This window comes from Carettochelys insculpta, chromosome 11 (genome assembly GCF_033958435.1).
Source record: "Carettochelys insculpta isolate YL-2023 chromosome 11, ASM3395843v1, whole genome shotgun sequence".
Taxonomy (NCBI): domain Eukaryota; kingdom Metazoa; phylum Chordata; order Testudines; family Carettochelyidae; genus Carettochelys; species Carettochelys insculpta.
The window spans coordinates 29,651,015-29,772,910 of NC_134147.1; the positions used below are offsets into that span (position 1 = coordinate 29,651,015).

A 121,896-nucleotide genomic window follows, 5' to 3' on the forward strand; every position below is an offset into this window, starting at 1 on the left:
GCTATCACCTGATATGCTGAAATACCACTGAGCCAACCAACCTGCACTCTGGGGCATCCCACCACTCTGTCCTGCTGAGTCAGACCCCTTCTGTTCTCTTCCAGCATTGGCACAGAGTAAGGGTCACAGCCCACAGCAGAGCAGCATAGACATTGAGATCAGCTTGACTCTGGGAAGGCTCAGTCAAAGGAACTAGACGCAGCACCCATGTGCACATCCCCAGTGGGATCAGAACCCCAGATAAATCCGTCTTACTCTGTACAAAAGTTTTATATGGAATGAGCTCATAAATCATTTGCCCACTTTATCAATGACATCGATAGAGATGTGTAGCCAGAGTCCTCCCAGCCATAGAAAGCATGACAGTTCAGAGGCATGCAGAAGGAGCTAACTGGGGACCTGCTGTTTGCAGCAAGGATTGGTGCCCCAGATTTTGTCATACCCTACATGGCTACATATTTTGTGTGTTGGTACAGATGTCCCTGGTCCTTATAGTCCTCTTGATTACATGTGTTATCATGAACAACAAGAAGTCTTGTGGTACCTTCTAGACTAACAGGTATTTTGGAGCATAAGCTTTCGTGGGCAAAGACCCGCTGCATCAGATGCAACTGTGTTATGTGTTATCGTGGATCCTTTCTGGGTGGAGACGCAGTCTGCAAAGTCAGCTGAAGACAATCATGGTTTACTTCCCTTTTCTTATGTGGAATTTGTCTAGGGCAGGATTCTTTGGCTGAATTCCCTAACACCTCTGTTGAAAAGTATAAATTTTTTTGTTTTGATAAAAAATTCAAGATCCATTCTGGCCTCAGGTGACAGAGACACATGTCTTTGTAGCACATGCCCAGGACGATAGTTTCCCCTTTCAATTGTCTCTTGCTAATGGGCTATTAGCTATGTGTCTGGCTTCTTCATTGTTGTTCCTGATGGGCTGGAAATAGGCTTTTCCAAACATATGCTTACTTGCTTAAATCTTTGTTCTCCAAACAAAACACTAATGCAGTCTGGTGGGGGGCCAGGGACCACTTCTTCTTGGAGGTCACTCAGTAACAAGTATGATATCTTCATGTCACCCTCCTATTTCACAGTCCATTGATGGCTAATCAGCCCAATTCTGGATCCGCACATCTTATCACATAAGAGGCAGGTGTTAGTAGCTGTTGGAGGGGCACAGGGCAGTTTTTGATGCTCTTTTCTTCTTCTCCACCTGGCCTTGTCTACACAGCGGTGGGACCTCTCAAATTGTGCTACCGTCTCCCAGATTATTGTTCATCACTGGGGACGGTCTTGGGCAAGGTTCTCCCAAGTGTCAACACCAATGCTGCTCTTTTTCCATGTGTGCCTTCAGCGTGTCCTTATATCGCTTTTGCTGGCCCCCAACGATCCTCTGTCCTTCCTCCAATTCAGAAAAGAGAATCCGTTTTGGGAGGTGCTGATCAGACATCTGAACCCCGTGACCAGTCCAACGAAGTTGTTTATGAATTACAATGGCTTCAATGCTGGTCATGTTTGACTCTTCCAGGACACTAGTGTTCGTGAGCGTATCTTCCCAAGAGATATTTAGGATTCTTCTGAGGCAGCATTGATGATATTGTTCAAATGCCTCTCTGTTACTATTCACTTTGTACTCCAGGTGGAGCATAGGTCATGCTATAATAGGTTGTGGTGAGGTGGTTTGTATGTCTCAATGACCCAGAGCTATGCCAATGAGAGCTACAGCTCTTGGAAGGGTTACCCAAGCTGGACATGTCAAAGGGTAGAGACCAGGCAAATTTGGACTGCCTCTCCGCAAGGTAAAAGGGCTTGGTTTAGGATTAACAACCCTATCCATGAAAACCATTAGTTACCCAAACATCTACCAACATGTACACATAGATAATAAATCTACAGTCAATATTCCTAATACCAGATACCAAAATGATACATACGTACTAATAGAATATACACAGTCAGAGAATTATAAGCTTTTTATGGATATGTTACATGAAATATTTGAGTTAGGCATATTCATATTCCTCAGCATATTCCATAAAGAATATGAAATACACTGCTGCAGTGAAAGCCCGCAATCTATAAGAGTGAATCAAATACCCAAAGATTATGGACTATTTATAACATATGATATGGAAATCTGTATTTGAGACCGAAAGTCATGTAAACTAGACTGGAAAAAAAATTTTAAAATACCTTAGGAAACAATCTTGACCAAGAGAAAAATGGACTGGAAGAAGGACAGACCTTAGGATTTGCATTCGAGAGACCTGGATACTAATCCTAGCTCTCAGAGACTGGGAGTGGCTGGTCCCTTACAAAAACAGCTTCTCTGCCCTGGATGTTAACAGCTCCACATTAGACTCTAACAATGGACAATTCCCCCCCGTCTGATCTGACTTAGTTTTTCTTCTTTTGATACACACTACTGATAATGGGCCATTTCCAGCTTGATTGAATGGACCTTGTCAGCTTGGCCCTCCCTTTTACTGGGACCCCACTCTTTAAATACCCCTCTGAACTCCTCCCCCGACTCATGCATCTGATGAAGTGGATCTTTGCCCATGAAAGCTTATGCTCCAAAATATGTGTTAGTCTATAAGGTGCCACAGTACTTCTTCTTGTTCTCAAAGATACAGACGAACATGGCTACCTCTCTAATCCTAGCTCCGACATGAATAGCCTATTTGACCTTGGTAAACCACTTAGGCTGCTATTAGCCTTTACACACAAGGCACCCAAAGTCAGCAAACATTTTTGAAGATATTGACCACTCTGTATATACAGCAATCATTTCATCCACTTCTGAATGCAACCACTTCTGGGAAGAAATATTGCTGCTGTTCAATAATGAATGATAAAGCAGTATGACAGTTTGTGATAGCAAGTGAAAAATGCAGAAAAATACACGATTGAAACAGACAAGGTTTTTTGTATAAGCAGAATGCAATAAATATATAATAGTTATTGGAACTGTAATGTAACCAGAATGCAAGGGCTACATCCTGAGTCTTCCAAGGAGCACAGAGTGATTGTTAATGACCACATGCTGCTCTTGTGGAAGATAGTGTAGAACTCCAAATGCAAAGTCTCAGTTCTCTCATATACCAACATTTCTACGGCAGCCATCGTTACGATTGCAAAGCTCCCTTTCCCGTTGTTATTCCTAGGGGAGGAAAAGAACAAAATTCCTAACATCAATTTCCCATGAGCCTCTCCCAGGCAACACAGCTATGTCTCTAGGTGAAAACTGAACCTTCTTGTGTCCGTAGGTTTAAAATTAGCCCCAGGGCTGTTGTTATTATTCAGTTACATTGCAGTAGCACCTAATGGCTCCTTGCTTCTTTCTGGGAATGGTACAAACATAGAAAATAACAGCCCACGCCTCAAGATCTGACAGATTTTTGATTACCCATCTTTTGCAAAATACGATGGATATCGTTAAAAGCAACTGCTGAGCACACAGTGCAGCTGATAAATAGCCCTCTTAAGAAGAAGGATCATCTTATGTTTAAGGTACTGGTCTAAAAGCCATGACACTATGCTTTGATTCCTGATGGTCCAGGCAAGTCAGTTTACATCCCAGGTTTTCCATCAGCAGAACAGGCATAAGAATACATCCTTACCAGAGCAGGTTGTTGCAAAGCTTAATTATGCAGTATGGTTAGACGAACACTTGGCAGGGATAGTCTGTATATTACTTTGTCCTGTTTTGGTGCAGGGGACTGGACTAGCTGACTAATGTTGAGGGTTTGAGAGATGAGGCTGCCGCATGTTCACAGAGCGAGCATGTAGACTGATGGACAACACGCTCAAGATAAACTGTAGTAACTGGGAAGGCTACTTATACCTGTGCAGTTTGAGAGGGCGCGTTCATCATGAAAACATATTGGTGCTGGACTATCCTCACCCAAGCAGCACTCTTCATGGTTCAGGAGCAAAGCATCTCTACGGTTTTCATAGGAACTTACTTAGCCTCTGGTTGGTAGAGCATTCAGTCAAAACAATTTCATGGATGTTTTTTAATGTAACAAAACCAACAAGTTAAACTAAAGCAAAGCACACATTGAATTCATGTAATTGCTGTAAAACCTCCATAAAGACTGCAAAATTCTGCAATAACTCTTCGCGTGCACACACACGCGTTCATACACATACTGCCTTCCAATTATAGACTTCACTTAAAGGGCCTTTATAAATATTAAAGGGAACAGGAAAGAAGCATTAAGTTGTATACAAGAGGGCAGACTAGATCAGTGGGTGGACACCCCCCCAGAGGAGCATGGAGGAACATTTTGGGGAGCTTGGCAGGCACAGGAGAGCCCCCTCCTGGGAGAGGCAGAGAAGGAATGCCACTCAGCCCCAGGTCTGCTCTTTCCCTTCCTCTGTTGTAACCCCAGCTCCCCTGCTTCTGACCATGGCCACGGCTCTATCCTTGGCCCTGCTTCGAGGCCAGGCCCACCCCCCTCAAGAGCAGTCCCAGCCTCGGTTACCTTACCTTGTCCCAACGCCAGCTCGCTCCGGGAGCCATGTCCCACATTCCACCCTCACTTCAGAAAAGTGGGGCTGGAGGTGATATGAACAGGGATAAGGGGTGCTGTGACCTTTGGAAACCACTGGACCAGATGATCTGGTGGTTCCCACTAACCTTAAACTCTAAGACATACCCTTAGAATCAACACTGCAATAAAAGCCACATAGCCACATGCTCAGCTGTCCCAGTTGAGCTGCGAAGTAGTTGGTCTACACTGCAGTATTTAGCTCTCCAGCCTGAACCCTGTGAGCCTGGGTCAAATGTCCTGGACTCTAAAGCCGTGTCTACACATGCCGGCTACTTCGAAGTAGCCACGCCAACTTCGAAATAGTGCCTGCCACGTCTACACGTGGCGAGCGCTATTTCAAAGTTGAAATCAACATAAGGCAGCGAGACGCCGAAGTCGCTGTCCTCATGAGGAGATGGGAATAGCGCCCTACTTCGACATTGAACGTCGAAGTAGGGCACGTGTAGCTGATCCGCATCCCGCAACACTGAAATAGTGGGGTCCGCCACGGCGGCCATCAGCTGAGGGGTTGAGAGCAAGCCACTCTCTCCAGCCCCTGCGGGGCTCTATGGTCACCGTGTGCAGCAGCCCTTAGCCCAGGGCTTCTGGCTGCTGCTGCTGCAGCTGGGGATCCATGCTGCATGCACAGGGTCTGCAACCAGTTGTCGGCTCTGTGGATCTTGTGCTGTTTAGTGCAAATGTGTCTGGGAGGGGCCCTTTAAGGGAGCGGCTTGCTGTTGAGTCCGCCCTGTGACCCTGTCTGCAGCTGTTCCTGGCACCCTTATTTCGATGTGGGCCGCTTTGGCATGTAGATGCTCCCCTGCAGCACCTACTTCGATGTAGTGCTGCCTAACGTCGACGTTGAACGTCAACGGCACCAGCCCTGGAGGACGTGTAGACGTTATTCATCGAAATAGCTTATTTCAATGTCGCTACATCGAAATAAGCTATTTTGATGTAGCATTCACGTGTAGACGTAGCTTAAGACTAACTGCCATGAGTTTTGTTTTGTTTTGTTTGCAATGTAGACATACCAGGAGTGACCACATTTACATAGTGTGCAACTGGCTTCAAGGAAATTTGTTCCATTGCCCTCATTTTGTATCTGGGGAAACTGAGGCTCAGAGAAGTTATTTGACTTAGTTTGAACAGGGATTCTGTGCAACCACAAGAAACAGAGCCCGGATCTTTCCGCAGCCTAGTCCTCTGAGATGGCCACCAGCCTATCTGTCTCTTGATGTGTACCTGTATGGACTTCGCAACTTTGAACTTTATGCACTTTTTAAAATTAACTTTTTGGTGCACTTTAAAACAGAACAGCTAGTAGCTGGGCCACTTTGACTCTGTGCTTCACTGCAGTTGGGGCCTTGGATGCCTTGTCGCTCACTTGAAGCATTTGGTTAAGGGTGGGGTATAATACTGCTGCCTGCCAACATATGCCCAGTTTCTTTTATGGCTTGTTAGTAAGACTCCTATAATTCTTAACTGATTTCTCTATGGCTTCCACAGAAGACTGGTTGTCTCCGAAGCAGCATAAGGAGCCAGGGAGCCTTCTGTTCTAGAATTCATTTCCAATTAAAATGCACTCATAGAGGGGGAAATGTATTCCTCCTACAGACATCCTGATGGATCAGACTGTGCATGGAAGAAATGTGGGTGGCCTGGGAGAGCCAAATCTACACCTATTCTGGAGGACAAGATATCAGCTTGTATCATAGAATCATAGAACACTAGAACTGGAAGGGACATTGAGAGATCATCAAGTCCGGTCCCTTGCACTCATGGCAGGACCAAGCACCAACTAGATCATCCCTGACAAATTTTGTCTAACTGCTTTTAAAAAACCTCCAGTGATGGAGATTCCATAACTCCTCTAAGCAATTTATTCCAGTGCTTATCCACCCTGAAATTTAGGAAGTTTTTCCTAATGTCCAATCTAAACCTCCCTTGCTGAAATTTAAGCCTATTGGTGCTTCTCCTATTATCAGAGGTTAGGAAGAATAATTTTTCTATCACCTCCTTGTAACAATGTTTTAGGCATCTGAAAGCTGTTTTCATGTCCCCTTGCAGACTTCTCTTTTACTGATTAAACAAACCCAGTTCTTTCACTCTTCCCTCAAAGGTCATGTTTTCTAGTCCTTCAGTCATTTTTGCTGCTCTTTTCTGGACCTTGTCTAGTTTGTCCACACCCTTCCTGAAGCATGGTGCTCAGAACTGGATACAATTCTCCAGTTGAGGCCTATCAGCACAAAGTGAAGCAGAATTTTTTGTGTCTTACAGCACTACTCTCAACACATCCCAGAATGATGTTTGCTTTCATTTAGCTTGTGGTCCACTATGACTCCTAGATCCCTTTCTGTAGTACAAGTTGACCCTCCAAAATTTGGGACTCTCTGGTCTGGTAACATCTGTGGTCTGGCACAACTACAGATGTTGCGAGAACAGAGAGCCCTGGTGGCTGGGTGTGGGGACAAGCTGGGAGACTGACAGCCAGGAGCCCTGGCCATGGCAGCCACAGATGGGCCATCAGTGGCCAGGGTGCTATAGCCAGGGAGCAGTGACTGGACCAGGAAGCTGGTGGCCCATGATAGTATTTCCCTAATTTTTTAATGAGAAGCCAATGTGAGACTGTATCAAATGCTTCACTAAAGTCTAGATATGCTATGTGTACTGCTTACCCCTTGTTATCCTCTCAAAGAAAGCTGTCAGGTTGGATTGACATGATTTGTTCTTGACAAATCTATGCTGACTCTTACTTATTACTTTATTATCTTCCAGATGTTTGCAAATGGAGTCCTTAACTACTTTCTCCATTATCCTTCCTAGCATAGAAGTTAGGTTGACTAGTCTATAGGGTCCTAGATTGTCCTTATTTCCCTTTTTATAGATGGGCACAATATGTGCTGTTGTTCCAGTATGTGCTGGTACTGAGTACCGGCACCTTGGCAGCCCCAGCCATGGGATTGGCTGGGGCCGAGGGGCTGGGAGCTGGCTGAGTACCAGTTCCTCTTTTTTTTTTTAATAAAAAAAATCACTGGATGGGCACTATATTTCCCTTTTCTAGTCTTCTGGAATCTCTCTCCACTCTTCCTGGACTTTTTAAAGATAATAGCTAATGTCTCAAATACCTCCTCTATCAGCTCTTTGAGAATTTTAGGATGCATTTCATCAGGCCCTGATGACTTGAAGACATCTATCTTTTCTAAGAACAGCAAGCAGTTCTGTGGCACCTTAATAAATTTATTAGCTCATGAGGTTTTATGGGTAAAACCCACTTAGCCATGAAAGCTCATGACCTAATAAACTGTTACCTTTTAAGGTGCCATAGGAGTGCTTGCTGTTTTTAAAGTTACAGACTAAGATGGCAACCCCCTCCCTGGCCCCCTTAACTTTTTGAAAATAATGTTTAATTTGTTCTTTTCCTATTTTAACTTCTGAACCAACCTCATTTTTTACAGCACTCTGTACACTAGACATCCAGTGACCACCAGTCTTGGTGAAAACTGAAACAAAGAAGTAATTAAGTACCTCTGCCATTTCCATATTTTCTCTTCTTGTTTTTCCCTCTTTGTTGGATAATGGTCCTCCCCTGTCCTTGGTTGTCCTCTTCCTTCTAATACATTTGCAGCCCTCCTCCCTCTCTAAGTGGCACCCGGGGGAGAGTGTGAGGCTGGGGCTGTCATGGACTGATGGGGGGATGCATCAGCCCAACTCCTTTAACCTTCCTGGATACCTACTCCTTAGTGCCACACCCTGAAGGAAGCTCCAGAAGCCAGGTTGAGAGCATGTCTACCTCCTCCCACAGAAAGCTCCGCAGCTGACCAGCTCCTTTTTACCAGAGCGAGACACCTCTTTGCTTTCACCACTACCACATCCTCAGTTGTAACCCTCACCTCCTCCTGTCCCAACCCACAGCCCCCTCCTTCACCACCCCAGAGCACAGGGAGTTCCACAAAATCTAGTAATTATGGCCCTGCAGATATGTGTGTCAGAGACTCACTTCCTGGTGGGGTTATGCTGCTGCCACACCATCCTTGCTCAGGGGATGAGTTTTAATGCACGCCCTAGCTCTGAACTTGCATCACTCAGAATTGCCTCAAGTTTGCCTTGACCTCCTGTTCTGACTGCACCTCACACAGAGCATGTCAGTGGATTTTGTTTGGCTGAAATTAGAGGCTGGGTTGTATATGTATTTTAAACAGGGCTTATAATAGAAAGCTTACTTTGACCTTCACTATGTTGAGATTAGTACCATTCCATACCTAAATACTGCACATTGTCCAAAATATCCAGAGGCAACTTCTGTTCACAGCACTGCAGCATGTGCTGAGCTGAAAGATCCCAACAGCAATAAAGCCAGTGCTGTCCTGTCATGGGGCCATGGGAATTCCATACCAATTACTTCTTTAGGAGGTGGACTTCTGCCCTGCTCAGGAGAGATGCAAAACATCTGTGTGCTGCTGCTGCTGGAAGAGAAGCCTTGAGCTGTGGCAGTTTGTTATATAAAATTGCATTGTACGTGCCTGAAAAACTAGAGAATGAGGAGTCTGTTACCACTCTACCCTGAACCATGAGGCTCCTTTGGTTTCTCCTATCTTGTTCCAGTAAGAAATGGTTTCAACCTGCTTCCCTGTGGGGATTAGATGCTGTGTGGTCTCTGTGTGGTTGCATAGTGCAGGGTAGGGAGAAATAAGAAATTTTATTCCCATTTGCATTGCCTGTGCAAGGGGCAGGCAGAATTCCAGCCCCCATATTCCTTTCTCTCTGGGAATATGTGGTGCCACAGAGGAGACTGGCAGCCCTCAGCATGTGCAGGGTAAGGGTGTCAGGGAGGGACCCTTTAAGGAAGCTGTACTGTGGACATAACCCAGGTGTTTTACTGCAGTGATAACAATGGGGAATATTGTACAAATTATTTGAGTTACCCAAAGCAATACAACTGATAGATGAATAACCTGTAGAAATTCAGGAACAGCTAAAAAAAAATGGCTCCATAAATACAAATGAAAACAGTGTTGTCATAGCTATGTCCAGTTCAAGGACAACTGACATACACACAAAATAGATCACAGTAAAGCCACGAAAGGCAATGAAGGCGAGAGAAAGATGCATGCATGTTTTTCTAAAACATTAAAGCTAGCTGGAAAGTTGGAATGACAGATTCTGAAGCCTCAAGAGTTCCAAAGTTAAATAAGTAGGTGGTTTTCACTGCAGCCACTTCTAGAATCCAGGGAAAGTTAAAGAGTCCTTGGAGGCATTTGCGATCCACGTTTAAAAACCCCCATAAAAATAACCTCTGAACTTTCTTTATCTTTTGTAGTTGCTTGATTCTGCTGGGCAGCACATTGGACATAGCCTGGCAAGCCCTGTTTCTGAATTTTTGGAATTCAGCCATGATTCTGCTTGTAGGTACAGTGGTGCAACCCCACTGACTGAAACAGTAGAAATTAATCTAGAATTGGACCAGTAGTTCTGCTTCTAACATGCCCGTTTTCTTCAAGAAGGATCAAAGATCTATAGCCCCATGAACAAGCTTCCTGCCGGCAAAGCAATCTGTAAAAAAAAGATATCAAATAGCAGCTGCACAGGAGTTTGTTAATAGCATCAGGATTAAATTTTTGGACCTTTTTAGTCAAATTATGAAATATAAGGTATGGCTTTTGAGCAATATTCTCCTCCTGTCTATCACGAGTTCAGTGCAAGTCAATAGAGCATACTTTGAGAAGCAATTGGCCAAATATGAAAGCCTTTACTCGGATGAGTAACAGCAGGGAGTAAGAGGCACAAGCCTATACACTATCATGCAGTTCTGAGGGGAGAATGTGCTCCTAGCAAATAAATAGCTGTTCCTTAATGAATTTTGCCCCTTATTCATTAAGTTTCACAAGGCATTTACCAACTTTCTCAAACGCTTTCCTTACTGAGAATTATGTAAAGAAAGGGCTTTGCTCCAAGGGCTTGGTCTGCAGATCATTTGTGAGCACTTCACTGCTGGTATTGAATAGTCAAACCCACCATCTGTTTATATGGTCTGCCAACCCTTGGTGAACCTATCCTTGCAACTTTCCTGTGAGGTAGGGAAAGATTACTATCTACATTTGATAGCTAGTGATTAAGCAACTTGTGTAAGTTCACAGAGAAGATCCGGGGAGAGGGAGGAATTGTATACCCATCTCTTCAAGGTCTGTCCATTGCCTTACCCATCAAACAATTCTTCCTGGTAAAGCTTCCTCCTCCTTTCAACTGCTTTGGTTAGCTTTTCTTGGACCCCAGGATACATGGTTCTATTTCTGTCCACAGAGTGGATGAGCCTATTGTCTCCTTACTCTTGCTGGAAAGTGGGAGAAAAAAGTCTCACGATGCACAAAACTTTTTTATTTACATACAGTATTTAACTTCCCTTATGCAACTGACTTCTCATTTCCTCTCCCTTACTGCACAGGTATCTCTTTCCTGGACACCAAAACCCCAAGAAAGTTACTTCCTCTTTGTAACCTCAGCAATTTTTTGCCTTCTAGCTTGTTGCAAAACTATATTTTTAATGTCCAGTTCCAATGCACAAAAACCAATGGCAACTTTTAACTCCGAGTTAGAATCGTTTTCAGCTGCCCTTTAATTTTCCTGATGATCACGAAGCTGTGCATGTTGCACAGTGATTCAGATGCACATTTGATGATGCAGCTAAGTTTATCGAGGATGTAGCGAGAATGTATCATGGACATTTACAGAATTTCTTAGCAGCTCATGAACTTCCCCAATTGAAACTGCAAAATCCCAGAACTTCCCCCTAAGCCAGTTTTGCAGAACAAAACAATCCTGTGTCAGCATGAGAACCTTTGCACTAACTTTCACCATTTGCCTGGCTACTGCATAGACCTTTTTGTAAATGTTCACAGCAGTGCTGGTAATGGGCAAGAGCTCATGATTTTCTGTAAGGATGAAAGAATCAGGAATTCATTAGTTAAAAGAAATAGGCTTCGCTGGCAGATGACAGAGTGTGACCTTGCCAAGCTCTTGTCCTTTCACACCAATAGCCTTTGCAAGATACTTCTCATCTTTTGGCTGAAGACAATCTCTAAACAAGACCTGCTCCTGTGATGCCACTAGGAGGACATGACTACTATCATCATGAGAAGACACTGAAGATGAATAGGGCACATTATAAGAAGGGAGACAGATGCCATTGTAAAGGTAGCACTTCAATGGACGCCTGAAGGACAACACAAATGTGGAAGGCCCAAGACATGGCGGCATACTGTTGAGGCAGACATGAGGCGAATGAACTACAACTGGGACACGCTGGAGAAAATGGCCAAAGACAGACAGAAGTGAAAGACCTTCATTGCTGCCCTACTCGCCAACGGGTGTAACAGGCTTTAATTAAGTAACAAAGAAGATACAGGCACCTGGTGGATTGTTAAAAATGTGTTCTACAAATTAGCACACAATATAGGAGTTTTTGTGAAATATGTGCATATTAGGAATATGGGTAGGAACAAATAGGATTGGCATGTTTTCAAATACTGACCTACTAAGAGTTTTTCCCATATTATTTGTTTATTTATTTGTAAGAAAGTATAAGGTTCTGCAAATGATCTGAAATGAGGCATAATTTTGACTTGGGGATAACAGAGAAGTTCAGCTGACAAGTATCAAATTTATGTGTAAGAAGGCTCAGATCTCAAGAACTATAAAAATAATGATCAATGCAAATGCAGGACTCATTGCAAATTAAAATTTTGTAATAGTATGGAGTGAATAAAAATTGATAACACAGAAGACACATGAAGGCCAAATCCTAGGATCATTACTCTCAAGGAAAATCTCCCAGGTGTCTCTCTAAGGCTATGTATACACCAGACATAGACATCAACTGCCGATACGCCATTTTAGCTATGCCATTTGCATAGCTAAAATCGACTTATTAGCATTTGACTTTATGTCTGTCTACATGGAGGAAGGCCATAGGACCATTTCTCCCACTGACTTTCCTTATTCCTTGCTTCTTGCAGGGAGATCCAGGGTTCACTTTGGCCCCTGAGCTGGTTGATCTTCTGCAGTAGTGCAGCTGTAGGATAAATTAAGTTTTCAGCCCAGGGCAATCAAATGAAATGTCCAATCCTGTGCTCAGCAAAATCCATAGGAATGTTGCTATTGACTTCAGATGATACAGAATCATGCCCTTAGTTAGCTTAATGTCGGACCTTATAGTACACATATCAGAATGAATCATGCATGTTTGTAAAGCCAGGGGATGGGGAAGCAAATTTTGGTTATGTCAGAGGAATGTGCCTTAAGTCTATGCTACGCCACAAGGTAGAACACAGTGTGCAATTGAATTAAATTAACTTGTAAACAAATCATGCCTAGAAGCGCAAAATCAGCCAGGGCCAACTTATCTAGAGAGGAGAGTCCATCAGAGCTCCTGAGACCTGTCACGTTAGTCAAGACAGTCAACATGGCTTACTTACATAACTCATTCAAATTCTAGTTAAAGATCCTGAGCTTATAAGTAGCTTCTTGTACTGACATGAACTCATAGGACTCTGCAGAGCCATGAGGTGTGACGAAGGGTCCATCCATCTGAGTCTGTTTGCAAGACTGCGGGCTAAACGCTGATCATTTGAATGGATGAGAACAATAACCATTCATGTAAAACAATAAGCTCTGATCTTGATTGAGGTCTCTTGATTTGCTAGTAATGATTCAAATACTAATTAATAATCTAGGGCAAAAATAAAATAGATAATTCCAAGACACAGACACTCAAGACCTATTTTAAATGGACTCATATAATTCACTGTTTTGTACAAAGAATATAGAACTGACTGATAATTCTCCCAAGACCACATAGGAAAGGATTGAGAGACTTATCTGAAAGATAGAACAAAAATTTAAAAAGCTACCAAAGACCAGAGCACATACAGCTCAAAGAAAATCAGATACATTAAAGACTGGAAGACTGCACAGCTCTGTGCATCATGTAGAGTGAGTGCAGCTGATCATTCTGAATTGTTCATACTCAGAGCTTATATACCGAGTCCTTGACAAAGTAATCACTTTGCAAAGCTTCGTAACACAGCTGAGTCAGTTAAAAGCTAGTTATAAACAATGAAGTGTATTTAGCTGCCAAAGCAATTTCCTGTTCAACTAGTACAGAATATGATGGGCAAAATTCAGCAGTGACTTATGCCTGGGCTAGCCATTGGAAGCCAGTGGAGTTGCATGGGTATAAATCTCTGCAGAATGTGACCCAGCAATTTACAGGGTGTGTGGAACATATACATGGACAGTATAATCACCCCACCATCACCTTCTCAAATCATGTTAATTGCACTAGGGTTACATAAATTGGACTCCTTCTGCAGCTGTGGATGTCAAAGTTCTGTCTAGGCCACTGATGTCTTCATTTCCATGGTAACCACTGCCCTTCAGCGTGGGAAGGAAGAGGAGCATAAGTTGATTCAAAAGAGCATAAAAAGTGTAACAGGATAAGACAGGGGAGGAGGAAGAGGCAGATTTGCAGATATCACTAACAGGTAATAATAGTTTATAACAAATGCCCTTTGTGCAGTGGCCCTGTGTGGTCCCTACTGCGAAGGACCCTGTTTGCACTCCGGTGGTGACTCATGTGTCACTACAAGGTGTTTCCAAGCATCAGGCTCAACACAGGAAGTAGAGGAAGGACAGGGAAGTTACAGATTCAAACAAAAATTAATCAAACTATCTGCCATACTTTCCAAAGCATGATGTATGAGAGATGTATAGCTCTCATGGGAGAGGCATTCTGGAGAGGTTCTCAGATATTTTTCCTTGAAGCAGCAAAATCATTGGGAAATCACTTAATTCACTAATTAAAAATCCTGGATAAAACAAACTTGCTACAACATTTTGATACACCTCCCATTGACTTCAGTAGGGGCCAAGATTTCTCTTATACTGTTTTTTAAATACCATGACCCTTATTTTTCCCATTTATTTCCTTTATCTTTTCCTGTTCTACATGTTTCCTGCCAGACATCTCTCTCTAATTTGACCTTTCTATTGTCTTTAGCTTTCTTTTTGGAACTGTACATGTTTTTCTCTCACTTTCTTTCTCATTCTCCCCTCCACTTCTCTTCCCAAATCTGTCTCAAAAAGCATGTCTTCATCCTTTAGCCTGCCCACCCCAACCCCCCCAGTTTTTGATAGGAGGATCCAGGGCATATCATCATTTAACACCAAATATGAGTAACACAAGTGTACTGAAAAATGACTAGGTGACAGGGGAAATGTGCTGGTGTCACCCTCGGAATGCAGGTGAGATGTGAAACATCATTGTGGCAGACCCAAGGCAGTGGGCTGCAGGAGCCTAATGGAGGGCTGATACACAGGGAGCTGGATGAGTGGGTCCCCTCCATAGAACACACCTGAGATTCATTAAGAGATGGCTCGTAGCAGCAGGCTGGCTAGAAATCTGCAGCCAGTTAAAGCCAGGAGGCTCACCTTAAAAGGTCCACCCACATAGCAGAAGTGGTGAAGAAGAAGAGGAGTGGGCCAGGAGCAGAGGAAGTACAGAGAGTGGAGGTTTGCCCAAAGAGAAAAGACCAACCAGGTACCTGAGCAAGAGGAGATAGGGGAGCAGGTGGAGAAGTGGTATTATCCAGCCTCTGCCAGAGCAATCCAGTGTAGAATGGCGGAGTTAGAGATGATGTCAAATGCTGTAAGATGCTGACAAAGTTTGCACACCTGCTACGGGAGCTGTGATTCATATGTAGGCAGAAAATTTCTCTCTCCAGTCTGGCGCCTTTTTCAGTGTTAATCTGATGATTAAAACATTAACAGTGAAGTCACACACTGTGCAACTGTAGATCAATGTTACTGAAAGATATAACTACAAACTGCAAGGAAACAGAATTAAAGGTGTGGATTGTAGTAAAATACAGCCCTGTTTAATTAAGTAACTATTATAGGTAAACAATGCTTCATATTATTTGCACACAGAGATGAAAGCTTTGTGGATATATTGTACTTAGATTTTCAGAAAGCCTTTTACAAGGTACCTCACCAGAGGCTTCTGAGCAACATAAGCTGCCACTGGATAAGAGGGTAGGCACTTTCATGGATCAGCAACTGGTTAAGATAGAAAATGAAGGGTAGATATAAATGGTTCATTTTCCTCAGTGGTCAGTAATTGCAACAGGGAAAAAGCTGCTGCATTTGTGCAAAGAAGAAGCCCCATCTGCTGCTTCTATTCAGGGTTCCTGGAGTGGAGCCAGAGTAGTGGCCAAGCAGGGGCTCCCACCACCCCTCTCCATGCCCTAAAAGGGCTGTATAGGTAGGAGTAAGGGGGAGCAAGAACTGCTGGAAAGGTTTTGCCCCAGGCTAAACACTTGCCTGTGATGAGAATGGCTTGGTAAGTAGAGTCCCTTGCCTCTGAAAATACAAGAGGTAGTATAAGGGTCACTGTGAGCCTCTGAGGCATGCTACATGCCACCAGGAAGTGGGGGAGCCAGAGCAAACAGAACCATGGTGGAGAACAGAATTATCCCCTGGAGGCTTGTCAAAAATGATACTTAATGTGTCTATAAAATCAGTTTATTATAATCTTAGATCACAAACACTAATATGCATAGTGTAATACATCATAGTTGTACTGTAACTTCAGGGTGTCTCTATATGGGAGAATTATGGTTGTTGGGAGCAACATTATGAGTAGCTCTGTGATGATGGTGTTCTCAATGTGGATGGGATGTCAACAGAGGGAACAACTGTGAAGCACCTCTGTCGATTTTTATTTTGTCAACTTTTGGGTGCTCACAGCTATAAAATCCTTAATGGCATGTCAAAAATTGAATAAGGAAGTGTTATTTACTGCATCTCATAACAAGAACTAGGAGTCACTTTATGAAATTAATGAGCAGCAGATTTAAAACAAACAAAAGAAAGTATTTCTTCACAGTCGACCTGTGGAACTCTTTGCCAGAGGATATTGTGAAGGCCAAAATTATAACCGGGTTCAAAAAAGAACAAGATAAGTTCATAGAGAAAAGGTACCTCAGTCATTATATGCAGGGTAGGCAGAAGCTGGGAATGGGTGGTGGGATGAATCACTCAATAATTTGCCATTTGTCAGAAGCTGGGAATGGGTGATGGGATGAATCACTCAATAATTGCCTGTTGTGTTCGTTCCCTCTGAAACACCCGGCATTGGCTACAGCTGGAAGACAGGACTACATGGACCTTTGGTCTGACCCATTATGGCCATTCTGATGTTCTTTTCATTGAACCAAGATGTATCTGCCCCCCCCACCCTTGTAACCCACTAAACCCCACTCCCATCCCGAGCTCAGATAGAGCCCAGGAGTGCTGATGCACTCTCTCTCTCTCTCACTCTCTCTCTCTCTCTCTGCAGAGTTAGTAACAAAGTAAAAGTGTATATAAATTTGAAACTCAATCATGTCCATTAAGTGACTTGCCACAAGATATCAAAACACGTTATCATTAGAGCTGAGTGGGTCCAATATTTATGTCTTTCTTTCATACAGGTACAGTAAACCCTCGACATACATAGCTTCAAGTTGCACGTAACTTACTTTAACACAAGTTAAGCACAACTTGAGGCTGCTCTGCAGCCACATCCCCCAGTGGTGCAGCTCTCAGCCTAACAGCCATGCCGCTGGTGGAAGGCAGGGAGAAGCACCCAGGAAACTCACCAGCCTGGGTGGGCTGTTCAGTTTCCTGGGTCCGCAAGTGAAGGGGAGCTGGGAACCAATCAGCAGCCTGGTTCCCATCTCCTTCTCAACGGGCGCAAAAACTTGAGTTACACGGGAGTTGCAAGAACTCAACCTCCTCATATCTCGAGGGTTCACTGTATTAGACACTGGCCTCCTGTCAGTTAACTGCTAAGTCATCTGCCAACAAATAGAGTTTTCAAGTGCCTAAGTAGCCTGTAGAACCATGGTTAAAGCCCAAAGTCCTTGCAAGCATTGGAGAACCGATCCAGCAGTTTTTGAAGCTGGTCTTCTGTGTGAGACACTACAGCAGCATCGTCTGCGAACAGCATGTCTCTGATGAGGACTTCTCGCACCTTAGTCTTAGCTTTCAGCCTTGCAAGGTTAAACAGTTTCCCATCAGATCTTGTGTGCAGCAAGATGCCCTCTGTTGAAGATCCAAAGGCATGCTTCAGGAGGAGTGCAAAGAAGATCCCAAACAATGTCGGAGCAAGCACGCATCCTTGTTTGACGCCGCTCCTGATTCTGAAAGCATCCGATAATGCGCCGTCATATTGGATGGTTCCTCAAGATGATCCAGTCGTTCCACGAAGACATGAGAGGAACCATCCAATATGACGGCGCATTATCGGATTTAGGAAGGATTATTCATGAAAAAACAGGCTCATCTTGAGAAATTATATTTTGTGCAGAGGCTTAGGACAAAGCTTAGACATCATTGACATCCCATGAACATTTTCAGAATACATGCATAGAATTTGTTTTGAGTCTCTGCACGAGGATGATTTTCACCATTGATGGTCAGCTCTCCAAGGACAGGTCCACTGACTGGGCCTCCATAAGTAACAGAAGAAAAGAAGAAAAACACCAATGCAGGAAATATCATATGCAAGCTAACCTATATTAAAGGAAACATGGGGGTAGGGAGAAAAGAAATGCAAATAAGAAAAAGTGGAGAGTATCTCTTCAAAAATCCATAGCAACAAGGCAATGTAAGAGAAATACAATAAATCACCTAATAACATTATAGACTTAATATGAAGTTTGCCTGAAGGCTGGCACCTAGCTAACATTTTACTAACACAGCTGGTTATTTCCATTTTTCATGAAAAATTGGGGAAGCTGAGCAGCTGTCCCTGGATTGATTATTTGATTTTATTTAAAATCTTCAATAAGTAAAAACAAAGGCAAAGTCTGATATTGGCTTTAAGGATGATTTTACATTTTCCCAGAATAAACCAGTCAAAGTGAGTTTAGCCAAAATACCAGTAGAAGGACTCCATGCCTGTGTCTACACATGCCTCTTCTGAAGGGCTGAACAAAAAAAGGCCGGGAGCAGGGACCCATCCCATGCACCTTAGGGGGGCATTTCCTGGGGGGACCAGCCTCATCCCTTGCCCAGTTGCCCTCGGCTGGCACTGTCCTACCTGCAGCAGGTGGCTCTTGCCTCTCTCCAGTGCCAAGGCTCAGTGAGTAGGGACTGCTCTTGGATCTGCAGCCAGGGAGCAGCAGCGGCACTAGGGAACTTTCCTGCTGGCTGCGTGGGTGGGATTCCCACATCCACCTCTCGGGTCCGGACTTGCAGCAGCCCCAGAGGAAGGCGCATGCGAGCTGCTGGGTCTCACCTGTTGTGTTTCAATTCCAGCCCACGACACGCTACCACAAGCCACTCGTGAGTGCTAGTCTGCAGGATGCAGCTGGAGCGAGATCTGCAGATGCAGCGACTCCAGTACTTTCAGCCACCCTCACCTGCTTTTTCCCCTGAGCTGGCCAGCAGGGTGAGGGTAAGTGGACAGGTGGATACAGGAAAGCAGGGTCCCCCCGGACTTGACTTGAGTTAATATGAAAATGCTAAAGTCAAGTCTGCTCAAAGCGAGAGTCTACTGTATTTTGCTACCAGAGTTTGAATCCTTGCTGCTCAAGACCAAGAGGCACATGTGAGAGTGCGGTAATTGTACAGCCAACTGAGTGAGAGTTGGGCCTTCAGAACATGCAGGTTCAGCAGCAAACAAACCACAGGCTGATGTTGTAGTGGTGTGTGTAATCCTGGTATGAGTAAGCCTGCATGTGATTCAACTACGGACCTAGAAGGAAAATGTGTGTGCCAGCAGGAATGAATGCATACTCATAGCTGGAATTACCCAAGCTCATTTTTCACTAAGATATTAATATACAAGCTGCACTTCTGAAATGGAAGCCAAGCAGTAGCATAAAGAAGTAGCACACTGGAGACGTTTTTACCCTTCCCCTCCTGTCATCTTATTTTGCCCCATAGCCAGTGAGAATTCATCATCCTTCTGGCACTCTGCTTTTATTTCACCAAAATGGAATTTATGATGATTGTGGAATTTTCAAAAATGTGCCATTCCAAACTTGTAACTGAGTAGGACAATTTAATGAAACGTTACGAAAATATTAGCTCCTACAATCTCTCTTGGCATTTACATTTCAATCTGGTATCTTTTATTCCTTTAAAATGAGAATAGGTTAAGGATCTCTGATAAAGTTATAAAGGACCCTTTATACAGAACTCTCCGGTATGTAAGGGAAATCAAGCACCTGTTGTTGTACATAAATACTTGAATGTATTGTCTGTTTAAGGGAGGGTTGCAATGGCCTTGTGACTGGAGCAAACTCTGAGAGCAAGTAAATGTGTATTTTAGTTTTGGATTTACAACGGAGTTGGTGTTTTTCTTCCAAACATAGAGGAAAACAGCAAAGCAGAACATGACCTGTGCAGCAGAGATGGACTGAGGAGAGACAAGAAGTCTTGTGGCACCTTATAGACTAACAGATATTTTGGAGCATAAGCTTTTGTGGGCAAAGACCCACTTCATCAGATGGAGATGAAGGAGAGACAGTTTGGATCCAGATATCTATTAGGTTTTAGACAAAAGTATGGAACAGATTTGAGATTCATGGTGCTTAAATCTGAGACTCCTGAAATCTTGCTCAAAATGATGTAGCTCATCAAAGATTTCTAATATCTTAGGCTGGAATCTTATCAGAGTGGTTCATTTTTAGGAAGTTCCAGCCATATATAAAACAGGCATCTTCCAACTTCAAGCCCAGCCAAAAGGGCTAGTTCTGATCCATGTACTCAATGGCTAAGAAGTGCAAATTGAGTCATATCCTCCTTTGTGCCTGGTATTGTACCGAAATCTGCCCAGGCCCTCTAGCAGAGTCTCCCTCCCTTACTTATCATATTAACCTCTACTGGTGGAGTCCACATACCTCCCTTGCTAGGCTCAGATAGAGGTTCACTGTCCACTCACTCCACGCAATTCCTTGGGGCTGCCGGCTAAGGCCACCGGCACCCCAATCCAATCAGGGGAAGGCTTCTGAGGGTGAGATCTGGGCCAAAGCTCTCTACTCCCTCATGCATACGTGTTCTTCCCTGACAGTGCTACCCCCTTGTAGCAGCCCGTGCTCTATGTTCATAGCAAGTGCTGTGCACGGGTCTCACAGCTTCCATTCCCACTCCCTCCCTTTCCTGTGGCTAGCGGCCAAGAGAATGCTGGGAAATATAGTCCCTTCCCTGCTCCAGAGCCAGCTGTCAAGGCAGAGAGATGACAAAGGAATGATGGCTCCCAGGGTACCTTAGGCTCTCTGCTCCCATCATGCTCTGCAGGCTTCTACTGCACGGTACCGTGGGAAGGAAATGAGTGAACTGCACCCAGCCCAATGGAGTCACCGGCACTATGATAAATCTGTTACCGATTCAAAGAAAATTCAACTCACTTTGAAATTTAGGAATTCTGGTTTTGTGCACTCTGCATGTTGGCATAAGGCTGCGTCTGTGCCTGAAAAGGCTTGGCAGCACAGTTATACTGGGAGAGCTATTCCAGCAAGCTGCTCACGTGGAAACCCAGCTCAGTTCCTTGAATGCAAGAGGCCTTACTGCCCTGCCACAAGGACATTTGCCTCTGTAACTGTGTCTGCACTAGCCTTTTTGCAAGCAGGGCAATGTGCATCCATGAATTTATCTAGTTCATCTTTGAACACAGTTAAAGTCCTGGGCTTTACAACATCCTCCAGCAAGGAGTTCCACAGGCCTGCCATAAACTGCGTGAAGATAAACTTCCTTTCGTTAGTTTTAAACCTGCTGCCATTGATTTCATTTGGTGACCCCCCCTGGTCCTTTTGTTATTGGAACAAATAAATAACTTTTCCTTGTTCACTTTTTCCACGCCTGTCATAATTGTATCCTCAGTTCTGAGGCTGACTAACCATAGAATCTTGGGGAAGTTACTCTCACCACTCAGTGGCTCAGCTTCCATGTCTGTTAAATGCTAACACCTTTTTCACAGCTGTGTTGTGTCAACATAAGTATATGAAGTTATTTCTGATAATCCTGTGGGTAAAGCTAAGCTAGTACTAAGAACTACCTGTTAGTGATATCTGCAAATCTGCCTCTTCCTCCTCCCCTGCTTACTTCTACTATTTCTGTCTTAATGGCTACGTCTACACGTGAAGCCTACATCGAAGTAGCTTATTTCGATGTAGCAACATCGAAATAGGCTATTTCGATGAATAACGTCTACACGTCCTCCAGGGCTGGCAACGTCGATGTTCAACTTCGACGTTGCGCGGCACCACATCGAAATAGGCGCTGCGAGGGTACGTCTACACGCCAAAGTAGCACACATCGAAATAAGGGTGCCAGGCACAGCTGCAGACAGGGTCACAGGGCGGACTCAACAGCAAGCCGCTCCCTTAAAGGGCCCCTCCCAGACACACTTGCACTAAACAACACACGATCCACAGAGCCGACAACTGGTTGCAGACCCTGTGCCTGCAGCATGGATCCCCAGCTGCAGCAGCAGCAGCCAGAAGCCCTGGGCTAAGGGCTGCTGCCCACGGTGACCATAGAGCCCCACAGGGGCTGGAGAGACAGTGTCTCTCAACCCCTCAGCTGATGGCCGCCATGGCGGACCCCGCTATTTCGAAGTTGCGGGATGCGCAATGACTACATGGCGCCTACTTCGACGTCGAACATCGAAGTACGGCGCTATCCCCATCTCCTGATGAGGATAGCGACTTCGACGTCTCGCCGCCTAACGTCGAAGTTAACTTCGAAATAGCGCCCGACGCGTGTAGCCGTGACGGGCGCTATTTCGAAGTTAGTGCCGCTACTTCGAAGTAGCGTGCACGTGTAGACACGGCTAATAAGAGTTAATGAAAATGCTCACAAATTGCAAAAGTTTCATGAATTTTAGCACGAATGGTGGCACCCACCAAATGAAATTTGTCATTTGCTGTTCATCACTGTCCTCCTTAGAAGATTTCTTTCTTCCAATTAGAACAGAAACAAGTCCACCTGACTTACATGATTAGCCTCCGAATAACCAATACTTAAGAGTTGGAGCAGGGAGATGGAAAATTACTTACCCTGACTATTGGGTGAATATTTGTTAATTTGATGAACATTAATGTTTGGTTTGGAAATGATTTTCTAATAGGGACCTAAGTTTGTAATTAATATTCCTAAAAACAGATCTAACAGCTCTAACACATTTCCTCTAAGTGACTTGTTCCATTAAACAAGACACCCTATTCTTAGCCACAGATTTAAATATCATATTGAGAAAGAAACTGAATGGAAACAGATCAGCAGTCTGTCTGTTCCCTGGGTGGTCAGATCTGGCTACGTTTGTTTTTCGCAACAGCCATAACACTGTAATTGCCCAGATTTCTGTCATGGTTCACAGCAGAATGTAGCCAGCAGCAGTCTTCAGGACTGTGCTGGAGGTGAAGGGATGCGAACTGTCTTCAGATGCAGGGGCGGAGAATGAGGAGGAGGGGGGAAGAGAAGGTTGACTTGGCCCAGTCTTTGCAAAGATCATCTTTCTTCTCTCTATCTCCCCCAATGTGGCTGGAAGCAGCTTGCCCCTTCCTGCCCAAATAGTGTCAAAAGGCAGCTAATGCCTTCAAGCTGCTGCTGGTCACTGACATAACCCAGCCAACCCCAGTCCCCTGCTTGCAGGGCGGGCAAGAAGTGATTAAGACCTCAGGATGCAGTGTGCACCAGGGCCCAGGGAACCTGATTGCAGGGGCTTCAGTTAACCTGGCCAGAGGAGCAGTTCAGCAGCGGAGAGTGCTTTGTGGGTACCTATCCCACAGTGTCTTAGCCCTGGCTGCCTATAGGTGTTTCATGTTGGAATCCCAGAATGCAAAGCACTGTCCCAGAATTCAGAGCACCCAGTAACAGAATTCAGACCTCCCTCAAACTTGCCTGCGCATCCTCTGTGGACGTAGGCATAGTGGCGGGCAGCTGTGCTACCTGCCCCCTCCACCACCTCTGGGTTCTGTCAGCCACGCGTCCTGATTTGAATATTTACAGGCCTGCGTGCTGCAAAATTCACATTCTAATTCAATCAAATATTTGCAGGCTTCCTGTGACCTACTTCCTGCACACCTGGATGGAGAGCAGCAGAGAAGGAAGTCGCCATATGCGGAGGGTCGCTGCATAGCTTTGTGGGATACGTACAGGACACTTCTGGAGACTAATAAATTCAATTTAAAGATATGGCACTTCCACGCTAGCCTTTATTCAAAATTTTAAATTCAAAATTGATACTACACCCATCCGGTAATATCGACTTTTAGTTAGCGGCATTCGGGCTCTCTAATTTGAGCTAATGGTATTTACAGTGAAGATAGTGACATTTTAATATCAAGCTAACTCCTTTAAATTCGATTGTATCTCGTAGTGTAGAGGCAGGCTGATTCTCACTCACACTGACTAAGGCCACTTTATACCATTCTAGTCATTTGAACGGGCAGCACCTTAAGACCCCTTTACACTTCTCTGGCAGTGTAAAGCAGCGTTACTGCTAGTAAGACACAGACCCACAGAGCAGGAAGAGATAGAGCCAAGTGACAGCTGGTGTTCTAATGACTATTCCATTTCATTTTGGATTTTGAACTTTCCAGGCAACATACGTGGACAGATATTGTGAAAGCTGGGCTCTCTGTGGGGGAAGAGAGCTGATATGTCTGTCTAGGTTAAGGGCAGGGAATGTGCTGCTGCTATTTTCAGCTTCTTTGTTCTGCTGGTCTGCTCTTAATGAACACGAAACGACGAACCACGTGGAACCTGCCTGTTTTCTCCTGTTGAACCCTGGGAGTTACACCTGGCACTAAACCTTCAGTTTAATGAACCCAGCCTTTGCTGATCTTGATAATACACGTGATGCCTGCATTTTCTATATGACCTTGCTCATTTTTATGACTAATGTTGGAAGGTAAGGTACAATGACATGAACAGGAGTTACGCATGCCTATCAAATGAGATAAGAGCCAGATCCATAACTCATGTAAATCATTGACTTCAATGAGCATGCACCTGTGTCCCACATTCCCCCTCTATAGTTGGTGTTCATTGTTTCCCCGCTGTCATGTCTATCATTTGGACAGCAAGTTCCTCTGGGCAGGGACCTGAAGTTTAGGAATCTGCTTCTCTTCTCATTTCCACAGGGTTAAATCAAGACTAACTCCATCATTCTCATGTGAAATCACTGGATTTCTACCAGGGTAAAGTCAGTATGCGTGAAAAGAGACGCAGTCCCTGTTTTCATTCTCTTCAGCGTGTTGCACAAGTGTGGGTACTATAAAACAATAACAACTGCTGTTAACAAAAAAGCAGTCCAGTAGCCCTTTAAAGACTAACAACATAATTTATTAGGTGGTGAGCTTTCGTGGGACAGACCTATTTCTTCAGACCATAGCCATACCAGAACAGACTTAGAAGTGAGTCTGTCCCATGAAAGCTCACCACCTAATAAATTATTTTATTAGTCTTCAAAGTGCTACTGGACTGCTTTTTTGTTTTGATAGCCTATAGACTAACACTGATGTCTCTCTGTTACTGTTCAACTGCTGTTAACATGGTGCTTAATCAGCCAGCCTGACCTGGAGTGGTGTTTGTTTTTCAGCCAAATTATTTTAAAATTTAATAGAAGCATTTGCCCCCTCTGTTCCATAAAAGCACCTAAATCCTTTAAATATTTGTTACACCAATGCCTGCAACAAGCTATGAATGTCCTTTCCATAGCAGCCTGCAGGGCAATCATGGCTATTTAAACCAACCATCTCAGGCTGTTTAGAGCCTTGGAAAAGGGCAGTTGACTTGCACTGGCTTGCAGAAAAAATATGCCATCAAAACATTGACTTAGCCTTCAAGGGTATGTCCACACTGCAGTTAAAAGCCACAGCTGGCCTGTGCCAGCTGACTCGAGCTAAGGGGCTGTTTAACTGTGGTATAGATGTTGAGGCTCAGGCTGCACCCTGGGTTGTAGAATGTTGTAAGATGGGAGGGTCCCAGAGCTCAAGCTGTAACCAGGCTGATAAGTCTACATCAAAATTAAACAGCCCCTTAGGCTGAGCCCTCTAGCCCAAGTCAGCTGGCCTGGGCCAGCTGCAGGTTTCTAGTTGCAGTGTAGACATACCCACAGATACAGCTCTGGGCAAGTGCGGAGGTGAGCTGTGTCATGGGAAGGGAGATAACACAAACAAAAGTAACACAAAATGCAAAAGCCCATAAATAGGAGGAAATAAAGAACAATACTGTGACAAAATCCATAAAGAAATAAAGAAAAATGTGGCAGAACCCATTTCCCCTCCCAGTCCCCCACCCTTCTGAGATTTGCTTATTTCCTAGAGCTACAAAGATCATCTGATTGTTGCTTAGTAAAGTGCAGCCAGTTAAGCATCAAGTTAAGTACTTTGGGCCTTATGCAGAATATTTAGAAACTCTGTTAATTTTTCTCACTTGGGATATATGTCTTTACAAAACAATAGTGTGAATTTGGTGGCACAACAGGGGGTCTAGGCCACCACCTGAGCTTGAGCGCAGAGGAGTTGGGCAGGCTTGGACTCAGGTGGTTAGCCTGGGCTGCAGCTGGTGTGTAAAGTCCACACTGTTATTTATAGTGCAGTTACTGAAGCTGAGCTAATGTAAGTCTGTCTTCCCACACAGGGAATCACACTTCCCAGCTGCACTGGAGACATACTCTCATGGTCCCTGCAATGATATTTAGTTAAATGATTTATTCGGTGATGAGCTTTCGTGGGACAGACCCACTTCATCAGATCAATCTCGTCTCCAATACAGACTGATATTTATAACCACAGAGGACAAAAAAAAAAGCAATAAAAACTGACAAATCAAGTACATAGGACTGAAGTAGGTGGCAGAAGGATGGGGGATGTTAAGTGTCTTGCCTGAGACAATTACGAGCATCAAAGGAAGGGAAGCAGTCGTAGTAATGCGTGAGGTAATTGATGTCTCTGTTCATACCACATGTTAATGTGTTGAATTTGAATATGAATTCCCATTCACAACTTTCTCGATGTAATCTGTTTTTAAATTCTCTTTGTTCTAGGACAAAAATTCTCAGGTCTTTAACAGAATGGCCCACTCCATTGCAGTGTTCACTGACCATCTTAGGTGTATTGAGATTCCTGATGTCTGCTCTGTGTCCATTTATTCTTTGGTGAAGGTTTTGCCCAGTCTGTCCAAAGTACGTAGTGGCAGGACATTGTTGGCACACAATAGCACATATAATGTTGGTCAAAGTGCACGAGAATGTTCCCTTGATCTTGTAACTAACATGGTTAGGTCCAGTGATGGTATCCCCAGAATAAATACGTGGACAAAGTTGGCAGAATAATTTGTTGTAAGGAAAAGTTCCAGGATTAGTATTACTGTGATGGAACCTGTGATTGCTTGTGAGAATCCTTCTTAGGTTAGAAGGCTGTCTATAGCAGAGGACAGGCCTGTCACCGAGGGCCTCCCCTTCCTTTGATGCTTCTAATTATCTCGGGCAGGACACTTAACATCCCCCATCTGTCTGCTACTTACTTCAATCCTATGTACTTGATTTGTCAGTTTTTGTTGCATTTTTTTGGTCCTCTGTACTTATAAATGTCAGTCTGTATTGGAGACGAGATTGATAGGATGAAGTGGGTCTGTCCCACGAAAACTCATCACCAAATAAATCATTTTATTAGTCTTTAAAGTGCTACATTTCTGCTGTTTTGTTTTGTTGGAGTACAAACTGACATGGCTACTTCTCCTTTGATATTTAGTTAGTTATGTTAAACCATTCCCAGATCACCAGCTTATCAAGGTGAGAGTAAAGGGGGGCACAGTTCAGAGGAAAAGGAAAATAAATTGTTTTGGAGTTGCAGAGTTATGAACAGTCTTTTCCAGGTATCCTGGGGCCACAGCCCTGATGAGCTGGGGGTTATTTTATCATCAGCGCAACTAAATCAGGCTATTTACAAAAAAGAAAAAAAAAAGTTGCTGTTTCCAAGAGGAACATTAGAACATAGAAATTAGAACCTTGAGCCCAACCTCCTTTCAGTACTGGGTAATTCTCCAGTTGCTGGCTCTGAACTGGCCCTGTAAATTTGGTTCCATGCTGGATTCTGAACCAAGGGAATATGTGGTTTTTATGCAGCCATAATTTCTCCATGGAGTTCCCTGATACAGTGGACATTGCAAGATGTACACCATTCCCAAAGTCAGAAACTTTGTAGACCAATTCTCCCTGTGAGATAGCCACCATGTTCATGTTCAGACCCCAGCAGAAATCCTTATCTTGTGAAACAGCTGTCATATGGGGCTGAAAAGTCATGAGAACTGCTTATCACATGCCAGTGCTGTTGAATTGAAACCTCTGACCTTCTTTCAACCTTGAACCCAATTTCTAACCACGATTTCAACATAATTCAGATCCAGGCCATACTGTCCAGAGCTTTTGGGGGCTGAGATCATATCTTTCTGTGTGTTAGTGTAAGACATTCCATACCTGTACCCTGGGAGCGCTAGGGCCTACTGTCATAGACACAACTAATTATTAGGCACACAGTTTAAGTCACTTGCCCAGAGCAAAAGGAGCAAGGGAAAATCCTCACATAGGGTTGATGTAGTACCATTTATATCAGTGCGTCTTCACTGACCCACAGTAGCTGAGGACTGGTCCCTTAAAGTCTAAATGAGAGGATTACCCTTGCCTTAGTGTTAATGTCAGAGCTGGGACTGGAAGTCAGGAATTAATGGGGTCACTAGGCAGCTTCTCTCAGCTTTAAAGAGGGATGTTCATGCTGAGGGAAACTTCCAAGTAGATCCGATTTAAGCACAAAGCCTTTGACTTTTCGTGTCTTTTGCCTTGCAGCCTCTTTAGTAAGGAGCACAGCTATTTGTGTTCAAACAAACCCGGATGCCACCGCCCCCCCGACTCTAGCCCACCGGTCTTATACAGGATCCCACTATGGGGCAACAAGGCCAGTTCTGAGATGACGTCAATGTGGATGTAACTTACATATCTACTGGGGAGTTCTGAGTTGCTTTAATTTGTATGCTGAGGTTGGGGGCAAAGCAGGGTAGCAACGAGCTATAGCAACCAACAGGGGAAGATGAGAAGGTATACAGTAAAGCAGAAGATCTGAATGCTTTGCTTGACTGGCCAACACAACTGTCAGCTGATAGGTCTACTCACTCCTTGGTGGGGCAGGCCTATTGATTCCAGAAAGGTGGCCGCCCTATACACTGACTGCCAACACCAGCAGGTAGCTGCTGGGGCCGGAATGGGGTGGGGGAGGAGTTCTCTCATTTTGGCTGGAGGTGTAAGCGTGGTGCTGCATTCTATTAGCCACTGCTCCTGATTCTGCCCTGTGCAGGCAGCTTGCCTCAGAGCATCTCCATGTGGTAACTGCACCCTGCTCTGCCCCCTGTGAACCTCTGGCAGCTAAGGCCAGACTCTGGCCCTAGTTAATGTTCACAGTCCCCCAGTGTCCTAATAGATGAGCATTTTTATTCCTCCCCATCAGATGGGGAAATTTGGATACAGAGAGGATTTAGTTGCTAGGCTCTTCAGGGAGGACAAAAGCACCAGCCCACAGGGCCCTTTAGAAATCCTTACACTCAAGCTGTAGTGTTACTGCACTATTTGAAAACCAACCTCGTGGCTAAGTGCTTTGTTTCACCTGGTTTGTGAAAATGTAGGTTACACCGCTCTTCAGCTCCTCTCATGGAAGCCTTCCTGGAATGTTTCCCTCTGTTGGATTGACTCTTTAGCATACAAGACTTACATACTGTGATAGACAATGGAACGGACTTTCTAGTGCTCAGCTCAGACAACTGGGGCTAGATTTTGAGTCCCTCTTAGACATCTAAATCTTGACAAAAGAAAATACAGGTAATTATTTTGGTCCTTTGGAAATCTGATTTATCATGTGTATTCCTCTTCCTGCAGCCTATATTATGCCAAACTGCTCACTTTAATGCCTTTCTGAGTCCTCCTCCCACCTGTCTACTTATGCCTTCTTTCATGATACCCCATACCCCTGGAATAACCTGCTTCTCCTTGTTGTGAAGTACCACTCTAATTGTTCAGATGTTGTCACCACCCCCCCCCCCCCCCGCCCCGACACACTTCCTCCTTACAGTGCTAACCCACCAGGGACAGAATATATGTTAAACATAAAGTCATTGATCATGCCAAAGCCAGTTGAAGTTTGGTGATACAAACTACAGGCTGCACCATATGGTTGAGTTATATTGTCTGAGATAAGATTTTAAGCCCTCAGAGGCAGAGAGCACCTACTGTCCATGGTTGTACAGTATCAGTAAGATTGCCAGTGCATGACAAACCTTGAAATAACATTCAAATAACAAGCATATACCATTATCTAGATTGGCCACAGCCTTAAAATAATGGAGACTCTTCTGATTCAATATTACGAATAAGATTTGGGGTAAAAGTAGGCACATAGGGCCAGATTTTGGTGTTTAGGAACCTAAAGATAGGAAAAAGCACCTGGTGGGATTTTCAAAAGTATTAAATGCCTAACTGCTATTATACCAACACACCTCTAGAGCCCTGTCCGGGGCTATTCTACCTACTACCCAAGATCCACAAACCTGGAAATCCTGGACGCCCCATCATCTCAGGCATTGGCACTCTCACTGAAGGACTGTCTGGTTATGTGGACTCTCTCCTCAGACCCTATGCCACCAGCACTCCCAGCTATCTCCGAGACACCACTGACTTCCTGAGAAAACTGCAATACATTGATGACCTACCAGAAAACACTATCCTAGCCACCAGGGATGTAGAGGCTCTCTATACCAACATCCCACACAAAGATGGAATAAACGCTGTCCCGAACAGTATCCCTGATGATGCTACAGCACATCTGATGGCTGAGCTCTGTAACTTTATCCTCATACACAACTATTTCAGATTTGGCGACGATATATACCTTCAAATCAGTGGCACAGCTATGGGTACCCGCATGGCCCCGCAATATGCCAATATTTTCATGGCTGACCTGGAACAGCGCTTCCTTAGCTCTCGTCCACTAACACCCCGTCTCTACTTACACTACATTGATGACATCCTCATCATCTGGACCCATGGGAAGGAGACTCTCGAGGAATTCCACCGGGACTTCAACAACTTTCACCCCAACATCAACCTCAGCCTGGAACAGTCCACACAGGAGATCCACTTCCTGGACACCACGGTGCTAATACACGATGGCCACATCAATACCACCCTGTACCGTAAACCTACTGACTGCTACGCCTACCTTCATGCCTTCCGCTTCCATCCCAGACGCACCACACGACCCATTGTCTACAGCCAAGCACTAAGATATAACCGCATTTGCTCCAACCCCTCCGACAGAGACAAACACCTACAGGATCTCTACCAAGCATTCTTGAAACTGCAATACCCACCTGAGGAAGTGAAAAAACAGATCAACAGAGCCAGACGTGTGCCACGAAGCCTCTTACTACAAGACAAGCCCAAGAGAGAAACCAACAGAACACCACTAGCCATCAGCTACAGTCCTCAGCTAAAACCTCTACAGCGCATCATCAGGGATTTACAACCCATCCTGGACAATGATCCCCCACTTTCACAGGCCTTGGGAGGCAGACCAGTCCTTGCCCACAGACAACCTGCCAACCTGAAGCAAATCCTAACAGCAACTATACACCGCACTACAGTCACTCTAACTCAGGGACCCATCCATGCAACAAACCTCGTTGCCAGCTCTGCCCACATATCTACACCAGCAACACCATTACAGGACCTAACCAGATCAGCCACACCACCATGGGTTCATTCAGCTGCACATCTACCAATATAATTTATGCCATCATGTGCCAGCAATGCCCCTCTGCTATATACATCGAACAAACTGGACAGTCTCTACGTAAAAGAATAAACGCACACAAATCAGATATCAGAAATGGCAATATACAAAAACCCATAGGAGAGCGCTTCAATCTCCCGGGCCACACAGTAGCAGACTTAAAATTAGCTATCCTACAGCAAAGAAATTTCAGGACCAGACTCCAAAGAGAAATTTCTGAGCTACAATTCATCTGCAAATTCGACACCCTCAACTCAGGCTTAAACAAATACTGCGAATGGCTGGCTAAATACAAAAGCAGTTTCCCCTCCATTGGTGTTCACACCTCCCGATCAGCTGCTGGTAGTAAGCCTCACCCTTGCTGACTGAGCTGTGCTCACGAAAGCTCAAGCGCAAAACTTTTCTGTTAGTCTATGAGGTGCCACAGGACCCTTCGTTGCTGTTACAGATCCAGACTAACAAGGCTACCCCTCCAATACTTAACTGCTATTTGGCACTTTAAAAATCCTGATGGGCATCATGCTGCATCTTCAGAAGCCTGAATACCTTTAAAAAATAAGATCCCAAATGCCTAGATCTCATTTGAAATAGAACTTCAGACTCCTAAGTCACTTAGGCAATTAAAAAAAAATTGAACTATGTATCTAATCCCAAAAGTGGAGCTGATGCTCTTGGAGAGGAGAAAAAACATGGAATTCTTTTTGAAATAATCACAGCTGTTTTTAAATACAAAATTTTGAAATTTCAAAGTATTTTTGACTAGCTTTATAATTGCCAAAGAGATAGAAGAAAAATTTAATAGAAGTTTTTTTTCTGGTAATTTTTTTCAAATGTCATCTGAAGTCAGAGCAGTTGAACCAGAATGCTAGGGTATGGTTGTTGTTGTTGTTTTTCAAAAAATATTTTAGTGTGATCACAGACAGATATATCAAATCAAATATCATGGGGAGTGTATTTTTTCCCACGGAGGCACAATATTATAGTCACTTTGCTACGCTACATTTGCTGGTATTTTATTCCATTTAATTATAAATAATTAATACTAAACTAGTAGTAGTAGTAGCATCCTTCAGTCTACGTAGACTATGGATCGCGCCCTCGTAGCTCCATTTGGGATCATCATTTGCAGCGTCGACTGTGACTGTGAAGGCCCACACGAGAGTGACAGTCCTTGCTGCATCTGTTGCATGTGTAATGGGTGTCTGGCAGGTCCTTACTGTGCTTTCTGTGGGCTCACGTCTCCTCTGCTAGCTGTCTGATCCTCATCTCACCCTTCTGAAGGCCCTTGTGTAGTTCCTGCCTCCATCTGCTGCGATCGTCTGCCAGCTCCTCCCGGCTGTCCGGCTCGATGTCTACCTCCCTGAGGTCCCTCTAAACTACTCTACAATGGACAAAATATCTGGACAAAGCACCTTTTGGCTGAAAGTTTAAAGCAAACTCAGGCATCCAAACTCCATATATAACTTTGAAAAAATTAATTGGTATGTGCCATCATCTTGTTTTTCTTGTGCATATGTTTTCTTACCCACTAACTCACAACAAACAAACACAAGAGTTTGGGTGAATTAGCAAGATTTTACCATAATAAGGAACTAAAGAGTGTGCTGGAATTTGTAGATGTCTGAACAAGAAGCCAAAAATGCTGCTCCAGAAACCATGAGGTGAAAGTGCAGGGAAAGGGGTACAATACAGAGTTCTAATAAAATAACTCAGTGTCAGTTCTTATTATTTACCTCATTAGTTTGTAATCCCCATTCCAAGATTCCACGCACAAGCCCTCCAGTGGCATGATGCTAGAGCTATAGAGGCAAGTCCAAAATGCATCTAAATTGACAGGCTGTTTTTAAATGAAAGTTATGAAGTGTGTTAGTACCTCTGGGTACAAGACCAGTAGGTTTGCTACTTGTGCAACAGATGGCCCATGCATCATTGCTGGAATGCACATGCTGACCCTAGGGCAAAGCCTGAATGGACTTCAAAAGAGAGACTGAGCATGCTTTAAAGTGCTATTGTTTAAATGTTCCGCTACACAGGGACTTCAGAACAAAATATCCAGTTGAGGTCATTCTAAAAAATGTCAACAGATGTAATGAGAAAACAGCATGTCATGGGAGAAGAATATTTCATGAGAGCATTTCTAGCGCTTTTGATTATAAAAAAAACACTTTTTTTTTAATGTCAATAGGTTATCACAACGTCCATGTCATGGACTAACTGAGCTCCGTTCGCTTTTGTTGGAAAGAGCAAGGAGGATGTGTGTGGTATAAAAGGCTTGGAAAAGTGCAATTTGTCCACCAAACCAGTAGATTGCAGCAACCATTACCAAAGTTTCTTCCATGACAGATGCACTTTGGGCCAAGTCCTAAACTCATGGCTCAGTTTTCACTGACTCCTTCTTTATTAGCACAAAATTCACTATGACTTCAGTAGGGCTATGTCTATACTTGCCCCCTTCAAAGAAGGGAGCATGGTAATCAGGGCAATGGGAGATTCTAATGAAGTGCTGCAATGCATATGCAGCACTTCATTAGGCAAATTCTCCACCACGGCAACTTCAAAGTGGCAAACTTTGAAGTGCCGACGACATGCTGTGTAGCTGTGGACACTTTGAAGTGCCCATGCTACTTTGAAGTGCCTTTACTCCCAAAATCTCCCTGATTACCATACCCCATTCAAAGAAGGGGGCAAGTGTAAATATAGCCTAGGTGTTTTGCCTATGTCAGAACCAGAATTCAGTGAAAAGCTAAGAGTGTGATCCTGTGTTTGGTAATAGTGAATGCCTATTCTACCCTAGTGTATGTAGCTTCTATGAGTTTCAGTTATAAAGAGATCTTGCACCATTGAGTTCTGCCATTGATTTCAATAGGAAAGGATCAGGCACTTACTCCGATAAGTAGACCTGAAATTAGAGGGACTAATCACACACTTACAGACTTCTCATGTGAGGAAGCATTTGCAAGGCTGATTGTTAAATAAGGAACTTATTATTTGGCCCCTTCATTACTTATTTTTGTTGGCTCAGCAGTGGGACAGTGTAGCGGTCAACACCCTCAATAATCACAGTACCTTTTATCTGACAAAAATCTCCAGCATTGGCAACTGGTGATTCCACATAAATGATTGGGGAAGAATTTCTTCTGCTGAGGGAAGCTACTAGTAGCAATTCAAACTTTAATAGCACCTTTATCTTCAGGAGCATCTCTTGATCAAGAGCCTGGACAATGATATTTAAAGTTAACTTACTCTGCAGTTAGTAATTTGTCAAAAATAAAACACGTGAAAGTAATAAGCCTCATATTAAGTCATAAAGGGAAGGCTCACCCATTTCTCACGTCAACATGCAATGAGATCAATACTTCTGATGATCCATGGCTACATGAACCGTAAGTCAAGATAGCACACCAAACAAATGGAGAGGCATTGATATCTGTGGTAAGAATGTAACTTGGACCCTGTTTGTAAAGGGCTAAAGTCATCATAAGGAAGTTGTGATTGGCATAAATGTTGATTGATAACCAATGCAACTGTGGCATGACATTCAGAACCTAGCCAGGCTTTTGTACAACTTGTAGCCTGTTAACTGTTTCCCTGAAAGAATTTAAGCATGAGCCTAAGTCAAAGTGTTCTCAGAAAAGCACTTAGGTTCCTGCCTAATTTCAGCATACGCTTAACTTTAATAATGTACAAAACCATTCTGCGGAATAAAGATGTGAGAGCTGGGCAAATAAATCTTAGCAAATCATTCATTTAAAGAGGTTTTTCTCTTTTTCAGTTTGAGAAAAGCTCACAAAGAGCTGACACGGAGCCTGCAGAATATAGATAGTCAATTTGTTGCAGGTATCCAATATTCAAAATTCAAGCTGTGTTGGTTAGTTTTCGGTAACGTACTATCTTTCAGTATCCTAACTGGAGCACTGTTAGTGTTAAAACCAGTTATCCAGTCTGTATGGTTACACGAAAATTAAAAATTCACTTCCTACAAATATTTTAAAATTAAAAAAAAAATCTCTCCACAAATCTTCCTCAATCTAACTTTGCTGGGCTGTTTATGGAATATAAAAGGAGAATAGACACAGGCAAAGTGAATTGGTTTAAAAATCCTAATATACTTTTGCCAAACAGGGAAACAGGTTCAAATGAACTCAGAAAAGATATTACATTCATGACCCTGTTCACACTATTTCCTTGAGTATCAATAGAGCTATAAACATTTTCTGTCAACAGTTTACAAAGAAACCTGTTCTGAAAATGATGCGTTGTGAGAACTTCTACATCCAAATGGGACTCTAAAAACAATATGGTTCCACATATGGCTGTTAGTTAGAGCCGGTCACATAATACAAAGAGGGATTTGCAAATAAGCAGAGGGGGTTATCTCCTCTAACAATCACAGAGTCATTATGTTAATTATTAAAGGATGTGGGTAAACTGCCTGTTTATTTGTGAAAAGTTTACAAATTTCAAAAGTTTCATTAACTTTACCATAAATGATAATTGGCCCAAACAGTAGTAGGCATCCTTTAGTCTGCATAGACTATGGATCAAACATTCACATTGAAATATGTGGTATTGGTTGTTCTCTTAAGGTTAAGTATGTATTTGAGTCCTTTGCTGAACAGTGAAGGACTGTAAGCACATCCTGAATCAAAGCCTACAAAATTTCATCTCTCCAGTCAAGAAGAAATGTGGCCTTTTTAGAGGTTCATTAAACTCTCTTATTCATTTACCTGAAACAAACAGCCCCACTCTGAAGCCCACCAATTATGCATGTACTTCGTCCATGCAATCATATGTAAACATTCCCGCATGTGAGAATAACAGCAAATGTTCTTCCATCCCAATCTGATTATAGGGTTTTGAGGTTTCATTTGGGGAGAGAAGGTTGTGTGTGCATGAGCACGCATATACACAGAACTTTGAGAGAAAGCTAAATTTAAGAAATGAGCTCATGATTCAGCTTTGAACACAGTGTGGGATAGGTTGCTTTGGTGGCTAACAGGTTTGTGGCATCGTTTAGCTGTATTTCTGCACTGCACACTAGCTTGGCCAGGTTGTGAGCAATAAGATTGGGGATGGTGAAGAGCTAATTGACCACAGTGTTTGGTTTTGGCCACAAACAGCAAAATGCTAGGATCTTATGTTAAAAAACCCTGATAGGTGAACCCATTATTTGGAGTGCTATGTCCTTTCCACAATTGTCCTTAATGCCCATGGGTACAGCTATGCTTTCCATGAACACTTGCTATCTTCTTTGTAGCTTTGTAGCCAATGGAAGGAAACACAGTTTTTACCACTGATTAGAACTCCATGTGAAGAAGGTATCCATGTGCACTCTTGCAATACCTTAAAAAAACAAAAACAAAACAAAACAAAAAACTGGATCCTGGAAGAGGAAATGAAAAAAAAAAATAAAAAAATGAAATGAAGGAGGAAATGAACAAGAAAAAGGCTTGTTTGTGCCTCACGTTTGGGAACCAGATGAATAGCTTACTGCAAGGAATGAGATGCAGTCTCGAAAGTTTAATTGGTAACAAGACAGACAGATGATAGCATCTCATCCTAGAACTAGCTGCAGCTCATTAGGACATTTGGCTCTCATCAGACTAACTGGGCTCAGCGATGGTGTGAGACAGAAAAAAATATGTGACAAAACTAGCATCTCAAATCCTCCTCTTACCGATGATTGCTGAAAACCAAGGGATGTTGTGGTCAACATTATCATTACAATAGATTATTTTCTAATTTAAGAATAAGATAGACAGGTACCATATATGAATGGGAAGAGATTGTGTCCACATATGGTTGAGGGCCTATGGTGTATATAAAAGGTATGGCGTGAGTGCTGGATTAGTTGCTGGGAAGTGGTAATGAAATTATGTTATTGGCATAGCACCACTTGCATTCTCATGCTTTGGAAAGGTCATTGTCTTCTGGAGCTATGATAAGAGCTTGAGTGAAGTTCATCCAGAACACTTGGAAAAAACAAACAATGATGGAGAAGTTTTCCTTAACCTCATTTTGCTGACTTTAAGAGAGAGCTCATTCATTATTTTGGCTTCTTCTATGTAACCATAATAAAGTGATTTCAGCTAAATCCATTTCAGCATACACTGGACAATCCATAACTGGGGCTGAGAATGCAGTGCCATCATAACAACACTGAAACTGGGGAAGTGATGGTTTCTCCACATGCAATAGCAATGCAGCTGCACCAGGTATATTACGTTCAGTTATGAGCACTACCTTACCTGAAAGATTGACAAACTGAAGAACAGGAAAAAAAAAAAAAGACATCCATTTGTGGCACTGAAACACAGGTAAAGATTAAAATAGCTAGTAGATAATCTGTGGGCTATGAAAGGCTGGGAGAGGTTATGAAAATTGTTTACTACTATTTAATGGTTGTAGAGTTTTAGAGGACTTTTAAGGAGAGATATAATAAAGACTTCATCTGCACTATAGTTATAACTGATCCAGTTAGAATGTTTGCCTCTGATACAACTACAACATGGCTTAACCAAATAATGTAGACGGGACCCAGTCCTGCCTGTAAGCAGGTCAGAATCCTGGCCATTTGGATGATTTAATACAGTTATGGGCCCACTGTTAGATTACATCTATGCAACAAAGGTAACCAATTGCCATAACTATGCCAGCTGACTCAGTGCTAATTGTAGCAAGGACTAATATAAGAACATTTGGATATCATTAAGAAAAGAAAAAATTAGACTGAATACCGGGAGAAAAAATCCAACACTGAAATCTCTTAGGGTGTGAAAAAGTTTACAGGTTGAACCTCTCTAATCCGGAACTCTCTCATAATTCGTAACTCATCATGATTTTAGTTTGCTGAGCAATCACTTATGTGTTACCAAGTTTCCTCTGGTCCCGTAAAGTTTGTTTACAGCCACCACTCCTGACTCTCAGTGTTCTGTGCTGTTATTTAGTTGTAATTTACCCCTAAATGTCTTGTAAGAGTCTAGTGAGTAGTGGAACTGCTGGTAATGTGCTAGACAATGTTGATGTCCTGTGGTCTTGCAAATTTTCTCATCTGGCACTGCACAGGTCCCAAAGGTGCCAGACAAGAGAGGTTCAATCAGTACTAAATGCACAACAAGAACTCCATTATTTATAGATCAGGAAAGCATTTAAAAAGTTAAATATTAGAGGTTATGCTGAAAGCAACAATCCTACAGAGCCAGGGAGATCTATGCAAGAGAGAGGCTAGAGGAGACTCCAAGAGAGATTCATAAGTCTTTTTCTTCCTCTTACGCCTTTGACTTCTTCTCTCCCCAAGTATGACTACCTTGCCCTGACCTATCACGAGTCATTTGATAGGCCAGAGGGAATAGCTGCATTGCTTCCACAGCAACAATACTATTTTGTAGTGCTAATGCCATGACCTTTACTCACGGAAAATAAAGTACCAATGGCAAAAGCAAGATGAAACATTGTCAAAAATTTAATGCAAACAACTCCAAAGCTGTCACCGTTCTACTCAAAAAGCCATTTCACACCAGGTAAAAATCTGAGCTGGGGATGTTGTTAACATAGCAAAGATGCTAGCTTGCATTTTGTTAGGCCAGTTGCATACCTTTAAAAGCATGGTCCAATAAAAACTGGTCAGTTGAACTTCCATTAAAAAGAAAAGAAAAGAAAAAGAAAAAAAAGCCACAACTTGCAAAAAGGGCTTTGAAGAAACAGTCCCATTACAGATGCATTCTGATATTTAAAAAGAGAGAGAGAGAGAGAGACTAGATGTTTTTCTAGTTTACATGAAAATAAAAAGGAGTTGCTAGATGAGAAAGGCTTTCTCTGTGTTGTGGAAACAAGCTCTCTCACTGCACCTTGATGTCTCATCCTGGTGCAAGTTTGGAAAAATTCATGCTTTTGCTCTTTGCAAAAATTTGCAACATTAGGAACAAACAGCTCTGATGCTGGTGCACTGGCAGACATCTGAGTCGGACTCAGATCTATAAGAGGAATGTGGGTGTTTTGCATCACTTACATGTTGTAAAATTCATTAAATAAAGACTTAGAATGAATTCCTGAGCCTACTGAGATCAATGGGAGTGTTGCCATGGACTTCAGTGGGGCCTGGATCTTGCTCCAAATTTAAGTCAGAGGTGCTATGCAGAGGGAGAGTCCCGCAGGCCAGGCTTAGACCAAGCCCAAACATCTACCTGCAAGCCCATGGCAGCTGACCCACACCAACCACAGCTTTGCCATGTCTTTTATCACAGTGTAGACATACCTAATCAGCTAGTCAATGAAGACCCTCACAGGGATCACCACCCTGTTCTATTTAGGTCTACTTAGTCATTTATATTATGCTCATCACCATAGTACAAGGATGGAGAACCTATGGCCTATGGGTCAGATCTGGCCCCCAGTGTACTTTGAACTGGGCCGCAACTATGCATGGCACTTTCCCCTCAGTGAGGTGAGCTGGCGCTTGTGCTCAGGCCTGTATCAAGCCTCTGAGCCTTGGCACACTTCCCCTGCCTCCCCTCCTCAGGCTGTAGTGTGAGTGTAGCCCAGCGCTCTATATTGAGTGTGCTTCTCACTTGTCTGACCTGCTCTCTTCCAAAGATCCCCATCTGTGACCAAGTCTTGCCATTTGATGTGAAGGATGTACCTCAGACATCTGTTTATGAGTGTCTGTAGCTTGTTTAAAGACTTTTTAGCGCGCCATTTGATTTTCAAATCAAGAGAAGAAAGTGGGGATGACTAGGCCACACTCTCAGAAAATCATCATCTAGCATAGTCAGTCAAGCTCTCACGCAGAACCCACAAGGAAAACGCAAAAGAGGAAGCCCTCGTACAATGTGGAGAAGATCTACTGAGACTGAAGGACAACAACTGGGGGACTCCTGGGGTCAGCTACAAGTTTTGTCGCAAGACAGAGTGAAGGGGAGGAGACTTGTAGATGACCTATGCTCCACCCGGAATACCAGGGTTTAAATCAAGTAGGTCAAGTCGCTTGTATGTGGTCCCCCTGACTGATTTTTCTGTGACTCAGTGGTCTCCAACCAAAAAAATGGTTCCCCAGTCCTGCTATAGCAGCAGAGAGCCTGCTGTACCAGACATGCATGGCCACTGCTGAGACCCTTGTTCTGTGGAGTATAGAGAATCCTGCAAAGCACATCTGCAAGTTTCCCTGAACACAACCACTTCAGGACTCCAGGGGTGTAGAGAAAACTTTACATATTACCCTTAATCCTGCAACCCTTTCAGATGCAAAATTCCCAAGGGCTTTAACTGCCATTCTTTGTTTGACATAACGACACTAGAATTAGGCCAATCAAGTTTACATTATTTTCGATAACACATGTCTACAGAAATTCTTGGCCTTTGGGGTCTTGTGCCTTATTAATAACTTAGACCTAGCTTGGAAAATGTGATGATTCATGGTGAAGAGGAATTTAAGAATATATCAAATTCAAGGAAGGAACTGACATTTCAAGTATTGCTATGAATGCAAAAACAGTGCTAGAGTTATGTCCCATTTTATTTGATTTGATTTAGTTTTAAAAAATGAAAGCAAAAACAATACAAGTATTGCTTGATCTTGCAGCTCCACTGAAGTCGACGGGACTTTTATGTCAGCACCAGAGGATTCAACTTAGTGTTTTAGTGTGGTAGTTACCTACAACTGGTGGCAAATTGCTTAAAATAGATGTTTGCAAAAAGCCAGCATGAAGTGAGTTGATATAGTGAATACTTTAACAACTAGAGGTTTCTGGGAAACCCATGTAATTGTTTTTACCTATGCCACCTAAAATAAATGGTAGGAGTGACAATTTGATTGTTAGTGTATGGCAAGCGCTGAGCAATGTATTCAGGGGACAATTATCTTTTGGCAGGGGACTTGGCAGAGGGAACAAACAAATGTTTTCAGTCTTTAATTACTTTGATTCTGTAAAAAATGCACATTACCACAGTGTGGAACACATAGTACATCGTGACTGAGAAAGAAGACAGTGAGTTATTCGTCATTTCAGTGATTAACAACAACTGCACACATGGGCATTTTAAGAGAAGGAAAATAGACTTATGTTTATCTTTTATATAACAGTGGGTCTATTCTCCCTAGAATACACATGCATACCTACAATTAATCTTAAAGGAAAATAATCAACTTCAAAAATTACATTTATTTTCTGAAAGATCCGCTCTAGGATAGTAAATAAAAAGTAAGAAAAAGAGGAAAAATTGGAGAAAGTAAATAAGGAATTATTTATTTCGCATAACACAAGTGTGGGCAATAACTTTCTTAGGGGATCCAAGCCTAGAATTTGATATGTGGTTGAAGGAGGAGGTGTGGGGCCTGGGGTCGATTTTGGGTGCAGGAGGGAATTCCAGGTATGGAATGGGGTGGGCGCAGGGTCTGGGAGCAGTGGGGAGTGAGGGTCTGGAAGAGAGTTTGGGTGGAGGAGAGGAATGTGACCCAGGCAGGGAGCTGGAGTGTAGGAGGGGGTGCTGGGTGCAGGTGGGGGCACCACATGCAGGCTCTAGCTGGGAGGTGCTTACTGTAGGCAGCTACTGGCTGGTGGCACAGTGGGGCGGGCGCTCAGGCAGGCTGCCTGCCACAGTCCCACATGCAGGTGTAAATTGCCAGCTGCTGGGCCACAGCTGTCTCTGCAGGCCCCTTTCAGGGAGGAGGGTAGCAGGTTTTTGCACGCTGCCCACACATCAAGCAAATGAAACTGGCCAATGGGAGCTGTGGGAATGCTGCTGGAAGTGGGACAGCAGGCACAGCCATGCTTGCCCACTTGCTGCATGCAGAGGCACACTGGCTGCAGAAGCCAGCCCTTTTGAGTTGTGTGTGGAGCTGCTGCAGGCAAACTGCCTGCCTGGGTGCCCTGATGGTCTACGGGATAGTAGAAGCCCAGAGGGACACAGTGAGCCAGAGCCAAATGTTTGGCAGGCTGGATCTGGCCCACAGGTGATATTTTGTCTTGTCATAACACAGGAACTACGGGTCACCAAATGAAATTGATAGGTGGCAGATTTAAAGCAAACAAAAGGAAATATTTTTCCATTCCACACACAGTGAACCTGTGGAACTCCTTGCCAGAGGATGTTTTGAAGGCCAAGACTACAACACAATTCAGGCATGGCCAGGATTGGTGACCCCAGCCTCTGTTTGCTGGGAATGGGCTACAAGAGATGGGTCGCTTGATCCTGTTGTGTTCATTTCCTCTGGGTCACCTGGCATTGGACGCTGTTGAAAGACAGAAACCTGGCTAAATGTATCTCTGGTTGGCCCAGTACAGCCATTCTTACGCTCTCAGGATTTATTTTGAGGAAGCTGTATGGCTTGCCTGAGCCAGAGGCTCCAATGTGGTGACCACAGTGGTCCTTTCTGGCTTTGGAACTTACGAAACTCCACGGAGCAGTCTTGTGAAGAGAAGCCCCTAATGGCTGGGCGGTTCCAAACACAACTAACTTTGCAATAGTAGAAACTGTACTGTGTTTATTTTGTGCATTGCATGCACTTGAGAGCTAGCTGTTAATTACCTCTCAGAGGGCTAAGCCCCAAAGTCCAGTTGGTCTCCTGAGTTCAGGTCTTGTGTCCCAGCTGCTTCTACACACTTCCACTTCCTTTCTGGCTGTTAGGCTTGTAACCTGATTTGAAATCTAGTAAAACTAAGGAGTGCTGGCGTCTGATATTTTTGCTTGGAGACGACATGGATAGATCTGAGGTCTGTAAACATCCCTAAAACCTCAGTGTCAGACAAACATACTGAATGCAGCCAGAATTTCAATGGAAATCATCCAGTTGTGTTTGGGCGTAAGTTAGGGCTTTGAGTGCGGACGTGTTGTGGAGTGTGGCAGGCGAAGGGTAGATTTTGATTTTGTTCCAGTTTCTGTTGTCTGAGTTGCAGTTTATGTTCCCTCTAAGCAGAGTGCGTGGGTGGCCACCCAGGAGACAGTCAAATGCTACCCACAAGACAGTCAAGTGCCACACAGCTGATGAGAAGAGCACCCACTGCTGGCAGCATGTGTTTTTTCTGGTGGTGCATATTCACACATGCCTCGGTGCACACAACCACATTTATTCCACACGAGGGATGGAAAAAGTTAGGGGGAACATTGACCTCAATACAGATAAATGCTCATAGAGAAGGCAACTGTAGACAGACAGGCACAAAAGGCTTCCCTCTGTGAGCGTGAGTGGGGGCAGCTGCCGCCCACACAGGGGCAGCTCAGAACTGCAGAGACAAAGGGCACGTTGTCCTATGGTTCACAAGCAACACCCCGAACCAGCCTAGCGCCGTGCAGGGCAGGAAGGCCAACCCAGGCTCTGGTGCCCAGGGCAGATACGGCTGAAATCTCCCCAAGCCCTCCCACGCTGCAAGCGCAGCAGGCGGAAAGGGCCGAGGGGGTGTGGGCCTGGCTGTCCCCGAGCCCCTTTTTTGGAGGGTTTCAAAAAGAGGCAGTCTTGGAGGCTCAGCCACACGAGGTCCTGCCTCCGGCCGGGGGTGGCTGGGTGACCCCTGCGGTCCTCCGCCTCCCGCTGCCCCTCTGCTCGGCCCCAGGAGGCTGGATGGAGAGGGGCCCGGGGGCGGGGCTTCCCTCGTCGCCGCGACTCCACCTGCCAGCCGGCGCGGCGGTGCGTCCCACACCGCTGTCAATGCAGAGTGACTCCCGCGCGGGCGGGGGAGGGGGAAGCGGGGGGGGGGCCGTGGCTGGCGCAGCAGCGGGGGGGATCTTCCACTTTCCCCTTCTCCGCGCTGAGCGGCTCGGCTCCGCTCCCCTCCCCCGCCGGCAGCAGCGGCGGCCGCAGCAGCAGCTGTCCCCGCCACCCCCCACCCCAGGCCCCGCCTCGCCCCGCCTGGCGGCCCCTCCCCGGCTGCCTGCCAGCCCCGGCTCCCCCGCTGCACGCGTGGCCCCTCCTCCCCGCCACCCCTTCCTCTCGCACCCCCGCCCCTCGGCCGAAGGAGAGGCCGAGCCGGTGTTTTTCCACTCCGCAGGATGGGTGATGCTCGACGCTCCCTCATTAGACAGCCGCGCCGCGGGGTCAGGCAGAAAGCGCTTATAAATTCCCCCGGCCTCCCGCGCCCGCCGCCTTTCCCCGGGACGCGCCGCGCCGCGCCCAGCCGAGCCCGCAGCAGGTAGGAGGCGGCGCGCGGGGGTCGCGCTGCCCAGGGGAGCTGCCCCGGGGGGGGGGGGGCGGCGAAGCCCCGGGCGCTGCGGCGGAGCGAGGGGGCGTTGCGCGGCGGGAGCAGCGCTCCGAGGCTCCCTCCGCTTTTCCTCCCCAGCCCGCTTAGGTGCGGAGGAGGGGGGGGTCCCCCCGCTCGCTGCGGCGCAGACGGGCTGGTGCTTTGCCCGCCCGCCGGGGGCTCCGGCCCGTCGACGGGCTTGTGCGCAGGTCCCGCTGGTTTCTTCTAAGCCCAGCCCCGCTCGGCTTCATTGCTGGCTCGGCGGCCGTGCGGTTTCCGAGCAGTTATTTCCAGCCCGCCCGCCGCGCACCCTCCAGCACCTGGCGGGAGCTTGTGTTGCTCCCAGATAACGCTCTGCGGGGAGAAACGAGCCGCTCGCTCGGCAGCGCCCCGGTTTTTCAAGACACGGGGTTTTTTTTTTTGTTCTTCCTGTTTCTTCTGCTGCTCCCCCCACCCCACCCCCCCCCCCGCGTGCAACATGCAACTCTTGAGGAGGCTGGATGCAAACCTCCAGTCAGGTCCGCTCGAGAGAGCAAGACAGCCAGTGCTGCTGCTGCGAATGGCTGAGTGGCCTCTGTCACTCTTTCCTTTCGGGGGTGGCTAAAGTTCTCGGAAGTGTCCTAATTCCGTGGGGTCGAGATTCTGATTTCTGCCTGGGTGTCAGAAAAGTAATTCCGGATTCACCTCCGTGCGGATTGGGTCGGAATTTGGCACTGTGAATGTCAAGGGGTGAATGTTCAGCAAGCCTGTGATAAGGTAAAGACAGACTTTGCAGAGAACTCTTGAGTTTCCATATAAGAAGATAAGGGGGTGCGTGTGGGAGTTAATTTGCATTCAAGCAAAAGGTAAAATATGCATAAAGTGATGGCGAATTCAGAATATATTCACTTCTTTGTGCTTCCTCAAGGGTGGGAGCTGAAAAAATATATTTTTGTTTTGAGAACTACCTTTTTTTGCTTTGAAACTGACAACATTCTTGCACTCACAAGTTCTGAAATCTTGTTTCTTGCCTCTCTCTCTTTTTTAAATAAACCTGTGAAAATAAAAGTTGGGAAAACAGAGGTCCAGAAACAAGTTTGAAGGAATACAACCATACATAAAAGATTCTTATATTTCAACACATTTCATTGAAAGGTGGAGAAAGAAAAAAAAAAAAGCCTTTCTGGTTAGTTCCCATTTTTAACCGTATTGGGAAAGGCATTAAGAACATGTGCCAAGAACTGGTTGCGTTTATAGTGCTATTTTGGTAACCACTGTATCTTTTTGTTTGTATGTCAAAATGTTTCAAGTGTTGGAGCAACAAGAAGTGGAGCAATATTGTTCAGGAGACACATAGATGGCTGGATAATGGATAATTGCTAGAAGTTTAAAGTCTAGAGTGTTAGGTTTGTAAGAAAATCAATAAACCTGCTGTTGTGGAAAATTGAGGAGTGAGTCTTTGGATTCAGGCAGAATTGGCCAGCACTTTTGGCCTTGTTTAACTCCAAAAGAGTGCTCTGGATAGCCTTTCCTGTGTGATGTTGGTGGAAGATCTTTTCCTTTTACAGAAGTGCAGTGTGGTCATGGTGAGAGAAGGGGATTTTAGTACTGTACGCGGGGCTTTTTTTTTTTTCTGGCAGAACACACCAGAACGGAGTTCCTGCACTTTTTGCCATTGGAATACCAGAAAAATTTTCACCACCAGTCCCATAGCAGCATGAGGAGTGGAGCAAGAGCCCCCGCCGCTCCTGTAGTAGGGCAGGGACTGAGGCAAGAGCCCCATCGCCTCACAGCAGCAAGAAGACCAGGGTATTAAACCGAACACCCTAACCCCTATAAAGAGTCATCAGACTTGAGTTCTGGCACCTTTTTGCTAGGAAAAAAGTACTGACCGTACTAATGATGCCCAAGTTGAGGGTGAATTGTATATGTCTGAAGGAAGGATGCCTTTAGTAAACAAGGGTAAGAGATTAAATGTTAGCTAGTAGTTGGGAATAATTCAGAGATAGTGCCTCTCTCATTTCCATCTTTATGTGACATTTTGTTCTCTTTTTGCTGCCTTTCTTCTTCTCCTGTCTCTCCATCTCCCTTTCTTCAAATTCTCTACTCTTTTCCATTCTCTTCCACCTTCTCTTACTTATGGGTTATATTCTTTTTAGGCTGCAGCCATTAGAGGGTGACAGGTTTTTAAGCAGCCAGCACTATGAAGCTCCAGCCAGTAGAGGGCAGGGTGTGGAGGACAGACAAATGTAATGTGCTATATTAGTGAAACTCAGAACCAGGCTTCCGAGATGCAAATGGCTCTTTAATGTGTGTTCTGTGACATTTTATACCAGCACATAATATTAAAACACTGTGTGATTTAATTATGACCCGGTCTTCAGTTATTAACCTACCAGGATGTTTTTGCCGTGTTATTAACACCACATAGTTGAGAAAATAATTATAGTCATTTCACTGTGAGACTAGTATTTCCCGTCATTCTGTTTAAATATGAATATATAGCATGGTAGGAAATGAAACAATGAAAATAATGAATCCATGCTATTGTGGCTCTTTTGGGTAATGTTGATTGTTAATATGGCTACTGAACCAGTGAGGTCTGAGTATTGCTGCAGTGTAATATAGATAGGCAGATAATGGAAAGGCAAAGGAGTTCCTTGTTAAATTTTTGTTGTTAAGCATTCACCAACCTGCATTTTTCTGTGTCTGTTGTCACACAGCTGACTCCAAAAGCCTCTGGCTGCCTGCTGTGGCACTATGTAAAGAGCAGTAAACCCAGCTAGCAGAAAGCAATCCCTAGGCATTAGGGAGATGGACAGATGGGGGAAAATGCTTGTCTAAAAATAGCCTTCTTTAGTTTTAAGGATATCAGGCTGGATTTTGGTGTAAATTCTGCAGATATTAATGTACAGTAATGGTAATGGAGGCAGAATTCAGCCCTTCAATTTAGTTGGCAGTTGTAGGAATTATGCATTTTTATTTTTTGATGGTTTGGCGGGGGGGCAGGAGTTGCACAATGCACGAGCTGAGGTAAGAACAGGTCTTAAAGATGTTTGAAATCATGTATGAACAAGAGGTGCAGCACTGCTGTGGAAAAATACAAAGAAACCCTCGACTAGATTACTATTTGTGCGTGATGTTTGAAAAGTCCAGTCTGCCAGAATGGGATTGCTTCATTTGGGTTATACAGAGTGACTTGTTTTACAGATAAAACTAGGGAGAATTCTAAGGATTCATTCTCTAATTTATAATCTGAACACCAATACTGTATTATGTTCTTATGATTTGCACTTAAAGCCTCTTTTCCACCTGGGGATGCATTTCTGGAGAGGCTTATAACTGAACAAGTCCCATGGACTATAGCACAGTTAGAAAAGTCCATATAGTGCTTTGCTGCAATTCTTCCTCATTGCCTAATTGTTTTGTGCTGCATGAGCTTTCAGCAGCAAGGAGCTGTTCCATTCTGTGTCTTTCTAACTTTGGCTGTTCCCACTGATCTCTGCACTGAATGTCCAATCTGCATTTTACACCACCCCTCTGAAATGCCCCCACTGAGCCAACTGAGAGTACAGATTGTGGGGCAGAGAAGTGTACAACCTACAGGGAAGCTAAACCATCATTGCACAGTCAACCAAATTTAGGGTAAACCAATATCTTTTCACTTTATTGAAGCATCCAGATTTTTCAGTGTCCTGCAGTAAGAGAAATGTTTAAATCTCACTCACATTTTATTTCATTAAGCTTTCCCTCCCCAGCGCACAACATAATACTTCAGTCTTCCAAATTTTTATTTTCTTGCAAATTATGTACCATACAATGTCATGACATGTTCTGCAATGGAAGCACTTTGGGGAGAAAAGACTAATTGTTTTCTTATTCTGTTGGATCTGACAGTATCTTGGTTAAAGAAATGAGTGCGGTAAAGGAGATGACTATTTGATCGTATTTATTGATGGGAAATTATGCATACAGAATGTAGGTTAGAGTTCCATTGCTAAAGCTCTTTTGGTTCAGTACAAATAATAATGCTGTCAGCCCTACTACTATTTGGAAAGCCCTCTGGTTCCAGTATTAAACATCCCACAATATTCTGCAGTAATAGCAGGTTCATAACATTGGTTCTAATGACTGAGAGATACGGTGGTATGTTTTTAAAAAATGAGACAGTGCCCATCAGCAAAGACAAGTACAAGTGCACATGTGAATGTCACTTAGGATTTTGTTGCCCCACAGATGTGAAGTTCAGTAACATTTTGATGTCATATATTTTACTCATTTGGGTCTGTTCTAGACCTAGGTCTGCAGTTGTGCTTGAAAGCCCTAGTTGATCTCCCAGTTTTGGAGAAACAACATAGTCACCATCATTTAATTTTATGTTTACATATATAAAAATGACGAATCTCTGAGCCATTTCCTGTGTCCCTGATTTGCACAAGAGCACCAAAACACCTTTTGTCTGTATCCGCTGACTGGATGCATTTGGTAAAATGAAGAATCAGTAACACATTATAGCACCAGGCACTGCATTTAGTCAATTCAAACTCCTTATTATGCACCTCTGCCAGCACTCCTCAGGTTTTCATCTCCGCTACCCTGATTTTCCATTTTTGTCCCTTGCTTCCCAGTCTGCCAGGGCACCTCAGTCCTGACCTGCGACACCTGACTGATACCAGACTGGTACTATACATTTGTGCCATGCTCTGTGGTGTTTACAGAATGTAGACAGTTGACCCTATAATGTAGCAGTGTGGTCACAGCCCCAGTGCTGGGAGAGAGCTTGCCCAGGGCTGTTGGTAAATCACCTCCATGAGAGGAGTAGCTAACGCGGTGCCTGTTTACACTGGTGCTTCACAGCACGGTAACTTGCTGCACTCAGGCATGGGGATGTTTTTTCGTGCCCAAGTCAGAAAGTTACACCACAGTCAAGTGGCTGTGCAGACAAGCCCAAATCCTCCATTTCTTTTCAAGCAGTTAAGTTTAACACTATTGTAGGTAGTTCGTCGTGTCCGACGATGACATCTTGAGCTTGCACAGGCTCATCAGTTGTGGATTCACGTGTGCCTGAGGAGACCAAGCTTTGAACGGCATCAGCTAAAGCTTGATATGGATGTTGGAGGAGTTACAGCTTTTAGAAAGGAATATCTTACCTGATTCATCACCCCAATCAATTGCAGATGCTTTAAAATTGCAGTTTTGAATATGTTACAGTTGGGGACAAGTGATAGAAAGAAGTCCAATGCACTAACTCACACTTACGCTACGGGATGGCTTTTCAAAATAATCCCATGTTTCCCTCCTTTAAGCACTCCATACAGAGAATTCCCACTAACCCCAGTGGCAGTTAATATACAGTAGACCTCTGAGTTATGTGAGGGTTGTGCTTCTGCACACGCTCACGTAACTCAAATTTTGCACAAGCCGGGGGGAGCTGGGAACCAGGTACCAGCCTTAATTAGCTTTAACAACTCCATTGGGTTTGTTGTTATGGGGTCCTTGGCACTACCAAGGAGGTCATCCCCTACTTTGGCTGCAAGGCTTCTGGCTCAGTACATTTATGTCCTGGGCACAGGTTGGAGGAAAGTGATTTATAATGCAGCACGGAAGGTTGAATCTCTCTTGTCCAGCACCCTTCGTACCCGACCAGTGCTGGATGAGAGAATTTGCTGGACCATGGGAGGTCAATATTGTCTAGCACGTTACCAACACTTCCACTGCTCACTGGGCTTTTAGAAGACATTTAGGGGTAAATTACAGCTAAGTGACAGCACAGAACACTGAGAGCCAGCATTGGTGGCTGTAAACAAACTTTACGGGGCCACTAGAAGCGTGGTCACACCCATGATAAGTGGATGTCTGGCTAACTGAAATCATGTTGGATTAGGGATATTGTCAGATGAGAGAGTTCCACATTAGAGAGGTGAGACACTGTGTAGGGAAAGAGAGATTCGACACGTAAATGCATGTAGCCATCTATGAGGATGTGAGGAAGTAATTTTAAAAAGCCTTCTTAGCTTTCCCCACATAAAATGGCTTGGAATTTTATTTTCACAGAGTTACAATGCAATGTAATATACTTGCTCTTAAGACACATGCAGACAAAATTCCTGCAACAGTTTTTATATATATATATATATATATATATATATATATATATATATATATAAAATGTACATATATGTACATATATGTACATACACATAAACTTGTTGTGGGATGACAGATGAGAAATGGCCTATTTTTTGGTTTCAAGTATCAGAGGGGTAGCCATGTTAGTCGGGATCTGTAACAGCAATGAAGGGTCCTGTGGCACCTTATAGACCAGCATCTGATGAAGTGAGTCTTCGCTCAAAAAAGCTCATGCTCAAAACTTTTCTGTTAGTCTATAAGGTGCCACAGGACCCTTCGTTGCTATTTTTTGGTTGTTACCTGTATCCTGATGCACGTCAAAAATTTCTTTTGTTCATTTATATTTGTTGTACATCATCTGCACAATGATGTTTGAATCAAATGTATATTAGTACCCTGATGGAATTTCCCCCTCGTTTTGTTTAGTTTTGTTTAGATATCTGTTTATTTATTTGCTCTTTGTTTTCTTTTTCTTTTCTTCCCCTCTTGAAACAGGAAGAGAAAATCCATTCAGGAGAGATTCTTCTTCATGTAAGTGTTATTTATGCTCATTTATGAAGCTAAAAAAGGATGATAAAAATTATTAGAATGTTCAAATATTGAATGGTTACCATCTGCTCATAGAAATAGCTGAGCAAAGAGCATAGAAAAATCAACTGCGGTTACACAATAACAATGCCTAACGCCTGTTATCTCAGATCAGTGTATGCAGTTCTGTTGTGCACATCAGGGTAGTACCTAGGCACCATTACAAAGCACTGTACACACACTGTTGAGCACACCAGTTCTGCGAAGTAGATATGTAGTGACCTCTTACTTTACATATGAGGGGTAATAGATGCATACGAGTTGAGGGTCTCCACTAAAGCTGATGGACCTTGATGGAAAATGTGCCATTGATTTCAGTGGGCTTTGAATCAAGCCCTAAGGGTCATCTACACTAGGAACTAACTTCGAAGTAGCCAGCAGAGAGTCTACACACATTTTTCCCTTATTTCGAAGTTAACTTCAAAGTAGGGAGCCCAACTTCGAAGTCCTTACTCCATTCCTGGGAATGGAGTAGTGCCCTACTTCAAAATTTATGTAAATGCTCAACTTCGAAGTTGCTTATTTGAAGTTACTTTTGTAGTATAGACAGAGTCTAAGTGACTAGACCAAGGTCAAAGAGAGAATCAGTGTTAGAATTCATTTTGTCACTCAGGAGTCCTAGCTCCCAGTCTGATGCTAAAAATAAGCTTCTTTCTGTTGGATTCTCCTACGAAATCCAAGTTGTTTTGTTTGTTTGTGTGTGTTGCCTCTTTTGTACCATATACATGTTTCACATATTTTCTACAGCCAGTGGGCCCTCTAAAAATGAGAGTACACACCCCCAGCCATTGATGAATATTGTGGCAAATGTTTTGTGAATACATTTGCCTCCAGAACAAATACTCAGTCTAGGTCAGGCTGATGAATCTTGTACAGGACTCTACAAAGAATATGTAAAGCTATGCATCATGGAATTCAGTAGTTTTACCCATCACTTAGTAACTTGCTTTGCTTAGATCACTGATTTGAAAACTTAGAGTAATCGATTAAGTTTTGCACCAGTGTCTCTTTGTGGTAAGTAAAGTCAATAAAATATTTCAAGAAGCAGCCTAGATTCAGACCGCTATTGCCTTATTGTGTTATTGAGCAAAATGACTGCATTAATTATAACGCAGGACCTGCTTTGTAGAACATCAAAGCACTTCCCCTAAAGTAACATTTTTTCCGAAAATAACATACATTTCTGAAGTATGGCACTAGATTAGACTCAAATAGCAACTACTAGTTAAAATGTAGCAAAATGATATCTGGTGGCTAATGTTTTGTTTTGTTGTTATTCGGCTTGAGTGTTAGTTCTGCTTTTAGCTAAAAGAAGCTGGCGCAATGCACCCACGTAACCATAATTTCCCTGGCTAGCACAGTAGTTACGTAGTCAACTGTATTTAGCTTTTTTTCTCCTATGCAAACCTTTATTTTGCATTTAAATTAGAGTGTTGAGTTGTAGGCAGAGATCAGAGTCTCTTTGAACTGAAAAAGATTCAGCTGCATGGTCCATTGCTAGTCCCAACACTCTCTGCCCTGGCTATATTTCTGACAGATGTGTTATAAGAATTTTATATCTTTGAATTAAGAAACAAAAGACTTTTTGAATGGATTTATGGAAATCTGTGAGGCCATGAATTAAGGATAAGCTTTTTCAAAGGAGAAGAGCATGTGTATATTGAGAAAACACACCAGCAATTAAAAGGAATTGTCCTTTAGGCTGGGTTGCTGCAAATGAGTCTGAGGGACCTTTTGTGTCCTTGAGAAGCTGCAGCACCATTTTTAAAGACAATAGGAATGGAAAAATTCCAGGAGTCATATTACTCACATTTTTCAATATAGGACCCCCAATATAGAAAATTCAAGCCTCTTGAAAAGAGTTCAAAGGACACAGCTCCCCCAGTTTTTTAAAAAGGGCTATGTCTACACGTGCAGCCAACATCGAAATAGCTTATTTCGATGTTGCGACATCGAAATAGTCTATTTCGATGAATAACGTCTACACGTCCTCCAGGGCTGGCAACGTCGATGTTCAACTTCGACGTTGCTCAGCCCAACATCGAAATAGGCGCAGCGAGGGAACGTCTACACGTCAAAGTAGCACACATCGAAATAGGGATGCCAGGCACAGCTGCAGACAGGGTCACAGGGCGGACTCAACAGCAAGCCGCTCCCTTAAAGGGCCCCTCCCAGACACAGTTGCACTAAACAACACAAGATACACAGAGCCGACAACTGGTTGCAGACCCTGTGCCTGCAGCATAGATCCCCAGCTGCCGCAGAAGCAGCCAGAAGCCCTGGGCTAAGGGCTGCTGCCCACGGTGACCATAGAGCCCCGCAGGGGCTGGAGAGAGAGCATCTCTCAACCCCCCAGCTGATGGCCGCCATGGAGGACCTGGCAATTTCGACGTTGCGGGACGCGGATCGTCTACACGGTCCCTACTTCGACGTTGAACGTCGAAGTAGGGCGCTATTCCTATCTCCTCATGAGGTTAGCGACTTCGACGTCTCGCCGCCTAACTTCGAAGTTGGTGCCGCTACTTCGAAGTAGCGTGCACGTGTAGACGCAGCTAAGGAATCACTAGAGTGTAACAAAAATATCTCTACAGGAAGGGGTTCCAAATAGAAAAGAGAAACCTAAAGATGCCATGATATGGCATCCAGACATTGTACAGTAGGGTCTGAACATTTGCGAGGGTTCTTGTTGAGAACCCTCGCAAATGTTGAATTTCACAAATATGGGGCTCGGAACCCTGGGGAAGCTGTGGCTGCCAGCGCTGCCTGCTCAGAGCCTTGGGGAAGACACAGGTGCAGGCGCTCCTGTCGGGGGCCCTGGGGAAGCGGCTGCTGCCCGGAGCCGTGGGAAGCAGCAGCCACTGGTACTCTCTGCTCTGGAGCACTGGGAAGCGGTAGCTCGCGGGTGTTTGTGGATACTTGAATTCAGAAACCTTAGGTTTGCAAATGTTGAGACCCTACCATACAATAGAATCTGGACTTGATTTAGTGTCATAAAACTGAATATTTGGATAATTTAAAACTTTGTAACTGGAATATATTCCATAAAATGGTTCAGTGATGCAAAATGCATGCCCGAGAGGACATATGCAGTACATCGTTTTACCACCTGCTTTATAATCTCAACAGCCAAAGGAAAGAGTCTCTCTCTCCTGGTTCTACGCACAAAGTATTGTGACTCAGCTATGATGTCCGTAACCTGTCTCTGTATGTGCGTCAGTGTCTTGGCTCCCCTTGGCTTCTTCAGCGATATGAATTTCCAAGAGAGCTAAACTCCAGGGTTGTGACTAATCAGAGTAGTGTCCAGTGTCGGACTTACGAACTTCCAAGAGAGAGACCACTCTGTGCAATGGGAATTTTCAGAAGAGTCAGAACTTCTGTGGCTATGAACTCTCAATCAGGACTAACCCTATTAACTGCGAATGACCAAAATGAGGTCTCCTCTGTCACGTTAAACGTTCGGAAGATAATAATCCCCCACCCCTCCAAAAATAATCACTCTTGAGAAGAAAGTAAGACCAAGGATTTCAGGCTTGATGATGGAACCCACCGATGTGTGGCTTCATGGGGGTGCCTTCATCAGCATTGTGTCTGCAGACATGTGAGATATTTGCAGGGGCCATACCCCACCATTTCAGAAGGGGACTCCTGGTGACAGTAACCAGACATTTGTATTGTAACAACTGTCTTGTGATTGTCACTTTGCAACAAACTACCACAATTCATTACTTTCCATCAGTGCCTCACCCTATGGAGGAAGCACCACTGTCCAGCTACAGTGAGGAGGGGACAGAAGTCCCGACTGGTGAGTGCAGTGGAGATGGGCTATTTGTAAAGGGTGGGGGCAGTGATGATACATGGATTTATGTGCCTCGTGTGTATACCTGTTTGTCATTAAAAAGTCTAGGAAGAGTTATCAGTGGGTGCTTTCCCCCTTTTTTCAGTGTTCTGTTAGCTTTCCTGAAAGGTGATATATTGGCACTCTTGGTTCTCAGCTGACCGCAGACTAGGTACAACATGAGCAGCAACAATGTAAGATTTCATTTTTCATTGTCCTACTAATATCTCTTAACTGAGAGCCTGAAGGATCACCTTTGTGTGTGTGTATGTTTTTTTTTTTAAAGTAGTTCTGATTTTGTGCCCTTTCTGCCTAATTGGGGTTATGGTTTTTGGAACTAGGACACTTGTTTTTCCAGAAATCCACCACACTCATAAGCCACAGGGCAACCAACTCACCTGAGTTGGATTTTAATCAATACATAATACAGTGACAGAGTGGGATGAAATCTGTGAGTTTCATATATTACAGACTTCTCTGTAGGAGTGCCTGGCTTTCAGATAACCAAAGATACTAGAACATTTTAAAAAAAAACTCAGTGAGGTAGCTGTGTTAGTCTGTAGCTTCACAAAAAAACAAGCAGTCCTGTAACACCTTAAAGACTAACTATTATTACCAAATAAATCAATGTGTTAGTCTTTAAGATGCCATAGGACTGCTTTAGAAAAACAAAAACAAAAGAAAAAAAGATTACCTCCTGTATACCCATGGATTTTAAGAGAGCCACTGTCTACATCTTTTTCCCTCACTTCTTTTTAATCTGCTCTTGGGCAAAGGCTGTAGCTGGACTATCTCCTTTAGGGTTCTCTACCGTTACTTCGTGTAGTTTAAGTGTAACTTATTATTTTCCACCCTGAACTTTTCCGTACTTAATTTCAACCAACTGTTCCCTGTTCTACCATCGTTTGAGAAAGATTAAGTACTTACCTTCACACATATTATTATTTTGAATTATATTATTTACAGATGGATCGTGGCCCACAGCTTCTTACTTCTAGACTATATTAACTAAATTCCTTTAATCTCTCCATCTGTCCTAGGGATTGCTTTAATATCCTTATTTGTGCTTCCTTTTTTTTTCTATATCCATTCTAATCTGGGGAGATCAGAACTACGCATGATATTATCACTATGGTTGTGCTAGGGTATGTTAACATGACACTGTTATCTCTTTAGCTTTCCTTATTATTTTTTGTATCTGTAGATCCAAAAATAGCATTGCATTGCACCTTCCCCCACAGCAGCATCACACTGAGACTCTGTATTAATTTGCTGCCTGTGATCAACCCTTGATCTTTCTCAGACTCACTTCTAGCTACCCGTCAATTAATAGCTGTGCTATTTATTTCCTCTCCTTTGGGGTGGGAGTTTACATTTGCTAGTGCTGAATGCCATGTATGTATTTTATATCCGTGGATCATTTGTGTGGCGTGTGGATCGGATGCAGACAGGTTGGCTGGTTGGGGTGGGCTTGAGGGAAGAGGCAGTTGCCCCACTGCTTAGTGATTTAAAAGGCCACCACTGGTACAGTGATGGCAGCATCAGCAACTGGTGCTCTGGACCCTTTAAATTGCTACCTGAGCCCCCCACAGCACAGTCGGGGCTGGAGGCTAGCTCCTAGCCCCTCCCCTTTCTGTCCAAGGCCCCACTCTCCAGCTGAGTCTCCCCATTCCCAATTAACCAGGGCCTGGCAAAGTCTGTTGCTAGTCCTGGATGCTGATACAAATTTTGTGTTCTCCCTCCTACTTATTACACCCAGCAGGGAGAGGTGCTGTCCAAGGGAGCAGTTGCCTAGAGCTCTGGGCTGCCACGGCTGCTACCACACGTCAGAGCCCTGCATGGTGTGGTCTGGGCAATGCTGAGGACTGGCTAGGGGAGGTGTGGCATGGTCCGGGTGGTGCTGACTGCTGACCATCTCTAGCCTCACCCCTTCAATATGGGGCCCTCTTACTCCTAGGGGCCTGGAGCTGAGCCCCCCCCACACCCATTGCCCAGGGCTTAGCTAAGTCTGTCACCCTGAAAAGGCTTAACTGAGAGACTTAACATTTTATGCTTTTATACCCATCCTGCACTTGTCCTCTGTATTATTCCAAATCCAGTTCCCTGCTCCACCATTCTGTCTGTATCTCTTCCTTCATTTGTTTTATATGTAAAAGATAGGAAGTAATGTACAAACTGACAAGTGTAACGTTTTCTTCGTGTTGCACTTTTCTTCTCTTTATGTGTAACTTGTGTATTGCCATTCTGTGTCTCATGTGCATGGAAGGAAGTAGCTTTTCACATAGCAGAGCTCATCTCTTTTTCACCCATGCTGGAACTCAGCTCACATAAACAACTGGGTGACAGCAGTCCTCCCTTTTAGAGCTGGGTAGTAACAGAGAGATAGCCGTGCTAGTCTGTATACTATGAAAACAAAAAAAGCTGTTTGATCCAGCTCCTGTATGCTGGCAATTTTTATTACATCGTTTCCATTACCCTGACAGAGGCTGGACTTTGCAGCAAAAAGAAAATTTAAAGTTTGGTGAATCATGAAACTCAAACAAAAATGTGCAAGTGAAAGCTTTTTGTTACTGTTTGCTCAGGGATGTCATGGAGTGCATTTCCTGGACTGAGTATTGAACTCTGTCACTAGCCTTACAAATAAAAAGGCATCCTGCAGCACCTTAAAGACTGACAGATTTATCTATTGAGATAATGGGCTTTCATGGGTGAGACCTAGTATAAGTCTTAACCACGAAAGCCAATTACCTAATAAATAAATTTGTTAGTCTTTAAGGTGCTACATTTGTTTTTGCACTTTTATGAAATATGATCCAATGGAAAGCACGGGGAGCAAAATGTCAACAAATGTGTTAATCAATCCAGGCTGTAGATAAAAAAGTAGTAAGTAGGGCATATGGCAAAGAAAGCAATTTTATCTGTGATAGGGTAAGAGAAGATAAAGAACAGTAAAAGAGACCAGGGTAAATAACGTAGCAACTTTTGTTCAGGCAAAACTCCACTTGGCTTATGTTCCTGTGACAATTGAATTAGTAGATTCCAGGTTGGAAGGCAAGCAGAACAGGTCATATATTCATTCTCACTTATGTTAAGGTCATGGCCAAAAGCCCCAATCAGCAGTTGAGTCCTGTGGAGCTAGGCACTGAAAAACACATATGACACTCTTGTTGGAGGGTTTATATTTTAAAAGGCCAGATCTAGGAGTGAGGTGTTGAAAAACTTCGCTGATACAATACACTTGAACCTCCCTAATCCTGTTAGTCTATAAGGTGCCACAGGACCCTTCGTTGCTCTACCTAATCCTGGTGTGCTTCGTCTGGGAACACTTGGACTGTAGCGGGGGAAGGAGGAAGCAGCTCTGTGTGTTGCCACTCTTCCTCCCTCCCAGCTGCAGTGGGTGGGTGTGGGGGAGATGGCAGTGCAGTGAAGTGCTTATCCAGAGGCTTTTACCCCTGATGCTCCCTTGGCGGTAGGGGGGCATGGAGCCATGTGTGCCCCTAGGAGGAGGGGCTCAGGTAAGCCCCCGCCACTCTCACCCGTCATGCCCAGACCCTGCACCTTCACTTTCTTCATGTACCCTCCTTCCCTTCCAGACCCCCCACCCCCAGCATGCTCCAGCATCCTCCCTCGCTCCCATGTGGAATAAAAGTTCAGTACTTCATGAAATGCATTTTTCTTCACCTTCAGAACAAAATGTATACATGAACACCCCAGGGCCAAGAAATTCCATAGTCCAGCACAGCCTGTTTTCCGAGGCAGCTGGATTGAAGAGATTCAAGTGTAACTGTTGCCCATGGGATTGAGACACAAAAGTGCTGTAGGAGGAGGTGTCTATTCACATGATTCCAAGCCAAAGACTCCTGCCTAAAGTCCCCACCTTCAGATTGGATTAATGTTGAGAAAGAAGCTGTCAGAAGTCTATTCCAAAGACCCACACCTGTAGGTCCTGATTCTGATCTCATTTATGCATACATAGCTCCTGACTTCCTATGTATAAGTGGCTGCATGTGTGCTGCCCCTCCCTTTTGGAAGGGGAATGTAAATGCAGGGGATCAAAAATACTAATGAGGTGCTGGTGTGAATATTCATTGCCTCATTTGCATAACAACAGCCACTCACCGCATTGAAAGTGTTGCTTTTGAAATGCAAACCAGCCATGTAGACAGGGTTCCTTCAGAAGGAAACCCCACTTTCCAAAGCACCCTTCTTCTTAAAACAAGGTAGCAGCCAGTGAGATCAGAATCAGCCCCTTAATTTACATAGACAGGGGGCCCAATTTATTGTCCATTCTTAGGATTCATCCTGCTCTTCTGAAAATCAGTAGAAGTGTTGCAATCACACTTAAATGTTACTCAGGCAAAATTCCATTGGGCCACACTCACTCCCCAGCAACAAACTTGTAAATTGGCTGACCACTGTTGACTTCAGTGGACTCCTCCAAATTTAGTCTCTAATTACGTAGGGAAAAAATGTGGTGGGTTTTTTTCAGTCAGGTTACTTGGCAGCATTGAAACTAAGTAGACATCGTTTAACACCTTTTCATTCGTTAGCTAGTTATACGATAACTTGGCCTAGGCTTTATTAAGAACCTACAAATGACCATACTATGGCAGATGGATGGTCCATTTAATGTAATAGACTGACTTGGTTCAGGAGCTAGTGCCAGATATGTTAGAGGGTATTGCTGTTGTCTAGCCCTAGCTTCTGGCAGTTGGAGGTTTAGGGATGCCCAGCGCATAGGGTTGTGTCCCTGACCATCTTGTCTAACAGCCATTGATGGACACCTCCATGAACTTATATAATTGGTTTTTTTTTTAACCCACTTATGCCTTTGAATTTCATCCCATCCTGTGGTAAGGTGTTCCACAGGATGACCGTGCATTGTGAGACATACCTTTTTGTTTCTTTGGCTCTTGTGTTATGTGAAGGGGTGAATAACACTTCCCTCTTCACATCCGGGATGATTTTGTAGCCCTGCCTCTCATAGTCTTCCCTGCTCTTTAGCCAACACTTTTCCAAGGTGAGCAGTCCCAGTCTGCTCAGTCTCTTCTCGTATCATTTTGTTGTCGTGTTCACCTTTTCCTGTTCTACTATTTCTTATTTAGGTGTATCGAACGTAGGGCTTACAGTAGGATTTTATTGTAAACACATATTTAATTCTGGGCAGCCTGCACTCCGCTGTTAAGCTCCTCCAGAATCTCAGTAAGGAAGAGGTCCTTCCTTAGGTGTCAGTCTATTCCTGGCCTAGCGTAGAGTGGCTGACAGAGAGATGGTCTAGCTTCTTCCCCTTAATATGCCTATGCTCCTCGCTGGCAGGGCTGCCCTTCAGGCAGAATGCACATAGATGTCGCCTCTTAGACTTAAGAAGGAACATCATTAGCTCTATGGAGTAACAATTAGCTGTCCCCCTTCAGCAAGCAGGCTGTTTTCTGAAGACAAGAGAACATTTATTTTAACCTCTTCTGGATTTGCCCCTTTGTGGTAGTGATTGACTATAGAGGTTCAGATTTTGCCAGGTGCTTAGTGCCCTCGGTGAGGTGCTGAAAAGTCTCTGCAGTGAAAAAGAGCCAACTGTTTTTTGTACCAGCCAAGCTGGGCTCTTGCAATACCTGCAGATAGCACTTACCAATTCCATGTTTTATCCAGGTGGAAGTGGCTTAAACGGGTTTGTCTGCAAGGATTCACAACACTTTTTCCCCAGCCACTCAAAACAGTAAAGCCTTTTCAAAATAATAATAAATAATAATGATATGACTGTTCTATAGTGCCTACTGAGAAATGACAATTCAGAAAAACCCCAATCAATCATTTGTGTAAAACCACTCCAGATATGTTCCACAGTGAGCTTTGCATTCTGAACTACCAGTGTATTCCAGTTTACTGTAGCACTGGCAGTCAGTCACAAGACACATTTGCAGTGGCCAAACTACCCCTCCCTTTCAGAAAAGGCATGCTAATGAGGGATTTTAGAAGATGCTAATGAGGCCCCATGTAAATGGGGCCTTTTGAAAGGACCCCCTAACTTTGAAAGCCCCTTCTTCTTAAAACCAAATGAATGTCATCTAATATGACTGTAATGGTGGCCATTGCTATTTTATGTTCAGTTCAGAGCTGTTGTGGATCATCCACATGACAGTGCACTATCCGCTCTAAATTCTTCTTCCCAATTATTTGTTTTGAATGTATGAAGTATCCAAGCATTAATTTTTTTATACAGTACAGTTGTGATTTCCTTAAGCCTTTGGTTCCTTCTTCCCCTAATCTCGTCTTCCTGTGCCTCTTATTTTAGGGCCCAAACCAGTTTTACAACAGTGCAACTTTACTTCAGATCAGATTCCAATGTCACACTAGCATAAAAGAGGAATGACTCCATTGAGATCATCTGTGATCAGAAGCGGGATCTTTAGGTTAGGCATTTACTGTCTAAGCTCTTTGGGGGCAGGAACCTTGGCTGACATTTTGGTGGTGTTGAAATCAGTGGGAGTTTTGCCATTAATTTCAGTGGCACTGGGATTTAACTCAGCGGCACTTTAAATCTCTGTTACATGCCAGGAGACATTACTGTGAGATAGTGTTTTAATAAACAGTTATGTAATAATCATTGTAACAGTTTGGGACATTTAAATGATAGATACCTTTTCAACTCCCCCCTCCCACCTGCCCCCAATACTAAATGCCCATTTTGTATTGATATAATCCTAAATGATTCTGTACAAGCACCTCTGGCCATATGGGATCTATACCATGATTCACTGCCAACTGCCACTCTGTGATGCTTCCCTGCAGCAGATAGAGGTCACACAAGGTAATTAATGCTGCACAGTGCTTCTCAACTCAGCTGCCTTTCAGTTCAGCAACTTCAAGCCCCAGAGCTTTAGCTGTGAAGAGGGGCTTCTTTAGAAGACAACAAATTTTCACAGGCCGAAGATGATAACAGAACATTCCTTTTGCCCGAGTAATTTTACTTTAACTGCGTCAAAGAGGTGCTGAACTAGATGCAGTTTCAGCTGTCACTCCAGGTAATTTTCAAAGGTCTCAACTCCAAGAATTTTACCAAAAATCCCCAAACAATTATAAACAGTCTCTTGTCTGAGACTGTCCAACTTCTGCTGTGGGGGCAGATTTGGGGTGTGGTAAAACTGCATGGCCATGAAAAGCTGCGAGCATGGGGTTCCTGGGAGTGTCAGCACTATGTTCTTCTCCTTTGACCTGCAGATGGGTGGGTACCGATTTCTGTCTGTGGATATCCCCATCCACAGATAAAAACTTGTGTCAGTGCAGGGTTTTCCATTAGATCTTGTCAGAAGCCAAACCTACAGATGTGGCAGCCATAATGGACTACATTTCCTAGCCTGCTCTTCTTCCTGGACATTAGAGAGAAAGGCAGACGGGGGGGTGCTTAGAGCCAATCTTGCCCCTCACCTTTGAAGGGCAGACTAAGCTTACTCTTGGAAATATATTTAGGCCCATCAATTCACCTTTTTTAACTGCACCTTCATGAAATGGTAAACAACAATAGATGACATAAGTGAAATTTCTTCTTCAAGTGGTCCCCGTGAGTGCTCCACCGTAGGTGTCGGGCTCGCCCTGGCGCCGCAGATCAGAAACTACTAGCAGCGTCCGTCGGGTCGCGCATGCGCCAATGCGCACCGCTCCCCCGCGCGCTCTCAGCCACGTGCGCGATCCGGTCCCCGCCAGTTCCTTCTCAACCACCAGCGGCTGCAGACGGAATTTGCTCCGGCTCCAACGCCTGAGACAAAAAAAAAAAAATAGAGAAACTGTGGTTATTGTTGTTGATAGTTATTAGTTGTTAGTAGTTAGTCGTGTTCTCACTGTTGAAACCGTTGTGCAAAAAAAAAAAAAAAAAGAAGAAGAAGGGAGGAACAAAGGGGAGAAGAGCGGATGTAGGCGGTCTTTGGCGGTCTGCTACCCCTGGAGGCCGCGAACGTTATTTGGTTAAAGACTTCATTAGCTGATAAGTACTCTATTAACATTTAAAGACTTACAAGCTGCGGCGGAGATGTCTTCACAGGGCTTTAAGAGGTGTGCGTCATGCCGCCAGACCATGCCTGCCTCAGACGGGCATAGCGAGTGCATTCGTTGTCTTGGAGAGGCTCACGTTACTCAGAAGTGCTCTCATTGCACTAGGCTTACAGCCAGGGCCAGGAAAGACAGTGAAATGAGACTAAAAATGATCCTGTTTGATAAGGCCCTCCAGCCTGAACCACCGGAGAAGCCCCAGAAAGAGGGGCTCTCGGGATTGCACAAGAGGAGGGCGGCCTCCCTAACCTCCTCGGTGCAAAAGAAAAGGAAGCTCTCTCCAGCTCGATCCTTGCCAGTAACACCAGCGAGCAGGACGAGTGAAACACAGGACCCTGACCCCCTGGCTGCTCATAGCGGGGATACAGCAGTGCATAGGAGCGCGCTTGGGCCTCTGACTGATCAGCAGTTGGCACCGAGGGCGCCGCAGGTGCCAATGCGGCAAGCACCGGAGCTGGCGGCGCAGACTCACGTGGCACCGCCTCTTGCGGCACTGACGGCACTGGAGGAGGGGCACCCAGAACGGGGCCAAAGGGTGCCGGAGGAAGCTATCCGCGCGGCACCGAGTGCGGCACCGACAGCGGCGCTGAGGTCCCCGGCACTGGAGGGAGCAGCGCCTGCTCTGCAGGGGTGGGGGAAGGCAAAGACAAAAACCAGGCACCGCAGGCCCTTGCCCGTGTTGCCATGGCCGCCCTTATACTGAACACCGGCATCGGGGGTCCAGATCCAGGGGCAGATCCCCACTCACCCTGCCGGCACCTCCTCATGCAGTCCTGCTCCATGGGAGGAACACAGCTTCCGCAGACAGACACTGGTCCAGAGTCCAGGGACCTTCCTTCACAACCCGCAAAAGAGTGGGTATACCAACAAACTCAAGGGTCAGAAGAAGTAAAGGAAGTATACTGCAGCGGCACCTCCTCGTCCTCTCCAGATGAGGCGGGTGTCCCTGGGGACATCTCTCCTTCGGACGACCTTAAGCAATTCCAGGAGCCGTTCAAGAGAGTAGCATTCACACAGGACATTCGAATAGTGGAGGTGCAGGAGAAACATCATAAACTCCTGAAAAATCTGAGACCCCTGGCTTCATCCAAAATAGCCATTCTGCTAGATGAAATCATTATGGAATCAGCCACCAACATATGGCAGATCCCAGCCTCCATCCTGCCTACAAATAAAAGGGTGGACAAGAAATACTTTGTTCCAGCCAAAGGAATGGAATTCCTGTTTAGTCACCCACAACCAAATTCTTTGGTGGTCGAATCATCACAGCATAAGTGTAAGACACCCCAATATAAATCAGGAGGATTGGACAAGGACGCGAGGAAATTAGACCTGTTTGGCAAACAGGTCTACTCCTCCTCTACCTTATTACTAAGAATGGCGAACTATGTGGCACACCTGTCCAACCACAATTTCGACAATTACTCCAGACTGACCCCTCTTATGGATTTCCTCCCAGAGGATAAGAAACCAGTGCTGAAGGCGATTGTTCAGGAGGGCTATGCAGCCTCGTGAGTGGGAGTTCAAATCGCCCTGGACGTGGCGGACACAGCGGCACGCTCAATGGCCACAGCAGTGGTCATGCGCAGAGAATCCTGGCTCCAGACATCCGGCATTCCCAGAGATCTACAAACAAAAATTGTGGACCTTCCAGTTGATAAGCAAAAACTATTTGCAGAATCAACTGATTTGGTCCTACACTCCAGCAAGGACTTGAGGGCCACACTTAGGACCTTGGGTATATATACCTCCCCATACAGGAGGAAGAAGTTCTATCCCCAGCAAAGGCGCTATGCCTATCAACCGCAGCGTGCACAATATCAACGAAGCTACGACCATGGGCGCCACCATCAGCAGCAGCAGTATAAGGCCCCCAGCCGACGTCCTCAACAAAGTCGCGCAACCTCGGGGCAGGCCCCAAGATGGCAAGTTTGACGGCTGTGTCGAGGACTGCAATATCAATATCAAGACCATCTCCCAATGCCACTCTCAACACATGTTCCATCATCGCTTCAAACCATTTTATTCCCAATGGCAAAACATCACGACAGACAAATGGGTACTGGAAATCATAGCCACGGGTTACACGATCCCCTTCCAATCACTCCCGCCACCGAAACCTCCCACCCAGTCCTCTCTCACGAACCTTTCCCACGAGACCAGGCTGAAACAGGAGGTGAATCATCTCATGTTCATAGGGGCAGTAGAGAGAGTACTGGAACAGTTCCAAGGGAAGGGGTTCTACTCACGATACTTCCTAACAGAGAAGAAAACAGGAGGCTGGGGGCCAATTTTGGACTTACGGGCCCTCAACTGGTATTTGTGCAAACAGCGCTACAGGATAACTACAGTTGCCTCCATAGTTACGGCACTGGACGATGGAAATTGGTTTGCAGCCCTCGACTTACAGGATGCCTATTTTCATATAACGATCCACCTGGCACACAGGCGTTTTCTTCTTTTCAAGGTTGGTGAAGAGCATTTTCAATACAGAGTCCTTCTGTTCGGTCTTTCTTCAGTGCCCAGAATTTTTACCAAAACCCTGGCGATGGTATCAGCGTACCTGCACAGGCAGGGTGTGTTCATTTTCCATATCTGGACGACTGCCTACTAAAAGGGGCTTTGAAAGCAGAGGTCCTACGCATGATACATGTCACCGCAAGCACATTCACCTTGTTGGGCCTGGTTATCAACCTCGCAAAATCAAAGACCGAGCCCACGCAAGATATAGAATTCATAGGGGCACGCATAGACTCTATTACAGCAAGAGTATACCTGCCCGATGCCCATTTTCACAGGATCCAATCCCTGGTAGAAGTTATGATGTACAGCCCCATGGTGCCAATCCTAACATGTCTGCAACTGTTGGGGCACATGGCTGCAGCCACGTTCATGGTACAGAATGCCAGGCTGCACATGCGAAGCCTGCAGCACTGGTTGGCGAGCGTTTACAGTCCACTAGTCCATACCACACACAGGGTAGTATCGCCCCCAACGGAGGTGCGAAAATCGCTGGCATGGTGGGCAGATCCCAAGAACATGCTAGTGGGGGTGCCCTTCCACCAGCCACAAATCGTGATTTTTCTTACAACAGATTCCTCCCACATAGGATGGGGAGTGCACATTGGCAGCAAAGTAACCCAAGGGCTGTGGTCTCCCATGGAATAGACACTGCACATCAACGTACTAAAACCTAGAGCAGTGTTCAACGCATGCAGACACTTTCAGAAGTACCTGCGCGGCAAAGTAGTCGGGATCAATACCGACAACACCTCCATCATGTTTTACATCAATCGACAAGGAGGGGCCCGATCCCGAGCGCTCTGCGCAGAAGCAGTCCGGTTGTGAAATTGGTGCATTGCCAACAAGATAATGCTAAAAGCTTCATACTTACCTGGTGTCCACAATGTGAAGGCGGACCAACTAAGCAGGCGCTTTGCATTCATGCACGAGTGGCAGATCCGCTCCGACCTGCTCCAACACGTATTCCACAATGGAGGTTTCCCCAAATCGATTTGTTTGCCACCCAACACAACAAGAAATGCCCTCAGTACTGCTCCAGAGCAGGCATAGAATGGGGGTCCTTGGGGGACGCCTTCATTATCTCATGGAAGGGCCCTCTACTCTATGCGTTCCCTCCCGTGACTCTCGTCCACGAGGTTCTAGAGAAAGCCAGAAGGGAGAGAGCACGCATGATACTCATAGTCCCAACCTGGGACCGACAACAATGGTTTCCCCTGCTTCTGCGCATGTCATGCCGCCCACCACTCCCCCTGCCGATAGTGCCGGACCTACTCACGCAGGCTCAAGGGTCCATAGTGCACCCATATTCTCAGGGGCTCCACCTACAGGCATGGCTAATCCATGTCTAAGCACCTTAGAGAGTACATGTTCGGAGGTAGTGAAGCAAGTCTTGGAATGCAGTAGAAGGACCTCCACCAGAAAGACTTACAAGCGGAAGTGGACGCGATTTATCTCCTGGTGCTCTTCCAAACAGCTAGCTCCTCTGGATGTCCCCATACCTGTGATTCTAGAGTACCCGCTGGAGCTGAAACGAGACGGACTCTCATTATCCTCGCTAAAGGTCCATCTCGCAGCTATATCAGCATTCCGACACAAAGAGGAAGGGCCTACCATATTCACCCATCCTGTCGTCACGAGATTCCTAAAGGGGCTGGTAAATTTGTACCCCCCACGGAAACCGTTACCACCATCATGGAGTTTGGACTTGGTACTCCCCACGCTATCGGGACCACCCTTTGAACCATTGGCTGCGGTACCTCTCCGACTGCTTACCATGAAAACGACCTTCCTCCTCGCGATTACGTCAGCCCGCAGGGTGAACGAACTCGCAGCAGCAATGGCAACGCTGCCCTGCACAGTATTCTCAAAGGAAGCGGTGACCTTACGGTTACACCCAGCCTTCGTTCCAAAAGTTTCCTCGGAGTTCCACCTTAACGAACCAATAGTATTACCCTCATTTTATCCGAAGCCTCAGAGCTCCAGCAAGGAGGCGCGGCTGCACCTGCTAGACGTGAGGAGGGCGTTGGCCTTTTACATAGACAGAACTAAGTCCTTCTGGAAAACGGACAGGCTCCTGGTGTCTATCGCACCCAGGTCAAAAGGAGAAGGCCTATCATCCCAGAGGATTTCGAATCACATTGTATCCTGCATAAAACTGTGTTACGAGCTCCATAAGACTCCTCTGCTAGCTCTGCCCAAGGCTCACTCCACCAGAGCAATGGCAGCATCGACGGCCTTCTTCAAAGGAATCCCGTTGAAAGACATTTTCAGAGCAGTGACTTCGTCCTCTTACAACACCTTCACCAAGCATTATGCCATGCACCAGGTGTTCGAGGAGGATACACATCTGTTAACAGCAGTCCTCTCAAGGGCAAGCTGCATATGACCTGATTATCCACCTCCTTACTTGGGGTCACTGCTGGGTAGTCACCTACTGTGGAGCACCCACGGGGACCACTCGAAGAAGAAAGAGAAGTTACTCACTTGTGTAGTAACGATGGTTCTTCGAGATGTGTCCCCATGGGTGCTCCACTACCCGCCCGTCCTTCCCGCTTCGGATCTCTGTCCGTTGTTTTTCAGGAGCATCCAGGGCAGTTGATCAAGGAACTGGTGGGGACCGGATCGCGCACATGGCCGAGAGCGCACGGGGGCGTGGCACGCATCGGCACATGCGTGACCCGACGGACACTGCTAGAAGTTTCCGATCTGCGGCGCCGGGGCGAGCGCGACACCTATGATGGAGCACTCACGGGTACACATCTCGAGGAACCATCGTTACTATACAAGTGAGTAACTTCTCTTTACAGAACCCCATACTGGGAATGTAAAAGTAATATACAAATAAAACCATCAGCTGGTATACCTGTTAGACATGATGGAAAAGATAAGGGATGAAGGAGACTGGTTGAGTTGCTATGTTTTGTCTAGTAACAGGGAGGAAAATGGTCATCTTCAAAGACCAGCAACAACGCCACATGGACAGCGAGAAACTGGTATTAGATTGGCACAGTTGGTATTCTTTGCTCCGATCACAGTTGATCCTTTACTTATCACTTGCACCAAGGTAGGTGAAGTCCAGGTGGCACTTTAGAGGGCTCTTTCTCTGAGTTTAAAGCATAAGCCCAGGGCCTTTTGTTTGTCTGTGAAGGGCCTATTCCACGCCAAGAGCATGTGTGGCAAGCAGAAGTGGTCTGCACTTTCGGTTTCCTTAGAGAAGTTAAATGTTTGCTTTGGGCACTGTCTCATTTTCATGTCTCATGACACAAAACCAACAACGCAGCTTCCTTTGTATGAGAGCTGTCAGAGGTGTGTGGCTGAGCAGAACTGAAGATATACTTATGGTTTAAAAATTAAGCCAGCTCATGTGATATTTGGGAGACCAAGATGCTTCATGGGATTGGTAAGGGAATGGGAAGACTTTCATTCCCAGCTCATTAGTTTAAATCAGGCCAGGGGTGACTAAAGTTACTTGCTGTGGAAGACTATTCTGTGACCCTGTGTAAAATGTCTCAGGGAGTAGCAGTGTTAGTCTGTAGTGTTGCAAAATAAAGCAGACAGTCTTGTATCACTTTAATAAAATTGTTAGTCTTGAAGGTACTACAGGACTGCTTGCATTGTTTGGTATAGAATGTGTTACTGTTTTATCTCCAGTAGAGGAATCGTCTGGAATCCCCTTCAGAGCTCACACCTCCACCTCTGTAGGGAGTCTCAACAGAGAATTCAAGCAATGGATGAGTCACGAATGCTGAACAACCCTTCTGTGACTGAATGGAATGATCCCTCTGGGTTATAATGGAGGCACACTGAAATGCAGGGGAGGTGGACTGTGATTTGGCCCATCCTTAACCATTCAGTTCTTAAACAAAGAACTGCAATTTCTTGGCTGTCAGGCCAACACCTTTCACTAGGTTCATGGAAACAAAAACAGAGAGAAAACATCACATGATCTTCATGGTTTCGCTTAGGATATTTGACAATTCAGAGCAGAGCAAACTGTGCAAAGTTTACCATCTCCATCAGCTGATTTAGCCAGATTATCACTTCTTTTAGTACATTCTCTGTAGAAACACCCTGGTCTCCATTTCCTTCTGTATACTCATAACCGCCGTTAGATTTCATTTCCTGTGTGAATCTTGATGAAGTTTAAAACTTCTGTTCAGCTGTTGGTTTTTTGAAGTAAATAAACAATGCTCCCCTCCCCCAGTTTCCAACCCGAATGAATAGCTCTTATAGTTCAAAGGCTGTGAACTAAAGTTATCTTATAAAATCCCCTAGAAACATGTTTACCTCGGTAAGAAAATCAAAGATGCTTATCACACCCACACTGCCCTTTGTCATTTGAAAGTCCACAACTAATTTGTCTCACTGACTCATGTTTCCGTGAACAGTAGGCCCCAAGGCAGACAAGAAATCAGCACAAACTTAAGTAACTTATTCCCACCATTACAACCTATGGGTCCATCTGCTTTCAGGGGTACCATGTTCAGAGTGCAATTGGGCTGTAATGTGTACCTCTGCTGTGGGCAAACGGACAGCAGTAGTTTTTCCTGCACAATCTCGTGTCACTCCTGTTGGGCAATTCCAACCTGTTACATCACACACCCATGTTGGTATTAAAACATTCTGGGAAATTTTTGTTGCATAGATATTATATTGGTTTTGGGGAGCGGGGAGAAGGGCGATGCTGGGGCCAGGTCATGGATTTTTGAGAACAATATATTTTGAGATGTTCTCCCTCTCACATAGGCTATGTCTACACTACAGAGATCTTTTGAAAGAAGCTTTTCCGGAAGATCTCTTCCAAAAGAACTTCTTTAGAAAGAGAGAGTCCACACAGCCCACACACTTTCAAAAGAACAGGCCAGGGATTGAAAAATCAGGCCCCATGAGAACTGCTCTTTCGAAAAAAAAAAAAGGGGGGGTGGGGCCTGCAGAGCATCTACATCCATTTTCTTTCGAAAGAAGCATTCGAAAGTGGGCGCTTTTCCTGAAACGGGAAAGGAAGAACGATTTCTAAAGGAGCACCATGTTCTTTTGATTTAATTTTGAAAGAATGCTTTTCATGTGTGGACACCCCAGGGGATCTTTCGAAAGAGCCCCTTCTTTTGAAAGAACTTGCTGGTGTAGACGTAGCCATAGAGATCAGGGATTTAGGAGGACTGTTTTGCTCAGTGCACAGACACTATCAAGAGGTCCAGTCTATATTAAGAGGCCAGTGTGCTGGAAACTGCTTATAGTCTGGTATTTATGATAAAAGAGTCCTCACAAGCAGGGTTGTAACAAGTCCTCATGTGCTATCTAAAACAGGAGTGGGCAGTAATTTTTGATGCGGGGGCCACTCCAAGATTTTGGAAAGTGGTTGAGGGCAGCACTCTTCTGTGAGATTAATGGAGGAGGTTTGTGGTCTGGGATGGGGGTGGGGGGCAGAAGAGGGCTTGGAGTAAGGGATTGGGGAGCAGGAGTGGAATGGGGTCTGGGAGGCGGTATGGGTGCTGGAGTTGGGGCAGAGGGTTGAGGGGGAAGGACGAGCTGGAGTTCTAGAGGCAGGCTGTGGCTGGGAGACATACCTGAGTGGCTCCTGGCCGGAAGCCCTGCAGGGCCTTGAGACAGGCTCTCTGCCTTCTGCATGTTCCCTGTAGCTCTGTGCTCCAGATGCCAGAATAAAGGCTGAGATTTCTCAGGCTACTGCTGCCCCTCCAGCAAAATTTCTTAGATCCTATTGACCGGAAAACAGCCATTGGGGGTTGAGACATTTTGCAAGAAGGCAGGAGCAGTGTGCAAAGCCTCCTCTTCCCTCCTGCCCTGCGGAGCAGAGAGCTCCAGGGAGCAGGAAGACAGTTAAAGCAGCAATTGGCTGCTCTGTGCATGAGGAGGTCCGTGGTCCCAGTCAGGCAGTTTGGTGGGTTGGATGTGGCCCCGGGGGCTGGATCTTGTCCATTCTTGATCTAAACCGTAGATGGATACATAAGGTCACTAAATAACGTGGAAATACCATTCCATGCACATCATTAGGGTACCATCCATGCTACAGTCTAGTGACATAATTGATCACAATCTGCAGAATGACTTTTGTGTGAGATGTTGGAGCCTCACAACAGCTCCTCTTCTGCTTACCCCGGCTATTTTACAATGAAAATTTGAATGCTCCTGACATGTTCTTGTTCATCTTACTTGCACGTCATCGCATGATACTTATGAATATATTAGTAGACTTACATAGTGTCGCCTGGGTCTGGTGGGATTCCCAGCCTATGCTCCAGCTTCTCCCCAGGTGCCTTCCTAGGATGATAAGAGGAAGCTGCATACCAAATTTGGTGCTCCTATCTCTTACAATGTAGGAGAAGTACTTGAACAAATGGATTCACAGATGGACAGATGGATGCACATTTCTAATATACTATACATAGGACAGATTCAGTACATTATTAATTGCAGACAAGCCTATACAAAACATTGCAAAAATATTAAAGTTCATAATCCCTCTCGTTCTGAGTGATTACATTATTTCATGAACAGGTAAATTTCTCTGTAGTGACTACTACGTAAATATTTACTCATGGTTTATCAGAGGTTATAGAAAAGGTTAATGCTCAGGCGCACTAATGAAGTATAACTTCATTATATAACAACTCTGTAGGAGCAGAAAAGCCCAGACCAAACCAAAACTAAAGAACTTTGCTAGATTTACTAAGAAGGTGAACTATTATTTAGGGTAAACTAAGCAGTCAAAAGGGTGAAAAGATTTTAAGGGACAAGTCCTGAAAGTCCCTCCTTAGCCACACAAACAATATTTGGGAATGCATTCATTGTGCAGTGTAACCTGCATGCACACATAAAAGTTTCTGTGCGTACAGCCAAGGCACAACTCTTAAAATTAGGGATGTCAGAGGGTAGGTAGTGCTGTAGAATGTTTTCTACTTTCAAACCTGGCGAACTGGTACTGCAGGAGCAGCATAGCAGAGAAAGCAGCAACTTGTTGGCCGTGTCTACACTAGCCAAAAACTTCGAAATGGCCATGCAAATGGCCATTTCAAAGTTTACTAATGAAGCGTGAAATACATATTCTGTGCCTCATTAGCATGCGGGCAGCCGCGGCACTTCGAAATTGGCGCGGCTCACCCAGACGGGGCTCCTTTTCGAAAGGACCCCGGCTACTTTGAAGTTCCTGAATAAGGGGACTTCAAAGTAGGCGGGGTCCTTTCGAAAAGGAGCCCCGTCTGGACGAGCCATGCAGCGGCGAGCCGCGTCAGTTTCGAAGTGCCGTGGCCGCCCGCATGCTAGTGAGGTGCTGAACTGTATTTCAGCACTTCATTAGTAAACTTCGAAATGGCCATTTGCATGGCCATTTTGAAGTTTTTGGCTAGTGTAGACGTAGCCATTGACAATCACTAGGCTTTTAGGTAACACACCGTTGGGGGTTTAAATTAGGCCAGTAGTTGGCTTGATTTGAACAAAAATAACGTTTTAACTGAACATTCCCAGTCACACAGAGTCACCAGTACTATATACAGAGGGGCTGAATGGCTTTCATCAGTTCTTCCTTCCTCTACAAACCACCTTTTGCCGTTGCATCAGTGCTTACTCCTATGTGAGATTTTCACCTCTGTTGGAAGTTCTGCTGAAGTACTCTCCTGTACCTGAGTCTGTGGTAGGACAAGCTGATTTGCCATGAGGAGACAGTGATTGAGATTTAGGCCTATGGTCAGGGCAGAATATTAGAGGTGTCCACTGTTCCCTCTAATCTTTTTCATCTGTGCATGGATTTTTTCCATCCGTGTGCAGAATAAATTTTGTTAAATGCATCAAGGCATGTGCAAATGTGCATCACCAGGAGAAACCCAAAACCTAGCTATGGGTGCTCTGCTAATCAGCTGAATGGCATTTGAACCTCTCCTGAGTGCCTGGAAAAGCGCACAGCTTAAAGGGAACCCTCGTTGTGGTTGTGTCATTCAAAGGAGTTATAGTCACCCTACCCAGGGATGTTCTGTACCCCATCTGTACTACCAGAAGTGTCACCCCAGCTTCTAGTTGGAGACAGGGAAAGAGAAGTTAGTATGCCAGTGTGCTACGATCTACAGGATGCAACCCATCACAGCCCTGAGTTCATACCCTGCCCACTGTGGTAAGTACCTTTGTAAAAATGTGTCTTGTGAGCTATCTTTGGAAACTAGTAAGTCGCTGGTCAGTACTGCCATGGTAAAATGTAGGTAGCAACATTACGTATAAAGTTATCAATGAATTCCCTGGGTGATGTCATTACGCAGGTACAAAACCAGGCAGCCCTGCCTAGGCAATAGCTGTTAAAATAATCTATCCCAAACAAAGGCATGTGTTAATAGTCTCATCTGAAAAAGTGCCTCTTACTCAAGAAAGCCGTTGACCTAATCAATTTGTTAGTCTCTGCAGTGCTACAGGACTGCTTGTTAAAGGCATGTGTGTTTACCTCAATTTACATGTAAATAGTGAACAGGACCATCAAGGAAGCAGGGGGAGGGAATACCAGGAAACAGAAGAATTTTGCATTTCAGCAAACTCAGGAAGGAAGGCGAGACATGAAAGAGCATGGAGCTTCTTTCACCCCCAGACTGGTGCCTTCCTCAGAGCTTGAATGAGGGGGATCCTTGGAAGGATCCACTTCAGGAAAAGTTCAGAGAAGCCCGGGTTAGTACTTTCACCTAATACAACACAGGCACCAGGGTCTTTGGGCCTCTGGAAGAGATCCTGACCAGGAAGCAGGTCAGGTGCCGTGTTGTTGGAAGAGTGTGAGGGAAAAAGACCATCTTGAACAAAGCCTTGAACTAAAACTTGCTCAGTTAAATTTTAGACTTTTAGATGCGTCTTTTCACTATTATTTGCCTGCAGCTGTTTTGAACTTCTTTCATTCTCGAACTCACTTAAAATCCCATCTTCTTTTGTCAACCAGCTTCTTTAATTATTCATCTAAACAAACAATGCTTTGTTTGTGCTGAAGTAAATGCCACCTGCAATTAAGATGGCAAACTGGTGGGTTTTGCTTCCTTGCAGTAGATTACAGATCTTATTATTCCTGGGAATGTTGCAGGAGGGATGGACAAATCAGAGCACCCAGGTCTGGGGAAGTGCAAGACTGGGGGTGTCTTGGTGTCAACTTCTAACCTTACCCCAATCTGTTAAAGACAAAAGTGTGTCTGAAATAAACTGTTGGCAGGCTGCATCTGTTACTGCTCCCCCATGCCAGTGCTAGTGGCTATGAACAACTGGAGGCCATTGACCAAACAAGACTTGGTGCAAGCCCCTCTGTCTAGCCTTGCAATAGTTTCACATGGACCTTTTTTCCAGCCATGGAATCTATGGGTGTAATTCTTTCCCCTTTAAATGGGAGTTTTGCATTGACTTCAATAGGAGCCAAGCTGGTTTCTAGCTTTCCTCTCACCAGCCCACGTGGGGAACTCTAAAGAGCTCTCACTCCTCTTTGTCAGTTGTATGAAACAAGTTCCCAAGTTCCATATGAAAAGGTGACCTCTGGCAGTGGAATTCATTTTTCTTTAGGCTTCATGACTTGCTTAAGCAGAACAACACTGTGTTAAAAATATAACCCACTGGATTCTGTTTGTAAGCACAACATAGCTTCAAATTTCCCTTCCCAGTTCTATCTTCCCATTAGGAAGGCCAAGGTACAGTGATTCTCCCTATCGCACGCTGCCCCCCAGTCAGCTAATCTTCTGGGGCTTAAAGGTGATCAAGTTATTGGTACAAATAAAAAAGTATAGGAGAATGAGAATTTAGAGTATTAAATGATTGCAAATTTTCTGTTGCAGTTAGTGTTTCATAATAGCTCCAAGCTAAGACACTGGGCTCATTTACAGCAATTGAAGAATGCTGAACACAAGTGCCACACAGAAAAGACAGCTGGAAAAACACAGATGCCTTTTGTCCAGGGTACAGTTGATTAAAAAGAAATTGCAACAAACCCATGGCTTTCCTTTTGTAATATATCCTAGCTAGATAGAGGAATATCTGTTGCTCCAACATATATAACAGTGAAAGAAAAAGGCAAAAAGAGAAGTGAACAAGGACATAAATTTAAAAATACTATTAAGAGGCAGTAAGTTAAATACATGAATATGGTGGGTATTTTGTCTGATGAAGCAGAAGAGTTGAGACAGGAATTAAGGACAGTAAATACAATCAGGCTTTGTTTATGGGCCTCCAGGGCAGCTAGGTAAAGAAACAGATCACTGTTTTTCAGGAAGGACCTGTAAAAAAGCCATAACTTTTATACGGAATTATTTGTTTTACTCATCTATTGAGCAGGTGCTCATATTCTCAGGTGGGGAAGCAACAGACTTCTAGAGCTGCATGGCTAAGAGCAGTGTTTGTTAACTTTTTGAGATCATGGAATACCAAACAATAATATTTTTATGCAGAACATGTGTGGAAATTTTCTTTAAAAAATTGTTGTCAGACCCAAACAAACAAACAAACAGCAACGTATATGGCAAAAACAAAATGAAGTAATCTTTAATCAGGAATCATAGCAACGAAGAAGTAACATTGTATCTGGTTTTACTAACAGAAAATATATCCATCAGTGTATTTTTCCAAATGTTTGTGGCACACCTATGAGTTGTTCTCCAGTGTTCCGTGGAACACAGTTTAAGACACATTAGTTTAGAGTACTGAGCTCCTAGGAAATGAACCAGATGTAATAAGGATTTTATATGGGGCATTGAATCTGCTTTCTGAAATCAGAGTTTTCCCTTGTTGCCTTTAGACATAGACAGAGTTGTGAACAGCTGTGAACAGGGAATCACAATGCTATTGATACTGAAATACTCATGAATATAAAAAATGAAAATAAAATATGCCATAAGCACATTTACAGTCTAGAGGTGGCTGATAGTGTGAAAATATAAAATGGAGATGACATTTTACTTGAATTTCACAAATACACAGAGATCAAGTAGCAGGTATGATAAAACTAGGGTTGCCAACTCTCTGGGATTGTCCTGGAGGCTCCTGGAGTTGGCATCAACGTCCTGATGACTGTTGAAAGCAATCCTGGAGATTTTAACAAGATATTTTAAGATGACATTATGTCATATGGGTTGGGGGAGGTCTCCTGGAATAACTTAAGGCAGAGTTGGCAACCGTAGATGAAACCTAAACTGGCAAAGTGCGATCTGCTTAAGCAGAAGTATAAAACAAATTATAACGTGATAAACAGAAGGCTTTTAATAGTTAACAGCTTGGTAAGAAGTAGCATTAGCAACCACAGAAAACACAACCTGAAAGAAGTTAACAGTAGGAGACCCTCGAAAACGGCAACAAAACCGTCAGCCTGCAGAGAATATTCCAACACTCAGTAAATATCAGGGGTCAGACTCTGACATTATTCGACAGGCAGAGCTCCCGTTGAAGTCCATGGACACCTTGAGAATGGATCAACTTCACTTCCAACTTCATCTAGGTGTAGGAGGCTCCAGAGAAGCCAAAACAATATCCCAAAGCAATTTCCCAGTCCATATTCAAATAGGAACCGGGCAGACTCAGATCTCACGCCTCTTCAATTTTTATTCAATCCTATGCTGGACAAAACTTAGGTTGATTTCAGCAGAAGGCATCCGAGAGTAAAAAACTAAGTGAATGTGGCCCGATAATGATCCATAGTATTTACAGAGCACTTAACAAATATTAATTATCTATTCCTTGTTATGTCATTGTGAGGAAAGGAAGTAGCAAGCTCCAATTTAACATGTAGGAATTGAAAACAAATGACTTGGCCAAGACAACAGAGTAGTTTATAAAGACAATGCCAGAGCTGAGATTGTCCTGGTGCCTAGTTTTGCACGTATACCCATCTACCACTCCTTTCCTATGCTGCCTTTCTCTGGTGCTCCTGAGAGGATTCAGCAAGTGTGCAACTTGTGAGGTAGTTTTCAAGATGGCTATACTCCATCCATCACCTATCCTCCAGAAGCAACCAACTACCTCTATGTTCTGTAGCTTTTGCTTAAAATGATTTTTAGAGAGCGTTTTAAAACATTAATTCCTAACTGGGTTTCTTAGGACTTTGGAGGGATTTAAATACAGCTCCGGAACACAGCATGAAAGATGTATATGTTTCTTTATAATCTTCAAAGGCACACATGCGAAATTATGTCTGAATTGTAGCACGTACAGATAGTTGTGCAAAAACTCCATGGGCACAGGGGAACCTTGATCTGCACACGTCAGGCTATTTGTACACACCATACTCTTGCAGATTACATAAAAATCATTTAAGTTCTATGGAGACTAACCAGGGATGAATTTGACCTTCTGACTCCTCCAGAGAGATGCTGTCTTGTGTTGTTTTCCTTTATCTGGGGTGGGAGAGTGAATCCTGATTCCTGTGACAACTGTAGACATTATGTCAGTACAGCAGAGAGGATGGACTGTGTTGAGCAGCCTGGTATTGGCTGTGGGCATTCCTTACCTATGGCTGATCTTTGTAGGTGTTCTCCACTGAGGGCCAATGGCCAACCAATAGTGGGAGAATGGCATGCGAGTCTGTGTCAGTAAGACACTGAGATATTGAATGAAGCATTTCATGCAGCTGACTGACAGGTGTGAGTGGGGCTGATGCACATAGAGACTAGAGTCCTGCTGCAGAGAAGAAAGGGGCTATTACGCTAATTATTCAGTGTGTGGCGCATGTAATGATTATGCTGAGAGAAAAAGAGAACAAAATGCAAAGGGCAACATTTAGCTACTGTATTCTAATTCCCTACATGACACCAGCCTGTTTCCAGATCAGCTGCACTGGCTACAGTGGAATTATTTGAGATCACACCAATGTAAATGAGAACAGAAAAAGCCCAGCAGAAGTTGGACTGTTTCCCCCTTTTTCCTAGTAAGGGTCTTCATATTTGGCTGGAGGCTTGGCTGCTGCTCAATGTTTATCCATCTTAACTTTAGCAGATCAAGCCAAGTCTTCCTGCAGTAGCCAAAGCTTCATAGAGGGACCTAGCTGCTCTGCAAGGCAGACATATGCCTCCTGGAGGGCAAACATGTGCCTTGGAGTTGGATTGCTTTACGTTGGACTCCATGCTTCAAAACGCCTAGTTTCTTACAGTTTTTCCTTGAGAGAGTGAGAGGGAATTGGAACTCAAGAAAGTGCCTCCATTAACTGATTCTGTAAAAAATAACCCATCCATCTATTGTTCTGACTTGAGCAGCAAGCAAGTCTTGTTTCCATCTCTGTCAAGCTGTTTCATTGTTAACTCGTAAGAACCTCACCTAGAGAGAACATAAGTGAAGGAAGTGAAACTCCAACTCCATTAGTGATACACACAATGCCTTTTACTAAACAAACTAAGTTTTCTTGGATTTTTGCTTACGAAAGAGAATTACCCCTGCCCACATTCCTTATAGACTTTGTAGGCACTTCTTGTAACGGGGAGTGGCTGTGTAGCCACTGGTAGTTGGCAGCTAAGGGGATAAGATCCCACAGTCCCTGTGAATGCAACATATGATATGGGCTAGAAATGTAGTTACAAGTGGCAGCGTGGTGATAATTCCAATGGCACTGAAGGACAGTACCTGTGTACCAGCCATAAACAGGCACTATATCTTAATGCACAATCGAGACCTTGGCAAAGCTAGATGAGTAGATTCCGAGCAAAAATGAAATGCTACAGTAAGGGAAATAGAAGACCCAAAGCTGCTCAATGCACAGCTCTCAGTTACGCAACATACTGTGTCTCACTTTACAGCTGGTTAAGTGCTATAAAGGTCTTATAAACAGTTTCAAATCTTATGGTCTTCACTCAGTGAAATTCCTCTGGATGGGCTAAAAACTGAGTGTAAAGCTGAGGTTGTGGTCACTGCAAGATAATGGAAGAGCTGAGATACATCAACACATTCTATTTGGGATCAAAAATAAAACTCGAGGTTTAAATTTTCAAAAATTTGACACCCAAAGTGAATGGTCAAGTGGAGCACCCCCAATAAGCATGCCTTTTAGAAAATGTAGTGTCATGTTTTGCTCAATTAGAATCCTAGAAGATGTCAATTAGCATGTAGCCTCTAAGCCAATAATAGCTGTAAAGACAGGATGGTCAGCATTTCATAGAGAGCTTGTCTACACTACCACCTTCCTTCGAAGGAAGGATGGAAATTAGGGTGTTGGGAGTTTACTAATGAAGTGCTGCGGTGCACAGGCAAATCCCCCCCACCCCCTCCGCGGCAACTTCGAAGTTTTAAACTTCGGAGTACCGACATGCGTCTAGCCACAGCTCACCCGCCGGCACCTCGAAGTGCCCCGGTGCTGTACTCAAGGAGTAAAGGGACTTCGAAGTTGTCCAGGCACTTCGAGGTGCCGGCGGGTGAGCCGCGGCTAGACGCGAGCTGGTACGTTGCTGCAGGGGGGAATTTGCTTAATGAAGTGCTGCCTCTGCACTGCAGCACTTCGTTAGTAAACTCCCAGCACCCTAATTACCATCCTTCCTTTGAAGGAAGCTGGTAGTGTAGACAAGCCCAGAGAGAATTTACTGAACACAGCATGCAAGCAATTGGTTAGGCTTGCAAATTCTGCATGAAATTAACTTGCACTTTGGTTGACATAAGATTGGACTGGATTAAAATGAAATGAAGCAGAAGCACTATCTCATGGCAGACCATTGATCAGTTTAATCAAATATAATGTCTGCAAAACTAGCCACAATCAGATGCTTCAGAGGAAGGTACCCCCCAAAAAACCCCACAAAGCCGCCACCAATTTCCCCCTCTACAGAATAAAGCACAAGCAAACCTAATGTAGTCAATGATTACCTACCATCTTATTCTCTTTTCTCCTTCCTGTTTGAGAGGGGAGAGATAGCTCAGTGGTTTGAACATTGTCCTTGTAAACCCAGAATTGTGTGCGCCCAGTCCTTGCGGAGACCATTTAGGGGTCTGGGGCAAATTGATTTAAACAAAAGAAGCTGTTGGGAGGATGCTTGGCACTTCTGAGAGGGCAAAGGACTGGACTTGACCTCTGGAGGTCCCTTCCAGTTCTTTGAGATACGTATGTCTCCCTATTAAATTAAAACTCCCCCTACTGTTCACTAGTATGATTGCAGGTATCACATCACTTCTGTCCCAAGTAGCATTAGCTGTAATAACATAACTTTCACCTAGTGCAGAATGCCATAATGATTAGTACCAGTAAAACAAATGTCTTGGGCTTTATAGCTGTCAGTGCAGTGTTTTCAAATATTTAAGGCTCTGGGACTAACACAAGCCTGCTCTGGTTTGCCTCACACTTAGCTGGGTCAGACGTACATGGTATATGGAAAAGTATTCATGCCTGTAGATATGCTGATGAGTATCTTTCTTAGAAGCATGTTCCAATTAAAAAATTATTGTAGAACTAATGTCAGCCAAGGCTTCTAAACCCAGTCTATTTACAGATCAGAAAGCAGCAAGCAAGTAGTAGGCTTATAGCTATCAAATGCCTAGAATAATCTGAAACACAGTCTTTATGACTGTGCGTGTACTATAATATGTACCAAGCAGGGAGTGGTGGTGGCCTGACCTAAATTTGTTAATTTGTGTGGGTCTGATGAACATGTTTATTTTTAGCATCATAATGCTGTGTAACCAGTCAGCATCAGCAGAAGTCATTTGAGTTGCATGCTGAAGAAAACTGATCTAATGTCTGAGTTTGGGTTTATCTTTTACTTGCTAATTCACTGCAATGAGTGCACAATTTCAGTTAGACAAGCTATAAAAAAATTCATGCTGTTAACCCTAAGGTGATTTAGTTAAGAATTCCTGGATTAAAAAGTTATTTGAACAGAAAATAATGTCATGTTTTATTATACTTACATGACAGTTGATCATTTGTCCACTATAAATTTGGCCCAAGTGGTTGAATTTGTTTTGGTTTCACGTCAGTCATGCTGCTCGATTTTTAATTAACTAACCAACCAACCATCATACTAGGAAAATGAGTAATTTTTTTGGGAAGACATAAGAAATTAACTGAATATGAGAGTTTATTGTCTTTTATTGTTGCAAAGTGAAAGCAGTTTCATTGTGAAAGTAGAATAAACTGAAGCAGCTTTTTTAGATCCTGTGATCCAATTAGGAGAAATGGCTTCCTATTCCAGGTGAAATGGACCCTCACTGTACTTTAATTAGAGCCACAACAGGGCAGGCTTTAAATGATGCAGGATTCTGGAAAGCCTTTGGGCCATGGACAAGAGCAATGGCTATTACTTAAAAACGAGAGTACCGTAAACTCTGGGGGAAGAGGTTAGAGTGCCCTAGGTATTGGCCTAGGTGGGACTTGCCCATTGACAGGAGTGAATCCTTCAAGTGATCAGCAGCAAATGGAGAAACTCTGCCCCTGTAGCAAGCAGCATACCCATGCAGCACTGAGGCTCAGCACCATCACTTCTCATCTTTGACGCTTTCTTAACCCTGGCAAATCACACCCTTTTAGAGCAGTGAGACAACAGTACCGTTGCACGCAGCCTCTCTGAGTTCATTGGCCAGATCCCAGGCCCAGTGATGTCAGTGGCATGTTGGATCAGACTCAGGAAGAGTTTGCATCATATTCAGGAAGTTCTGTGAAAGTGTTCAAGGGATCTGAGTACTTCATGTCCCCTAAAGCAGGTCTAGCCAGAACTGAGGCCTATTTATACCCTGGTCAGTAAAGGAAACATGTTTTTTAGTTAATAAAGGGGGGTGAAAGTAACCTAAAATTTCTTACAGTACTGTTCTGTTGCAACCCAGGTTCCTGCCAGCTTTGACGGAGCTGTGTACCAGGGCACGCTAGGGATATAAAATCCCATTTAATTGGTTTATCAGTTAAACAGTAATTTTAACAGGTTAACCAATTAAAGGAGCGGGGGATGGGGAAGGCCCCTGCAGTCTAGGCTGGAGCGGCCTTCCCAGGGTGGAGTTTCCATACATGAGAAACTGCTGTGGGCATGGGAGCACTCCAGTGCAGGTTGAGGTACTCCAGCCTAGCAGGGCAGCCCCAGTCTGTGGCAGGGCTGGGTTGGAGTGGTGGGAGCACCCACAGCTGCAATGGCCCTGTGAGGCGGGAGCAGCCTCCTGCACACGGTTGGCGGCTGCAGGGAGAAATCTGCTCCAGACCCCAACAGTTAACTGGTTAGCCATTAACATTCCTAGAGCACAGCCACTTACTTTCACCTCTGGTAATGTGAGATCTTTTAGGAAGGTAGCTTGGTTAAATATGGTTTTTGCACTCCCACTTATACCTGTTTAATAAATCCATGACATGTTTTTCTCTTAAGATACCAGAAGCATGGCAACAAAGGAGAAGCTGCAGTGTTTGAAAGATTTCCACAAGGACATCCTCAAACCTTCCCCTGGCAAGAGCCCTGGGACACGCCCTGAGGATGAGGCAGAGGGGAAGCCACCTCAACGGGAGAAGTGGGCGAGTAAGATTGACTTTCTGCTGTCTGTGGCTGGTGGATTTATTGGTTTAGGCAATGTCTGGCGATTCCCATATCTCTGCTATAAAAATGGCGGAGGTGAGTATCTTTCTGGCTCTTTAATTCCTACTCTTTCCATCTATACATTGTCCCATCCTTAGAGTGCTGTAGCATTGGAGTGTCTCTGACATGTTTAAAAACCGAAATAACCATGACACTTGCTTTTCTCTTTTCCAGCCCAAGGAGAAATCATTTGATTATTTCATAGTTAATATTCCACTCTTCGGAAAATATCCAACAGCCGTGAATTTTACTATTATTAAAGATGAACTTCACTCTTTTTATGTATTAGATATAGATATAAAAAGAGTGAAGTTCAACTGAAATAGATGATATATACAATATCTATCTAGATCTAGGTATAGATTGCACACATACATAAATTACATAGATCGATATTCTCAGTGTAAATATATAATAATTCTCATTAATGGAACAACTCCAAATTCATAGTTGTGCAATGAAGACAAAAATTAACCTTCTTAAAGAAAATTGTTCTTTTGCTTAAATGAAATGAAAATATATCCAATCCTCATCATCTTCATAAGTGTTCACTTTAAAAATGAACAAAAATACCCTTTCACTTTAGGTTGTAACATTTCTTTTTTTAATCTTCAAACAGGAGCAATAATCCTGGAAAAATAACTTTGTTACATGTGTACATAAGTCTATCAATTTTTTTCCTGGTTACATATATCTATTGCAGGACATCTGTATTATTCTTCATTATGAATAGCACCATTTTCTTAATCTCTATTGTACATGATTGTGTTTTGTCTACAGGTGCATTTCTTATACCTTATTTCATTTTTCTGTTTGGTGGCGGTCTCCCTGTGTTTTTCCTGGAAGTGGCGATAGGGCAGTATACATCTGAAGGAGGAATTACATGCTGGGAAAAGATCTCCCCTATTTTCACTGGTGAGTTATTTTCCTGCCATCTCATGACTTAAGACACAGTTAATGAATACAGTGATAAGCTTTTGATTCCCATTTTTAAAAAACACCAGAGCTCCTGTTTATCAAAGCCTTTGAACAGTTGCCTAAGGGCTAGTCTACACTAGAAAAGAAATTTGAGCTAAGATATGCAACTCCATCTATGAGAGTTGACCTACCTTAAGTCGAATTTCTGGTGTGGCCCCACTGTGGGAGGTTGATGGGAGAAACTCACCTCTCGACTTCCTCTACTCCTCACCATAGCAGATACTGCAGTTGACAGGGGCGCCCTCAGGGTTTTATTTAGTGCGCTCCTACTGGGCACAATAAATGGAACCTCAGAAGACTGACCACAGCAGTATCAATCTTTCTCATAATGTAGACGTATCCTAACACTGCTACTGTGGGATTTAAGCATAAATTTAAGTGCTCTGTTACATAAGGATGGGATCACTCAAGTGCGTCACATTGTATGTAACTGCTTTACTGAGTTAAGACCTAATACAGTATGGGGGAAATTCGCCTCAGCTACCACAAGGCATATATACCATATAAGCTCCATTTAAAGTCTTAGATCTTAGGGCCTGTTTCTTGAAAGAGACTCTCGTTGCTTTCAGTGGTCTTTAGACCAGGCCTCTAAGGCATGCCCCTGGTGTGGTTTTTTGCTTAAAAAACAGGGAGCAAGTTTATTCTCCATCAGTTCTTCTATTTGTTGTGCAGGTTGACCCTCTTTAATCTGGAAGTCTCTCGTCCGGCAATATCCGTAAACCAGCATGATTTCAATTAGCCAGATGACCACTCATGATTTTGGGTAGCTGGATGACCACTTTTCATGAGTGTGGCCAAGTTTCCCGTGGTCCCACAGAGTTCATTTACAGCCACCAGTCCTCGGTCTCTGAGTTCTGTTCTGTTATTTCTCTCTAATTTACCCTCAAATATTTTTTAAGAGCTGAATAAGCAGTGGAATGTTGATAATGTGCTGGACCTCCCATAGTCTGGCAAATTCTCTCGTTTGGTAACAGTCAGGTCCCAAGTGTGCCAGTTGAGAGAGGTTCAACCTGTAGTAGTTGACTATATGAGACTGGGTCTTGGAAAGGTAGAAACCTGAGAGTAAAAAGGAGAAATCAAAGTGTTGATTTTTGTTTCAGTGATCTTGTTACATGACAGAGGTGACAACAAATAAGAAAGAAATTGCATGTTGTGCACTAAATAGGCTCACACCAAGAGGCTGTGCAACTTGTGAAAAAGAGTTGATTTCACATTGTGTTGATGAAAACTGGAGATGGTAGTATTTCCTTGAACTATTAGGTGATGAGCGTCTTCTTTGTAGTCTCAGACCCTTTTGCGAAGGTGCCTTTCCAAATGTAATCCTGCACTGGAAACCAAGCTTTTTTTTTTGCCATGGAAAACCTTGCCATTAGCATCATAATTATATGACATGCACAGCTGGAATTTCTGTGGCTTTCTGTGGAAAGATTCAGGCATAGAGTTTTTGCAATAGTTATGTCAGACTGAAAAACAACTCTGGCTTTGCCACGTTATTATTAAAGGGTATTTGCCCACAAATGAGGAAACTCTTGCCATTTGCAAGAAATGTGCTAATGCCGCTCTGAAATGTAATGGGTATATAAAATTAAAAGCAAGTTATCAAAATCCTCTTTAGAAGCCCTAACTGCACCCACACATTGACTGGTTTCAGAGAGACACTAGGAAATGAATGGACACATTAGAATTAATTCTAATTAATGCTGCGTGATTCCACTGAATAGAGATGCACTATTCTCCTTTTCAAAATGTAAGTGGGAATGGACAATTTAAACTGACACAGACCTCAATTCTGTCACCCTTATGGAGACTGAGCAGTATCTTATTCTTTGAAACGAATGAAAGTGCCTAAGTAAGTAAGATAGTATCCCATGGGCCACATTCACAGTTGTTATAGTGAGGTCACTGGAATCACCCTAATTTGCATTCCTTTCTTTCTTCCCCCTTCCTCTCATTAAGCCATGGGATGTGGGAGAAGGGAATGTTCTTAATTTAAGTAAAAGTCTCCTTGGGATCTCTGGAAAGGAAATTCTGTGGTTCTGATAAAATGGGTAAGTGAATGTTCTGACTGAAATGTAAAACAGATAGTACTCTTGGGCTGTTGGGGGGAGGGGTTTGAACTCACAAAATATTCTTCCTTGGCTGTGGAGAATCACATTGCAAATATAGGTTGAGGGTGTGCAATACATGGCAGATCTGCTAGGTGACATAAGAACTTGGAACTACCAAATGAAATTAATAGGTAGCAGGTTTAAAACAAACAAAAAGAAGTATTTCTTTACAGACTGCTCAGTCAACCTGTGGAACTCCTTGACAGAGGTTGTTGTGAAGACCAGGACTTTAAGTGTTCAAAAACAAGCCAGATAAATTCGTAGAGGTTAGGTCCCTCAATGCTTATAAGCCAGGATGGGTAGGAGTGGTGTCCCTAGCCTCTGTCAGAGACTGGGAATGGGTGACAGGGGAGAAATCGCTTGAGGATTATCTGTTCTGTTGACTCTTTCTGGGGCACCTGGCATTGGCCATCCTTGGAAGACAGGACACTGGGCTAGATGGACCTTGGGTCTGACCTAGTATGGCCTTTCTTACATTCTTAAGTTAGGTGTTGAGTTGGTATATCAGTAAGTACCTTTCCTATAAACACACACACACACACGTATGTATATGTGTATTTTCCAGATGATTGTTAGTCTTTGTAAGGAAAACAGCTTCTCTTACTCCTATTCCTAAATGGAACATTAGCTCCAGAAGTCCCATCAGGATTCTAAACATGAGTGGCCAAAAAGTATCAGAAGAAGGGTCAGTGTGTAGGCCCACCAACAAGGGATGGCAGTCCGCAAAGGAGGCAACTGCCCTGGAGCCTGGTGATTCAAAAGGGCGTGGGGCTGATGGGTAGTGCAACTGCTACTGTGGCAGTGGTGCTGGCCAGAGCCCCAGGCCCTTTAAATTGCCATTGGAGGGCTATGTGGCGTGCTCCAGGCAGCTCTGAGGGCTGCCTGGGGTGGAGTGGGGTGAGGGGGCGGGGAGAGGAGGGAAGCACAGTGTGGTGCACTCTGGACATTGCTGAGGACTGGCTGCTCATCCCCACCCCTTCTGCCTGAGGCCCTGCCCCTTCAAGAAGTGCAGAACTGTCCTCCGCACGCACACAATGCCCAGGGGCCTGGCAGGTTTGTTGGCCACGCTGTTTTTGTGTCTTGTCTTAAATAAAGATGCTGGTTCGCATCCTGCCCAGCAGTATATTAATGCCAATGAGATTACGATAGTGGGAGAGGAATCAGACCCACGCAATAGTTTTGGTATTTAATTCTGCCACAGTTGCATTCCATCACCTCCCCTGATTGCCATTTTAAGTTGTGGAGGACGTGGCCTTATCTGCCCATGACCCTGTGTTTAAAAACAAACAAGGGACATTTTTTATTGTCACGTCTTGATAGCAGAGTCAAACATTGATCTCATTAGCCAGAACAAATAGCATTTTCTTTGCAAAAGAGGTGCATAAACGACGGCATTCGTGTGGCTCACTCAGGAATTTTCACACATTCTTCTTATTTTGCATGTACACTGAAGCTTCTACTCAGAGATCTCATTAATACTGTTGCAAAGACTGCTGCTACTGATGACCAATGACAGTAGCAGGATTAAACTTTAGTTATGTGTGTGTTGTTTAATGGGGTTCCAATAGGGATATATCCTGCACTAGGCTTTAAATCCACAGAGTATTAAAAATAGCTTTAAAGTTCGGAGATTTCATGTGTTTGAATGATAAGTGATCACTACACGTTTTATTTATTTATTAGGAATTGGTTATGCTTCCATTGTGATTGTGTCCCTTCTGAATGTGTACTACATTGTCATCCTGGCTTGGGGAGTGTACTACCTGTTCCAGTCATTTCAGAGCGTCCTGCCTTGGTCACTTTGTGGTCAGAAGTGGAACACGCCTACTTGTGTGGAAGACACTCTCAGGAAGAACAAAACACTCTGGATGTCGCTGAATGTTACCAACTTCACTTCTCCTGTCACGGAGTTTTGGGAGTAAGAACATGCATTATTATTTTTATAGCACTTTATTGGAAGGATAGAAATAATGAAGGCAAATATCTTCACTGGTTGAAACTCCATGGGGAATTTTATGTAAGGAGAAATGAATAGCTCTAGCTTGAAGGCCTGGCCTGTGGTCTGACTAGGTAGTTGGTGGCCAGCCATTAAAGAAGGTACACTAGTGCTGACCCCAGAGTAAGACAGACACCAAGCTAGGGTGCTGAATCCAAGCTAGACCTAAGCATACATTAGGTTATAGGGTCACCTTCTTCATGGCCAACTCTATGTGAAGCACTGATCCTGGCCAGTCTTTAGTGTTGTCCCATCCAAGAACGAACACTAGCCAACAGTTCTAGCTTCTCAAATCTGGGATGGGGTGGTGGGGCTGCAAAAAAACCCACCTCAAAACAACAATTCAGGCGCTGAAAACTACTTTTAAAATAACACTCAGGATCTGCTTGACCCCATAAAAACAAGTGAAAGTGAAAGACAGTGCTAACAGTATTTTCTTTATTTTTGTGATACCTGAGTTTTGCTGCATGCATAAGGATAAACTGAGACCTCTTGTAAGGGCTGAAACGCTATAGACATTACTAACCCTACTAAATTTGAACCATGGCATGTGAAATGCCTCAGGCTTCTCAGATCCATGCCAAAACAAAGTACAGGTTGAATCTCTCTAATCGCGAACTCTCTCATCTGGCAACATCTGTAATCCAGTTTGTTAGCTGGACAACCACTTACCTTGGGTGTAGGCAAGTTTCCCGAGGTCCCATAAAGTTTGTTTCCAGCCAGCAGTCCAGGCTCTCAGTGTTGTATGCTTTTATTTAGTGCTAATTTACCCCTAAATGTCTTCTAAGAGCCCAGTAAGCAGTGAAATGTTAGTAACGTGCTAGAGAATATTGACCTCCCATAGTCTGGCAAATTCTCTCATTTGGCACCAGTGAGGTCCAGAGCATGCTGGACAAGAGAGGTTCAGCCTGTACAACGATCATAGTCAAAGCATAATGATCCACCTCTTTTTTTCAATCATACTGTTATTTGGGACTTCCTTTGCTTCCAGAAAGAAGTAAACTTTAAACATTATGTTAAACTTCTTTAAGGGCATGGGAGTGGGAAAGGAGGCACAAAGACCCAAAGTTGCAAAGGTATTTAGGCACCTGATTTAGGCCAAAAATATGTAATGGATAGAAATGAAGAGGTTCATCCAGCAGACTACCATGAGTCCCCAGAAAACTAGCCTGGTTTGAAAGGAGTTTGGTTTTGTTTTCGGTTTTGTTTTCCTGTTCCTGTCTGGGCTGGGGATAGTGTGTGTCAAACATCAGTTTGGAATGTTTCATTTACAAGCACCTCTAGAACAGGGGCTTAATTATGGTTTTGTGAACACAGCTGTTGTTGTCTTTCCCCCTTCCTTCTTGTAAATACACTTTCTAAATGTATAACCAATCACTTATTAACCTGGCAGAAATGCCAGCCATTAACCTACCAAAGCACACTGGCGGCGGTATTAAACACTGCCCTGTGTTGTATGTTTCTGTGATAATTTCTCTTGTACCAGCTTACTGTGTAATCACAGAGAAGAGCTTGCTTTTGCCAGATGCCTGGAGTTTATCAGGCTTAAGCTTCTTGTTACAAGTTCTCCTGCATTTCACATTATAAATTGCATTTGCACAATCTGATTTCTGAATGGAGAGGCACTTCTGTGTACAATGTATGTGTGTAGGTATAAAAAAATTGCAGGATAAAAGGGAATACAAGGAAGCTCTATAATATAAAACCCACCCTCTGCCCCTTCTCCCAACCCACGAGCCTGTTCAGAGGAGATTATTTACTTGTTTGACTTTCCCTGATGGTTTAATATTAAGTGTAGCATTTGCTTCTATCCCAGTGTGGCTTCTTCAGACCACTTAAATTCCAGTTTGACTCTGTGAATCCGCTTGAACCTATTTTTGTATTTTATAAATAAATGTAAGCCGTTCACCACATCATGAATGACATCCATGTAGCAAATAGGCCATGGCTGGAGTGGGGCAAAGGGGGCAACTGCCCTGGGCCCTGGTGATACACAAAAAAGACCCGAGGTGCCTGGCTGACACTTCTGCTACTGTCTCAGTGTTGGCCACTGGAGCCCTGGACCCTTTAAATTGCTTTGGAGCCCCTGGTGGTACACTCTGGGTGATGCCATGGGCCGTTGGTTGGGATGGGGAGAGGCAACGTGGTTTACATGACACTGAGGGTTGGCCATCCCCACCTCCACCGTTTCTGCCCAAGGCGCTGCCCCTCCTGGGGCACCTTTCCGCACCTTGTCCAAGGGCCTGGCAATTCTGTCGAACCCCTGAGTGCACATTTTTGGCAGGTGTTAAGTTTGGAAAAAAAGCTGTAGGAACTGGGCTGAAATTTATAACCCAAGAGGTAGAGATGACCCTAATGTAGACGAGGCCGTGGAACATCAGGTGATTAGTATGTCAGTTAGAATTCATCCTTATTACCAAGTTTTTCCTTGTACAATGAGCTAAGTTTCTGTGATAAGTGACAGATACTTTCTGAGTTCTGATTTGCTGGGTGGTGGACTTGTCCCCTCTAAAGGAGAGGGGAGTTTAAGCGACTTGCTAGACAGACATTCCACATCAAGAAGTCAAAGGCCAACAGAAACAGGACAAAAAGCAATCTTCCACCCTACCTTACAAAATAGACTAAAGAGGTCTTGCAGCCGTATAAGTGTGAAGGAGGACTCCTTGCGTTTTGTGTGTTGCCTCAGTCAGAGCTAGTGCAAGTATGTCTTCCCAGGCTCCCCATGCTCCCATTACAGATGTAACCTATGAGCTCCAATCACTGAGTTTTCATACGTCGTCCTGGTTCCAAGTGTGTAGAAAAGTACAACTAGGCTCAGAAAATAATTAAATTCATGGAGGATGGCTACATCAATAGCTACCAGCCAAGAGAGTCAGGATGTCCTTGTACTTCTGAGTACCAAAAGCTGGGACTGAGCAACAGAGGATGGATCTCTTGATAAGTGCCCTGGCACAGACAGGAGGGCGGGCTAGCTGCACCCACAGCATACCTCTGGCCTTGGATGGGTTCAGGCTGAATGCAGGTAACCTGCCTGCCACCCATCCTGCTGCAGATTCACTCTCTTTTTAGTTCTGTGGTTGGGTGAGAGCTAATTGTGAATACACTTCCTTCAGTGGGGAATCACCCCCCGGCCCCACACACATACCCCGCACCCAGATGCAGACATCTCCCTGTGGGCAACTCTTTCTGCACCTAGCAGCGACTTCTATGCTCAAAGAGCCATGTTAGCCATCAGAGGCCAAATACATCTCTGGCTACAGCAGTTATGCCAGGGTGGAGTTTGATTCCAGGGTACTGCTAGTGTGCATACACTGCTGTGGTCAAGCATTCCTTCATGTGTTAACTGTACCATCACAAAAGAACAGGCCGTGCTTACAGGAGCCTTGTTCCCTTCTATACAAGGATGCACAGTAAATAGTTAATATGCGACTTTCCATATATCATTTTTAAGGCCAGTCCAGATTTTATAGGACACATCATTTTCATCTCCATGGCCCCCCAGTGCCCTAAGTCTGTCTTTGATAAAAGGTGATGCTACCAATCAGTTAGGTTTCTCAGGTAAAAATACACCTACTGCCAGATGCTCCATCTTCAGAGGCAGTGACACCGCTGTAGGTCAGCTATCGGAATAGGCTGGGAAGATCCCAGTGTCCTGGAGGTGCTTTGTCCTGGAAGTGGGAGGAATACCGTCTCTTATTCTGCCAGCCAAAGTTTGTTCATCCTTGGGACTGAGATCATCAGCCTGTACTGTTTTTACTTTTAAAATCTTGTGTTGTTGTCTTGATTGTAAATATTCCATGGAGTTCCTCCAGATCCGCACCTCTAAAAATGACCTGGTTATGGCTGAATGAAGGAGGGTACACACTATAGCATAACCTGTTGTCAATGAACTCATAGACTGTCTGAGCTGGAGGGTACACCTGCACTTGCAGGAAGATTGACGTGGTGGCAGTCGATTTTCCGGGGTTTATTTGCACGTGCCTAGTGGGGCCACACTAAATTGAATCATCAGGGATCCACCGTCAACCCTGGTACTCCTCACTGTTGCAAAAAGAAAGGGAAATGGACAGGAGAGTTTCTCCTGTCAACCTCCTGCTATGGGGATGTCAGGAAAAATCAATCTACAATACATGAGCTTAGCTGTGCAATTCTGGTAGCTGGAGTTGCCTGTCTTAAATCGATTTGTCCCCATACTGTAGACCTTGCCTCAGTTTTAATGGGACTGCAGTAAAGTTTCCCTTTTGCAGGCCTCCTTTCCATATGCACTTTTTGAGCCTTAACACATGCAGGTGAGTTGCTTTTACAAATGCAGCTTCTAGCATCTATGTGGTGAAGATGCGTGTGTGCAAACACTTGCTGTACATTAAATATGTGAGTCTCAAAGTGGGGCCCTTTTTATTAGCAGCCAATCAGCTAGGAAATATGCTGCCTATGGGAGATTCATATTTGCTGCTCAGTGTTCAAGTATCAGTACTCTTATGGAAAGCCCACAATGCTTGCAGAAAAGGCTAGTATTGAAGGAATTCACACTGGTCTGCAGTACAGTTAATGTCCATTTAATGTTTTGTTTCTGAAACTAAATGCCCTTTTTATTAGGGGAAATGGATGTGGTTATCTTCATCATTATTGCCTGCTCCAGCTGACACAACACTGATATAATTTCCCTCACAGATACATTAGCCTCTTCATGCTGAATGACATGTCCTCTCCAATGTCTTGCTGGATGGGCAGTGGAGCCTGACATGTCGGATCATCTGAATTAACATTCTATGCAAATCACATGCTTGCTTGAGCAGCAGTAGAAGGAGTTAAGCAAATCTGGCTTTATCTCAGGAGACTTCATCTTGCTATCACATGCTTTAGGTCTCACTTCTTCAGGTTTTCTTTTAAAGTTCTGAATTTTAAAGCCTTGCAAATGCAGGAATGCGAAAGGGGTGAGTATTTTGGGACAACTGCCATTAAACAAGAGCTTTAATTGTCCAATACCAACCAGATATTTATAAAGTGCTGTTAATCAGCAGCCTTTGTCCATCCAAATCCGAGAAAGCCTGTCACATGTTCCTGGCACGTAACCCTGAGGAAAGAAAAACAAAACTAAACAAAATCCGACTTAGTCTTATGTGCCCTTAGAGACAAATAGGTTTACGAAATTGCATTTTTATAGCATTCCCTTTAATGAGTGCCTTGCAAACCTGATTACAGTACTAATTATTGCTTAGTCCATGTTATAGTATTGAGTGTCTGTTCTGTTGAGTTCCCTAGTGTTTGTCCATGGTACCAAGTACACTCAGGACTCACCTACACGCCCCCTTCCTTCGAAGGGGCATGTAAACGAGCCGTATCTGTGAATAGCGATGAGGTGCTGCGCTGCGTATGCAGCACCTCATTAGCTTAATTCTTGCTGCACGAACTTCAAAGTGGCTAACTTCGAAGCGCCAGCCAGCCGTGTAGCCACGGGAACTTTGAAGGAGCACAGGTACTCCAAAGTGCCTGTGGCTACACAGCTTGCTGGCTCTTCGAAGTTAGCATGGCGAGAATTATGCTATTCACCAATCTGGGTCATTTACATGCCCCTCACTGTTTAAAAAATGTTTCTCTTTATTGTCAAAAATGTATGGTGCTTTTAGGTCCCAGGTTTGTTTGTTTATTTTTTCCATTGGGAACAAAAAAGTTTGATGTCCACAGTGGAAGCAGGGAGCTTAGTGCTTGCTCTCGCTGAGTTTTATAAATGTTTCTGGCCTGATAATAATTTTACACTCTATTTGTGTACGTCATCTGTGTGTGCAGACAGACTGGTCAGGTGTGCCCCTTGCACTCCTCATAATGGGTAGAGGATGCCTGATGACTTCCATTTTGGGGCAAAAACTGAAGCTCTGTGGTACTCTTTCACTGAGCAAATTAGTCTGTGGGCAACATACTGCAGCACTGCCACAGCCAAAACCTTCATTGACTCCAGCAAAAGTTTTACATGGTGAGGAGTTCAGAATTGGGACCACTGATTTCAGCAGAGTTTTGCCTAAGGAAGGAATTAGAAAAAACTGAATCAAGACTTCAGGATTTTGTTTTTTAGTGCAGGTGATTTTGAAAGTTGTGATACAACCTGTTCAAGGTAGAAAAAGTTTACCAGTGTGCCCTTTGGAATCAGGACGTTGCCAGAGAACAGGAAGGAAATAGTTTTATTTCAATATTTGTTCTTATCCATGGAACTTGACAAAAGATAGAAGTTAATACAAACTTGTTCATATGAATTTAGCTATTCCCATACTTGTTCTTTTATCTCCCCAGTGGACATCTGTGTCTATTTTTTAACTTGACTAACCAAAGGAAGTTTACCAAATATCCTTGGTCAACTGAACAAGGACATACTTGTGGTGATATCCACTGCCTCTGGCTTTCATCGGTAATCTTTGCATGCATCTGAGCCAAGATAAATGGAAAGTGACACAGAAATTGTAACAAATCCAAGCTCTGCCTTGCAAACCAAACTCCTTAATGTGTTAATAATTTGACACATTGTTGTTTCTGATCCCCATAATGATAATCACAGGAACAGGCTGAAAAGAAAATAATGAGGTACTGTGGCCTTTTTGAATAAGTCTGTATCAGACATTCTAGGTGTTAATGACATACAAGTATACTGTGGCTTCCAGGGTTGTTTCGATAGTGGTGCCAGTAGTGGTGTGGCTTCTATCTCATGGAGAACAACAACAGCAAATAGCCAACACTTACAGCAAATTTTTATGATCATTAGCTTCCAAAAGGAGGTTGGTGAAGAGGCTAGGCAGTATGATGGCCAGATCCTACAGACAGCAGACAGACCTGGAACTTAATCCTGCAAACCTTTACTCATATGGACAATGTAGAGTTAGGCAGGTGTGTATTCAGAGGGCTGGAAATTTATAGTGCTGGCTGTTCAGTCATTGGCATAAGTAACGTGTGTCTATGTGCAGAGCTTTTTAAGACTCCTAACTAACTGCTGCGTTCCATCTTTTTTTTCCTCTCCTCCTCTCCCCCGCATGCCTTTAGGCGCAATGTATTGAGCTTGTCCGGAGGGATCGAAGAGGTTGGTATCCTCAAGTGGGATCTGGCGCTGTGTCTTCTCTTTGTCTGGGTCATATGTTTCTTCTGCATTTGGAAAGGTGTCAAGTCTACTGGGAAAGTAAGTGTTCTGTGTGTCGCTTTATGATCACTACCTTAAAAAATCAGCAGTGTAATGAATAGGCTGTGTCCTCAGGTAATAGTGATGCTAGCTTCTGCACAAAAATGCATTTTTACTGAGTAAGTGAGGGATTTGATGGGTGTGGGAAAGCAGTGGCTAACACCATACTGCAGAAGTTCCCCAAAACAGGTGGATGTCAATGGAAAGGCATCAAGAATTATACAAAGATGACTCAAGAACAATGTTCCCTGTAAGCTGTGTGCTTGTGCGGCCACTCAGGAGAGATTCAGATGCTGCCCAGCTGATTCGCAGAGCTCCCACAGCCAGGTGTTTTGTTTATTCTGGTGATGCACATTTGCACACATGTTGGTGTGCATAAAAATTTATGCCACACACAGGTGGAAAAATGCTGCACGTGAATGGAAAAGGTTGAAGCCTTTTAAACATCCCATTTAAGGCCATGGAGCCTAGCCAATGCTTTATCGTTGCCCCATAATCATAGCAGTTGTAACACTGTGAGTTTCTGTTACATGTCTCCCACAAAGCCCAAAGAAGGATTTAGGAGTCTTTCTCTAAGCCCACATTTATTTAATGAAAACTCTAGTTCTGAACCAGTAACACTGGTGTTTTCATTGTCCAAAGGTTACTCTGATACTCAGGGTACTTCTACACTTACCAGAAGATTGACGCAGTGGCAGTTGATCTTTCGGGGTTCAATTTAGCATGCCTAGTGGGACTGCACTAAGTCGAAAGATCAGGGCTCCACCATCAACCCTGGCACTCCTCGTATACATGAGGAGTAAAAGAAGTCAGTGGGAGAGTTTCTCCTGTCAACCTCCCGCTGTGGGGACAGCACGAAAAATGGATTTAGGATGTGTTGACTCCAGCTATGCGTTCACATAGCTAGAATTGCGTTATTTCAGCCAGTTTTCCTGTGGTGTAGACTGGCCTCAGATCTGGTCCGTGTTTATTTCTAGTCACTTCCAGTGTGCTCTTCCCTTCCTCCACACCCTTTCCCAGGGCATTCTCCAAAATCATGCCATTCCACGTGGTAATAATTAGATAGCACCTGAACCTCATTCCAGTAGTGTGCACGGAACAAAGTCCACAAGTGTCCACAGTGTTGATTAATGAGGCAACGCCTGGTATTTATTGCTCGCTTAATGTAAGAGGTTTTGTATCATCATTCATTTTTCCCTTTGACTTTAGCATGGAGGGCGGGTCTCATTAATAACATGGCACTTTATTCTTCTGGTCTTCTGCCAATTTTAGACTGAAAGAGCAGCTTCTGCACCTCAAAATGCATTCTTCTTCTTTGAGATGTGTTGCTCATGTCGATTCCAAGTAGGTGTGTGCGCACCACATGCACAGTTGTCGGAAAATTGTTCCCCCAGCAGTGTCTGTAGCATCCGTAGGTTGGCTGTGGAGACCCCTAGATTGGCACTGACATAATAGTCCTTCTATACCACAGCCAACCCTCCCTGCTCAGCTCCTTCTTGCTTACTGTGGTGCAGTTGCTCCTCCCCCTTTTCATCAGTAGATGGTCACCTGGAAATAGTTCTTTGTTAGTAGTTAGTTAGAACTCGGGTGTTGAGAGCTAGTTGTTAGGGGGAGTGTGTTTGTTCTTCCTCCCCCTTTCCAGGGCTGGGGTGTGCCTTGGACCCACCAGTTTAAGCCTAGCATCTCTTGCCAGAAGTTTATGCCTTAAGGGGATCCCCACAACTCCTGTTTGAAGTGTCTGGGGGGAGCCGCACCTTGCACAGAAGGGTAAGATTTGTAAGGCTTTTTGGCCTGAGAACATGCAGGGACAGAGTACAGACTGAAGCAAATCCTTATGGAGTTCTCTCTGAACCCTCAACTGGCGCAGCTGCTCTGCTCTGGCACTGAAGCAGACGTGAGTGCACAGTGTTTCTGTTGGTGTGGGGCCCTGTACTGGTGCAGAAAGAGGCCTCTTCAAAGACCCAGCACCAGCAGCACTCCTCCCATGCCCTGGAGCTGTGGAAAATCTGCGAGTGCACCAGGGTGGAGTAAATTGCCAACTGCAAAGGTGGTGAAGTTGAAAGGGGCATGTCCCATGTCGGGACACCCACCTGCGGACAATCGATTCTGGCCCTGCAACCAGGACCATCGAGTCCGGTGCCATGGACTTTCCCTCAGAGGATAGTCAGATGGGGGATATAAATGTGCTTTTTATCCCTGACACTCATGAGGCAGCCAGGGACTTAACAGAGCTACATCCGGCCGTTCAGTATCCCCAAGAGCCTCTCCTGTGCAGCAGCCACCAGCACCGAGAGGCAAGCCAGCAATGATGAACGACCACCATCTCCTCAGCGCCTGTCTCCTGAGACCTCATGCCTCAACACTGCTCCAGAGCTGCTCACCTTGGCGCATGTCCTCCAGAGACATTACCCTGGTGCAGTGGTCACCAAGTCCATCAGCAACAGTGCTCCCATGGCCATTGTGCTCTGACGTGTCATCTGGTATGGAACTGGAGTCCCATAGGTCCCGACATTGCTCTCCCAGCACCATAAGGACAACCAGGCCGCTGCCCTGACATAGCCTCCCCAGTGGTAAGACCCTCCACAATGGCCTTTCTGGACCCCCGAACATAACCACCAGGCTCAGAGAGCAGGATCCAGGTTGGTATCCATGGCATCGGACAGAAGGGAGACTCCATCAGCACCTCTAATAGGGAATGACATAAGAGTGCACTGTGCTACCATATCAGCCTCGTGACATAGGTCCAGCATGAGGTCAATGGCGCAGGACTCACATCTCCCCTGGCATTGGTACCGTATCGGGCATTGGCCTGCCCACTGGGGTTCAGGTGCTCAGGGGCCTTGACTCAGTGGAGTTACAGGACACTGGCCCTACACATCCCAGTGCCGGAGCTCTATCCCTTGTCCTTTCCCAGTTAATGGCCCTGACCTTCAAGCCCCTTGTTGCAGGCTCCCTCCTGTATGTGTCTATGAAGGTAGCCTTCCTGCCAGCCATTACTTCAGCCAGGCAGGTCTCCGCGATTGGGGCTCTAACCTCTGAGCCTCCAACATACTGTTTTCTTTAAAGATAAGTTTCCTCTGCACCGCAGCCAGCCTTTCTCCTCAAGGTAGTTTCCCAGTTTCATCAGGGCCAGGATATGTACTTGCCAGTGTTCTACCCGAAACTTCACACATTCCAGAGGGATCGGTCCCTGCACACCCTAGATGGTTGTAGGGCCTTGGCCTTTTACCTAGAGCAAATGAAGCCCTTTAGGAAATCTACCAGCTGTCCCTAGCGATAGCAAACAGAATGAACCATCTGCCAGTGACCTCTCAGAGAATTTCCTCCTGGATTGCTGCCTGTATCTGCACATGTTATGATTTTGCTACATTCCAGCACCCCGTTGTACACCCACTCCACTCAGGCACAGGTTTCTTCTGTGGTGTTCCAGGCTCATGTCCCTATCCAAGAAACCAGCCACCTGATCCTTGGTACATACTTTCACCCCTCACTACACAATCCATCTGCAGGCGAGAGATGAAGCCCTGCAGTATTACGGACAGCTGAATGATAATTCCAACCCTCTGCTGGGATCTGGGGAGTCACCTGATTGGAATTGACATGAGCAAGCACTCGAAGAAGTAACTGTTGTTCTTCAAGATGTGTTGTTCGTGTCCATTCCAAGACCTGCCTGCAGTCCCTCTGTTAAAGTAGTTCTAGCAAGAAGAAGCTGAGCAGAGCGAACGTCAGCTGTGGTATATATGTACTGTTATCTTGCTGCCACGCTAGGCGTCTCCACAGCTGACCTACGGATGCTAGTGGGGAAGAACTTTCCAACAGCCATGCACATGGTGCACACATACCTATTTGGAATCAACATTAGCAACACATCTCAAAGAACAACAGTTACGAAGGTGAGTAGCCGATTTTCTGACCGAAGGTGGATGCGTTCCTTGTTCTCATTAGCATGACCTGTTGAGTTGGCTTGTCAGGAGTCATAATGAAAGTCTTAGTAATCTCCGCAGCAATAGTAGAATGGAAACAGACCCTCCCTGAGAACCTTTTGTCATCGTGTGATGCCCATTTGAGTCACACCAAGGTTAAGAGAGCACCAAAAGATTTTCGAAGCTGCTTATTATGTACAGATAGGAAACCCTACCAGACGCGCAAAATCGAAGCCTGAAATATCGACCCTAAGCAGGTTGATCTTCCGGGTAGTGTAGGCATGGCCTAAGTCTTGCTTAAGGGCCCACTTCAGCATTCACCCTGCTTTCTGTAATTCCATGCCTCAACTGTACTTTTCTAGACCTTTGATAAGGATCACTTGTCCCCCTCCCTTCCTGCCTGGCTCTGAGCAACTCCTCTCCCAGGCGCAGACAGCTCCTGTAAAGACAACCACTACAGACTAGCCACAGGCCCTATGGGCTCTAAAGGGGCATACCCCCTGTTTCAGCATCACTTTGCATGGAACTACAGATAGCCACTTCCTGCAGGCAGGCCAGCCTGTTATTTTTGCATACATGAAGGCTTGGAGGAACTTAAAGGCACACTACAAGCCCAGAGGACAATTAAGAGTGGCGACAGACTTAGCTCAGAATGTGTTCACATTGTGCAAAACTCACATCTAAGTCTCATGAAAAATCAGGAGGTTTTGCATTCAGATCCCTGGATCTCTGTCAGTTTGGGCTCTGGGTTAAAAGGACACCACTTCCATATTTAGTTTCTAAATTAATTGTGAAGGACTCTACACATTGTCATTTTGTTTTGACAGGTTGTGTACGTCACTGCTACGTTCCCATTCGTCATGCTTTTTGTGCTCTTAATTCGGGGTGTCACACTGCCTGGAGCTGCAGAGGGCATCAAATTTTACCTTTATCCTGATGTATCACGGTTAGCAGATCCACAGGTATGGGACCAGTCAGTAGGAGCAGGGAGACTTCCCATGCTCTGAAACAAAGGGGGCAATAGGATGTGGGTGGTGGTGCAACAAGAGAAGATTTCATTCCATGTTCTTTATCAATCCAAATATAGCCTGTCCATTAAAACTGGCATGTATTATTCCATTGCATCTGGCTGCAAAGGTTGTTTTAAAATGTGTTAATGCATTTTTCCATGTGTGTATTTTTATGTCAAGGGACTCTGAGGCTCTAGACTCTGTCCAGTTATAGCATCTCAGCTTTCTTTTGGTATTAGGCTCTGGACAAGGTAAGGGACATACTTTTTTTTAGGATGATAGTCCTTAGTTTCGAAGGGAATCGAAAGAAGGGAGAAAAATATGAGCGTGGCAGATGGCACACCAAGGAGCAATTGTGAGTATCTGTTTCACTCAGCCACCACCTCTCAGGAGCAAGGAGAAAGGAGTGAATATAGTGGAAAAATGGAAACCATTGCAAACATGGAAGAAATCAGTGTTCTCATGCAAACACATGGGAGAATGTGTGGAAGACAACTGCTTAGCACTGGATGGAGGAGTTTAGTCTTTTTTTCACTACAAGCTACAAGTAGAAAATGGAAAAGCCTGTTTCTTTGCATGGTACAGGTGTAGCAAGGTGTGAATGCCAAAGAGTGATCCCATGTGAAATGCAAAAATCTCTAACCAATGGCAAAAATCAAATACAAATGTTATCAATGCTCTTTTTAAAGTGATGGCCGTAGATGTGCGAGAGTGGACAATGTCTTGCTTTGTTGTTTCTTTTCAAATGTTTATCGGGTTAAAAAAAATGCGATATCAGTAAGTTGAAAGAAATTTTGTCAAACGAGTTGGTCTCTGTGATCTTGCCTTTTTTACACCAGCCATCCAGACATGCATTTGCCTCCTTCCCTGGGAGCATGTGATTATTATGAGTTATTAGATGTCAGCTTCATGCCCTAAGACGTGATGACTGACAGCATGGGAGGGATTTAAATTCTGTTTAATTCCCAGGCCCCCTATCCCATGACTCTCTCCAGGGTTAAGCTGTCATGGGTTCCCCACTGAAAAGGCTCATTTTATTTCCCCAGGAGATCCCTGTGAGTTTTCAGGTGGATGATTAAGTTGCTGTTCTCCCCCTTTTCACACCCTCTGGATGATTCCCATTACATTTGTCTGGTATTAGAGGAGACAAGTACATGGCTGTGAATAGCCAGGAACAGATAGAAGGGTTATCACAAATGTACTAAGCTGACATTTCTCACTGCCATGATACTATATGTTGTATGTTATTGTACTAATACCAGCAGGATGATGAGTCATGAACAGAGGTTAGTAACGGTGTTATTTATGTTGAAGAAATGCATTGTGTTATGCTTGTGTCCCCTCTGCACCTGCTGTGTTTGTCCTTGTGCCATATATGGTTGAAAGTTGTGTTTGGGGCAGCCACATGGGGTCATTGGAAAAAGCATCTGTCAAGGAATTTGTGTTTGCAGTCCAGTGATTCTGTAGGCTGGCTCTAACTGAACTATGTCAGATGCAAGCATATATTAGGGCTTGACAGCTGCCTCTGTGCTGTCCCTTCTCATCAGAAAGCATTGCTTGTTATGCAGTAAGGAAACGACCAAATGAATGGCAGACAAGCTTTTGAATTGTTGATGGAGCTTTCAAGTGGACTTTGGTGCTAATGATTTATTTTTCCCTACCCCTACCTTGTGGTCATTTTAAAATGAGATGTTCTCTTTTTTTCCTCCTCCTTCACCTCAATATCTGTCTAAGTGTAAGCTATTTTTGTCATTGCATAGCCAGAGTGATAGACTTGATTGTGATGGGTGTCGTTTGTAGAGATTGTCTACCTTAATAGTGCATTCTTCCATCTTTTCTTTTAGGTCTGGATAGATGCCGGGACACAAATCTTCTTCTCATACGCAATCTGCTTAGGAGCCATGACATCCCTGGGAAGCTACAACAAGTATAACTACAACTGCTACAGGCAAGTTTCGAACCAAGGGGGTTTAGTGTCTTAGCTAAATGATGTAAATAAGTACGGACAATGGGTTGAGTTTTTTTTTTTGAATTAACTTGCTCCATGACATATGTGTGACTTAGGGACTGTTTGCTGCTGGGATGCCTGAACAGTGGTACCAGTTTTGTGTCTGGCTTCGCAATTTTTTCCGTCCTGGGCTTCATGGCACAAGAGCAAGGGGTGAACATTGCTGATGTGGCAGAGTCAGGTACGATGGTATTGGTGGCAGTGGTGGTGGGCACTGCCACCTAGTGTGTGAGCAAAGTACTACGGACTAAATCAGCCAAACAAATAAAATAAAATAAAATAAAAAGAAAGAAAGAAAGAACAAAATTCCCACAAGCATCGGAATAAAAATTAAGTGCGCACGTGTTAGTCTTGTTTTCTTTTAGAAAAGCAGGGGTAGCAGATTAACATAGGACATATGTTACTTTGATTAGTGTGTAGCAGTTTGAACACATTTTTCCAAAGTGTGTTCATAAAGTTTAGGTCAGATTTGTTAAAGGGACCACACACATTGTTGTGCAGGATTCAGTCATGTCAAACCATTTTGAAAAGCTACACCAATAATTGCCTACTGGTGAGAGCTGCCATAAAGTCCAGCACTTTCAATGAGACATAAGAGAACTGGATGCCCAAATCCCATTGAACGACAAAGGAAGTTGGACGCCTAAATACCCTAGACTTCTTTGGAAAATCTCTTCCAATATGACACCAACTTTTGCAACATTTACATCCTGCTCCAAGGTGAAGCTGATACTATCTGCGCCAAGTCCATTTTGAAACTAGTTACAGGGACGTATTGTCCTAGTTTTGCGTGTTGTTATTCCCATTACCATTCAGCTAGACACATCATAGCAATAGGGTACATGCATCTTGTGCATATGAACTGAACATGATAGATTGCATCTTTTCCCTGGACTTACTTTATAGGACCTGCAAGCAGGAATGGCACTTTTAGACTGTCATAATGATGGTGAACAATTATACCAGCCTAGATCAGTATTGCCAACCCCAGGTGTTCAAAAACCATAGTCACCTGCCCTCCTGCCCCAAAACATGCAGTTGGCTCAAAAAATATGTGGTTTGAAACAACACTACATTTTGAGTGCGTTTTTTTCCTTCTGATTTTTGAGCCTTTTGGGTTCACTTTTTCACTCTAGGGTCATGTTTCCCAGCCATTTTTGTCACCAAGAAGACTAGAAACTTATAATTACATTGACTCCTGGAGCTAGAGCTTTGAGAATCACAGAGGAGACTCATGGTGAAATCTCAGATGTTGCTAACACTGCTAGATTCTCAGTTGGTGTAAACGAGCATAGCTGCATTGAAGTCAGTGAAGTATATGCCATTTTACATCACCCAAGAATCTGGCCCATAATGATAAATTTGATCAAACACTGGTTGCTTTACACAGGAACAAATTAAGGCAATAATCCTGGTGAATATACCCTAATAGCTCAGCACTTGTTTCAGAGGAAGGCTGAGAAATTTTGTGTATTTGGAATTTTTATTCGGATTTAAAAAAAAATAAAACCTGTTCAAAATTTACTCTAACTGACCCAAAAGAAAAGCCACAATCCATTGTTGAGTGGGCACCTTTGCCCTGATTGCTAATATTTTTCAAGTGGCTCCAATGAACAGTTTTACCCCAGGGAATTGAATACCTTCTTTTGGTGCATAATTTAGTCTGTTTGATTTCAGCCCAAGTTGGCGGTGGTCACACAGGGCTTTTCAGTGGATTAGACAATATATACAAGTGGTGGGTTTAGGCTAATTCCTAAGGGACAGGTATCCAAAGCACAATGAACTGCTATGGAAACTGATACTTTCTGGTATACTTTTTGCCATTCTGTGCGTTGAGACCGAGAAATGACTAAACCTTGGAGGAATGTGCTCTGCCCCTCTAGCTCCTAATAGCAGGTTCTGTCATTTCATAGTAGAGACGCATTGACAGGAGTTGTGATGGACGCATACTGCTGCTGCCCATACTATACCTGTTCTGTGTAAAACAGGTGATTTTACTTTCCAGTCAGAGCAACCAGGGCTATTTACCAGCAAAGAGAAATTTCAGTAGTTTTTAATTTTCCACAGCTATGCTCCCCTCCTACTTCCCCATATTTTTAAACCCTTATTTGGCCAATAAGCAAATCCAGGAGTATTCCTCCAGGTAGGAGAAGGAGAGCAAAAGCAATAAATGTCTGCGGCTAGGCATAGGAAGTGGTATACTGAGAAATCAGATAGTTCATCACCTGTATTCTTGCTCTTGCCTTACTCACATCTGTGGCTCCATTGACTTCAGTAGGTTATTCTTGTGATGATGCACAGTTTAGGTCACTGAGAGCCCAACCCCCATCACACTGTTGTGTAGTAATACCCTGTGCCAACTTTATCCACTCATCTTGAGCTGAATTCTCTCTGGGCAGAATAGGAGTAGTGAAGCTATGAAGACTAAGGGTTCGTCTATACTTACTGGAAGATCAAGGCACTGGCAGTCAGTCCTCCCGAGTTTGATTTTGTGTGTCTGGTGAACACGTGGCAAAATCAATCTGTCTGGGCTCGGCCATCGACCCTGTAATCCACGTTACTGCGTGAAGTAAGGGACGTCAGTGTGAGACTATGGGGCTTGGTCTTCACTAGGAAAGCAAATGCCATAGCTAGAATTGCATATCTGAAATCAACTTATTTCCCTAGTATAGCCGTAGCCAAAGGGAGTTATTCCTACCTTCACTGGGCAAAATGGCTTCATTGATTTCAGAGACTTTGGTCTGCCTCTGCCCTATCCCTCACCCAGAATGGCAAACGGCCAGGCTTCTTAAAGTACATTTTTCTCCTTTATATTTCCAGTTATGTCACACACACACAAAAAAAATCTCAAAATATTATTGCATTTTTTGTAACCTAAGAAATGCAATATGGGAACAAAGGAAGCATAGTGAGGCCCGGCTAATCTGTGCTGGATTTGTCTGCGTGCCTGGCTGGATGAAAGATATATTGCATGTACAGTATGTACCAGTGATAAAGCCATTGCAAGACTTCCTTTGTTGTAATGCCATTTGTAAAGTGATTCAGATTAATCAGGTCTGACTGCGTTGTCTGTCAGTTGATGGAGAAGGTTTGGTTGCATATTTTGAATTGTCTCCATTTTTCTGCCATGCACAATGCCTTCTGCCAGTTGGGTACAATTCCAGCCATAGTATTTCATTTAATCAGCTAACAAATAGACTATGGTTATTAGTAACAACCACAAGCAGTTTGTGAACAAGATAGTTATTCAGTGGATCAGTGCTCCATATTAAATACAGTTTTCAGTGCTTTTCATTAAACTGGAAGGATGCCAGGAGTGTTGTTATTTTACACAGCCTTTTCCCTTCATAGTCTAGCATTTGCTTTCACAGAAAATGCACACAGAACATAGAGCTCTTGTCAGCAGAAATTAACATGCACAAACATTTTCACAGTTTAAGAACATATACACACTTCAGGTGAATTTCAGAGAAAACTAGCAGTTTTGCATCCATCTCATCATTTGTGCAGCCTGGCAACACGTGATCTAATATGAGTTTTGTGTGTGTGTGCGCGCACACACACGCACACACACACACACCCCAATTTAGTTTTTATTGAGCGAAGATGTGTTGGCTAGGGATTGAGGGAAAAGCAGAACCCCAGAAATTTTAGCTACTCAGCTAATTACATGTGTGCGTGCTTTCTGTCACATAAAGCCATAAACATGTTTCTTTTTTAAAATTAATTAAATAAAATTAATCAATCAGTTGCTGGCTAATTTGTATTTATTTCTATTTAAATTACTTAAATTTTTCTTTTAATTTAAAAACTGTCCTCTCATTCTCATATTTTCTCTCCATTTCTCCTGTCTCCATCTTTCTTGTTGGGAAGGAAAAGTGGGAATTAGGAAGAGCATGAGTAATAATTCTCCATGCTGATTAAACAAGTGAATTCTGCGCCTGTGGTTTACCGGGGTTTAGGTTCCTTAATGAAAAAACAGTTCAATTTGCATTAGGGATATAAAATTCTGTTTAATGGGTTAACCATTGAAATATTAAGTTTAACTGATTAATTGCTTAAAAGGGGGCATGGGCAGGGGGCTGATATGGCCTGGCTGGAGCTTCCCTGCCCACAGCACATCCCAGAGCCACTGTGGACAAGGAATTCTCAGCCATGGGGCTGCTTCAGCCTCACTGGTTAACGGTAAATGGTAAGTCTCATCCATTTAGGCTGAGGCTTACTGGTTAACCATTAACATCTCTAATGTGAATCCACTCACCAAACCTGGAAAATGGCAACATGCCAGGCCACCTTGTTCTGAAACAAAAACTATATCTAGATTTAGTGTGCATGTAAATCTGTCAATGCAAGATTTCACTACTTTGGAAAAATTACAAGAGTGTAAGCCAGAAGCGGATTTCGGAGGCCCGCTGCCCTGTTGTCCAGTCAGAGCTGGCATGCCCACTTTACAAAAGTTCTCATGCTGCATAACTGTGTGTTATTTGAAACCTGTGTCACACCAGGTGAGAACTGTGGGGAAAAAAAACATAGGAGTGCAGTGCATGGGTGCTCTGTGTATGGGTGGGTGTGAGTGAGCCTTTATTAGCCACAGAGCAGATAAGGGCTATTACAGCCAGCTGTGTGATGTCTCCATCCCACAGAGTTGTAGAAGGCTGTGATTTCAGCACTGAAGGACCAAAGTTTTAGTTCCAGGTCTTCTGGGGTGTACAGCACCTGTAATTGGGCTAGTAATTGTACATGATAGTGGCAGTATGCCAGTTTGCATGTGCACAGTTAGGAAGCTTAGTGGTATAGCGGAATCTGACTAAGGTGGTCTGCTAGCAGTAGCAGAGAGTGGAAATGATTCCCACCCCCTCATTGCCTCTCTTAGCATTATTAGTATAATTTCCAAACAGCAGGGGACACTTTTGGGAGCCCCCATAGGGCCAAATCCACAGAGGGTGTAAATAGGTGGTGATGATTTTAATGATGGTTTACAGAAGCTAAGCAGCCTGGTCTGAAGCCGAACCCAGATGCTGGCAGGAAGGCGTTTGAGAGTTGTGTTTTCAGAAGGCTACTTTGGGTTGGCTGCAGCATTGAATCTTCAGGAGTATATTTGTAGCAAATTCTCTCTTGTCCTCCACCCCCTTCAAATACATACCCTGAGTGCTAGAAACAGGATTCCTTTGTGCTACCAGGGCAGTTGTCTTCATTCCCGTTATATCTCCTGAGTGGCTGGCGTAGAACCAGCGCCATTACTGGCATGTTTGAGACAGAGATTAAAATGGGTGGTCGGTTGGCAGTAGCTGTTGGGTTTGCGTGGGGGTTGCTGCTGTAGTCATGCGTGCTTCTTTGTCAGATTAAAGATCCAAACAGTTTCACTTCTGGTATTTCCAGCTGGGTTTGGGCTTATCTGAAAGGAACCAGGCATCCCTGCATTGGTGTGTGGCTACCACAAGGCACCAGCTAGTACTTGCAAGCTTCATTCCCGTCTGTTCTCTTTCTCCTCCTCTAGGTCCAGGCCTGGCCTTCATTGCCTACCCAAAAGCTGTGACCATGATGCCTGTGCCTACCGTTTGGGCTATCCTTTTCTTTATTATGCTGCTGTTGATTGGACTGGATAGCCAGGTTAGTAACTACAGTAATGGACAGAGAATCATAGGACTGGAAGGCATACGTCTTACTTATTGCCATGGTGCCAGCAATGTCAACCTGATATTAAATGGGGTAATAATAATTGAAAGAAAAAAACCACCAAGACATCTGCATAAATGAAGTTGCCTGTGCTGCAGAACCCACGTGTTTGAATGGTGAAGCTGCTTTGGTCCCTCCATAAAGACAATGAATAAGTTAGGGGTGGCAGGGTCAGAATGATTTTGTGCGTTAAGGTTCTGCTGGCAGGCCCCAGGGGAAGCCAAGGGGTAGAGCTCGTGTCACTGATCAGGTGGCATCTCCCATTCAATCACCGTCGCAGGGCTCCCTGCTTGCCTTGGTCCCATGCTGCTAGCCCATTCCTGGGCACTGCCTTGAAGTCCCATGTGTATGGAGGGGGTAAGACTTGAGCTGCCACATGCTGCTCCAACCTGCAAGCACCACCCCCTGTAGCTCCTGTTGGATGAGGACAGAGAGCTGCGGCCAGTGGGAGTGGAGGGGGCAGCAGCAGCAGCAGAGAGGGGCAGCACAGAGCTATGTGCCCTTTCCCATCCCAACCCCAAGACCACAGGGGCATGTTAGTCCCTTATGGGTGTGGCATGGGCCTGGAGCAGGCAGGGATCCTGCCTTGGCCTCACTGCACCACCAACTGGGAGCCACCCGCGGTCTGTGCCACCTGGCAGAAGGCTGCACATCAGCCCTCACCCTGATCCAGTACCCCATACTCCCCCTGCACCCCAGACCTGAACCCCTTTTCAGAGCCTGCACCCCATACTCCCCCTGCACCCCAGACCTGAACCCCATACTCCCCCCTGCACCCCAGACCTGAACCCCTTTTCAGAGCCTGCACCCCATACTCCCCCTGCACCCCCAGACCTGAACCCCATACTCCCCCCTGCACCCCAGACCTGAACCCCTTTTCAGAGCCTGCACCCCATACTCCCCCTGCACCCCAGACCTGAACCCCATACTCCCCCCTGCACCCCAGACCTGAACCCCTTTTCAGAGCCTGCACCCCATACTCCCCCTGCACCCCAGACCTGAACCCCATACTCCCCCCTGCACCCCAGACCTGAACCCCTTTTCAGAGCCTGCACCCCATACTCCCCCTGCACCCCAGACCTGAACCCCATACTCCCCCCTGCACCCCAGACCTGAACCCCTTTTCAGAGCCTGCACCCCATACTCCCCCTGCACCCCAGACCTGAACCCCATACTCCCCCCTGCACCCCAGACCTGAACCCCTTTTCAGAGCCTGCACCCCATACTCCCCCTGCACCCCAGACCTGAACCCCTTTTCAGAGCCTGCACCCCATACTCCCCCTGCACCCCAGACCTGAACCCCATACTCCCCCCTGCACCCCAGACCTGAACCCCTTTTCAGAGCCTGCACCCCATACTCCCCCTGCACCCCCAGACCTGAACCCCATACTCCCCCCTGCACCCCAGACCTGAACCCCTTTTCAGAGCCTGTACCCCATACTCCCCCCTGCACCCCAGACCTGAACCCCTTTTCAGAGCCTGCACTCCATACTCCCCCTGCACCCCCAGACCGGAACCCCCTTTCAGAGCCTGCACCCCATACTCCCCCCTGCACCCCCAGACCTGAACCCCATACTCCCTCCTGCACCCTGATTCCCTCCCTGTGTTGCAAGCATCTGCCCCAGCCCTGACCCCCATCCTGGTCTTAGAGCCAGCACTCAGTACCCCCTGCTGCACCCTCCTCCCATCCCTGCACACACACACTCCACACACCCCAGCCGAGTGAAGTCGGGGGGCGGGGGTGGAATGAGCAGGAACAGCTGAGCTCCATACCTGCATGTTGCTGGATGCCATTGAAATCAATTGGCACTGAGGTTCCCGAGCAGGGTAGGGCTTGACTATGGAGGGCAATGGGGGGGAGTGAATGGCAGAGCACATCAAAAATACAGCACTGTAACTGGATGCTGCTGGTGTGAACTCTGGAGTATCGCACTTGTCCTAGTGTCGGGCAGCTCAAAGAGGAGGGTGGGGTTTTTTTTGTTTTGTTTTTGTTTCTTTTGCATAAATAACACCAAGCAATCTGCTAATCATTTCTACCTGGTCACAAGTAAACAGAGGCAACCAGGGGTTACATAGTAACTGTAAACTGAGGTTGCCCCAGGTTTCAGAGCCAAAGGCAACTATTTATACCCCAATGGTAAAGTATCTCCAGTTATAAAAATTCACTTCACAAGAGCAACATGTTTACTGAACTCAGATCCGCTCTTATATGCAAAGAGTCCTAAGTGGATTTCCCCAGCGGTTACCCGTTTAATCTCTTACATTCATAAAGCGTGGTGGTGGTTGTTCTAAATCGCTCTTTACGGCTTAATCTTTGAACTGTACCAAGTGACTTTCAGTCACTTCCAAATTGAATGTTACAGTGCCCAGTGCTGTGGTTCTACAACTAAGTGCTTATAAAAAATTTAAGCCGGCTGGTAATTTTAAATAGCTCCTCATTGTGTAGCATAATTGAAACTAATTGGAGTGCTTATTTCCTCTTCTCCGGCATTTTGGAGTGCAGTCAAGCAGGGTTTTGAAATGCCAGAGCATCTTAAGATCAAGTCCAACCAATGGGAAATGTTACAGTTGTAAAGAAAAGCAGTTTTACATAAGCCATTGAAATAGGCATTCAACCAAGCAGGCGGCATCAACCACTGGAGTCTAGGTGGTCGAACTGTAACTGCTGCCCCTTATCAGCAAAGGGTACCGAGTAACATGAGGTTAAAATAAGGATTTGGATCTGATAAGTATATTACTCTAAATAGTAGCATGATTTCTATACCCCAGAATATTGCTACTTCATAAACATGCTGTGATCTGTCACTGACTGTAGAATGAACCGTTTACTTGTTCAGGGTGCTGGGTTACATAACTTGGACAAAGGCTGTGCCCAGTTATATTAATGCAGTTCATTGAAATCACTGTTGTAAAGGGCCTGATCCAAAGCTCATGGAAGTCAATGGACAGGCCCTTGCTGTCTTTCATGCGCTCTGTTTTGTGCGAGATATAAGAGGAGGATTGGGCTGTATGATTTCTGTTTTTATTAGATTTGTTTGTGCACCATTAAGTGGCCGAATGGGCTATATATCAGGGGTGGGGAAGCCCTGGCTCAGATTTGGCCCACAGCTTGCCTGGATCTGACCCCTGAGGCTTGGGACTCCCCACCCCAGCAGCCAACCTGCTGCGGGGTCAGGGTGCATGTGGATCCCTGATCCTTGAAGGTCAGGGTCAGGCAAGCCAGGCCCAGATCCAGTCCGTGGGTTCTGCCTGATGGTGCCACTGCTGCCGCTCGCCCTCCTCCAGCTTGGGAAACGGCAGCTCAGCACTGCCTGGGAAGGCTTTTCCCCACCTCTCTGGAATTGTGGCCAATCAGAGCAGCAGGGTGTAGTGGGGGAGCTGCACCAGGTAAGCACTTCCTCCATCACCCAGACTGTCCACCCTCAGACCTCTCCTGCATTCCCCCCATCCCCCACCCTCACCCTGTTCCTGTACCTCCCTCCTGCCCAGACACCCCAGCCTGCTTTTGTACCCCCTCCTGCCTAGTCTCCCTCACCTTTTTCCACACCTTCCCTCCTGCCCAACCCCCACACCCTGCTCCGTCATCACCCTCCCACTCCCACCGAGCTCCTGTCACCCCTCCTACCAAGATTGCTCAGCCCCAGCCCACTCCTGCATCTCACTCTTGCCCAGACCACACATCCCCAGGACTAACTGTTCTCTTCATACAGCAGCCAAAGTCAGCGACGAGGCTGCCAGACCAGCTGGTTGACGGCCAGCCTTGGGGTTGCCGAACAGCCAACTGGCAGAAAATCCTGGGGCTGCCAAACAGCTCAACAGCAGCCACTGCCTGAGTAACAGCCCCCAGCCTGCCAAAGCAGTGACGGGGCTGGAGCAATTGCAACCCCACCAGAGCTCTGTTTGTCCACTCCCACCTCAGGGTATTCTCAGTAAAAGTCAGGGACAGGTCATGGGCTTCCATGAACTTGTATTTATTAACCATGGCCTGGCGCTGATTTTACTAAAAAATACCTGTGACAAAGTTTGAACCTTACCCATGTGCTTTTATTAAGTAATTCATTTGTTTACAGTGTGTAAAGCATCTGCATGAAGTTTTGCAGGAATGGGGCCTAATTTATGGTAAAGTGCAATAGGTGGATGGTGAAACAATCAGAGAAGTGGGGTTTTGTGCAGAGAAATTAAAATTGCTTGGCAGGATTTCACTGAATTTATTTTCACCAGTGTAAACTGAGAACACACTTGGGGCCTAATCGTTTACTTTAACTGTGTAGTGTTCATAAATTTCACACACGTGTTAAATAAAGACAGAGATTGAGCACTGCTGATGCAGTTCAGGAGGTTTAATTTTTCTGCACCTTTTTTCTAATGTGCTTTTTTGTTCATCTGAAATATCTACAACATGAAAGTCAAGTGAGCATTTTCCTCACATCACATTCATTTCCTTTATCCATGTAGCTCCTGTTTGTAAAGAAAGGTAAAGTTGATGTCTTATAAGTATGGTAAGAAACTGACATCCATTCTGAAAGCTTGTTTCAAGTTCAGAAACAACGACACGTGCTCATTAAGCTTGAAGCAAAATGGAAAAGGATCATTATTTGATTATTCAAAGTACCACATAGCTTCATGGAGTGCAAATACAGGGCTTCTAGGAGAGTGTTTAATTAAGACAAAGGTGAATTATAAGTCTACTGTGTTCATTTTTGTTTCTTTTTTCTTTTTTCCCCTCTTTTAGTTTGTTGAAGTTGAAGGACAGATCACATCGTTAGTTGATCTGTACCCATCCTTCCTAAGGAAGGGTTACCGAAGGGAAATCTTCATTGCTATAGTGTGTTTCATTAGCTATCTTCTGGGACTGACTATGGTAACTGAAGTAAGTGACACTGGCGATTCAAAGCTTCATTTATTTTTTTTAAAATCAGCATGTCTCCACAGTGACACTGGAACTCAGATGGCAGAAAGCAGACCACTTGGAAGTATACCATCACTTAGTTCCTACATAGCCCTTTTGATCTATAGAGCTCAAAGTGCTTTGAAAGGGAGGTAGATATCTCTATGCCCATTCTACAGATGGGGAAACAAAGGTACAGAGATGTGACATAGAAACTAGGACTTGTTCTGCCACCCAGCTCATTAGACTGTAGAGTCTCAACTGGAGAGAAAAAAGAAAGAGAGAGAGATGAGCAGACACAGGGATATATGAATACACTTTCTTTCTGGCTACATAGCATGAAGGTCCCATGTGTTTTTTCTGTTATAAAATTGGGCTACAGTATAGCCTCATTGCACTAGCAAATGGTGCCTCATTGCAAGCCAAAAAAACCAAAACACATGGCATTTGCAGAAACATCACATAGTCTGACCATAAGACAAAAATGAAAAGGTGGAAAACCTGACAGTCACTACCATGTAACCTAGTTTACAGTTGCTTCCAAATCAGATAGTTACAGAAGAACAGCTAAAAACTTGAGAATGAAAAAACATTTTCAGAACAGAAGCTTGAACATGAATGACATCATTCATAATGCACGAAGCACAACAGAAGGGGGCTTAAACCAAAGACTGATGTAAAGAGAGAGGCATTTTAGTTTTGATTCTAAAACTTTTACAACACATGTATAAGTTGAATACACCCAAATAAATTCATTCATCTACTGTCGCGTAATTTCTGTATTATGCTGTATGTATTTCTTTGATGGTGTAGCAATTTGGCTGGACAATTACATTGTCCCTACCTTAATTCCTCCTACAGTTTTAATTGAACATGGCACAGTTCTTCACCTCTTGACCTAAACCATTGGCTAGTTCTGCCAAGTTGAATAGCTCCAGACTTTCACACAGCTGCATGTCAGTAGTGGGATTTGTGTTTCTAAATCAGATATATGCAAAGCATGTGCCCATTATTGTATGTGTCCATATGAAAATTTGAGTCAAGTTTGCATTACTTTGAGACCATTACTCAGCTACCTCCAGAAGGAATCTCAGTAATTTCAGTCATGATCCATGGTACTATACAACAAGAGTAAAAATGTCTGAAATTGGACCCCGGTTATTAAAAGGGTGGTAGGACTTTTAGGGCTTGTCTACACTACCACCTTCCTTTGAAGGAAGAATGGTAATTAAGGTTTTGGGAGTTTACTAATGAAGTTTAAAACTTGGCAGTTGCCGCCGGGGGGGGAGGGCGGGGGGAGGGAATTTGCTTAAGAAAGTGCTACTTATGCATGGCAGCACTTCATTAGTAAACTCCCAACACCCTAATTACCGTCCTTCCTTCAAAGGAGGGTGGTAGTGTAGACACAGCCTTTAATGCATAATGTAAAACAGATTGAGATGGTTAAATGCAAATCTAGCATGAATTGTTGGGATATGCCATTTCCATCTAATACATTCAGTGAACTAGATTATGATTTTTGTTACAGAGATTTGAATCAGATGAAGTTACTCTGGCTTTAGATAGGTATAAACAAGCCTATAATCGGTTTCAGAAAGAATGGTTTTGTGATATTTATCTTAGAAAAAACACAAGCCTTCGTTTGAAGATCAGACTTTAAAAAAAAGACTCAAGGATCTGTGTAGGAATTAAAATAATGTCCCTAACTGACACATTGAATACACTGGGACATTTGTCCAGAAATGTTTATGTGAAACTAACCTAAGGATTGAGAAAGATTTCATCAATATTGAAATACTGTTCAGCATATTTAGAGCAGTAAATGGCAGTGAGATTATATCTATGTAATTTTTACCAGCAAGAGAGAGAGAGAGCGAGCAAGAGAGAGGTCATGCTGAGAAAATATCTTTCCATTAAGACTCTTAAACGGAATACCTCCTAGTGAGCTGTCTTTAGTATCATTAGAGAAGTTTATGTTAAAGACCAATTATTTCTTTCCATCATGTTTCTAAAAATGCCTGTACAGAAATATCTCTGAGAAGGAAAGACTTACGTGTCTCAGTCACTTATTCTAAGTGGCTTAATTCTGATCAATAAATCTTCTGCTTTAAAATTCTTCCAGTGATAAACAAGCATCCTTTCTAGGGAGATCAGTGCAAATACTTACTTTTAATAGTTGATTGACATTTGTACTTGCTAAAAAGCAGTAAGCTATTTTTGTAGAATCTTACTTTTTATAAACAGTAAGGAGTTTGGTACAGCAATGGTTTTCTGTTCAGGAAGGTATTTTTTTTGGCATTTGGTCTACAGCACACACACTTTGAATAACTGATCCAACCCAATCCAACTGATCTAACCCTTCTGTGTATCTCTTACAGGGTGGCATGTATGTGTTTCAACTCTTTGACTACTATGCAGCTAGTGGTGTATGCCTTTTGTGGGTTGCATTCTTTGAATGTGTTGCTGTAGCCTGGGTTTATGGTAAGTAAGGATCCTTAGGTTTAATATCCATCCCAAAATATTCTGGGGAAACACTAATGTTTTGCCATTAATGTAATTCTGAAGGCCAAATTTTCAGCAGAGTTCAAGCCAGCCTCCAGGTTTTTTACACAGCAACAAATGGTTTTTTTTGCATATTTGTTGGTAGTTTAAGCATTTGCATATATAAATTTAAGGTCCTGAGCTGAATTTTTGACTGAGAGTGAAAAATTCCGAAAGCCCTATGTGTCTCAAAGACATGGGTTCCAAAATTATAACCTCTACTTTCGTGGAGCTGCCAGATGGAAAGCAGATAAGCGACAGAATAAATAAAATGGTTATGTTTGGTTATTTTTAGAAGATACTGATTTCCAAAGTCTGACAATAACCTTATATTGCTGTTTGGACTGGCTAGGACTGGTCTTTTCTACGGTTCTTCATGAACTTTAATGCAATACTACAAATTATTTTTACTTTCTGAACTCTAGTCAAATTTAGCATAGATTGGGCCATTTCAGTTGTTACTCAGTCCTTTTTGAGGCAAAAGTCCTGCCAGCTTCAGTGGTCGCTCTGGGGTTGGTGCTCTGCTATACTGACACAGCACTTTACTGCAGTAGTGTGAGAAGAGAGATTTCCCTCACTCTTGCAGTGCCATCAGGGAAGGTCTTTTTGAAAGTCACTCTATTACAGTCCTGTGCATTACCCTTCTTGAACAATATTGTTCACAGCCCTTTAATGTATCACTTCCTCTTTACTGTGGAAATTAGCATGCATGAAAATGTGATACAAATAGCCACAGGCATGCCTTTCCAGACATAAAATGGTGCCCATAAACTCAAAAAAACCCCACAATTTTCCTCCTTCGGCTCCTCAGCCCCATCTGTGCAATTGTATTAGTACCATACCACTTGGTTACGGAGGTTCTACTCTAAATGGCTTTCATATACAGGCTCCTGATAAGGTTCTTTTCTTCACAAAATCACCAAGTGACTGTGTATTCCAGGCGCTGATAATATTTATGATGCCATTGAAGATATGATTGGATACAGACCTGGTCCCTGGATGAAATGGAGCTGGATTGTAATCACGCCCCTTCTTTGCATAGTAAGGACTGAAGCACATTAATTCTCATCTTACACGTTTGTCCTTCCAACTTCAGCTGCTTATTTTCCTGTAAGGATGACTTTCCCAAAGGACCACAGGGGTACACTTAGGTTGTAAACGCTCTGCCTTCTCATCCAGTAACAGTTGCCTGTGCCTCTGTCCATTTGGTTCTCTCTCATAGCTCGTGGTCCAGTTTCAATGTTCATACCCCACCTATTTCCCTCATTGGTTTCCAGTACCAGTCTTCCCACCCAACCTTTCCCAGCTTCCCCTTCTTACCCACTAGCGCCCTATCCTTGGTTCATGGCTCAGCCTATTCTAGGGTCTCCACAGTTCCAAACCCCAATTTCCTCCTCTGTCTCCCAGTTACAGTGTCTCTCCCCACATCCAGTTCCAGTCTCACTAGGCTTCCTGTCTGAATCTGTTTTCCCCTCCAGCTTCGTTTCCTCTGTATCAGAATTAGACAGCTTCATCCTCTACATTGTCTGGGGACCGGCGGGATGGGAGGAGGATACAGAAACAGCGAGCACACAAGAAATAGGCTCCCTATTCTAATTTCAGGTACCTGACCCTGTGCTCAGTTTCTCTGTGTGGATGGGGCTTGCACAAACTAGTCAGCACTTGGACTGTCAGAGACTTGAGCAAGCTCAGGGAAGATGGTATCACTGGAAATTTTAGCCGCCAATTTCATGCGTCCCTACTAGACTCATGAAATGAAACTGAGGAAGACGAACCCCGAGTGTAGTGTAGCCTTAGAACCCCATCAATGGGTGTACACTGAGATCACTGTATGAGAGGATAGGACTCTGGCAGTTAGCCAGTGCTGTATGGTGCAGTGCAAATCTGACTCACTGGGTTTATGACAGTCTGCCTCATGATTAAGCACCTGTTTGGTTTAAAGAGCTTCCAAGAAGGTGGAACACCACAGAAATGGTAGCACAAAACCTGTCTGTATTGGTTGCAGAAATGTCATTTTCCTAATTTTGCAGGGGGCAATAGCATTATATCCTTCCCTGGCCAAATAAGCAGTGCTGAAATAAAGCAACTTTATGCTGGAGGACAAGTTGAACTCTGTTCTGCTATTTACTGAACATTTAGAGGGTAAATTATTGCTAAGTAACAGCACAGAAGACTGAGAGCCAGGACTGCTGACAGTAAACAAACCTTATGGAACTGTGGGAAACTTGGCAACACCTTTCACTACTGGCCGTCTGGCAAACTAAAATCATGCCAGATCGTGGATGTTGTCAGACCGGATTGTGCTGGACCTATTCTATAATCTTTCTTCGTGTTTTGTTTTCCCTTCTTCCCAGGGGTGCTTTATCTTTTCTCTGGTCAAATATACACCGCTCACCTACAACAAAGTCTACACCTATCCTGACTGGGCCATCGGCCTGGGTTGGGCTCTTGCTCTTTCCTCTATGGTCTGCATCCCATTAGTGATGATCATCCGCATTCTACAGTCAGACGGCTCACTTATTGAGGTAAGAATGGCTGCATGGGGTGTGGGTGGATGGTTACTTTTGTGAGAGTGTGTGCATGTGTGTGTGTGTGTGTGTGTGTGTGTGCGCGCGCGCGCGCACGCGCATATAACACAGCGAAAAGTTTACCATTTAAGGAAAAAACGAGGGCTTGAGTAGGTGGCCATTTGCCTTTTATCTGCTTTATTGATATGGCTCCAGGTAAGTCATTTTAATATGCAGTGGCTTAAGCAAGGCACCCTGGAGAGGTACAGTATGGCCCACATGTATGTCTTTCATACAGGAGGAAAATCTGCTGGCTTTCTTCTTCATCTGCTAAAGATGGAGCATGGCATGCTGTGACATGCAGTCTTTGTAAAATTGCCTTCTGTATAAAAGATTGGCTGGTTGCATTCTGATCCATTTTGTGCAAAATAATCACAACCCTTAGAAATCTGACATTGGGCTCTTGGTAGGGCAGAGTCGAACATCTCAGTTTTAACAGCTTATAAAGAAGCACTTTTCACATCACCAGTCTTTGGCTGTGTCTACACTATGACCTTCCTTCGAAGAAAGGATGGTAATGAGGCTGTTCGGAGTTTACTAATGAAGTGGTGCCGTGCATAGGCAGCACTTCATTAAGCAAATTTGCCCCGCCCCCTAGCAACTCCGAAGTTTTAAACTTGGAAGTACCGGCACGTGTCTAGCCACTGCGCACCTGCCAGGACTTCCAAGTGCTGGGGCATCTTCAAAGTCCCCTTACTCCTCAAAATTTTAAAACTCCTCAAAACTAAACTCACAAATTTTAGGACAGTGCTTTTCTGAACGTTTTGGCTCTTTGCTCTGAAATGAACGAAATGAAACGCTGGCTCCAACTGCTCCCAGAGTTAGGGGAAACTTGGCTTCAGCTCTGAACTTTCAAGCTTTGTCCTACGTCTAGCAGATACATGCTTAGTGCATCTCAAAACAATGTCAAACACATTTTTCTGTTTGCCCTGCACTGTGTTTCTGCAGCTTCACTTCAAACTCTGCTTGTTTTACTAAAGAAAGAAAGTAGCTTTTCCCAGAATACAGTCATACACTTGAATTTTTTTTTGCTCCAAGTTTTAATGGTCTGTTAAGTGCTGACTAGGACATTTTGTTGGGCATTTACATTTTGGCCCTCGTTCTCATCCTCTGTTCTAAAAATAGCCAAAGCTGCCTTTTAAGACCACTGTAGGGACAAGAGGCGTTAACCACTTGTCAAATGCCAGTTAGTTCAAGTTTTGTGAACTGAGAACTAGAAGAAAGCTTGCAGCTTGCCAATGAACTACCCTGTTTAAAGCAGGCTTGCCTTCAACACAGTGAGAAGAGAACACATGAATGGGAGGCGCTGCAACAACACTGAAATTCAACTTGTGTATAGTCAGACAGCCTGACTTCTCAGCCAGTGAGGCCCTTCACTAAACTTTTAGGGCTGGAAAGACCATAATAGGTCATGTAGACCACTCTCACATGGGACTGCTACAGGTTCCATTATCCTTCCAATATCCCTGAATATTTGATGGCCAACTTTAGCCTTGAAAAAACCTCTCGCTAATGGTGGTAATTTCACAACTTTTCTTGAAATACTAAGACTTTTTTTTCCTGATCTCAAGAGATACTGAGTTTCATTCTCTGATTGAGGCCAAGGGCTCAAAAATAGACTGGCCTTTTACATGGCTAGTAAGCTGATCCTTAGTTACATTAGATGGGATTCAGCCTAACTTCAGGGGAATATAGATCCTTATGCTTCAGAACATAGACCAGTTACAACCTGAGGCGGAGAAGACCGAAAGCTCCTTACTGGGCAGCTTGTTTTGCATCAGGGCCCAGTCATTCTTGGAATCAAAATACTGGACTAAGTTGACAGCTGGTCTCAGCTAGTATCCTAGTTCCTAGTAGCCTAGTGTAGGGTCAACAACTCCCGGCACTCATGCCAAGAGCAGTATGCAAGCCGACTTTCACTGGTACATGAGGCAGGAGCTCAGCCCCTCCTCCCTCCATGCAAGTATGCCTCTGCTAATCCTAAATGTACGCTGCTCTCTCTCTTCCATTCTCTCCCACTCCAGCTCTTGCACTAAACAGTAAAGTGATGCATCTTAATTCATTAATGAAGATGTTTTTAAGTATGACTATTAGAGACTTTAAAAAGTATCATAGCATTCAAAAGGTTAAATTGCAGCACGCCACCTCAGCAAGGGTGCTGACCCCTGGCCTAGGCTCTTTCAGATACTGGGTTTAATGGTAATGATGACCGTGGTCTCCCTGACAGTGTCTCAGATTAATTGGTCACATCCCTGGAGCTGCTCAGGGCAGGAAGCACTGTGCTTGTAGATAAGTGGCTACAGGACTAAGCCCTTCATAAGATGCTCAGGATTGTTTGGTGAGAACACTATTTTCAGACCCCCTATACTTTTCTAGACTCTTAGGCTGGATGTGACCACTTATCTAACCCTTGGCCGTTTCTCTGCTCCCTTTCAGAGAATAAAAGCGGTGGCTGCCCCTAGGGAAGTGACTCAGTGGGCCAAAGACACAGAAAGCAACTCCTCGTTCTGCCCCAACGGAACTCCTAGTGGCGGACTGATTAAGCCAACTCACGTCATTGTGGAGACTATGATGTGAGCTCTCTCTGTGAGAGGATACATCTGCTTTAACTGCCGTTTACTAACCATAGATTCTCATAGGACCGGGTTTACAGAGCTTTATATTTGCACTAGGATTTATTTTTATTTCTCACAGAGAAAGTTATTTTTTGCGGGGGGGTGGGGGGGTTTGGTTTGTTTTTTACATATTTTGTAAGGTAATCACAGCAGAAGCCTCTTGTGGGAGGCAGATTTTTCATATCAGACTAGACCTATTACAGGAAGATACTACTACTGGGGTTTTAAAGATGTGTAATAGCTCTTAAACTATTATACATCTTATCACTTGAATTGATTTTCTTGCCAGCAATATATTCAAATCTCAGAAAGCAATGTTTTAGGTGCTGGTGTGATTGGGAACAGGGTAAACCCTAGAATTCATCAGTGAGCACTGTGGAGAGCAATTGCAACAACATGGATGTTGCTTCCAGGGATTGGTTGTCAAAGGTGTAATGCTTTCTTCCTCTGGTTCAGGCAGCGTGAATGACAGATTTCTGAGTCATCATGTTATCTTTGCTATGGCCTATGCTAAAAAAATGTGTTCAGTTAGAGGAGAGAAATTGGGGTTGGGGGCAATGTAGTTTAGGAATTCTGTACCCTACAAGGATGCTTTTGAGAGCAGCATAAAAAGCACTGTCACAGCAGAAGACTAAGAATACTGTTTCCCACTGAAGGCATTTTGCCTGAGAAAGGGGAGCGGTGTACATACCCTTTCGTTTTCCTGTACCCCATCGGTTAGCTGAGGTGTTACTAATTTAAATTTGTACTTTATTAGAACAGAACAGTAGGAACAACATGTGTGAGTGCTAAGAGCTTCCTTATGGAGAGGAAGCATTTGTGTTTAATGGTATATGTTAAACTGTTGGGCTTTGATACTAGCCCCAAGCTCCCAACCAAACATGTTATTCATTACAATAGGAAAAAAGCTGCCCACATATATACTGTACACCAGACATTTTTTCAGCCCGCATATTTTTAATACCAGTAATTAGCTGAAGAGGACAATAATACTTGGCACAGCCCTATGTGGTGTTCATCCATATACCTCAAATGGGTATCCCTCTATTTTATTAATTTATTTTACTGCACTTGTTGCAGGTATGGAAGTAGGCACAGGGAGGGGAAGTGACTTGTCCAAGGTTACAGCAACTCAGTAGCAGAACTAGGCCTAGAACCCACGTCTCCTGATGGTCTTGCCCCAGGACCATGGTACTGGCATTTTTTTTCCAGTTATGGGGGACAAAAGGGAGAAGCCAATCTACCGTAAAGTAGGGTCTTATGTGAATGA

At 44.3% G+C, this 121,896-nt stretch overlaps 1 protein-coding gene across 4 annotated transcripts; it reads left to right on the plus strand.

Annotated features, from left to right (window-relative positions):
- Window positions 1-44,381: 44,381 nt before the first annotated feature.
- On the plus strand, window positions 44,382-120,736 carry SLC6A6 (solute carrier family 6 member 6). 4 transcript variants are annotated; one of them, XR_012646981.1, is made up of 16 exons: window positions 44,382-44,541; window positions 51,193-51,228; window positions 82,954-83,193; window positions 83,938-84,072; window positions 87,927-88,161; window positions 95,266-95,398; window positions 100,149-100,283; window positions 102,176-102,279; window positions 102,396-102,520; window positions 107,837-107,949; window positions 112,748-112,885; window positions 115,282-115,384; window positions 116,385-116,485; window positions 116,923-117,046; window positions 117,799-117,969; window positions 120,448-120,585. XR_012646981.1 is itself a non-coding variant. In XM_075005365.1 (15 exons), the coding sequence occupies exons 3-15, from the start codon at window positions 82,965-82,967 to the stop codon at window positions 120,586-120,588; spliced, it is 1,863 nt and encodes a 620-aa protein (XP_074861466.1). In that variant the 5' UTR covers window positions 44,385-44,541; window positions 51,193-51,228; window positions 82,954-82,964; the 3' UTR covers window positions 120,589-120,736. The 4 variants fall into 4 exon arrangements, 3 of the variants coding, with proteins under 3 accessions (XP_074861466.1, XP_074861467.1, XP_074861468.1); XM_075005365.1 differs by lacking the exon at window positions 116,923-117,046 and having other exon boundaries at window positions 44,385-44,541; window positions 120,448-120,736; XM_075005366.1 differs by lacking the exons at window positions 44,382-44,541; window positions 116,923-117,046 and adding an exon at window positions 45,105-45,345 and having other exon boundaries at window positions 120,448-120,736.
- The last annotated feature ends 1,160 nt before the right edge of the window (window positions 120,737-121,896 follow it).

Bases quoted from the DNA above. Each gene is read 5' to 3' on its own strand.
- SLC6A6 (XM_075005365.1), top strand. From the start codon at position 82,965: ATGGCAACAAAGGAGAAGCTGCAGTGTTTGAAAGATTTCCACAAGGAC. The intron at 88,162-95,265 runs GTAAGAACATGC...GCATGCCTTTAG, and splicing joins CCTGTCACGGAGTTTTGGGA to GCGCAATGTATTGAGCTTGT. The intron at 107,950-112,747 runs GTTAGTAACTAC...CCCCTCTTTTAG, and splicing joins TGATTGGACTGGATAGCCAG to TTTGTTGAAGTTGAAGGACA.